General features: G+C 41.6%; 1 protein-coding gene across 1 annotated transcript; it reads left to right on the top strand.

Moving 5' to 3' along the window:
* The first annotated feature begins 68,833 nt into the window (after positions 1 to 68,833).
* ICE1 (interactor of little elongation complex ELL subunit 1) lies at positions 68,834 to 133,388 on the top strand. Its single transcript, XM_075826833.1, has 21 exons — positions 68,834 to 69,032; positions 71,665 to 71,801; positions 74,227 to 74,285; positions 76,163 to 76,199; positions 84,282 to 84,298; positions 86,628 to 86,739; positions 87,931 to 88,007; positions 88,444 to 88,481; positions 89,156 to 89,238; positions 89,336 to 89,375; positions 89,493 to 89,555; positions 90,408 to 90,491; positions 104,384 to 104,425; positions 105,309 to 105,670; positions 106,024 to 109,707; positions 111,708 to 111,876; positions 115,155 to 115,315; positions 119,043 to 119,233; positions 126,123 to 126,229; positions 127,423 to 127,521; positions 132,955 to 133,388. The coding sequence occupies exons 2-21, from the start codon at positions 71,715 to 71,717 to the stop codon at positions 133,131 to 133,133; spliced, it is 5,691 nt and encodes a 1,896-aa protein (XP_075682948.1). The 5' UTR covers positions 68,834 to 69,032; positions 71,665 to 71,714; the 3' UTR covers positions 133,134 to 133,388.
* The last annotated feature ends 10,791 nt before the right edge of the window (positions 133,389 to 144,179 follow it).

Here is a 144,179-nt window from a genome sequence, read left to right as displayed (position 1 = left end):
GCTGTTTTCTGTGAATCCTGACTTTAAAAAAATGTGATTAAAAAGTGATCAAAAAGTCGCATCTACTCCAAAATGGTACCAATAAAAACTAAAAGTCTTCCCGCAAAAAAAAAGCCCTCATACAACTGCATCGGCGAAAAAATAAAAACGTTACGGCTCTTCAAACATGGAGACACAAAAACAAATAATTTTGAAATAAAAGAGTTTTTACTGTTTAAAAGTAGTAAAACATACAAAAACTATACAAATTTGGTATCGTTGCAAACAACCCGCTGAATAAACTTATTGTGTTATTTATACCACACGGTAAACGGCGTAGATTTAGGACGCAAAAAAGAGTGGCGAAATTTCAGATTTTTTTCTATCCCCCCCCCCCAAAAAAAGTTCATAAAAGTTAATCAATAAATAATATGTACCTCAAAATGGTGTTATTAAAAAATACAACTTGTCCCGCAAAAAACAAGACCTTATACAGCTCTGTCGACGCAAAAATAAAAAAGTTATAGCTCTTGGAATGCGACAATGGAAAAACGTAAAAAATAGCCTGGTCATTAAAGAGGCTCTGTCACCAGATTTTCAAACCCCCTATCTCCTATTGCAGCAGATCGGCGCTGCAATGTAGATAACAGTAACGTTGTTTTTTTTTAAAAAAAACGAGCATTTTTGGCCAAGTTATGACCATTTTTATATTTATGCAAATGAGCCTTTCTTATGTACAACTGGGCGTGTTTAAAGTTATGTCCAACTGTGCGTGTATTGTGTATGTACATCTGGGCGTTTTTAGTTGTTTTACTAGCTGGGCGTTGTGAATAGAAGTGTATGATGCTGACGAATCAGCATCATCCACTTCTCTTCGTTACCACCCAGCTTCTGGCAGGGCACAGACACACAGCGTGTCCTCGCGAGATCACGCTGTGACGTCACTCACTTCCTCCCACAGGAACTTCATCTCGTCGGATGAGCGAGGACACGCCTTCTAATACACAGAAAGACATAAATGTCACCAGTTAATTTGCAATCTGCAATTTCAGTAAACATAATTCTTAAGCTTAATTCACACGAACGTGTCCGTTTTGCGCGCGTAAAAAACGCAGCGTTTTGCGCGCATTGCAGTTCCGCGTGATGTTTACAAAATGAAATGAAGGAGGTGGTGTTCTTTTTCCCATAATTTCTTGAGCAACTGTTGCGTGAATCACGCACAGCACACGGATGTGCGTCCATGTGCTGTCCGTGATTTTCACGCACCCATTGACTTCAATGGGTGCGTGATGCACTAAAAACGCTCAAGTATAGGACTTGCAGTGAGTTTCATGCAACGGACACACACGGAATGTCTGGATGGCCCCATTGACTTGCATAGGTCCGTGCGACGTGCGTGATTTTCACGCGGGTATCACGGACGTGAAATACGCTCGTGTAAATAAGGCCTTAATATCAACTGCAGTTCAAATATTAAATCATCAAAAAAGAAAAAGAGCAAGAAAAACCACAAGAATAACATCATTTTCAGATATATTTCAAATCTGCCCTAAACTTCTTCCAGTGCGGATTATCATTAATCTTCTTAGCATATCGCTGGAAGTAAAAGTCTGTGGAACTTGCACAACCCGAAAAAGAGAACTCTTTTTGACTTTACTTTAAAAAAATAAATAAGAATTTTTACAAATATATCAGGTAAAGGCAATAAAAGTTTTAATCCCTTAACCCAGTCCTGCCATCAGGGCAGTACCACTGCCCCCCATCACTGTCCACTGCAGCTGCCACTGCTCATAGTTAATTTGGGAAAAGGAACGGGCCCAATTAAATTGCAGGGCTAAACTATTAACACCCTTCTTCAAAATAACTAATGCTCGAGCCCTTCTTCACAGTACTCACACTGGCTAGCGTCACGATGTTATGTGCGATGGCGCATACAACGTACTCACTCTTGGTCATGACGTTGTATGTGCCGCTGCACACATTATACTGACTCTGGCCAGTGTCAGTCTTGTGAAGCATGGCCCCAGTTCCTGAGGAGATGAGGAACAGAAAGGAGAGGAGGCGCTCGAGAGGAAAGAATATCTGGGAACAGTAAGTACATAGGGGTCTGAATTTTTTTTTCGGGTCTGTCTGGTCTGGAGTGTAAAAAATTAGGGGTCAGGTTTGAATTTTAAATTAATTAATATAAGGGTCTGGTCTGGGGTCTGAATTAATGCAGAGGTTTTTATTGGAGGTGTAAATTAATTTAGCTATCTGGTCTGGTGTCTGAATTTTAGGGAAGAAATTAATTTGACCCTTAAGAAATAATCATTTAGGGGTCTTATCAGGGTCTGATTATAGGTGTAAATTAATTTAGGGTTCTGAATTAGTTTAGGAACCTGTCTGGTAGTGTGCGACGTGAGAGGAGGCAGAAACGTTGTCAGACGTGCCACATCAATGGAAGATTGTAAAGTCCGTAGGAGCAAGAGGCAGTGGCCAGAAGTTCATCTTGGTGAGTGACTCTGGAGATGAGGCACACAAAGGAGAAGAGGGGCCCGAGAGGCAGGAATATCTGGGAGCAGTAAGTACATAGGGGTCTGAATTATTTTTTTTGTTTGTCTGGTCTTGGGCGTAAATTAATTTGGGGGTCTAATTGGGAGTGTAAATTAAATTAGGGGTCTGGGTCTGAATTTAGGGGTCAGGTGTGGATTTTGAATTAATTTAGGAGTCTGGTCTGGGGTCTGAATTAATGTAGCAGTTTGATTGAGGGTGTAAATTAAGTTAGGGATCTGGTCTGGTGTCTGAATTAATTTAGGGATCTGGTCTGGTGTCTGAATTAATTTAGGGATCTGGTCTGGTGTCTGAATTAATTTAGCTGGCTCGTTGGCTTGTCTATTATAATCCATACTCGGGAACCAGGATAGTTTCTAAGACCCACAAACAAGCTGCAGCTGAATGTGGCTGCAGTAAAGGCCTGGCAAAGCATATCGAGTGAGGAAACTCAGCATTTGGTGATGTCTATGGATGGTTTTCATCCAAGTGTTAAAAATAATCTTTATCTTTATTATTATGTTAGTTTGTCCAATTACTTTTTAGGTTGTGAAAATGGAGGGTCTTGTGTGAAAGCGTCTGCGTTATGTAACAGCGCAAGTGAGGTTACATAAATAGAATTATGATATGTCCCAAAATTATATTATACCTCCTGGGATTTTTTTCCTAATATTTGTTGCTCCTAGATTTTAGAACCGCTGTGCCTCATGCATAAAAATGAAACCTAATCCTTTGACATTTTAAAAATGCTGTTAATCATAGGCATCTGTGACTGTTGTTGGGACCTGATCTGTGCAGATGTTGCAAAGTATTTCACTAGTGAAGTTGGATTTCCATGTATGCTTCATAAAAAAACATAAAAGATCTGATGACATTCATATTCATAGCATTAGAAACTTTATTAACGAGATGATTTTTAATTTAACACATTAATTTGTAATACTTTATAGGATGAAACACCTTTCTCTTTTGTAAGGTCTTTCCGCCAAAGCAGTACGGTATATACTGTATATATGTATGTACTGTATGGAATGTATGCAATCTTGTGTTCTCAGCTGGTGCAGTATACTTCTAGTAACAAAAGAATGTCTTCAATTTAGACAGATTCAAGTTCAGATATCAGAATCTGCACGTTCTGCTTTGACACCCATTGCTCTATTTTATCTTTGGCATGCCCATTTGTCAAGTGAACAAATGTGTTGGTGTGGATGATACATCTGTTATGTAATTGTTCATATTTTACATGACATCATCTGAAAACAGAAAATTCATCTTGTACTTGGTGACAAATGGTTCTTTCACTACAGATTTTTTCTGCCTTGTGTCCAAGGTTTTCACTCTAATCAAATTGGCACTATAAACTCCAGATAAGTTTATTTTACATCTAGCTGATATATAAAAAAAGAAGTATCTCAAAGGAGAAACATTCAGTACTTTATACGTAGCCAATTAGTAGGTAATCAGCTATTCATGTTTGAATAAATATTTCTGCCAGAACCCAGCCATTAAATAAATACCAAAAAACATCTTTAACCCCTTAACGGCCAGGCCTATTTTGGCCTTAATGACCAATCATTCTTTTTCATTTTTTCCTCCCCGCCGTCCAAGAGTGAGATCTTTCTTATTATTATTTAGACATTGCCATATTTTTAATTGCACCATTTTTGGATGTATATATTATATTGATTATCTTTTCTAAAACAATTTTTTGTAAAGGAATTGAAAAAGAAAATGCTATTCCAGCATTATTTTACGCGTTTCAAATTCAAGACATTGACTTTGCGGTGTGAATAACATGTTAACTTTATTCTATGGGTCAGTACGATTATGGCGATACCAAATATGTATAGTTTTGTTTTTTTTAATAAACAGATTTTAATTGATCCAGTATACATCTAATCATTACATACAGCAATGAAACATTGCAAACAAAACATTGGGATAAGGATCACATTTTTTTACAGAAAAACAAAAAAGAAACATACAAACAAACAAAACTCCCGATCCAGACACGGCAAATTGACCACATATTCGACTAAGGTAATCATAAGAGTATGTCGGAGTAAGTAGAGTCAGTCCATTGATCCCATAAGGAAGTACGAGCGTAGGACCCTTGAATAGAGGCTAAAGCGCGTTCCATAACACAATTATTGTTAACATATAAAATCACTTCACTCATACTAAGCACTTTTGTAGATTTCCAGTATTTTGCAATCAATATTTTTGCAGACAGCAATACATGAAAAAGTAAGTTTCTGGCACCCGGAGAGAAATCCACCAATCCCACATGCAGTAGGGCTAGAGCAGGGGCGAGCTGAATGTCAACCCCTAAAAGAGATCGTAAGAAATCTTCTACTTGCTGCCAAAAGCTAGACAATACTGTACACTCCCAGAAAATATGGAGGATGGTACCCTTAGAAGTGAGGCACCTCCATCACCTATCTGATGATGTTGGATATATTCGCGAAAAACGACTAGGAGTGTAATACCACCTATACATTATTTTCCTAGACGCTTCCAAATGTGTAGTGCACTTAGAGAGAGAGGAAGCTAGATTGAAAGTGGCTTCCCAATCCTGCATACTTATAGGGATTCCCAAATCTCTCTCCCAATGCCCCAGACAAGGAAATTACTCCCGGAGCAAACCCTCACACAATACCTTATACATTTTTGATATCCCTTTGCATGTTTTATCCAGATTAGTGAATGACAATTCAAAAGGCGTTTTAGGGGAATCAATCAGTGGAGGCAATGTACTCAACAAATGACGTATTCTAAGGGATTTAGAGAAGTCCCTACGGGGTATGTTGTACTTCAGACATATATCATTAAATGCCATTAGATAAGTTCGCTCCATAATGTCAGAAATACACTCAATGCCGGACAACAGCCAATTTTGGATATCAATATCAGGTATCAGAAGCGGAAGCAGTCGAAGAGGAAGATCAGAAAATCTCACCGGGATTATAGGGTGAATAACAGTAAATTTTTTCCAGACCTGGAGCCCTGCATCAATCGTTAAAAAATAAGATTTAGATATTTTAGCACCAGTGGACAATAGCCACATGCGCGCTTCTACAGAAGATCCATCAAGTAATTCCTTTTCCATAGAAATCCAATGTTTCATAGGAACTTTAGTCTTCCACATTCTGGCTTGATCCAAAATTGCTGCATAATAATAATGAGCCAAGTTCGGGAGACCCAAACCCCCTTTAACAATTGGCTGGTATAATACCTCCGCAGCTACTGTAGGGCGGGAGTTTTTCCATACATATTTATTAATTATACCTTGGAGTCTTTTAAGATAAGATACCGATAGCAGAATAGGTAAATTTCTAAATAGATATAGTATTTTTGGGAGGATCATCATCTTAACCGCAGAGATTCTCCCTACCCATGATGCCTCATACTTCATGTACTTGGATAAGTCTGCTTCTATCGCAGATACCAATGGTATATAATTATAATTATATAAAAGAGAGGTGGGGTAGGTAAGTTGTATTCCTAAGTATGAGAAAGAGTGCTCAACCCAAACAAACGGAAATTTTTTCTGGAGAGAGTCCAAAAGAAGACGAGAAATATTCATACTCAAAACCATAGACTTAGTAACATTAAGCTTATAATACGAAATTACACTAAAAGCCTCCAATATCTTAGTGACCTCTAATAGAGATGTCTCAGGGTCAGATATAGCAATGAGCACATCATCCGCAAATAAGCCAATTTTATGAGATATATCCCCCACCGTTATCCCACTAATAGCAACAGATGACCTAATGGAAGTAGCCAACGGCTCCATCACCAAGGTAAAGATGAGTGGAGATAAAGGACACCCTTGTCGAGTCCTATTGGTTATGTTAAAAATGTTTGATGTACATCCAGAGGTAAATACCAATGCAGAGGGAGAAGAATATAGGGCCATTATACTATGATGCGCCATACCATCAATTCCAAATGCCTCCAGAAGTAACCGCAAATATCCCCAATGGCCCGATCGAAGGCCTTCTCCGCGTCCAAGGAAAGAAGCAGAGAAGGCATCCGATCTCGCTCCACCAGGCCCAACAAGTCCACAAAACGCCTTGTGCTATCAGATGAGAACCTCCCCTTTACAAACCCCACCTGATCCTGATGTATCAAATCAGGCAAAATGCTGGCTAGGCGTTCCGCAATTATTTTAGCAAACGATTTTAAGTCTGTATTCAGCAATGATATAGGTCTGAAGTTACCCGGTTTGTCCGGAGTTTTCCCCGGTTTAGGTAAAACAACTACTGTAGCTTTTAACATTTCAGCAGGGAAATTACCACCTTGCTGTACATCAATAAACAGATTCAATAAATGGGGTAGGAGAAGAGAACCACATTTTTTGTAGTAGTCTGCCGTGAGACCATCGGGGCCAGGAGCCTTATGAGGTTGTATAGGTTTTTAATGTTTTATACTTTTGCACAATCAAAACACTTTTTTTTAAAATTATTTGTTTTTGCATCGCCGCTTTATTTTTTCGTCGATGTAGCCATATATGAGCTTATTTTTTGCGGGACAAGATGTCGTTTTCATTGGTACTATTTTGGAGTACATAGGACTTATTCACGATCTTTCATTTTATTTTTTGGTGGTGGAAGGGAAAAAAAAGGATTTTAGCTGTTGTTTGTTTAATTAATGTGTAACTATATTGTACGGTCGTTACGATAGCGGCGATACCAGATATATATATATATTATTTTTTTTACACTTCTAGTAAATAAAACCACTTTTTATGGGACAAAAAGTGGTTTTATTTTCATTTGTACTGTACTTTTAATTATATATTTTTTTTAGTACCACTAAAGGACTTTACAATGCAATCTTCTGATCACAGATATAAGGCTTTGGTATACTTAGTATATCAAAGCATTATTGCCTGTCAGTGTAATCTATTAGGCCATTCCTCTGGCACAGCCTAATATGCATATAGCCAGGGCAGGCCTGGCGGCTTTTGTTAGGCCTCGGCTCCCCTGTCAAACCATCGGTCGTCGGCGATCCTGGGCCCCCGATGGGTGACAGAGGAAGCCCCCTCTCTGTGTCAAACCATTTAAATGCCGTGGTCGCTATTGAGTGCGGCATTTAATGGACTAAATGGCTAGGATTGGAGCGTTCTCCAAACCTAGCAATTGCAGCAGAAACACAGCTGTCAGTTACAGCCGTCGTCCCGCAGTGATCGTGTGGCACATGATCACAATCACGTATATGCACTGCAGAATGCGCGAATGGTTGCATTTCAATGCTGTGCATGGACGTGATTATGTGCCATGGGGTTAAAGGAATAGGTCATAATTGTCAGATCACTGAGAGTCCCACCGCTTGGACCCCCACTGATCATGAGAACTGGGGTCATCACACCCAGATTCTCCTCACTGCACCCGCTGCTCCATTCTACTGATGGAAAAAAACGAGTGCTGTACTTGGCTGTTTCCGTCATTCGCACAGACGTTGAATGGAGTGGCAGTGCACATGCTCAATCGCTGCTCCATTCACAGTTCTCACTGCAGCCAAACAGTGAGGAGGAAAAAGGGGTTCAGGATCATCCAATATTCCATCTTATTTATAAATAACTAACTTTATTAAAATACTATGACTTACCAATATTAAAAACTTCCCCGCTGTGGCCCACTGGTAAAATCCTGTCGCTGCATGTTAACGATGTACATGTACAGCACTGGTGCCATTGGATAATGCAGTCACTTACTATAGTAAGGTCATTTGACCAGTTTACCGGTATAAGCAATAGATATAGGTTTTACCAGAGGGGAACAGCGGTCATTTCATTTTATAAAAGCTATTCATTTAAATATTAAATGAAAAAGGGAGCTCTAATCCTTGGTAGTAATATATATTGAGTCTGTAGATTATCCACCTTCCTCCAAATACCTATTAGAAATCAGTGGCGCTTCAGAAGTAGCTATGTACTCTGTTAAAGAGTAATTCCCACATTAGACATTTATGGCATATCTGCAGAATATGCCATAAATGTCTGATAGATTCAGGTCCCAGCTTTAAGACCCACAACTATATCTAGAACGGAAGCAACGCGACCCCTTCTCATCTGGTGATGCAGCCACTAGCCGCAGCATTTAGGTGAAGAATGAAAGGAGAGGTAGCCTGCGCATGTGCGTAGCTCTCTCCATTAATTCCTATGGGAGTAACTGAAGAAGCCGGCGGCCCTACCTGAGCGTACCTGGAAGCCATTCCATGGCTAGCATACTCCTAACTTGGGTGACAGCACAGGAGTAGTGATGCAGAGTAGCACAGCGTAGCAAGAACAGAATTGAGCAGTAATGAGGAACTTCTCAGAAATGTAATGTTTCCCAGATCGAGGTCCTCAGGATGGTCCCCAATAGACACTGCAAATGACGGGTATATTCAAAGTCATGGTCAAACGAAGCAGGGTCATTAACTAGTGGGCAACGTCAGGTCAAGAAATGAGTATTAGGAGCAAGGTCAGGGTTAAGGCCTCAGTATTAGGCCTGAGGTCAGTACATAGATTATCGGATCAAGCAATGTTAAGACAAAGCCGGGTCAAACAGGGAATCACAGGAAATCAACAGGAAAACACCAGGAAACTCACCACCAGAGCTAAGAATACAGCAAGGAATTACAGAAGCGGTTCCCCTTTAAACTTCTAACCTATTCCATTTGCGACTGGACCTTCATCCTGCTGCTTAGCCCTGCACAGTGCAAAGCAGGTTGCCTTGTCAATAGGACGCCACAGCTCTGAACAAGCTGACAAGCCCTTACGCCTCATGCACACGACCGAGTGTGTTGTCCGACTCGGACCATTTTTCACGGACCTGATTCACCAGCTAAAGTGAATGGGTCCGTGAAGACTATCGGGTGCCACTCGGATGCCGTCAAAAACGGCCCGAGTGGCACAATGGTCATGTGCATGAGGCATTAGTCATGCAGACAGAGCACCACAGCAGATCGGAAAAGAGCCCCGACATATCTGCTGCTATGATATCACTAATCTTAAGGCACTTTTACTCCGGCCAATTATTGGGAAAATGAGTGTTCACAAAACGCTTAATCAGCCGATGAAAATGTTCATCGGTTGATTGTATCGTTTAGACAGCATAAAATATGATCGTTCACGGCAGCACATCTCCAAGTGTAAACAGGGAGATGCGCTGCCGACATGATAGAAATGCATGGGGATGAGTGATCGGAGTAACGAGTGCTCGTTCCCACACTATCTCCTTGTGAAAGGAGCAAACAAGCGCTGATCAACGAGCTGTCTCGTTGATCGGCGCTTGTTTACACGGCCTTCGTTGGGCCGTGTAATAGGACCTTTATTCAATTTACCACTCCATATTATGGATGTTAACAAAGAAAATGTTGTAAAGTTGTTGATATTCTGTCCAGCTGTTCCATAGTTATATCTGTTTCTGAGAAAGCTGTGCAAAATCCAACACAACCACCACTATAATTGTCAGTTCACACTGAGTTTTTTTGGCGCTGATTTTGACAAAAACAATTACAGTGGAAGGCAGAGGCGGTTTTTTTCCCAGGTGGCTTTGGCTGCTGATGGAAAAAAAAGCAGCATGCACATCCCACAGATGCTTGATTAGATTGAGATCTGGGGAATTTGGAGGACAAGTCAATATCTTGAACTCTTTGTCATGTTCTTCAAACAATTCCTGAATAATATTTCAGTGTGGCAGTGCACATTATCACGCTGAAAGAGGTCATGCCATTAGAGTATATCGTTGCAATGAAAGGGTATACTTGGTCTGCAACAACGTTTATGTAGGTCGCACATGTCAAAGTAACATCCAGGGCTCAAGGTTTCCCAGCAAAACATTTTCCAGAGCATCACACAGCCGACGACAGCTTACGTTCTTTCCCTAGTGCATCCTGGTGCCATCTCTTTCCCATGTAAACGACGCACCTAGCCATTCACATGATGTAAAAAAAACATGATTCATCATGCCAGGCCACCATCTTCCATTTCTGATGCTCATGTGCTCAATGTAGCCACTTTCTGTGGTGGACAGGGGACAGTATGGTCACTCTAACTAGTCTGCGGTTATACAGACCTAAACACAGCAAGCTGCGATGCACTGTGTGTTCTGACACCTTCCTATTATAGCCAGCATTAACTTTTTTTTTTAGCATTTTGTAAAACAGTAGCTCTTCTGTGGGATCGGACCGGTCCGGCTAGCCTTCATTGCACACTATTGAGCCTTGGGCATCCATGACTCTGACGGCAGTTCACCGGTTGACCTTACTTGGGCCACTTTTGATAGGTAATAACCACAAGACCTGCCATTTTGGAGATGCTCTGATCCGTCATGTAGCCATCACAATTTGGCCTATCAAAGTCACTCAGATTCTTACACTGGCACATTTTCCCTGTTTCCAACTAATCAACTTCAATAACTGACTGTTCACTTGCTGCCTAATGTCTCCGACCTCTTCACAGGTGCCACTGTAATGAGATAATCAATGTTATTCACGTCTTCTGTCAGTGGTTTCAACCCTTTGCTCACATTTGTCAAAACTGTACGTCATGGCCAGCAAGGGGTTGCCCCAATTTGTCGTACAGTTCCCAGAAATTGATGTTGCGGAATCATAAACTCAGCCCGCACAATCAGCTGCGGGTGTAAGCTGTATATTGAAACGGAGAACCCTTCTGTAACGGCCAGGACTGGAGCTAGCTCCGCAACCGGCCAATTAACACCTGAGATATTAAGATCAATATTGGCCCCGGTATCTACATGGTTTGTAGCCCATTGCCCGGACCCCCGGAATCGTGACGAAAGCAAACGTAGGGCAGACAATGGCCTCCAGGTCTGCCATGTACTGCCTATTAGGCCCAGTCAGTTGTAAAACGTTGCACTGCATAAGTAGTGCACTTTATTAAAACAACGATCAGGGGTTTAGGCTTTCAAGTCACCTAGTAGTCCTAAAAAAAAAGCTAAAAAAAGTTAAACATTTTTTATAAAAATATTTAAATAAAACTTTCAACTAATAAAATAAAAAATTGCCTTTTATTCATAATCAAGACCCTTGCTATTGGAATTTTTTTTAATAAACTATCATAATTGATATCGCTATTACCGTAATGACCTCTGAGTTATAAAAAATATATATAGTTATTTTTCCCACAGGAAAACGGCGTAAAAAAATAACAAACTAAAAAACAATGCCAGAATTGCTGTTTTTTGCCTTCCAAAAAATGGAAAAAGAAGTGATCAAAAAGTCGAATGTATCCTAAAATAGTACCAATAAAATCGACATTTCATCCCGCAAAAATAAAGTGCTCACACAGCTCCATCGACGAAAAAAAAAAGTTATGGGTCCCAGAATATTGCAATACAAAAACATGATTTTTAATTTATTTTTTAATTGTTTTATTGTGTAAAAGTAGAAAAACTATATAAATATGGTATTACCATAATTGTACTGACCCACAGAATAAAGTTAACATGTCATTTATACAGCACGATGAACACTGCAAATAACTATAAAACTGTGCTGGTTTTTTTTAATCACCTTTTATCGCCTCTCAAAATACAGAATAAAAAGATAATATAAAAGTCACATGTACCCCAAATTTGCACCAATAAAACGTCAGCTTTTCCTGCTTATAAATGCCCCACATTATAAACTGAAATACCAGTAAAACCCTAAACAAAACTACTACCAAGCAAAATCCACGCTCCAAAAGCCAAATGGCGCTCCTTCCGTTCTGAGCCCTTCAATGTGCCCACGTATGGCATTGCAAAACCCGGGAGAATGCACTTAACAATTTATGGGTTATGTGTCTTCAGTGGCACAAGCTGGAAACAACATATTGCTCACAGAAATTGCATATCAGTGGAAAAATTCCAATTTGTTACCTTGCACCATTTGCAGCGCATTCATCCCTGGAAAACAACTGTGTGGTGAAATTGCTCGATACACTCCATGATAAATACCTTGAAGGGGCAGTTTCCAAAATGGAGTCACTTCTTGGGGGTTTCTTTTACTATTTGACCTCAGAGCCACTACAATTGTGGACCAATGGTGTGTAAATCGCCAAAATTGGCCTCAAATGCGCATGTTGCTCTTTTATTCCTGAGTCCTGTCGTTAGTTTAGCCAAAAGATTAGGGCCACATGTAGGATGTTTCTTAGGCCATGTTCACACAAGGCGGATACGCTGCGTAAAGATACACAGCGTATCAGCCCTGAAACCCGCAGGCCAATGAAATCTACACCAAATTGTGGTGCCGTTTTTTGGGCAGAATCTCCGCTGTGGAAAACAGCGGTTATACATTTTTTTATATTTAAGCCGTTCTCCATAGTCATGGTGACGCGTCCCTCTGTTGTCCGTGCAGCCCGGCCTCCTGGGATGACGTTTCACGTGACTGCTGCAGTCTGTGATTGGCTGCAGCAGTCAATGGAATAAAACGTCACCCAAGGAGGTCGGCCTGGACAGAGAAATATAGAGAATGGGGTATGTATAAACTTTTATTTTTCAGATTTCCGATTTCTGCGGCGGAATCGCAGCTTTCCCGCCACAAAAATCACATTTGCTATTTTTTGAGGATTTTACATCCCTATTGAATTCAATGGTGAAAACCATGCAACAGAAAAGCAGCAATTCCAAAGCATAAATTAACATGCTGCGGATTTTTAAAAAAAGGCACCGCAGGTCAATTTATGAATGTTTTTACAGCTGATTTTTTACGCATGTGGATGAGATTTGTTCAAATCTCATCCACTCTGCTTCTACTGTATTACGCTACAGATTTTCCACAATGAAATCCGTTGCGGAAAATCTGCAGTGTTTACATGCCCTAAAACGAGGAAGCACTGCATAATAATTAGAGAACTGTCTTTTCACAGTGGCACAAGCTTGGATACTGGGGTCAATATGCTCATATTGAACTAAAAAACAAATGCCAAAGGCAAGATAGCCCTATTTACCTTGGAGGCCGCTGCTGATATTAGCGGTCTCTATATTTAGTTTGCTCGTCTTGGTGACAGGCGGCAGATACATGTGCACACCGCAACAATTACTTTTGTTTGTTGGCCCGGTTCAGGCATTGAAAATTGTAACCCTTTATGTTTGGTTTGTCTGTTTGCTGAATTCAGCACAATAAAGATTATTAAACAATTTCTAATGGTAGCTGGGAAATAGGGCTATCTTGCCTTTGGAATTTGTTTCTTAGTTGATTATACCCAGCCTGCCAGCTACCAAGGGTCTAATACATATTTGTTTGCAATATGCTCATATTGGACACTGGGGGGGGGGGTCAATATGCTCACTACACCCCTAGGTGAATTCCTTGAGGGATGTAGTTTCCAAAATTAGGTCACTTCTGGGGATTTGCACTCTTTTGGTCCCTCAAGGGCATTGCAAATGTGACAGGGCAACCAGAAACCAATCCAGCAAAATATGTGCTTCAAAAGACAAATAGCACTCCTTCCCTTCTGAGCCCTGCCGTGTGCCCAAACAGCAGTTTATGACCACATATGGTGTATCGCCGTACTTGGGAGAAATTCCTTTACACATGTTGGGTTGTTTTTTCTTCTTTATTCATAGTGAAAATAATATTATTTTTTTTAGCTAAAAGTATATCTTATTGGAAAAAATAACAATAACATTTTCACGGCCCAATTTTTATATAATCAACAAAAGACCTGTTGAATCAGCATGCTCACTATACACCTAGATAAGTTGTTCAAGAGGTGTAGTTTCCCAAATGGGGTCACTTTCTGGAGGTTTCCACTGTACTGGTACCTCAGGGGCTCTGAAAATGCGACAAGTTGCCCAAAAAACAATACAGAAAAATCTGCTCTTCAAAAGCAAAATGGCGCTCCATCTCTTAAGAGCTCTGCTGTGTGTCCAAACAGCGGTTTATTACCACATATTGGGTATTTCCATACTTGGGAGAAATTGCTTTACAAATGTTTGGATGCTTTTTCTCCTTTATCTTTGTGAAAATCAAAAATCTTGAGCTAAAACTATATCTTTTGGGGAAAAAATTTATTTTTATTTTCACTGCCCAATTGTAATAAAAACTATGAAATACTTGTGGGGTCAAAATAGGACTGCGCAGATACAGATGAATCCACTGGTAGAGCAGGGAGCCATAAAGTCCTCGCTCTACCATTCACTATGTATCGACGGACGCTCACAGCTTGGCGCAGAAAGCCGCGAGGCAGTGATGTCATCGTGCCTGTCGTCTACGCCGAACCACACAGACCAGAGGAGCAGAAGGATCTCCTCCACACGTCATTTGGACCGGGTTAGGTGAGTATGTATTTTATATGGCACTATTGGGGCTGTATGGAGCATTAGACTGTGTGGGGGCAGCTGTGGGGCATTATACTGTGTGAGGGCAGCTGTGAGGCATTATACAGCATGGGGGCAGCTATGGGGATATTAAACTGTGTGGAGGGCCGTTATGGGGGCATTATACTGTGTGGAGGGCAGCTATGGGGGTATTATACTGTGTGGGGCAGCTACGGGGGCATTATACTGTTTGGAGGGCAGTTATAGGTGCATTATACAGTGTGGAGGGCAGCTATGTGGGCATTTTACTGTATGGAGGGCAGCTATAGGGCCATTATATATTGTGGAGGGCAGTTAATGGGGACAATTATACTGTGTGGAGGGCAGCTATAGGGGCAATATACTGTGTCGAGGGCAGCCATATGGGCATTATACTGTGTAGAGGGCAGCTATAAGGGCATTATACTGTGTGGAGGGCAGCTATGGGGGCGTTATACAGTTTGAAGGGCTGCTATGGGGGCATTATATTGTGATGGGGCAGCTATTGGGCATTATACTGTGTGGGTATCAGTATGGGGGCAATATATTGTAAGGGGGCAGTGCCAGGGGGTTTATTATATACAGTAGTATACAGCAGGCTCAGGAGATAAATATTAATTCAATGGAGTAGCATGGAAAAAGGGGGCGTGGTATGCAAAAAGGGTGTGGCTTAAATAATAATTCATTAATCGTAATCAAGGTTACATGTTCAATTAATTGTGATTTTTATTTAGGTCATAATCGTCCAGCCCTAGGTGCTTCTTGCACCCCTAGATACATTTATTTTGGAGTGTAGTTTGCAAAACGTTGTGTTCTTTTTTTGGTGTTTCTTATGTTTTGCCACCTCAAAGCCATTGCAAAGCTATAGTGGTGCCTGGAAATAAATAATAAAATGGAGGAACCAAAATACACAAGGTCCTCCTTCGTTTCTGAGGCCTGTGATAAGTAGCACGCTAGACCCACATGTGGGATATTTCCAAAAACTGCAAAATCAGGGTAATAAATGTTGAGTTGTGTTTCTCTGTTACAAAAATAAGGGATTAAAATTGAATATTGAGGATTACAATTAAAATTAAAATTGAATGGTTTGCTTTAATTCTGGTGAAAAGTTACAAAATTCTGTTTTGAATACTTTGAGGGGTGCAGTTTTTAAAATGGGATAATTTATAGGGGGTTTCTAACATATAGACCCCCTCAAATCCACTTCAGAACTGAATTAGTCCTTAAAAAACAGGTTTTAGAAATTGTCTTAAAATTGTGAAAAAAAAAACTGCTCAATTTGTAAGCCTCCTAACGTCCTAAAAAAAATAAAGGAGTGTTCAAAAAATTATGTCATCATAAAGTAGACATTTGGGAAATGTGAATTAGTAACTATTTTGTGTGGTATTACTATCTGTATTACAAGCAGAAAAAAACAAATTTTGAAAAGTTCTAATTTTTCCACATTTTCAATACACTTTGGTGTTTTTCAACAAATAAACAAGGAATTTATCTACCAAAGACAATCTAAGAGTCACTTGGATAAGTTTCCAAAGTTATAACCACATCAACTCAGACGGGTCAGATATAAAAAATGAGGCTCTGTCAGGAAGATGAAAACTGGCTGTGGTGTCAAAGGGGTTAATGTTATGGCTGATATGTGGGGATATATATATATATATATATATATATATATATATATATATATATATATATATATATATATACATCTATATATATATATATATATATATAAATACATTATGAAAATAAGTTACAAAGATTTTTTTCGACTAAGCGGAATCTAGTCTACATACTTTCAGAAGATTTATTTACCAGCACCACCTAGTGGATGCAATCAGTAATTAGTGTCGACTTATTTATTCATGAATAAATTGTACATTTATACTTTTTAAATTCACTGGTTTGCAGTATATATGGCTTATTATTTTATGTAAAAATATTTAGTGACTATAAAGATATAGAAGTTACAGTAGTGCTATATAAGTTACTAAAAAGGATTTCCACACCCAATTAAAATACGTATATTATCCCCTTCCCGCAGTGGCCACTTTTGACCTTCCTGACAGAGCCTTATTTTTCAAATCTGAGTCACTTTATGTGGTAATAACTTTGGAATGCTTTTACCTATTGAAGCGATTGTGAGCTTGTTTACTAATGACATATTGGACTTTATGTTAGTGAAAAAATGTACTCGATAAATTCAATATTTATTTGTGAGAAACACCAAAATGTAGAGAAAATTTCCAAAAATAAGCATTTTTCTAAATTTAAATGTATTTGCTTGTAAAACAGATAGTAATACCACATGAAATAGATACTAGATAACATTTCCCATATGTCTACTTTATGTTTGCATCATTTTTTGCACTTCCTTTATTTTTCTAGGACGTTACAAGGCTTAGAACTTTAGCAGCAATTTCTCAAATTTTCTAGAAAATGTCAAAAGGCTATTTTTTCATGGACCTGTTCAGTTTTGAAGTGGCTTTGAGGGCCTTTTATATTAGAAATCCCCCATAAATCACCTCATTTTCAAAACTGCACCCCTCAAAGTATTCAAAACAGCATTCAGAAAGTTTCTTAACCCTTTAGGCGTTTCACAAGAATTAAAGCAAAGTAGAGGTGAAACGTACAAATTTAATTTTTTTCTTAAATTCATTTTTAATTAATTTTTTTCTGTAACACAGAAGGTTTTACAAGAGAAACGCAACTCAATATTTATTGTCCATACTCTGCAGTTTTAAGAAATATACCACGTGTGGCCCTATTGTGCTAGTGGACTGAAGCACAGGCCTCATGAGCAAAGGAGCACCTAGTGGATTTTGGGACCTTTTTATTAGATTATATTTTAGGCACCATGTCAGGTTTGAAGAAGTCTTGTGATGCCAAAACAAAGGAAACACCCCAAAAAATACCTCATTTTGGAAACAACACCCCACAGGGAATTTATCTAGGGCTGTAGTGAGCATTTTGAACCCACAGGTGTTTAATAGATTTTATTAGAATTTGGACGTGAAATAATTTATTTTTTCCACTAAGATGTCGTTTTAGCTAAAAAAAAAAACAACAATTTCCACAAGGAATAAAGAAGAAAAAAACCCACAACAGTGGTAAAGCCACTTCTTCAGAGTATGTAGATACCCCATATGTGGTCATATACTGCTGTTTGGGCACACGGCAGAGCTTAGAAGGGAAGGCGCGCTATTTGGCTTTTGCAGCGCAGATTTTGCTGGGATTGCTTCTTGCCACAATGTTGCTTTTCCAAAGCCACTGTGGGACCAAACTTGTGGAAAAAGTGACTCCATTTTGGAAACTACACACCTTGAAGAATTCATCTAGGGGTGTAGTGAGCATTTTGACCCCACAGGTGTTTCATAGTTTTTATTAGAATTGGGCAGTGAAAAAAAATAAATCTCTATATTTATCATTTTCTCAACATATAAAAGAAAAAAAGAACCCCAACATTTGTAAAGCAACTTCTCCAGAGTACGGAAATACCTCATAAGTGGTAATATACTGCTGTTTGGGCACACGGCAGAGCTTAGAAGGGTAGGCGCGCTATTTGGCTTTTGGAGCGCAGATTTTACTGGATTGGTTTCTTGGCACCATGACGCATCTGCAAAGCCCCTTAAGTACCAGTACAGTGGAAACTCCCCAAAATTGATTCCATTTTGGAAACTAAACACCTTGATTTATCTAGGGGTGTAGTGAACATTTTGTCCCACAGATGTTTTCACAGATTTTATTATAATTGGGTCGTGAAAATAAAAAAATCTTTTTTTCCAAAAAGACGTAGTTTTAGCTCCAAATTTTTCATTTTCTCAACCAATAAAAGGAGAAAAAGCACAGCAATTTTTCACGAGTATGGCAATACCCAATATGTGGTCACAAACTACTGTTTGGGCACACAGTAGGGCTTAGAAGAGAAGGAGCGCCATTTGGCTTTTGGAGTACAGATTTTGCTGGATTCGATTCTGGGAACTCTGTCGCATTTGCAAAGCACCTGTGGGGCCAAAACAGTAGAAACCCCCCAGAAGTGACCCCATTATGGAAACTACACTTCTCAAGGTATTCATCTATGGGTATAGTGAGCATGCTAACCCCGCAGGTGTTTTTTCAGAAATTAGTGTGCACTCGATATTGCAGAGTGAAAATGGGAGTTTTTTCATAGATATTCCAATATGTGGTGCCAGCTCTCTAATTATTAAGCTGTGTTTCCCGGTTTTAGAAACACCCTACATGTGGCCCTACTCTTTTGCCTGGACGATCAACAGGGCTCAAGAGTAAAGGAGTACCATGCGAAATTGAGGCCTAATTTGGCAATTTGCAAATTATCGGTTCACAATTGCAGAGGCTCTGATGTGAAGTAATAAAAGAAACCCCTGAGAAGTGACCCCATTTTGGAAACTACACCCCCAAGGTATTTATTAAGGGGTGTAGTGAGCATTTTCACCCCACAGTTCTTTTCCATAAATGTTTGCGCTGCGGAAGGTGAAAAGTAAAAATAGCAATTTTTCCCTAGATATGCTATTTCAGTGGCAAATATGTCGTGCCCAGTTTGTGATACTGGAGACACACAATCCCCAAAATTTTTTAAAAGGGTTCTCCCTGGTTTAGCGATGCCATATATGTGGATGTAAACTGCTGTTTTGGCACGCTGTAGGTTTCAGAGGGGAGGGAGCACCATTTGGCTTTTAGAGTATGGATTTTGCTTGATAGTAGTTTTGTTTAGAGTTTTACTGGTATTTTAGTTTATAATGTGGGGGCATATGTAAACTGTGCGGAGTATATCAAGGTTATAGTCAGTTGGTATAATAATGGGGTAAAATAATCTATAGATGTGTGATACGCTGTGAAGAACCCTTTCTGTTCAGGTCGGTGTCGCACTGATAAATGGTGTCGTTTCTTATCCCCCTTTTGGTACACACTCGGCACCTTTGCAATTTGGAGAATTTTGCTGGGAAAGTGTTGTCCTGGTATAATACGGGCACCCTCACTTCCAGCAGATATGTTTGAGTCCCGCCCTTCCGGGTTCCCTAATTTTAGGACCTTGATAAATCGCCACTTGAAAGAGAAGAAATGTTCCCCTCGGGCCGGCACAACTGCATATTTTTTCTTTCCTGAATATTTTGCAGCCTTAACTTATTTTATTTTTTCATAGACGTTTTTTTTGTGGGACGAACTGTAGTTATTATTGGTACTATTTTGGGGTACATGCGACTTTTTGATCACTTTTTATCCTTATCTTTTTTTTTTTTATATAGCGTTCACCATGCGTCATGAATTACATGTTAACTTTATTCTGCGGGCAAGTACGATTCTGGCGATACCAAATTTATAGCACTTTTTTATGTTTTACAACTTTTTGCACAATAAAATCACTTTTGTAAAAAGAATGTATTTTTTCTGTCGCCAAGTTGTAAGAGCCGTAACTTTTTAATTTTTTCGTCAACAGAGCTGTATGAGAGCTTGTTTTTTTGCGTGACGAGCTATAGTTTTTATAGGTAACATTTTTGGATACATGCAACTTTTTGATCACTTTTTATTAACATTTTTGGAAGACATAGTAAAGTGACCACAGAACAGCAATTCTGGCAATATTTTTTAGGTTTTGTTTTTACGGCGTTCACTGCGCAGGATAAATAACACAATATTTTTGTAGTTCAGGTTGTTATGGACGCGAAAATATCAAATATGTATGGTTTATTATTTTTTTTAAATGTATTAAAAAATTGATAAGGGTAAAAGGGCGATTGTGTTTTGTTTTATTTTACTGCTTGAAACGTTTTTATTTTTTTACAAATTTTATTTTTACGTTTTTTTACACTTTTCTTTAGTCCCACTAGGGGACTTGAAGTTCTAATTGTTTGATTGCTGTTCTAATACATTGCACTACCTACGTAGTGCAATGTATTAGAACCGTTATCTGTTTACTGACAGCAAGCCAATTAGTCTCCGCCTCCAGGCGGGGACTAATCGGCTTCCATAATGGCAGACCAGGAGGCCATTGTTAGGCCTCCTGTTGCCATAGTAGCAGTCGGAAGCCCTCGCTTCGATCACTACATCTAAGGGGTTAATGGCAGGGATTGGACTTAGCTCCAGTTCCTGCCGTTACAGCCGGGGGTCCGCTGTATGTTGATACTGATGATGACGGCTCAGCTTCTGAGCCGGAAGCTGAGTCGGCGCCATTTTGTCGTTGGTACCGGAAGCCTTTTAGGCCCCGCCACGAGCAGGGCATACAAGGCTTCTGTTGCTGGCAGACTGGGAGGTAAGTATTAGGCTTCCGGTTGCTATTTTAGTCACCGGCAACCCAGTGATCACGTTGCTGGGGTGTCGGTGGCTAAAAACCCCTCAGATGCTGCGATCTCTATTGAATGCAGCATCTGAGGGGTTAATCGGCCGGATCGGAGGCTAGCTCCAGTCCTGGCCGTTACATCAGGGTGTTAGCTATAACATACAGCTGGCACCCGGTAGTGATGGTGCGGGCTCAGCTCCTGAGCCCGCACTGTCACCGCGACGTAATGGTACTACACTTTGTGGGACTCCTGCCCGACAGCGCCGTATATATATGGCAGATGTCGTGAATGGGTTAGCATGATGCTTTACTTACAGAGATATTGACATTTTTCTGTTTGCTTACAAAAACATTGCCATTTCTCTGTTTTTTGTGGCAGTAATTTTTGCAAACATTATAACAGGATGTACCGCCATATTGGTTCTCATCAGATTCTCCATAAACTGAAATTTTATTATTGCTTGAACTTGCTGGCAAAATGATAGTTTACAATCCAGGTTCTTTGAAGTTAAAGAGGCTCTGTCACCACATTATAAGTACATAACTATCTTGTACATAATGTGATCGGCGCTATAATGTAGATTACAGAAGTGTTTTTTTTATTTAGAAAAACTATCTATTTTCACCAAGTTATGACCATTTTTATCTTTATGCTAATGGCTTTCTTAATAGATAACTGGGCGTGTTTTTACTTTTGACCAAGTGGGCGTTGTGGAGAGAAGTGTATGACGCTGACCAATCAGTGACCAATCAGCGTCATGCACTTCTCCCCATTCATTTACTCTGCACATAGTGATCCTGCATTGTTGACTATGTGTTGTCACATACTCACACATTAACGTTAGTGAAGTGTCCTGACAGTGAATAGACATCGCGTCCAACCAGGACGGGATGTCTATTCCCAATCCCGACACTTCGGTAATGTTTGTGTGTGACTTACTCACACAGCACATCGAGAACACGCTCTGCTGTCATTTACAGCGAGATCTCAAGAGATTACGCTTGCTGTGCTGTAAGTCACACACAAACGTTACTGAAGTGTCAGGATTGTGAATAGACATCCCATCCTGGCTGGAGGTGATGTCTATTCACTGTCAGGACACTTCACTAACGTTAATGTGGGTGTATGTGACTGCACATAGTGAACCATTCAGGATCACTATGTGCAGAGTAAATGAATGGGGAGAAGTGTATGACGCTGATTTGGTCAGCGTCATACACTTCTCTCCACAACGCCCACTTGGCCATATAGTAAAACACGCCCAGTTGCCCATTGAGAAACTCATGACCTATATTAGCTTTATGCTAATAACTCCATCAAAAATTATCGTTTTTCTAAATAAAAAACACTGCTGTAATCTACATTACAGCGCCGATCCCATTATGTACAAGATAGGCCACTTATGATGTGGTGACAGAGCCTCTTTAAATAATGTTATTTTCTGATTTCTGAATTGTTAACTCTGACTATACGCTCTTTAGTGCTCTGTATCAGAAAAATGTGCCGATCACTATAAAGATTTATTAAGACATTAATTGGAACAGAATTTTGGATTGAAAAACATGATGAGAAATGGTGGACATTAACTCGAAGGGCATATTACGTTATTAAAACATTCTTGTATCTTGAATCCTGATTGGTCAGCGTCATACACTTCTCTCCACAACGCCCACTTGGTCAAAAGTAAAAAGACGCCCAGTTGTCGATTAAGGAAGCCATTAGCGTAAAGCTAAAATAGGTCATAACTTGGTGAAAATAGATAGTTTTTCTAAATAAAAACCACTGTTGTGGTTCTACATTACAGCGCCGATCACATTATGTACAAGATAGGGCACTTATAATCTGGTGACAGAGCCTCTTTAACTTTAAAATAAGATCAAAGTCTGGGTAAGCAAAAATAAATAAATAAAATGTAGATATTGCTCTATGTTTTAATTAACTAATTTATAACCATTTTTATATTTTTGAAAGAAATCTTCTTTAGGCTTTAGATGCGGATTTTACATCCGGATTCGCGGATGGAAGATCTGCAGTGCATTACAGTAGCAGCAAAGGGAATACAATTTTAAAAATCTCATCCACACGATGCAGAACATTTCCGTGCAGAAATAGATCTGTGATGCAGATTTTTTTAATCTGCAGCTTGTAAATTTAAGCTGAAGAATGGCTGCGCATTTGTTGTGAGTTTTCCCTATTCAGTTCAATGGGGTAGTAAAAATATGCTGCCAAAAAACTGAGAAATCGCAGAAAAAATTACTAGTAGAGAAAAATAAACATATTTCCACTTTAAAATAAAAAAGTCTATACTCACCTCCACTGGCATTCCCATAGTGATGCCTCACTCTTCCCCATCTAGTCTCAGTGCAGCCGGCCTCCTGTGATGATATTTCATCCCATGTGATTGCTGCAGTCAATCACAGGCTGCAACGGTCACATAGGAAAAAACTTCAAATCATAAGGCCTGCAGCAAAGTCACCAGCCCTGGGTGGAGTTACACGTCGCTATGGGAGACCAGGAAGAGAAAGTAATTATTTTTTCTCCCCTCATTGTTGTCCGCAGCAAACCGTCTGAAAGTCTGCACCAATTCAAACACGATTGGCCAGACTTCCCTTCAGTGTCTGGTTCGGATTCGCTGCAAAGTTTTCCTGCAACAAATCCAAAACGTGTAAACATACCCTTACAGATAGTGGAAATACTGGCTAATGGTAAATGCTTGCTGCTGAGCCATTTTATAAGGATAATAACAATATCATACTGAATTGGGTTAAAGGGGTTTTCCACCAGATACATTTATGGCATATTATTTTTGATATGCCATAAATGCCTCGCAGAGGTAATTTTCCATCTTTCTTAAATGGAGTATTTTTGGACATCAAAGCATATTAGAAATTTGCTATTAAAGTAGTTTCATAATAACTGGTGAAGTGTAGTTAAACTTTAAAGGCTATGCAAATTTAAAAATAAAAAAGTCAGTCACTGTATTTGGGGCAACATTCAAATTAGTTTTTATTAAAAATTATTTTCAATTTTTGAGATACAGCTGCTCTGTATCTCTGCATCTGCTGCAGGAGGTGCCCCTGTATCCGCTGCAGGGGGTGCTCCTGACATCACTGCCCTTATATCCCTTATATGGACAGTGAACTCATGGGCTCCCTCTATAAGCAGAATCCCCAGCAAGGGCGTCAGCCACAATGGCTCTATCTGGAGGGGGTGGCGCTATCTACAAGGGGGTGTGTGGCACTATATACAGGGGGAGTGTGCGGCACTATCTACAGGGAGGTATGTGTGGCACTATCTACAGGGGGCTGTGTGGCATCATCTACAGGGGGCGGTGTAGCATCATCTACAGGGGGCTGTGTGGCATCATCTACAGGGGAGCGGTGTGGCATCATCTACAGGGGGCTGTGTGGCACCATCTACAGGGGGGCTGTGTGGCTCCATCTACATGGGGGCTGCGTGGCTCTATCTACAGGGAGCTGTGTGGCTCCATCTACATGGGGGCTGCGTGGCTCTATCTACAGGGGGCTGTGATGCTCTAGCTACAGGGGGCTGTATGGCACTATCTACAGGGGGCTGTGTGGCACTATCTACAAAGGGCACTGTGGTATTATCTACAGAGGGCACTGTGGCCCTATCTACAGGGGGCCATGTGGCACTATCTACAGGGGGCTGTATGGCACTATCTACAGAGGGCACTGTGGTATTATCTACAGAGGGCACTGTGGCACTATCTAAACAGGGGATGTGTGGCACTACCTACAGAGGGCACTGTGGAACTATCTACAGGGGGCCATGTGGCACTATCTACAGGGGGCACTGTGACATTATCTACAGGGAGCAGTGTGTGGCAATATCTACAGGGAGCAGTGAAGAGCACCATCTACAGGGGGGCTGTGTGGCAACATCTATACATCATTCCTGTACATAACTGCCACCATCCCTGTATATAACCCCCATCACCCCTGTATATAACTCCCATCATCCCTATACATATATTAGGTATTATCACGACCGTAACATCCTGCACTACAGATTTATATAATCATTAATGATGATGCTGCGGTTTATGTTGTAAGAAGAAAACAAAAAATGCTGCGGAACTACTTTTCTTTTGCATTTTTGCAAAAATAAAAATTTATATAAATTAAATGATAAAATATATGTATCAGAAAATGGAACCATAAAGAACAACTCGTTCCACAAAAAAACGTCTCATACAGCTGAGATGAACAAAAAATAAAAATAAATTGTTCTGGTCCTGAAAGCCAAAAGTGACCTGCTCTTTAACCCCTTAGTGACCAGCCCATTTTAGGCCCTAATGACCAAGCTATTTTATTCGTTTTTCTATAGTCGCATTCAAAGAGCTATAACTTTTTTATTTTTTCGTCTACATAGCTGTATGAGGACTTGTTTTTTGTGTGATTACTTGTACTTTTTAATAGAACCATTTTTGGGTACATATAATTTTTTATTAACTTTTCTGAACTTTTTTTGGGGGGATTATAAAAAAAAACTGAAATTCCACCATTGTTCTTTGCGTTTTTAAATTGACGCCGTTCACTGTGAGGCGTAAATAACATGTTACCTTTATCCTATGGGTTGGTAGGATTACGGCAATACCACATATGTAGAGTTTTTTTTATGTTTTACGACTTTTGCACAATAAAAACACTTTTGAACTAAAATTATTTGCTTTTGCATCGTTGCTTTCCAAGAGCCGTAACTTTTTTATTTTTCCATCAATGTAGTGATTTTTTGGGCTTGTTTTTTTGCGGGACGAGACATAGTTTTGATTGGTTTTTTTTTGGGGTGCATGGGACTTATTGATTCATTTTTATTATGACTTTTTTAGGGGGCGATGGAAAAAATTGCAATTTCGCCATTGTTTTTTTTTTTTTTTTTTACGGTGTTCACCTTGCGGTTTAAATTACATATTAACTTTATTAATTGAGTCATTACGGTCGCGGCGATACCATATATGTGTACTTTTATAGATTTTTTTCACTTTTACTAAATAAAACCACTTTTTATGGAAAAAAATGGTTTTATTAATTTTTTTACTGTAATTTTTATTATTAATCTTTATTTCACATGTATTACTTATTTTATTAGTCCCACTAGGGGACTTTACTGTGCGATCTTCAGATCATTGCTATAATGCTTTGGTATACTTCGTATACCAGAGCATTATTGCCTGTCAGTGTAAATCTGACAGGCAATCTATTAGGACGTGCCTCCGGCCTAATAGGCATATGTCCAGGGCAGACCTGGGGGCTTTTATCAAGCCCCCGGCTGCCATGACACCCCATCGGAGACCCGCGATTGCATTTGCGGGCCGCCGATGGGTGACAGAGGGAGCTCACAGGTTAAACAGCCGTGATTGAAGTAAACTTTGATCGTGGGTGTTGGAGCAGGAGCCCAGCTGTCATCAGACAGCAGAGCCCCGGCTCCTGCCTGCACGGGAGACCCGTGCAGGACTTAGGCTGGGCCAACGTGAAAAGGCGTCGGCCTAGCCTAAGGCCCCTTAGGGACCAACGTGAAAAGGCGTACTGGTGGTCACTAAGGGGTTAATGGTTTGATAATTGAATTCAGGTGTTTCATATAGTCCTATTGTCACAGGTGTATAAAATCCAGCACATAGCCATGAAGTCGCCTTTAAAAAGATTTGTGAAAGAATGGATTGTTCTAAAGAGCTCATTAAATTAGAGCGTGGTACTGTAATAGGATGCCACTAGTGCAACAAGTCAACTGATGAAATTTATTTTCTCCTAGATATTCCAAGATCAACTGTGAGTGCTATTATTGCAAAGAGGGAGCGTTTAGGAACCATAGCAACTCCACTTAAAGTTACAGAGCGGGGTCGCCGAGTGCTGAGGCGCATAGCGCATAAAAGTTGCCAACACTCTGCTGACGCAATAACTGCAGAGTTCCAAACCTCCTTTTCCATTAACATCAGCACAGAAACTGTGCACTGAGAGCTTCATGGCATGGGTTTCCATCTCTGAGGAGCTGCATGCAAGCCTTACATCTCCAGGCACAATGCGAAGCGTCGGATGGAGTGGTGTAAAGCACGTTGGCACTGGACTCTGGAGCAGTGGAAACGTGTTCTGTGGACTTATGAATTGTGCTTCTCTTTCTGGCAGTCTAATGGACGAGTGTCTGGGTTTGACGAATGCCAGGGGGACGTTACTGGCCTGACTGAATTGTGCCAACTGCAAAGTTTGCTGGAGGAGGGATAATGCTATGGAGTTGTTTTTCAGGGGTTAGTCTAGTCCCCTTAGTTTCAGTGAAGGGAAATCTTAATGCTTCAGCATACTAAGACATTTTCAATTGTATTCTTCCAACTTTGTGGAAACAGTTTAGGGAAGTCCCTTCTCTGTTCCAGCATGACTGTGCAAGCAAGCAAGCAAGGTCCATGAAGGGATGGCTGGGTGGGTTTGGTGTGAAAGAACTTGACTGGCCCACACAGTGCCCTGACCTCAACCCCATCAAATAAATATGGGATTAACAAGAACGGAAATTGCGAGCCAGTTCCACTCATCCAACATCTATGTCTGTCCTCACAAATGCTCTTCTGGAAGAATGGGCAAAAATTCCCACAGACACACTCAAAAATCATGTAGAAAGACTTCCCAGATGAGTGGAAGCTGTTTAAACTGCAAAGGGGGGACTATAAGAAGGGCCCAGCCCCTTCCTGCATTGCCTGAGCGTTGTTGTCATTACCTATGTTTGTATCTGAAAATGGTCCCTTAGTGTTTCCTAGTTCCCAGTGTTCCCGTTCCTGTATCTTGTATCCCGTGCTATTCAGAATCAAGTGCCGTATAGAGTTGGAGTCATGCTGCGCTAAGTGCTACGACTGTCCTGTTACACCACGCCTGGTGTCTGCCTGCTGCCAAAGTCTCATCCGAGCCTGTCTTGCTGCTGTCCGACACACCACAGATACGCCTATGGAACTATAAACTTTGACCTGTGTCCTGTTGGCCAGCTGCCATACCGTTAAGACGGTACGGCCTAGTGGGTTCACGCAACCAACGTGATAGTCCATATAGTTTTTCTGTAATAATGGGAATGATTTTTCAAGTGTAAAATCATTTGCACTCTTGCAAATATTGTTTCTTTTCATTGCTGCCCACAATTATTTTCTGGCACGTTAGAGGAGTAAACACTAAAGGGGGGACGTATTAATGACTCTACGCCAGATTTCTGTAGTAGAAAAGTCACAATATGGGCAAAAACTGAGTTTTTGAGCAAGAATTTTGCATATTTATGCCGCCTTCGCCACGTTTACGATTAGTGGGCATGGCTTAACGAGAGGGGGCATGGCATGTGGCGGCGCAACAATTGTACTATAATTACTGCCAGAAACTGGCGTAAATTATAGAAGAATAATATAGGTGCATTTTACTCCAGCAATCTTTATATTAAAGCTGGGTTCACACGACCATGTGGACGGACGTATTTCGGCCGCAAGTCCCGGAACAAACACACTGCAGGGAGCCGGGCTCCTAGCATCATAGTTATGTACGATGCTAGGAGTCCCTGCCTCGCTGCAGGACAACGGTCCCGTACTGTAATCATGTTTTCAGTACGGGACAGTAGTTCCACGGAGAGGCAGGGACTCCTAGCATCGTACATAACTATGATGCTAGGAGCCCGGCTCCCTGCAGTATGTTCGGTCCAGGACTTGCAGCCGAAATACGTCCGTCCATTACGGACGTAGTGTGCTCGTGTGAACCCAGCCTAAGACTGGCATATGAAATGCCAGTCTTAGTAAATCTCACCCTATAATTATGTTAAAGGCTATGTACACCTTTAAAATAATAATATTTGTTTTTAGTAAAAATGTGTGATTGGTGCAACTTTTAAAATACTTTTTAGTAACTGATGGGTTCCGTGTCAGTGGGTCGTGTCGAGCTGCTATCGATCACATCTAAGTTTATAACAGAAGTGATCGATTACAGGAGGATCTGACCCAGTTGCACTGAACCCGTCAGTCCCGCAGACGGACCTGACGGATTCAGGTCTTAGCGCACTATACAGCTGCTCTGTGTACAGAATACAAAGCTGCTGTATCTCAAAAAGTAAAAATAATTTTTAATAAAACGTATTTTGAAAGTAGCACAAATCACACTGATTTACCGCAAAATCAAGGCAGATGCTGAAGTTTTGTTTCATATTTGCGTTAATCGGGGTAATTAACTGTGATTGTTCCATGGAGACGCAAGTACGTGCAGAGGGTTTCTGAACCAATGCCATATCCATTTTACCCTGCACGCCCAAGCATTTCCATCGGACGGAGCGAAGATCGCCTTCATCGTGTCTCTACTGTCCGGCAAGGCCCTGGCATGGGCGAACCCAATCTGGGAACGTCAAGGACCTGAGATCCAAAACTTCTAGGGGTTCGTGCGGTTGTTCCATAATGTTTTCGAGGAGCCAGGACGAGTCCAGTCGGCAGCCACTGCTATATTTAACCTTCGCTAGGGGGACTCCTCCGTGGGCGAATACACTGTCCAGTTTCAGACCCTGGCAGGAGAGCTGTCCTGGAACAATGAGGCCTTGGTAGCGTTCTTCTAGCATGGCCTATCGCCCGAGAAAAAGGACGAACTTGCTGCTCAAGATCTACCACCTACCTTGGACGACCTGATTCTACTTGCCACTCGAGTGGACATAAGGCTCAAAGAAAGATCTCAAGAGATTCGACAAGAGAGACGGCTTCCTAGACTGGCTCCCAACTTCCAGCAAACCCTCTTGCCGTCTCCTACTGCTTTGCCCGAGGTTCCGATGCAGGTGGATCGGCTAAAATTGTCCATTCAAGAGAAACTCTTCAAGAGGAACTCTGCTCCAAACTGTTCATTCCTGTGACCATCACTGCTGGCGAGGGGCCCCATCCAGTCTCTGCTTATCTGGACTCTGGCTCTGCAGCCAATTTCATCTGCCTAGACCTTGTGGATCTTCTTCAGTTGCCCACTGTCCTGCTGGAAAGGCCATTGATCGTTTCCTCGGTAGATGGACTGCCTTTGCAGTGGGGTCCCAAGTGTCTCGACCACTGTCTGGTTCATATCCATCCACCACAGTCTTCTCCGCATCAGTCATTGGCAGGGTTGCCTTCATGTTACTCTATGTTCTCTGATGTCTTTGATAAGAAGGAAGCAGAAACCTTGCCGCCTCATCGAGCATATGATTGTCCGATCGACTTGGTTCCTGATTCGTCTCCTCCTCGCGGTAGAGTGTACCCTCTCTCCTTGCCTGAGACCCAGTCCATGTCTGCCTACATTAACCCCTTAAGGACGGAGCCTAGTTTGGGCCTTAAGGCTCAGAGCCCATTTTTCAAATCTGACAAATTACACTTTATGTGGTAATAACGTCGGAATGCTTGAACCTATCCAAGCGATTCTGAGACTGTTTTCTCGTGACACATTGGGCTTCATGTTAGTGGTAAAATTTTGTCGATATATTCAGTGTTTATTGGTGAAAAATTGCAAAATTTAGAGAAAATTTTGAAAATATAGCATTTTTCAAAATGTAAATGCATCTGCTTGTAAAACAGACGGTTATACCACCCAAAATAGTTACTAGTTCACATTTCCCATATGTCTACTTTAGATTGGCATCGTTTTTTGAACATTCTTTTATTTTTCTTGGACGTTACAAGGCTTAGAACATAAACAGCAATTTCTCATATTTTTAAGAAAATTTCAAAAGCCTTTTTTTTAAGGTACCTCTTCAGTTCTGAAGTGGCTTTGAGGGGCCTATGTACTAGAAACCCTGATAAAACAACCCATTTTAAAAACTAGACCCCTCAAAGTATTCAAAACAGCATTTAGAAACTTATTTTAACCCTGCAGGCATTTCACAGGAATTAAAGCAAAGTGGAGGTGAAATTTGCAAATTTTATTTTTCTTGCTGAATTTCAATTTTATTCAATTTTTTTTCTGTAACACAGAAGGTTTTACCAGAGAAACACTACTAAATATGTATTATCCAGATTCTGCAGTTTTTAGAAATGTCCCACATGCGGCTATACTGCGCTCGTGGAATAAAACACAAGCCCTAGAAGCAAGGAAGCACCTAGTGCATTTTGAGGCCACTTTTTTATTAGAATATATTTTAGGTAGCATGCCAGGTTTGAAAAGGTGTTGAGGTGCTAAAACAGTAGGAATACCCCAATAGTGACCCCATTTTGGAAACTACACCCCTCAAGGAATTCATTTATGGTTGTTGTTACCATTTTGACCCCACAGTTTTTTCACAGCACCTATTTGAATTGGGCTGTGAAATTAAAAAAATTAAATTTTTTCCAATAAGATGTAATTTGTGATCAAAATTTCTTATTTTCACAGGGAACAAAATACCCCATTTTGTTGCCCAATTTGTCCTTAGTGCGGCAATACCCCATTTGTGGTGATAAACTGCCGTTTGGGCCCATGGGAGAGCTCAGAAGGAAAGGAGCGCTATGTGTTTGTTGGAGTCCAGATTAGCTGGATTGGTTTTCGGGTGCCATGTCGCATTTGCAGAGCCCCAGAGGTATCAAAGCAATGGAAACCCACCAGAGGTGACCCCATTTTGGAAACTACACCCCTCAAGGAATTCAAATATGGTTGTTGTTACAATTTTGACCGCAAAGTTTTTTCACAGCACCTATTTGAATTGGGCTGTGAAATGAAAAAAATTTAATTTTTTTCCAATAAGATGTCATTTTTTATCAAAATTTCTTATTTTCACAGGGAACAAAATACCCAGTTTTGTTGAACCAATTTCTCCTGAGTGCAGCAATACCCTATTTGTGGCGATAAACTGCCGTTTGGGCCCATGGGAGGCCTCAGAAGGGAAGGAGCGCTGTGTGTTCTTTGGAGTGCAGATTTTGCTGGTTTGGTTTTTGGATGCCATGTCGCATTTGCAGAGCCCCAGAGGTATCAAAGCAATGGAAACCCACCAGAAGTGACCCCATTTTGGAAACTACACCCCTCAAGGAATTCATTTATGGGTAATGTGACCATTTAGACCCCATAGTTTCTTCACAGAACTTATTTGAATTGGGCTGGGAATTAAAAACAAAAACTATTTCCAATAATATGTCGTTTTAGCAATAAATAAAATACTCCATTTTGTTGCCCAATTTGTCCTGAGTGCGGCAATACCCCATTTGTGCTGATAAACTGCTGTTTGCTCCAATGGGAGGGCTCAGAAGGAAAGGAGCGCTATTTGTTCTTTGGCGTCCAGATTTTGCTGGATTGGTTTTCGGGTGCCATGTCGCATTTGCAGAGCAGCAGAGGTATCAAAGCAATGGAAACCAACAAGAAATTACCCCATTTTGGAAACTACACCCCTCAAGGAATTCATTTATGAGTGTTGTGACCATTTTGACCCCATAGTTTTTTCACAGAACTTATTTGAATTGGGCTGGGAATTAAAACAAAATTAATTTTTTCCAATAATATGTCGTTTTGGCTGAAAATTTCTTATTTTCACAAGAAACAAAATACCCCATTCTGTTGCGCAATTTGTTCTGAGTGCCGCAATACCCCATTTGTGGTGATAAACTGCGGTTTGGGCCCATGGGAGGGCTCAGAAGGAAAGGACCACCATTTTGCCTACTGGGGATTTTCTGGTGCGAAGTCATGTATGCAGAAGCCCCTGAGGTACCAGTACAGTTGAAACCCGCAAGTGACCCCGTTTTAAAAACTACACCCTTAAGGCATTCATCTAGAGGTGTAGTGAGCATTTTCACCGGAGACATACACCCCATAAACTGTAATGTGGGTTCTCCTGGGTACGGCAATACCCTACATGTGGCCGTTATCAGCTGCATAGGCACACAGCAGGGCCCAGAGGGGAAGGACGAGGGGGGATAAACTGTGCGGAGTACATCAGGGTAAGTAAAATTGGGGTAAATTATAAACAAAGGGATGTATGATAAATTTTAAAACACTCTTTCATACAGAGCTCTGGTTTTTCGGGACACGTGTCACATTGATATATTGTGTCCTCCCTTATCCCCCTCTTATAGCAGACTTTGCACCTCTTTTGACTTTTTCCCTTCTTGCCAGTTTGGGGAACTTCTCCTGGAAAGTGTTGCCCTGGTACGATGCGTGTGGCCTCTCTTCCAGAAGTACTGGGTGCCCCCCCCCTTCCTGGTCCCTAAAGATTAGGTTCTTGATAACCACCTCTTGAAATTCCAGGAAAGTTCCCCTCTGGCCTGCACATCGACGTAGCACGTACGCATTGTACAATGCCATCTGTATGATGTGCACGGCCAGCTTCTTATACCAGACCGCATGGCGCTGTAGGGCTTCAGGATTTGATCTGACAAGTCCACCCCTCCCATGTACCTATTGTAGTCCAGGATGCAGTCTGGTTTGGGGGTCTCTGTACTGGTACCTCGTACTGGTACATGGATACTGGTGTGGCATCTCTCTTGTCTTGTACTTGACACACAATATGTTGCTGCTAGATTGTGCCCTGCTCTCACCCCTTCTTGTTTGCCCAAGCAGAGTCTTAGGGAGGCCTCTCAGATTTCTTCTAGCAGTGCCACATGCCGCATGACTTCTGGAAGCGAGGCAGTTGAAGAGTGGGACGCTGCTATAAAAATTATCCAGGTAGAGGTGGTAACCCTGGTCCAGCAGTGGGTGCACCAAATCCCACACAATTTTTGCATTAACTCCCAGTAAGGGGGGGCATTCTGGGGGCTGAATACTGCTGTCCTTCCCTTCATATATCATTAATTTGTAGGTATACCCTGATGCACTCTCGCACAGCTTATACATCTTCACGCCATACCTTGCCCTCTTACCCGGCAGGTACTCGCAGAATTGAACCCTCCCTTTAAAATGTACCAAGGACTCATCAATAGAAATACACTTCTCGGGGGTGAATGCTTGGGAAAACCGGGCACTGAAACGGTCTAATAGGTGTCTCCGTTTATACAAACGGTCAAAACTTGGGTCATCTCGGGGTGGGCACGGCTCATTATCAGTATAATCTAAGAAGCGAAGTATTGCCTAATTTATTTATTTTTTTAGGTTACAGTTCAGTTCTATAGTTGCTTTGAGGGGCCCATATATTAGAAACCCCTATCAAACACCCCATTTTAGAAACAAGACCCCTCAAAGTATTCACAACAGCATTTAGAAAGTTTATGAACCCTTTAGGTGTTTCACAGAAATTTAGAGCAAATTAGAGGTGAAATTTAAATTGATTTTTTTGTCAGAAAATCCTCTTTATACCATTTTTTTTATAACACAAAAAGTTTTATCAGAGAAACGCAACTTAATACGTATTGCCCAGATTCTGCAGTTTTGAGAAATATCCCACATGTGGCCCTAGTGCGGTAATGGACTGAAGCACCGGCCTCAGAAGCAAAGGCGCACCAAGTGGATTTTGAGGCCTCTTTTTTATTAGGCACCATGTCCGGTTTGAAGAGGTCTTGGGGTGCCAAAACAGTGGAAACCCCCCAAAAGTGACCCCATTTTGGAAACTAGACCCCTTGAGGAATTCATTGTAGTTTTCATGGGGTGCATGCGGCTTTTTGATCAGTTTTTATTCTATTTTTAGGTGGCGTGGTGAATAAAAAACAGCAATTCTACTATTGTTTTTTTATTCTATTTTTTTTACAGCGTTCAGCGTGCGCTATAAATGACATATTCACTTTATTCTGTGGGGCGATACGATTACGGCTATACCAGATGTTTATAGTTTTTTTTATGTCTTATGGCGTTTGCACAATAAAATAAGTTTTGTAAAAAATCGTTCACTTTTTGTGTTACCTTATTCTAAGAGGCAGAACTTTTTTATTTTCACATTAATAAAGCCGTGCGAGGACTTATTTTTTGCGTAACAAACTGTAGTTTCGATCAGTACCATTTTTAGGTACATGCGACTTTTTGATCTCTTTTTATTCCATCTTTTGAGAGGTGAAGTGACCAAACAATTGTGATTCTGGTACGGTTTATAATTATTATTAAATAATTTTGTAGTTCAGGCCGTTACGGACGCGGCGATTCCAATTATGTATAGTTTTTTTTTGTTTGTTTATATCTTTTTATTAATAAAATGACTGATAAGGGAAAAGGGGGGATTTTTACTTTTATTACTTTAAAATCTTTTATTTTTTTATTTTTACACATCTTTTTTTAACTTTTTTTTAACTTTATTACTTTGTCCAATTAGGGGACTTGAGGGCAGGAGGCCCTGATCGCTATTCTAATACACTGCACTACATGCATAGTGCAGTGTATTAGAGCTGTCAGCTACTCACTGACAGCAAGCATAGTGGGTCCTGACTTCGTCAGGACCGACTAGGCTTCCATCTATGGCATAGCCGGACGCCATTGTTTGGTGTCCGGTTGCCATAGTCACCATCGCCGGCCGCTATCGTGTAGCAGGCCGGCGATGGCAGCTTAACCCCTAAAAAGCCGTGATCGCTATTGAACACGGCTTTTCAAGAGTTAATCAGCGGGGACACAGCGATCGGTCCCCGCTGTAAGAGCTGTGACAGCTGCTGTACGAGACAGCAGCTGTCACAGCTCCTGTATGTGTCGGGAGGACGGCCGAAATGGCCGTTACTCCCGAGATGTACTATTAGGTCATGGAGCGCGAACGCTATGGTTACCATGACCTAATAGTACGTCCAGGAGCGGGAAGGAGTTAAGGTGAATCTGGAGAGGGGCTTCATTCGTAAATCCTCATCCCCGGCCGGAGCTGGGATTTTCTTTGTCAAGAAGAAAGATAGATCCCTCCGACCCTGAATTGACTACCGAGGCCTCAACCAGATCACGGTGAAGAACAGGTACCCATTGCCTTTGATTTCGCAACTGTTTGATCGTATACGGGGGGGCAACATTTTTTTCTAAACTGGACATGCGAGGGGCCTACAATCTGATCCGGATTCGTCAAGGTGACGAGTGGAAGACTGCATTTATTACACATGATGGGCACTATGAATACCTAGTTATGCCCTTCGGCCTATGTAATGCCCCCGCGGTGTTTCATGAATTTGTCAATTACATTTTTCATGATCTCCTCTATGTCTGTGTTCTAGTGTATCTCGATGACATTTTTATTTTTTCCCCAGATCCAGTAACTCATCAAATCATGTCCGCCAGGTGTTGCTTCGTCTAATGGAGAATCATCTTTATGCCAAGCTGGAGAAGTGTGTGTTTGAAAAAAAGTCTCTTCCCTTCCTAGGCTATATCATCTCCAATCAGAGTCTCAAGATGGACCCTGAGAAGGTAAAGGCTGTCCTGGAATGGCCACGTCCCCAAGGCTTAAGGGCCATACAACGCTTCCTGGGATTCGCCAACTTCTACCAGCTGTTCATTCCCAACTTCTGTTCATTGACAGCTCCCATCTCTACCCTCACTAAAAAGGGTATGAATGCCAAGGTGTGGACTCCAGAGGCAAAAGCCGCATTTGAATCCTTAAAAAAAGCCTTCACGTTAGCCTCTATTTTTCACCACCCTGATGTGTCCCTACAGTTTTCTTTAGAGGTGGACGCTTCCTCTGTTGGTGCTGGTGCACTGTTGTTCCAGAAAGGTTCAAAAGGCAAGACTGTGGTATGTGGCTACTATTCTAAGCTGTTTTCTTCCGCAGGGCGCAACTACTCGATTGGGGATCGGGAGTTACTGGCCATCAAGCTGGCTCTGCAGGAGTGGAGACACCTACTGGAAGGCACAGTCCATCCTATCCTGGTCTTCACCGATCACAAGAACCTGACCTCAGCGGTTGAGTCCTCGTCAAGCCAGGTGGTCGTTGTTCTTTGCTCGGTTCCAGTTCGAACTCCACTACTGTCCTGCCGACAAGAATGTGAGGGCCGATGCCTTATCTAGGTAATTTGAAACAGAGGACACTGTGGAATCCCTGTCCGTCAGTTCTGATGGCCCACGCTGCCCAAAGACGTCATGGACTTTGTCTCCTCATGTACGGTATGCGCAGCAAATAAAGTTGCCCGCTCCAGACCGGCTGGTCTGCTCCAGCAGCTGCATGTACCCGTTGCTCCATGGCAGCATGTCGCAATGGACTTTGTCACGGATCTCCCTCTCTATGCGGGTTGCAGTGTGATCTGGATGGTGGTGGATCGATTTTCGAAAATAGTTCATTTTGTTCCCTTGACTGGTCTGCCTTCTGCTGCGCGATTGGCCGACCTCTTCATTCAACACATCTTCTCTCTGCACGGCTTGCCTCTGCATATTGTCTCGGATTGAGGGGTCCAGTTCACCTCAAAGTTTTGGAGAGCACTCTGTGGTCTCCTCAGTGTAAAGTCGGATTTCTCTTTGGCCTATCATCCCCAATCCAATGTGCAAGTTGAGAGGGTTAACCAGATTATGGAGAACTATCTACGTCAATTTGTTCCCAGACGGCATGATGACTGGGTGCAGCTCCTCCCGTGGGCAGAGTTCTACTATAATAACCACACTAGTGAGTCCACCGCCTTCTTCATCGTCTACGGCCAACACCCTCGAATACCTCTTCCTCTCTCTACTATGTCCCAGGTACCTGCTGCTGACTCTACCTTCAGGGACTTTCTGCAGATATGGCAACAGACCCGATCTTCTATCCTGCTGGCGGTGGACCGCATGAAGAGAAAGGCAGATACTAGAAGACGGGATCCTCCTCAGTTTCTTCCAGGTACTAAGGTCTGGTTATCTTCAAAGAATATGCGGCTGAGGGTGCCGTCCTGCAAATTTGCTCCTAGGTTCCTCAGACCCTTCAAAATCCTGCTACATATTAACCCGGTGTCTTACAAGCTGCGGCTGCCTCCTACCCTCAAGATCCCTAACTCCTTCCATGTCTCCTTGCTGAAGGCCGTGGTCCTGAACCGCTACTCCAGGACTCCTAGTACCGCAGTGGTCCCTGGCGGATCTTCTGGGACTTTCAAAGGAAGTGAGATTCTGGCCACCAACAAGGTAGGAGGAAGGACGTTTTATTTGGTGGATTGGAAGGGATTCGGCCCAGAAGAGAGGTCTTGGGAGCCAGAGGAGAACATCGATGCCCCTGTCCTCATGAGGAAGTTTCTCCCCTGCTCTGGTCCCAAGAAGAGGGGGCATAAGAGGGGGGATACTGTAATGTCTATGGCCGCGGTCCATCGTTCTGATTTACCCTTCGATGGCCGTGGCCATGGACATGTGAGTTCCCTGCAGCGTCGTCCTCCCGTGAGGCGCCGCCACTCACTTCCTGGTATCGAGACTGTCTCCAGAGGGCGCGTGCGTGGTCTTAAAGGGCCAGTGTGCGCAAAATTGCAGGAAGTCTGCAATCAAGCCCAGAATGCCACTGGACTATAAAAAGGGCTCTGCCCTCTTGTTCTTTGCCTGAGCGTTGTTCGTTACCCAAAGTTTGTCTTGCAAATGGTCTCATAGTGTCTTCCAGTTCCCAAGTGTATCCTTTATCCCGTGCTGTCCTGGTCAAGTGCCATGCTGAAGCTGTTGCCGAGTTCTGCTACTCCACGCCTGACGTCTACCTGCTGCCTGGTCCCAGCCGAGCCTGCCTTGCTACTGTCCGTGTTGCCACAGGTACTCTTTCTGGACTATAGACTCTGTACTATACCTGTTTGGCCAGCTGCCATCCCGCTACGCGGTACGGCCCAGTGGGTCCACATCCCGCATCGTGACAGTACCAGAGATTCCATCTAGACCTTTTGGCATCCAGAATCTTCTAGACTTCAAATTCAGTGTCAGGAGTAGAGGAAGCAGGAAAATTAGGAGTTTTCTTTAACTATAGACTCCTTAGTCTCCTGCCAGTTGCGTAGTTGAGAGAGTTTGGCTGCGGGAACTTCGGAAAGTGTTGGAACTGTTAGAGGGATGCAAGGATATTGTCCATAAACCAGGAAAAAGGGTGATGACTGTGTGGACTTTGCAGTATGGTTATTATAGGCAAACTTGCCAAAGGAAGGTGACTAGTTTAGTTATCTTAAAGAGAGAACACAAAATTCCTGTGGAAGTTCTCCAGAACCTGGTTGATACGTTCCACTTGTCCATTAGATTGAGGGTGGCAGGCGGAAGAAAAGTCCAACTTAATCTCAAGCAACTTTCAGAGTGCTCGCCAGAAACTTGAAAAGAATTGCACTCCCTTATCAGACACAATCTGCTTGAACCAGAGGTGTATATAGGAAACACTGGGCCCCATAGCAAACTTTTGACAGGGCCCCCCTCCCCTGGGTGCCACACACAGCCGGACCTTGTAGATAGTGCCCCCCTGTAGATAGTGCCATACAGCCCCCCCTGTAGACAGTGCTATACAACCCCCCTGTAGACAGTGCTATACAGACCCCCCCCCCTGTAGACAGTGCTGTACAGGTCCCCCTGTAGACAGTGCTATACAGGCCCCCCTGTAGACTGTGCTATACAGCCCCCACTGTACACAGTGCTATACAGGCCCCCTGTAGACAGTGCTATACAGCCCCCCCTGTAGACAGTGCTATACAGCCCAACCTGTAGACAGTGCTATACAGGCAACCCCTGTCGACATTGCTATACAGCACCCCTTGTAGACAGTGCTATAAGGCCCCCTGTAGACAGTGCTATATAGCCCCACTGTAGACAGTGCTATACAGCACACCCTGTAGACAGTGATATACAGCCCCCCCTGTAGACAGTGCTATACAGCCCCCCTGTAAATTCTGCTATACAGTCCCCCCTGTAGATTCTGCTATACAGCCCCCATGTAGAGAGTGCTATTCAGCCCCCTGTAGACAGTGTTATACAGCTCCCCTTGTAGATAGCGCCACCACCTCCCTTGTATATAGTGCGATATATCGCCCCCCCCCCCCAAACAAAATACCTCCCTGCTCTGTCATAGTGTTCAATGGTATCTGCGTCCTTCGGACACAGATACTATTGAATGTGGCGGGCGGCACGGGCCCCCTCATGCATCCAGTACTGTAGCAGCTGCTATGACGGAAAATGTGTTTGATGAAGAAAGTAACCAGACGAGAAGCAGAAAAGAAGGCTGGCCAGAAAATTAAATAAAGTTTGCCATCTTCGAGAAACGATTAACAACAATCAAAATAATGGTACAGCCAGAGGTACTTGGTAGGTCAGTAATTAATGAGTACAGGTAGAATCAGGTATGGGCAAAGGATGTAGCAATCCAGCAGGCCTTTGATGTAAAGCTTTATTCTGAGCACAAATGGAGCATGCTGGGACATTATCTTTAATGTCCCGGTACAGAGAAGGCCACCAGTAATGATGAGATACTAGATGTAGTGTTTTCCGAATATTAGGCTGTCCGGTGAACTTGGAGGAATGACCCCAACAGAGAATTTGTTTTCTTTTACTCAGAGGAACAAAAGTCTTTCCACAAGGAACATTGAGAACTTCAGCCAGAGCCGTGGACAAAGTGCAACTGGGATCAATGATGAACTGAGGTTTAGGGTCAAAGGAAAATAAGGCGTCAGCATTGACGTTTTTGACAGCGGGCCCAAAATGGAGGAAAAAAATTAGATCATAAGTAGAACAGAGCCCAGCGTGCTTGACAAGCAAGGGAGGGCTGGGCCGGTCCCCATGGACAATTTAGGGCCGCAGCAAAATTTAGCCTGGGGAGCGGTGAGCATGGCTGTATTAAATCAACGCTCCTCTGTTCTCTTCTCCTTCTCTTCTATAGTCCGACACACATAATAGGGCTGTCCTATCAGGAAATAAAGGATGCACAGTCGGATCATCAAGGGGGCCTATTTGGTGCCGCAGCAGCTGGAGAAAGACGAAGATGAAGAAAGCGAAAGATAAGTGCCAGGAACCAGCAACAAGGCCTTCCCTCAGGGCGCAGGAGAAGTTAAGCAAAATACTAAGCATGTTTTCCACAGTATAGGTGATAATGGTCTGGTCGTTGGGCGCCCCATCACTGGGCCCCCCACCAATCTCGAGAACAATCATCCCAAAGCCTCTGTTCCTTTTCACTGCACCCCCTGCAGCAAGTAGGACACTGAATGAAACAGCGGTTGAGCATGCGTCCGCTGTTCCATTCAATGTCTATGAGAATGACAGAAACAGTTGTGCGCTGTACTCACCTGTTTCTGTCACTCGCATACACATGCAGGCCCGTATTTACCTGCATGTGTTTGTTCAAATCTCATCCACTTTGCTGCTACTGTATTATGCTGCAGATTTTCCGCAGTATTTACACCACATGTGAACTTACCCTAAACCCCCATTATTACCCCGTTACCCACCACCACAAGGGGTACGGGGAAGAGCCAGGTACGATCCAGGTCCCGACCATCTGTAGTGATGGCTGGACACTGGGGCAGCTGCAGGCTGGTATTATTAGGCTGGAAAAGCCCAAAAACCTTGGGCCTTCCCACCATTGTAATGCTAGCATGCAGCTGCTATGTTGAGGACCCCACGTCATTATTTTCCATATTTGTTTACTTTTTAAAACAGCAATGTGGGGTTCCCCCATTTTTCATAATCAGATAGATACAACATAGCAGAAGCAGGCTAGCATTACCAGGGTGGGAAGGCCCACGTTTTTTTTGGTTTTCACAGCCTAATAATACCAGCCTGCAGCTACTCCTGGACCCGACTACATGGTTGCCAATTGTCTGTAAATTTACAGACAGTCCGCAAAAAACGGGTGTTTTTTTCTGCTGTCTGTAGTGTCTGGCAGAAATAAACACCGTTGGAGATTTTTTTTAACTTCCCCAAATCCCCACCAAAACGTTGAACTGCGAACGCGTCATAATTTACATGCGCACTTGCGCAGTGAAAAGAAGAAGGCGAAGGCAATCTGTCTGACTGAGGTCTGGTGGGAACCTGTCCCCTGATCTCACTTCACAATGGACTTGGGGGACCTGGTGGAGGGGGAGTGAGTGAGTCGGACTCACCAATCACAGCCCCGCTTGCAGCATTCCCGCACTAAGGCTATATTCACACGACAGTGAAAAAAAATGGCCATTAAATACTGAACAACTATCAGTTTTTCATGGCCGTTTTGCATCAGTGTGTCTCCAAATTTCCATACATTTCCAGTCCGTTTTTAATGGCCGTTTGACATCAATTTTGCATCCGTTTTTCATGCCCGTTAAAAAAACTGATGAATTTAATTTGTAAGGCTTTTGTTTGTCCAAACCCCCTGAAAACACCCAAAGGAAGGCCATTGTCATGATTGTTTCACTGCCCCCATGTAGATGATGGCACACAGACCCCCTGTATATGATGGCACACAGCCCCCTGTAGATGATGGCACATAGCCCCCCTGTAGATGATGGCATACAGCTCCCCTGTAGATGATGCCACACAGCCTCCCTGTAGATGATGGCACACATACTCCCTGTATATGATGCCTCACAGCCTCCCTGTATGTGATGCCACACAGCTCCCCTGTAGATGATGCCACACAGCCTCCCTGTAGATGATGCCACATAGCCACCCTGTATATGATGCCACACAGACCCCCTGTATATGCCACACAGCCTCGATATAGATGATGCCACATAGCCCTGATGTAGATAATGCCACACAGACCCCCTGTAGATGATGCCACACACACCCTCCCCATAGGAATTTTCAGGGACTGTCTCTATAAATTCTGGACAGTCACGGAAAATTCACTACAGTTGACCACTATGTACAATGCCCCCTGTACTAGCGCCACACTACCCTTGTAGTGAGCGCAACAATACACAACATTTAACTTTCGGCTGCCCTACATACTCACTGATGCAGCGCCGTCTCTCTTCTTCTTCAGGTGTGGTCTCTCGTCTGCACACGACCATAATTTTGATCCGCAATTATGAATCTGTAATTGCGATATATACGTAAGTTTCCAGGCCGTGGAAATGACCCGCAAAAAGTAGGTCGTCCTATTTTTTGAATTTGCGGACCGTGCTCCTATACTGACAGTCCGTGGCCCGTCCGCAGCTGTCTATGCCCGTAATCACGGGCCATGTACATGGCTACAACCGTGTGCATAAGGCATTACTTTTGGATCTTACTTGAGGCCTTACTTGGATTTTGTAATGTGTCCGTAAAAATGTTGGTCTGTCCATGATTTTTAGCTCAGTTGTCCAGAAATTACTAAAATGGAGGTTGGCAACCCTGCCTGACCATCACTACAGATGGTCAGGTACTGGATTGTACCAGGCTCTTCCTGTACCCCTGGTGGCAGTGGATACCGGAGTAATAATGGAGGTTATTATTAGGCTTTTCACTGGCTAAAAATAAGCCCCGCCTTAGTAATGTTCGCTGCCAATCAGACAGTAGCCATTACTAAGGCAGTAGTAATAAAGTTTAAAAAAAACAGACAGGTAGAAAAAATAGTTAATTTCAACAAAAAAAAACAACTACCCTCGTTAACCATATTATTGAAAATAAAAAAACGCCATCATCGTAGTAGTCCTCAAATCCAAAGTAGTCCAACAACTGAACATGTAAAAAATAATGGAAAAAGATGTAAAATAATAATACATAAAAAAGCAAATCAATTCTTATATTTACCTTTCATGGGTCCAGCGCTGGAGCCACATTGTCAGCAAACTACGTTGTTTCCGTAACTTTGGGAGTTATAGGGGGCATCAGCACTAAAAGTGCCTAGGGCAGCATCAACTCTAAATCAACTTTGAATGGAGCAGCAGCGCACATGCTCGACCACTGCTACATTCAATGTCCTCCTCTCTTACAGTCAAGCATTAAGGAGAAATAAGGGGTTCAGGAACTCTGTTCTCACGTTCTGTGGGAGTCCCGGTGGTGTGGCTCCCAGCGATCAGATAATTATCACCTATTCACAGAATGTTTCATTCTGGTACCACCCCTTTAAAGGGTTTGTGCCACAATGGACATTTATCACCTATAGACAGGATAGGAGATAAATATCTAATCACTAGGTCTCCACCGCTGGAACCACTACCAATCGTGAGAACAGGGGTCCCATGGCATTGAAGGCTGCTTGGCTGCATCAGGACATAATGTGCAGCCGGCAGCAGAAAAGGCACAGCAAGTGCGTGAGTATAAAGGTATGTGCACACGATAACTGCAAATACGTCTGAAATTACGGAGCTGTTTTCAGGAGAAAACAGCTACTGAATTTCAGCCGTAGTTGCATGTACTCACGTTTCGCGGGGCGTCTTTTTTTACGGACGTAATTTGGAGCTGTTCTTCATTGGAGTCAATAAAAAACGGCTCCAATTACGTCCCAAGAAGTGTCCTGCACTTCTTTTGACGAGGCTGTAATTTTACGCGTCGTCTTTTGACAGCGACGTGTAAAATGACAGGTCGTCGGCACAGTACATCAGCAAACCCATTGAAAGTAATGGGCAGATGTTGGCCGACGTATTGGAACCGTCTTTTCAGGCGTAATTCGAGGCGTAAAACGCCTCCATTACGCCTGAAAATAGGTTGTGTGAACCCAGCCTAAGAAGGCGCCTGATCTGAGGTCTGAATATACAGTATATATATATTTTTCTTATCCCGCTTGTCTGGATTCTGCGTTAATTTAGGGGTCTGGGGTCTGAATTTCTTTGTGTTGCTATAGAGGCTGTGGACGTCTGCAGGAGTGAGGAGCCAAAGATGTCTGGGCAGCAAACTGTGTGGTCACGGTAGTCTGTCCCGGATAGAGAAGGAGAGTGAATGAGAGAAGACGTCACCTGTGAGTCACTGGATGTCTAGAGTATCTGTCACCTCTCCTGAATTGTCCATTGTAGAAAATACTATTCCTAATGAGATAACAATTCTGAACAATCTACTCTGTGTTGTACCATCAATCAGTAGCACTACAAAAAGTCTCCATGTATACCCAGCCAAATTGACAGAAGGTTGTTACCATTCCCCTTATCTGGTTGGTTATGAAAAATAGGGGTAAACCACATAATTTTTTTTGTCGAAAAAATAAATAATTGGGAAAAACAATGTGGGGTTCCCCCCATTTTTCATAACCAGCCAGAGACAACATATCAGCAGCAGGCCAGCATTACCAGGGTGGGAAGGGCCACTGTTTCTGAACTTTCCCAGCCTAATAACACAAGCCTGCAACCACCATAAAACCCGACCATCGCTGCAGATGGTCGGGTACTGGATCACACCTGGCTCTTCCCGGTACCCTTGGTTGCGGTGGGTACTGAGGTAATAAATGGGGTTAGTGCTATGCTTTCCACCGGTTAACATTAAACCCCGACTAAATAATGGACGCTGTCAATCAGCCAGCGGCCATTACTATGTCGGTAGTAATAAAGTTTAAAAAATACAAGGACAAAATATTTTATTGAAAAAAAAAACAACACACAATCCTCGTTAAACATTTTATTCAGAATAAAAAAACGCTGTCATAGAATTAGTCCTCTAATCCAAAGTAGTCCAACAAGCGAATCTGTAAAAAAAACACAAACACAAAAAAAAAATAGTAGCACATAAAAAAGCAGCGCTGGAGCCCCAATGTCAGCGAGCTGGGCAATATATCCAGTCAGAAAAGGAATGCCTGCAGGCAAACAAAACCCTATTTCCTGACCACCCAATAATAATAAGAATAAAGTTAGAATTAACAACCTTTATTAACCTTTATTAAGCTACGTGTAGCAAACTATACATAAATTTTAAAACTTTCACTGCCACAGACCGAAGTCAATTTGACAGCTGTAGAAACCTAGCAAAGTATCTGAAGTTCGCAATGTGTGCCGAGTGTCGGCAGACAGTTAGTGCAGGGGCATCAGTGCCACTATTAACATGCAGACGAAGATCCAGCTGAGGCAGGAATTAAAAATTAACAGAGCCCCCCCGACATGTTTCGCTAACTAGTAGCGTCCTCAGGGGTACATGGGGCTAATGGCGGCGCCACGAGAAAACTGCTCCTCTTATGGGAGTGTGGAATGACGAGAGGTGGGTGTGTGGATGACAACCAATAGGATGAGGCCAACCATCTGGAGCAACAGGGGAGAGTGAGTGTCCAATAAGAAGCCAGATAACGGGTGGCCCATATCAGCCCGTGAACTACCAGTATACAGACAAGTGCCGAGAAAGTTAAAAGACGGCACGCCTGCGCAGTGAGGCGGCTGAGAGACTCAGAGCGGAGCCGAACAAGGCGGCCTAGCTCAGAGTGTAACAGAGCATAGAGTATCGGCGCATGCGCCGTAAAGACAAAAACGGACTTAGTGCAAGGGACATTCTGACAGCCACCATGACTCACTCATGTAGAGTGTAGGGCCGGAAATAAATCTCAATTGACTGTGAACTGTATATGCACAGGTCTAAACAGAGACCCAGTGCAATACTACATGAAAGGCAAAATGCCCACGTGTCCCTCACAGACCATGTACATAGTGCATCACATACTCCCTCTGAAAAGGCCAACCGGTAGCAGCCGCTCATCCACACCAACACCTCTGAAGTGATCCTAAAATTCAATAAAGAATAAAATAAGATGACAAAGAGCATGAAGGCACTGATTGCATCTCCATTCATGCATCACAATAGAACAGAAAAGAGGGGAGAGAAGAGAGAGGAGAGAGAAGGGGCCGCCAAGCGCATAAAATGCATAGTAAGGTCACGTAAGAACAGTGAATCAAAATAAAACATATTTATAAATATATTCATATATACTATATCATATAGCCCCCTAGTCAGGAGGCCACAATAAGAAAATGTTGCCGGCAAAGTAGCCGAGAAACCAAGACAGTAAAAGCGAATAGAGTACAATATAGACAAATCCATACAGATGCGTGAAGGGAGACGCAGAGAAAATCACAAAAATGCACTAAACGTAAAGCCCTCATTAAGTCCCTGAGGGGTCATGGAACCGAGACGGTGAATCCATCGTGCCTCTTCCTGTAGAAGCCTACGATCCAGATTACCTGCCCTAGGTCCCAACTTAAGCTGTGTAATGCCCCAAAATTGGAGCAACTTCGGATTATCAGGGTGATACCTATGCATGTGTCTGGCAAGAGTGGTGTCCTCCTTAAGGTTGATGGTACTGAGATGTCTGGACACCCTTCTCCTCAATTCCTGCAAAGTTTTACCCACATAAAGTTTTGGGCAGGGACATTTAGCCAGATAAACAACTCCAACACTCTGACAGTTAAGAAATTGTTTAATGTCATATGACCTGCCGTCAAGAGGATTAATAAAACTCTTGACTCTAGGCATCAATGGGCAAAAGGAACACCTGCCACAGGGATGAAATCCCGTGACAGGTGACTTCAGCCAGGTGGATGGTGCCCGTAAGGAAGTTGATGAAAAATGGCTATGTACTAGAAGATCACGTAGATTTTTTCCCCTACGGTAGGTAATGGCGGGGTTGGCAGGGATTACCTCTTTTAGATCAGGGTCGGCAGTGAGAATAGACCAATACTTCTTCAATACTCTAACGACCTGGGAGGAACAGACATCGAACGTGCCAATACATCGGATGGTACCCGAAGTCACTGACAATGCAGACCTGGCACCACCAACAGAAAGTAGGTCAGATCTAAGAGACGCCCTAGCCCTGGCATAAGCCCTATGTAACCACTTTTTCGGGTAACCTCTTGCCAAAAATTTGTGGTAGAGACCAACACACTCCCTCTGAAAGGATAGCTCATCAGAGCAGTTGCGTCTAGCCCGCAGGTACTGGCCAATGGGTATCCCTCTTTTGAGGGCAGGAGGATGATGACTGTCCCAATGCAAAAAGCTATTAGTAGCTGTGGCCTTACGGAATATGTCGGTTTGGATACCACCACCAGGGTCCAGAGAAATCTTCAGATCAAGAAAATTGATCGTATGATCGTTAATTTCATAAGTAAATCTCATGCCAATGGAATTGTTGTTGAGCATAGACATGAAGTCGACAAATGTGTTGACATCCCCATCCCATAGGATGAGAATGTCATCAATATATCTACCCCAAAAGGAGATATGTGACGTGAAAAAAAGTAGATCATCTGAAAAAACGATAGTGTCCTCCCACCAACCCAAGAAAAGGTTGGCGTAGGTAGGTGCACAAACAGTGCCCATTGCTGTGCCTTTTATCTGATGATAATATTTGGCATCAAAAGTGAAAAAATTATGTGTGAGAAGAAAACGTAGTAGTGATAAAACAAAATCATTGTGTCGCTGAAATTGGGTACCCTTTGTGCTCAAAAAATATTTGACTGCAGTGAGGCCCAGATCGTGTTGAATATTGGTATAAAGCGACTCCACGTCTATGCTCGCCAGCATGGTAGTAGAGGTGACAGTGATCTCCTGGATCCTGGTGACGGTATCCTTAGTGTCCCTAAGATAGGACGATAGAGCGGAAACAAAAGGGGACAGGATCTCATCCACATAGAGGCTGATACCCTGCGTCAAGTTATCATTACCCGAAACTATGGGCCTACCAGGGATAGGGATATGCTGGCGAGCATAGACGTGGAGTCGCTTTATACCAATATTCAACACGATCTGGGCCTCACTGCAGTCAAATATTTTTTGAGCACAAAGGGTACCCAATTTCAGCGACACAATGATTTTGTTTTATCACTACTACGTTTTCTTCTCACACATAATTTTTTCACTTTTGATGCCAAATATTATCATCAGATAAAAGGCACAGCAATGGGCTGGCGAGCATAGACGTGGAGTCGCTTTATACCAATATTCAACACGATCTGGGCCTCACTGCAGTCAAATATTTTTTGAGCACAAAGGGTACCCAATTTCAGCGACACAATGATTTTGTTTTATCACTACTACGTTTTCTTCTCACACATAATTTTTTCACTTTTGATGCCAAATATTATCATCAGATAAAAGGCACAGCAATGGGCACTGTTTGTGCACCTACCTACGCCAACCTTTTCTTGGGTTGGTGGGAGGACACTATCGTTTTTTCAGATGATCTACTTTTTTTCACGTCACATATCTCCTTTTGGGGTAGATATATTGATGACATTCTCATCCTATGGGATGGGGATGTCAACACATTTGTCGACTTCATGTCTATGCTCAACAACAATTCCATTGGCATGAGATTTACTTATGAAATTAACGATCATACGATCAATTTTCTTGATCTGAAGATTTCTCTGGACCCTGGTGGTGGTATCCAAACCGACATATTCCGTAAGGCCACAGCTACTAATAGCTTTTTGCATTGGGACAGTCATCATCCTCCTGCCCTCAAAAGAGGGATACCCATTGGCCAGTACCTGCGGGCTAGACGCAACTGCTCTGATGAGCTATCCTTTCAGAGGGAGTGTGTTGGTCTCTACCACAAATTTTTGGCAAGAGGTTACCCGAAAAAGTGGTTACATAGGGCTTATGCCAGGGCTAGGGCGTCTCTTAGATCTGACCTACTTTCTGTTGGTGGTGCCAGGTCTGCATTGTCAGTGACTTCGGGTACCATCCGATGTATTGGCACGTTCGATGTCTGTTCCTCCCAGGTCGTTAGAGTATTGAAGAAGTATTGGTCTATTCTCACTGCCGACCCTGATCTAAAAGAGGCAATCCCTGCCAACCCCGCCATTACCTACCGTAGGGGAAAAAATCTACGTGATCTTCTAGTACATAGCCATTTTTCATCAACTTCCTTACGGGCACCATCCACCTGGCTGAAGTCACCTGTCACGGGATTTCATCCCTGTGGCAGGTGTTCCTTTTGCCCATTGATGCCTAGAGTCAAGAGTTTTATTAATCCTCTTGACGGCAGGTCATATGACATTAAACAATTTCTTAACTGTCAGAGTGTTGGAGTTGTTTATCTGGCTAAATGTCCCTGCCCAAAACTTTATGTGGGTAAAACTTTGCAGGAATTGAGGAGAAGGGTGTCCAGACATCTCAGTACCATCAACCTTAAGGAGGACACCACTCTTGCCAGACACATGCATAGGTATCACCCTGATAATCCGAAGTTGCTCCAATTTTGGGGCATTACACAGCTTAAGTTGGGACCTAGGGCAGGTAATCTGGATCGTAGGCTTCTACAGGAAGAGGCACGATGGATTCACCGTCTCGGTTCCATGACCCCTCAGGGACTTAATGAGGGCTTTACGTTTAGTGCATTTTTGTGATTTTCTCTGCGTCTCCCTTCACGCATCTGTATGGATTTGTCTATATTGTACTCTATTCGCTTTTACTGTCTTGGTTTCTCGGCTACTTTGCCGGCAACATTTTCTTATTGTGGCCTCCTGACTAGGGGGCTATATGATATAGTATATATGAATATATTTATAAATATGTTTTATTTTGATTCACTGTTCTTACGTGACCTTACTATGCATTTTATGCGCTTGGCGGCCCCTTCTCTCTCCTCTCTCTTCTCTCCCCTCTTTTCTGTTCTATTGTGATGCATGAATGGAGATGCAATCAGTGCCTTCATGCTCTTTGTCATCTTATTTTATTCTTTATTGAATTTTAGGATCACTTCAGAGGTGTTGGTGTGGATGAGCGGCTGCTACCGGTTGGCCTTTTCAGAGGGAGTATGTGATGCACTATGTACATGGTCTGTGAGGGACACGTGGGCATTTTGCCTTTCATGTAGTATTGCACTGGGTCTCTGTTTAGACCTGTGCATATACAGTTCACAGTCAATTGAGATTTATTTCCGGCCCTACACTCTACATGAGTGAGTCATGGTGGCTGTCAGAATGTCCCTTGCACTAAGTCCGTTTTTGTCTTTACGGCGCATGCGCCGATACTCTATGCTCTGTTACACTCTGAGCTAGGCCGCCTTGTTCGGCTCCGCTCTGAGTCTCTCAGCCGCCTCACTGCGCAGGCGTGCCGTCTTTTAACTTTCTCGGCACTTGTCTGTATACTGGTAGTTCACGGGCTGATATGGGCCACCCGTTATCTGGCTTCTTATTGGACACTCACTCTCCCCTGTTGCTCCAGATGGTTGGCCTCATCCTATTGGTTGTCATCCACACACCCACCTCTCGTCATTCCACACTCCCATAAGAGGAGCAGTTTTCTCGTGGCGCCGCCATTAGCCCCATGTACCCCTGAGGACGCTACTAGTTAGCGAAACATGTCGGGGGGGCTCTGTTAATTTTTAATTCCTGCCTCAGCTGGATCTTCGTCTGCATGTTAATAGTGGCACTGATGCCCCTGCACTAACTGTCTGCCGACACTCGGCACACATTGCGAACTTCAGATACTTTGCTAGGTTTCTACAGCTGTCAAATTGACTTCGGTCTGTGGCAGTGAAAGTTTTAAAATTTATGTATAGTTTGCTACACGTAGCTTAATAAAGGTTGTTAATTCTAACTTTATTCTTATTATTATTGGGTGGTCAGGAAATAGGGTTTTGTTTGCCTGCAGGCATTCCTTTTCTGACTATATATTGCACCCGCTGACTACCCAGGGTCAAATTTGTGTTTTTTGTCCGGGCAATATATCCAAGCCTATCATATGTGATAAAGTCTGCTGAGACACTGTATCTAATCCCATCCATAGCTATAGGGGTCGTAGTGCTATAGATATGCTGTCATTATATATATATATATATATATATATATATATATATATATATATATATATATATATATATATAAACAACACAAAAGTTTGAACAGCACATTACAACAAAATTATACAAAACGTGTATGCAGGTGCATGAACACCTGTGACTGCAAATATACAGCACACAAAAAAGTGGTGACAGCCCACTGCGAACACCAATGTAACCTAAACCGCTAAATATAAATAAATATGCATTACATGCTAAATCTACTTACAATAGAGAGGTTCTTAGTGCACATCTTGATCAAAAAGTGTTTGCCCACCTGCCACAACAAGGTGTCCTCCATAGGTGGGGACCTACTCTGTACATATACCTAGAACTGGGCCTAAGCCTACATATATCTGGGGATGGTAGGAACCAGCATTAAACAAATTAAAATCACCCAGGGCAGTATGGGAGAAGTGAAAGAACAAAAAATGGAGGCAGTCACTAACCCCACATATATGAATCACATAAACAACACAAAAGTTTGAACAGCACATTCCAACAAAATGATACAAAACGTGTATGCAGGTGCAAGAACACCTGTGACTGCAAATATACAGCACACAAAAAAATGGCGACAGCACACTGCGAACACCAATGCCACCTAAACCGCTAAATATAAATAAATATGCATTACATGCTAAAAAGAATGTATTTTTTCTGTTGCCAAGTTGTGAGAACCATAACGTTTTAATTTTTTCATCGATGGAGCTGTATGAGGGCTTGTTTTTTGTGAGACGAGCTATAGTTTTTATAGGTACCATTTTTGGATACATGCAACTTTTTATTCCAATATTTGTAGGGCAAAGTGACCAAAAAACTGAAATTCTGGTATAGTTTTCCAAGTGCTTTTTTTACACCGTTCACCGGCTACGGACACGGCTATACCAAATATGTATGGTTTATTTCTTTTTTTCAATAATAAAGGACTTGATAAGGGAACAGGGTGATTGTGTTTTATTTTATTACTTAAAACTTTTATTATGTTTTAAAACTTTTTTTTTTACACTTTAAAAAAAAAAAAAAATCAAATACCACTAGGGGACTTGAAGGTCCAACTGTCAGATTATTTTTTTTCTAATACATTGCACTACCTATGTAGTGCAATGTATTAGATCTGTTAGTCATTCACTGACAGCAAGCCGATTAGACTCCGCCTCCCGGCGGAGCCTAATCGGCTTCCGTAATGGCAGAGCAAGAGGCCATTGTTAGGCTTCCTGTTGCCATAGCAGGATCGGCAGCTCTGATTGAATGTCAGAGCTGGCGATCTGCTAGCAACCTCTATGATGCAGCGATCGCTGCATCTAAGGGGTTAATGGCAGGGATCGGAGCTAGCTCCGGTTCCTGCCGTTACAGGTGGATGTCAGCTGTATCATACAGATGACATCCACCGCTGATGACGCCGGCTCAGCTCCTGAGCCGGCGCCATCTTGCCGTCGGCTGCGGAAGCCTTTCAGGCTCCACCGTCGGGTCTGGTCCTGGAAGGTTTCCGTGCTAGGCAGATCGGGAAGCCAGTATTAGGCCTCCGGTTGCCAGTGCAGCCACCGGTTCCGATGAGCTGCAAACAGCTTAAATGCAGCGATCGCATTTGAGCGCTGCATTTAAAGGGTTAATTGTGGGGATTGAAGCTAATTTCGGTCCCCGCCATTACAGCCGGATGTCAGCTATAAGATACCGCTGACATCTGGCGATGGTGGCACCGACTCAGCTTGAGCCAGTCTTCAACCTTTGTCGTTTGGATACGGCAAAATGCGGGAAGCACTAGCTTTCCATGACGTATCCATACGACAAATGTCGGGAAGGGGTTAAACATATTGGCCATGTGAAATTAACTATTTTGACAATTGCAAGTAAGTAAATAACATGCCTATGTCAGTAGTCCTATTGTGCATCTGTTACCCTTGGATATTTATGTATACATATAGATTCTTTCCGTGGCTGGCTTCTTCATCTCATGAACGCGCTTTGCCTCATGTCAGTGCATACGCTGTGCATCTCCTATGCGGTGTCCCTGCTGCAGTCCATTGGAAATACTGCAAATGAGCTGTAGTAGCATTTTGCAGAAGATCGTGGACACTTGGCAAACTCCTATTCCGTCAAATTCACCTGGCCATGTCCTGTATCATATTTTTCTGGGGAACGGAATCCAGCACATTAGAACAGGCTGGGTAAAGTAAAAGCTCTGCAGACTGTGGAATTATGGGAAATGTAGTGTGCAGAGCATTGTGTGCTCAAAGATTTGCAGTCAGAATGATCTGAAGGTTGGGGGACTGGACAGAGGGCAAAAAAGAGAAAAAACTAAAGTAAGTGGTTAAAAGTTACATGTACATTAGCAACTCACGGACAGTAAGATTTTTGCTCTCAGGTCCATGGGTCGTGTCTTTTATTGCAACTCAGCCCCATTCACTTGAATGAAGAAGAGCTGCAATACTAAACACAACCCATTTACAAGAGTGCCACTGTTTTCGGAAAAAAAGAAGACCCTTTTTTTCTAATCTAGGACAATCCCCTTAATTCCTGCTTGGCACCCAGTGTACACTGGACTCAGTGAGCTATGTCTAATGAGCGGCTACTCTCCACCCTCCCACTGCTTATTGGACACATCCCTCCAAGTCTGAGATCTCAGAATGACGACCTCAGAACATCATGCCTTGAAAAATACGCCTTGAAATGATTGCAAACAGCATGCAATTTAATTCAATGGGAAAAGGCTGTGTAGTGCATACAAGCAGGGCCACACCGTCCATGAGGCGAGATGAGCTTCTCGCTTCAGTCTGCGGCCTGCTGCCTCTCTGAGGTGTCGGCGGCACCGCTGAAACCAGCCGCTGCTACACCCTCCTGCACTATAATTGTACCTGCGTCTATAGGACACAGATATAGATACATGCATAAGCGCTAAATGGCTGGGCACGTTCCATGCCCGACCATTCAGTGACGCATCATCAGCCACAGCCGACCTGCTCAGAAGAGAGCAGGCCTTGATTGCCACAGGACAGCGCGGGAACAGGATCAGATGAGTATGTAAAGTTTTTTTTTCTCTTGAAAGTGTGAGTGGCATTATCTACAGGGGGCTCTATCTACAAAGGGCACTATCTACAGGGGGAGCTATATGTGTGCACATTCTACAGGGGAGGCTATATGTGGGGCACTATCTACAGGGGGCTATATGTGGGGCACTATCTACAGGGGGAGCTATATGTGGGGCACTATTTACAGGGGGGCTATATGTGGGGCACTATCTACAGGGGCCTATATGTGGGGCACTATCTACAGGTGGGGCTATTTATGGGGCTCTATTTTCAGGGGGCTATGTGTGGGGTGCTATCTAAAGGGGGGATATATGTAGGGGACTGGATGTAGAGAAGAATTGATCCAGCGCTGATGGTAAGTTAAAAGGGAAAACGAAGTCCCATGTTTATTGGAGAAAAAAGCATAAAACAGAAGGGAGACGCAGTCCCAAGGTGTGAGTAGTCAGGGCTTGAACCTGAGCCTACGCGTTTCGATCGCAGTCTGCGATCTTAGTCATGGCAAATGAGTAGAAGACCGTGTGTCTGAGATATCCTTATATGCTAATCAATCAGCAGGAAAGGCCAATATGCAAATGCTGGTAATTGGTAGATACCAAGAATTAAGGAGTGGCTAGTAGTATGAGTAAATACGAACCAAAGCTATTTGAAAACCTAGCCCTCATGTGTATATTAACGATGTCATATTGGTATAATATAATAGGAAGAATAATAAAAGTAACGGTTATAAGTGTAACAATATCGTTAATGCTAGTAGATGGTAAACCCGTATATCTTAAATGAGTGCATACAAAAGAGACTGAGACACACGGCCTTATCAGTACTTATACATAAAAAGCAAACATGACATGTTGACAAATTGAAACATTGAAAAATGTGAGAAAATATAAAGAGATTAAAAACAGAAATGAAGAAGGATCAAAATGCTGTAGTATTATAGAATGTAAATGGTCTATGGTAATTCAATTCATTTATGTCAATAGTTGTTCGAGACAACTGTCAGTCTAAAATAAATGCACATTATGTTAGGTAAATTGGTTAATATAGAATGGAAACGAATGGCTCAAAGATATAAACCCAAAAATACATCATATAACCTGTCGGATCACAGAGAAAAAACCCCTGTGGCCGAGCGAACCGCAACGGATAAAGAGCTGATGAAAAAGAAAAAGGCTGATGAAAAAAATGCGCGTTAACAAAGCTCAGTGAGTGTGAATATGGACTTATATAGTATGCAAAACAAGCTGTGTTTGCTGATAGAAAGAGCATCAAGTAAGATCAGTTAAAGTCCGCTGATAGTTAATAATGGTAATAGACAACAACAACAACAGAGTTAGAGAATGAAAGGATGTGAGTATTCATAGAAAGGGACATTCAACGAGTTACGATGGTGTACCTTGATTACGTTTTATAACTCATCAATACAAGTCACATTGTCATAAAATAGTGTAATAATAAATATTGTTGATTACATACCTAAAAACCTAAGAAATGAATTAAACACTAGTTGTATATATAACCATAGGAAAAGTCATATGCAGATGGTATTGTTGTGCATAGACTGATATTGGAAAATAAGTTCAAAATGTATAGAACCATGTACAAGTGGTATATATATGTATGTATAGACTGGTGTTAGAAAATAAATTCGAAATGAATAAAACCAACTAGTGGCTGGTAATAATATCATAAGTGTACAAAAACGTAGGCAAATATCAGAAACTGTAAATCTGGAATCCCAAGGAGTAGGCTATAAATTCCTTTACAAAATATACTGCGCGATCCTATGATACCATTGAATGTATAATGGGCTAATTCAAATTTGCTTGATAATTTATAATGCTGAGAAATTAATTAACTAAGCATTGAATAGTCATAATAAGTGTGACAATAATACAGTGAAGAGTATGTATGTGATCTTAATCGTCATGAAAAAACATACACTCAATACAGTAGCATAGGTACTTGATGATAATGACCCAAAGTGGCCCATTAATATGTAGCTATAATGGATTGATCTAGGTACATATAGCAAAATGTAGGTATGTATTTACCTTATGTATGGAAACTTAATGCAAAATGGCACTAAGAAAACAGAACTGCAATAAATGCCATACTGGAAAGATTTATTGAGGTGTGTGTACCTGCCGGCACAAGCAATCAGGGTAGGAGTCTATAGTCTAGTTCATATAAATTGCGATGTTTCAATAATGAAACATGAGATCCTTCCTAAGGTTGAGTCCTTTGGGGAAGCGAGTCTCCAAACTATAAATCCAAAAGGCCTCCCTGGTAAGTAAACGCTGTTTTAAATCACCCCCTCTTTTTGTACCCCTTACTTTTTCAATAGCATATGTGGAAAAAGAGCTGACATTTCTATTGTGGCAAGTCACAAAATGCCTGGCTGCATTAGAAATATTGACGATGGATGGATTGCGTATATAACTAAGGTGTTCTAATATGCGAATTTTAAATTTCCTGGTAGTGCAGCCGACGTATTTGAGATTGCATGTTGTGCATTCGATAATATACACTACATGGTCGCTGTTACAGTTCATATATGTTTTAATAGCAAAGGTGGTGGTTTCTGAAGAGTTGGAATATTGTTTATTAATTTTAGCAAAAGTGCAAACTTTGCAGGGATTAATCCCACACCTATAAAATCCTTTATAAGTTAGCCATGAAGGTTTAGGGTTATTAGTTGGCAGTAATGATGGAGACAATATGTTGCCCAAGGTTTGTGCCCTACGAGATACTATTCTGCATCCATTTTTTAAAAGGTTTTCTAGTGTTGGATCGTCGTACAGTAAGGGGATGTATTTCAACACCATGTTTTTGATGGTGTTGAACTGCTTACTGTATTGCAAAACTAGAGTTGGAATATTTTGACTCTGGGTTGAAATGGTTTGAGTATTATCCATTGATATAAGGGAATCTCTATTTTTGGTAGCGACTATGTTTTTAGCCCTTGATAGGGTCCAGTTCTTGTAGCCTCTTGCTTTTAACCTATTGCAGATGATAGACTCTTCTTTGATATAGCTCATATGGGAACTACAATTGCGTTTGGCGCGTGTGAGTTCACCGATGGGAATGGCAGAAACCGTGTGTGTGGGATGACAGCTTGATGCATGCAGTATTGTATTTCCTGATATAGATTTGCGGTAGATGTTAGACTGAATTGTGTCACCTATTTTGCACGAAAAACTTAGGTCTAGAAAATTGATGTATGAAGAATTAAAATAAAAGGTAAATTTGAGATTAGATCCATTGGTGTTAATAAAGGACATAAACAGTGGTATGGCAGATACATCTCCCTCCCATATAAGAAGGAGGTCATCAATGTATCTGCCATACCAGTGTATGTGGTCAAGAAAAGGGTTAGTTGGAGAATAAATGTAATGTTCCTCCCACCATGCCATGGTGAGATTGGCAATGGAGGGGGAGAATTTGGCCCCCATGGAAACACCACATTTTTGTAAATAAAACTGGTTTATGAAGCTGAAGTAGTTATGCGTCATGAGATACTGAGTAATTTGTATTAGAAATAATTGCATATTAGGGTCATATCCACTATATTTGTGAAGATGATACCTGAGGGCCTCTAGAGCAACATCTCGAGGGATGCTGGTGTAGAGGGCAACAACGTCACAAGAAAGCCAGGTGAAATCACATTGCCAAATTTTCTTATGGAATGCCTGTAGGACATCCTTGGTATCCTTGAGATATCCCGGAATTCTGGTGACTAAAGGCTGGAGAAAAGTATCCAACCATTCGGAAATCTTTTCTGTAAGAGAGCCTATACCCGAAACAATGGGTCGCATGGGAGGGGGATTCAAACCCTTGTGTGTTTTAGGAAGTGCATGAAGAATGGGAACTATCGGATGTTCCACTGACAGATATTTGTGTTCTCTAGTTGTAAAAATACCCAGATTTAAGCCTTTATCTAATATCTGTTGTAAGGCGTTGTGGAACATGTCAGTTGGATTATCTTGTAGCTTAATATACGTATCTGTGTCATTTAACAATAACATGATTTGGTTGATATACACATCCTTGTCTAACACGGTGACACTACCCCCCTTATCAGCCATGCGAATGACTATGTCATGGTTATCATGTAAGGATTTAATAGCCTGTTTATCAAGTAATGTAAGATTGTGTGAGGAGGTGTCATATTTAGCTGCTTCTTGAATTTTAAACAGCTCACGTTCTACAATTTGCTGGAAAGTGTCCATAGACTCTGTGCGAGAATGAATCGGGTAGAATCCTGGGTTCTTGGTTTCAAATTTGGATACAGAGAGAGGAGATGGGTTGATGTAATGTCCAGCTAAATCCTCCAGATGTAAGAGTGTTGTTTGTTCCAGAAACGATAATTTCCGATATGCATTAACTGGTGAAACTGTTGTCAGTGTTTCAGATGGAGAGATAGATGAAGGCTCTTGTGGGGTTGAGAAGTGTCTCTTAACGGTAAGATTGCGTACAAACTTATTAATATCAAGCAAAGTGTGGAAAGGGTCGAAATTAGAATTTGGTACGAAATTGAGTCCTAGTGAAAGAACATGAATCTGAGCTTGGGTTAATGACACTGATGAAAGATTAACCACATCAAGAGTTCTTAGTATCTCTGGTTCCTCAGTCTGCGGGGCAATATGATGTCGGCTGGATTGATGCTTTCGGCCCCCCCTCCTGCTCCGTTTTTTGAAACATCTCTGGTGCGTTTGAAGTTGGATCTAGATTGTTGGTTGTATATGGACGTGTCCGTGTCTGATTCTCCTTCTGCCCCATCTGTAGTTTCAGGTTCAGTGGAGCTGAAACTGACTCTGTGAGAGTTAAGGGAGCGGTTATGTGGCGACCGTCTGTTTCTCAAGATTGATTTAGTCTTGAATCTGTTGTAATTGGAACGGTGCCACGTGTAGACTTCATTGTTATTATAATCCTGGGTATCCCTATGAAACTTGGATTTTTTGGTTTCAGCAATTGATTTCTCTAATTGCTCCAGGTGATCTTCCGTGCGTTTTTGTAGCAGGGCGAAGTCTGGTGAGCTGGAGAAAGAATTGATCTCATCCCTAACTTTGCTAATGTCCTGTTGTAATTCCACTAGTTTGATATTCTCTTGCTTTGTGATAAGCCGCATGAGATTGAGTGAACAATCCGTCAAGATGTTATTCCATTCCTTTGAAAAATCATCCGAGTAGTTATGTGTAGGCATTTTTCTTACTCTCAGACCCCGAGGGATCATGTTTTTCGAGATGTAATTCTGAAGTGTGGTTAAATCCCACCACACTTTGGTTTCATTGACAGACAATTTTTCCAATTCCTTAAATCTATTATGTAGAGATGAATTGGAATGGGACAAATTAGCATGATTAGGGTCTCCAAAAACCATTGCTGCCATTTCGACTCTTGACCGCTGGGGTGTTTGGGAAAACGACATGTTGGTATTAATGGTATCGTAATGTGACGGTAACCGATGCCAATGGATGAAAGGATAGACTCTTGATATAATAGATACAGAGTAGATACGAAACTATTCTTCAAAACTGGATTAAAAACAAAGTCACATAAAAAACATGACAAAAGCAACACAATCGTGAATTGCAAAATATGTATTCCTTGGGAGTGAAAAACGTTGCACAGGCTGAAATGGCTTCCTGAGGCAGGAAAAGGAATTTGTAATTCCCAGAACAGTTCTGAGTGCCAGATCAGAATGACGTGATGGTCACTATAATCAATAGTAAGGGATGCCAGATATTATACATGACGTCTGTATTCAGCATATATAACAGATAAGATATAGCTCCCAGAAAAATGAACATTGAAAAAATGACTGTGCAAACTATCGGCTGGTGTGCACGGAGGCTAAGCCTTTTGGATTTATAGTTTGGAGACTCGCTTCCCCAAAGGACTCAACCTTAGGAAGGATCTCATGTTTCATTATTGAAACATCGCAATTTATATGAACTAGACTATAGACTCCTACCCTGATTGCTTGTGCCGGCAGGTACACACACCTCAATAAATCTTTCCAGTATGGCATTTATTGCAGTTCTGTTTTCTTAGTGCCATTTTGCATTAAGTTTCCATACATAAGGTAAATACATACCTACATTTTGCTATATGTACCTAGATCAATCCATTATAGCTACATATTAATGGGCCACTTTGGGTCATTATCATCAAGTACCTATGCTACTGTATTGAGTGTATGTTTTTTCATGACGATTAAGATCACATACATACTCTTCACTGTATTATTGTCACACTTATTATGACTATTCAATGCTTAGTTAATTAATTTCTCAGCATTATAAATTATCAAGCAAATTTGAATTAGCCCATTATACATTCAATGGTATCATAGGATCGCGCAGTATATTTTGTAAAGGAATTTATAGCCTACTCCTTGGGATTCCAGATTTACAGTTTCTGATATTTGCCTACGTTTTTGTACACTTATGATATTATTACCAGCCACTAGTTGGTTTTATTCATTTCGAATTTATTTTCTAACACCAGTCTATACATACATATATATACCACTTGTACATGGTTCTATACATTTTGAACTTATTTTCCAATATCAGTCTATGCACAACAATACCATCTGCATATGACTTTTCCTATGGTTATATATACAACTAGTGTTTAATTCATTTCTTAGGTTTTTAGGTATGTAATCAACAATATTTATTATTACACTATTTTATGACAATGTGACTTGTATTGATGAGTTATAAAACGTAATCAAGGTACACCATCGTAACTCGTTGAATGTCCCTTTCTATGAATACTCACATCCTTTCATTCTCTAACTCTGTTGTTGTTGTTGTCTATTACCATTATTAACTATCAGCGGACTTTAACTGATCTTACTTGATGCTCTTTCTATCAGCAAACACAGCTTGTTTTGCATACTATATAAGTCCATATTCACACTCACTGAGCTTTGTTAACGCGCATTTTTTTCATCAGCCTTTTTCTTTTTCATCAGCTCTTTATCCGTTGCGGTTCGCTCGGCCACAGGGGTTTTTTCTCTGTGATCCGACAGGTTATATGATGTATTTTTGGGTTTATATCTTTGAGCCATTCGTTTCCATTCTATATTAACCAATTTACCTAACATAATGTGCATTTATTTTAGACTGACAGTTGTCTCGAACAACTATTGACATAAATGAATTGAATTACCATAGACCATTTACATTCTATAATACTACAGCATTTTGATCCTTCTTCATTTCTGTTTTTAATCTCTTTATATTTTCTCACATTTTTCAATGTTTCAATTTGTCAACATGTCATGTTTGCTTTTTATGTATAAGTACTGATAAGGCCGTGTGTCTCAGTCTCTTTTGTATGCACTCATTTAAGATATACGGGTTTACCATCTACTAGCATTAACGATATTGTTACACTTATAACCGTTACTTTTATTATTCTTCCTATTATATTATACCAATATGACATCGTTAATATACACATGAGGGCTAGGTTTTCAAATAGCTTTGGTTCGTATTTACTCATACTACTAGCCACTCCTTAATTCTTGGTATCTACCAATTACCAGCATTTGCATATTGGCCTTTCCTGCTGATTGATTAGCATATAAGGATATCTCAGACACACGGTCTTCTACTCATTTGCCATGACTAAGATCGCAGACTGCGATCGAAACGCGTAGGCTCAGGTTCAAGCCCTGACTACTCACACCTTGGGACTGCGTCTCCCTTCTGTTTTATGCTTTTTTCTCCAATAAACATGGGACTTCGTTTTCCCTTTTAACTTACCATCAGCGCTGGATCAATTCTTCTCTACATCCATTGCCTTACACCGCGGGCCGTCGCGGGGATCCGACTGACGCTGTCTGGAGACGCACACTGGTGAGCTGGAGGTTCTCTCCCTTTCTTCATATGTAGGGGACTATCTACAAGGGGGCTATATGTGGGGCACTATCTACAGGTGGGGCTATTTATGGGGCTCTATTTTCAGGCGGCTATGTGTGGGGCGCTATCTAACGTGGGGCTATATGTAGGGGACTATCTACAGGGGGCTATGTGTGGGGTGCTATCTACAGGTGGGGCTATTTATGGGGCTCCATTTTCAGGGGGCTATGTGTGGGGCGCTAACTAAAGGGGGGCTATATGTAGGGGACTATCTACAGGGGGGCTATATGTGGGGCGCTATCTACAGGTGGGGCTATTTACGGGGCTCTATTTCCAGGGGGGCTATGTGTGGGGCGCTATCTACAGGTGGGGCTATTTATGGGGCTCTATTTTCAGGGGGCTATGTGTGGGGCGCTAACTAAAGGGGGGCTATATGTAGGGGACTATCTACAGGGGGGCTATATGTGGGGCGCTATCTACAGGTGGGTCTATTTACGGGGCTCTATTTTCTGGGGGGCTATGTGTGGGGCGCTATCTACAGGTGGGGCTATTTATGGGGCTCTATTTTCAGGGGGCTATGTGTGGAGCGCTATCTAAAGGGGGGCTATATGTAGGGGACTATCTATAGGGGGGCTATATGTGGGGCACGATCTACAGGGGCTGTATGTGGGGCACTATCTACAGGGGCTGCTATCTACAGGAGATCTATGGGGGCCACTATCTACAGGGGGATCTATGTAGGGCACTATCTACAGGGGGCTCTATGGGGATCACTATCCACAGTGGCATCTATATAGAGCACTATCTATGGGGGATCTATCTACAGGGAGCAGTGCGTGCGTGTGTGTGTGTGTGTGTCACAGTGTATGGTGCTATTATAATCAGGGACACAGTGTATAACGCTATTATAATTAGAGGTGCAGTGTATGGCGCTATTGTATTTAGGGGCGTAGTGTGTGGCACCAGGAGAATTTTATCTTCGTTTAGAGGTGCAGAAATGTTTGAAAAGTGAGAAGCTGAAGACATTTGAGCGGCAAACTGCAGAAATGGGCCGTGGCTGGGAGAAGTCATCATAGAGCTCTGGACCGGATGGAGAAGAAAAGAGAAAAAGAACAACTAGAATCTGAGAAGACGTCACCGGTGAGTCACTTAATATAAATGTTTATTCTGCCTCTAATCAGTACTGTAGTCACTGTATGATCTGCAGCGAGATGATGGGTGGCATGATTTTTTTTTGTGAAACAGAAACTCCCAGTATATCCTCACCATTGTTCAGGCCATGCTGGGAGATGTAGTTTTACACCGCACAAACTTATACTGCAGGGGTTGCACTAAATTTAGCTGTGTTTGTGTATTGAGCTTTGTTCTGGTGCTGTATATATGTACTGAGCTTGGTTCTCGTGCTGTATATATGTATGAGCTTTGTTATAGAGCTGTAATTATATAGGATATATTTATAATAACAAAATTGCAGGGCAGATGGAGTTGTTTTCAATTCATTGTCTATTTAATGGGAACCTGTCAGGTAGTTTTAACCCCTTGAACCGCCACCATGCAATAATACATGACCTGACAATATTTTCAAACATTCCCCTGCATGTTTTTTTTAAATGCAGCAAAATCTATAAAATCAACTTTTAAAACGGCACACACTACATGCTAATTACTCATTAAAGGGTCATGGGGGGTGCCGCTATCCTGAAGAGTCATAGTCCTGCCTACAAACCCACCCTTCCATGCTTGATTGACATCGGCCTGGCTGTTATACATGACTACCAGTCTCCTCCAACTTTTTCAGATGCGCCATTTCTTTGTACTACTTGAGAACGTACTATGCAGAGAGGTGTATTCTACCCAGCTTCATCGCTGCAACGCGCATTGCCAGGGGAATACAAGGCAACGGTGCATCCGCAAGGGTTGCAGGAGGACGCTAGTGATGTAGAATAACCAGGGGGATGTCAATCGCCTCAGGCAACAGAAAAGCTAGAATCGGCCCTGCATATAAGGTGTAATTCACCCTGCTCTTTCAAAAAACGCAGTTTAAAAATATGTGTTGTTACAAAGAAGTGACAGGTCACCTCTTAGGCTGGGTTCACACGAGCACATTAACGTCCGTAATGGACGGACGTATTTCGGCCGGAAGTCCCGGACCGAACTCAGTGCAGGGAGCCGGACTCCTAGCATCATAGTTATGTACGATGCTAGGAGTCCCTGCCTCTCTGCAGGACAACTGTCCCGTACTGTAATCAGAGAGGCAGGGACTCCTAGCATCGTACATAACTATGATGCTAGGAGCCCGGCTCCCTGCATTGAGTTCGGTCCGGGACTTCCGGCCGAAATACGTCCGTCCATTACGGACGTTAATGTGCTCGTGTGAACCCAGCCTAAGGCCCAGTCCACACAGTTTTTTTACACTGATTTTGACACGGAAACTGTGTCAGAATCAGCGACAAAAAACGTCCGAAACCGCCTTTCATCGATTTCAATGTTTTTTTTCTGCAGCGGTTTTTAGCTTCTGGCGGTAAAAAAAAGCGGCATGCTCTTTCTTGCTGCGGTTCCGCCTCTAACCTCCCATTGAAATCAATGGGAGGCAGAGAAAGCATTTGTCGCTGCGTTTTTTTGCCCGCGGCGCCCAATGGCCGAGGGTGAAAAATGAAGCGAAAATCGTGGCAAGAGGCAAATTTTTCTGCCTGCAAAAAAACCTCAATGTGAACAGTGCCTTAGGCTGGGTTCACACTGAGTTTTTTGCAGGCGGAAAATCTGCCTCAAAACTCTGTTTGGAAGTTCGAGGCAGCTTTTTCTCTGCCTGCACGCCAATTTTCGCTGCGTTTTTCGCCCGCGGCCATAAAATGCAGCGAAATACGATTTCTCTGCCTCCCATTGATGTCAATGGGAGGTCAGAGGCATAATCGCGCAAAGATAGGGCATGTCCCTTCTTTCTCCCCTGCCTCCCATTGAAATCAATGGGAGGCAATTTCGGAAGTTTTTTGGCGAGTTTTGCGGAGCGGTTTGTGTGAACCCAGCCTTAAGGCGTTTTTGAGCCTGATTTTCCATCAACGCTACAAAAAAAAAAACGCTTCAAGTACACGCTTCAAAATACGCTTGCAAAAAAATAAATACTCCTTGTTTCAAACATGCTGTGCGTAAAAACAAGTGCAATAAAAAACTGGAAAAGTTAGCCATTAAAAACAATCAGGTCACTGTTTTAATTTTCCTTTCTGATTTAACCCTTTCCCGACCAATGACGAAAATACACCTCATGGACCAGAGGGGGGGGGTGATATTTGGAGCGGGCTCACACGCTGTTCCTGGCAGTTTAAGGGCATGGCCAGACGTGGCGGAATTGCTCTGGAATTCTGCTGCGGACACTCCGCAGCGGAAATCCGCAGCGGACCCGTTTCTCCATTGCCTTCCACAGCTTTTTAGTAGGATTCGTTTGCATGTTGCGGACAATTCCGCTGCGGAGCATAGGCTGCGGTGCGGAATTTGGTGTCCGCAGCATACAATGGTTGTTGCGGACGTGTAGCGGACTTGTTGCGGACTCATTGCAGAATTTCTCCTTTGACTTCAATGGAGATTCAAAATTCCGCAATGAAGTCTGCAGATGTTATGTGTGCTGCGGAGCGTATTGGTTTTACGAACATGACATTTCTTCATTCTGGCTAGACCTATGTATTTCTAGGTCTACAGCCAGACTGAGGAAGTCAATGGGGCTCCCGTAATTACGGGTGACTACGTGTGTGCACCCATAATTACGGGTGACTACGTGTGTGCACACATAATTACGGCTGACTACGTGTGTGCACCCGTAATTATGGGAGCGTTGCTAGGCGACGTCAGTAAATAGTCACTGTCCAGGGTGCTGAAAGAGTTAAGCGATCGGCAGTAACTGTTTCTGCACCCTGGACAGTGACTACCGACTACAATTTACATCAACCTGTAAAAAAAATAGAAGTTCATACTTACCGAGAACTCCCTGCTTCTGTCTCCAGTCCGGCTTCCCAGGATGACGTTTCAGTCTAAGTGACGGCTGCAGCCAATCACAGGCTGCAGCGGTCACATGGACTGCCGCGTCATCCAGGGAGGTCGGGCTGGATGCCGAAAGAGGGACACGTCACCAAGACAACGGCCGGTAAGTATGAATTTCTTTTACTTTCACTAGGGAAAGTGCTGTCCCTTCTCTCTACCCTGAACTGATAGAGAGAAGGGAAGTACTTTCACCTCAATACGCAGCGGCTAGTCCGCATCAATTTAATGCCCATTTTGGGCAGATCCGCAACATAATCTGCAATGCAGATTCTGTGCGGCATTGATGCGGACAGTTGCGGAAGAAATACACCACCTCTGGCCATGCCCTAACTAGTTAAATGCCGCAGTCAATAGGGACCGCAGCAATGAAACCGTTAGGAGGGGGCCCCCACAGCCCAACAGCCCCCCGCAGCATGATCGCGGGGTGCTGATGGTTATTGTGGCAGCTCTGGGGTCTAATAATGGTCTGCCTTCTGTCTGCCTCTGCTAAGCCCTTAGCAGAAGCCTGTAAAAATTACAATATATTAGTATTGCAGTACATTGTACCAGTGATCTGATGATCGCTGGTTAAAGTCCCCTAGTGGGACTAAGGGCTCATTTACACGAGCGTGTTATACGTCCGTGCAACGCGCGTGATTTTCACGCGCGTCGCACGGACCTATATTAGTCTATGGGGCCGTGCAGACATGTGCGTGATTTTTAGGCAGCGTGAGTCCGCTGCGAAAAACTCACGACATGTCCTATATTTGTGCGCTGTTCGCGCATCACGCACCCATTGAAGTCAATGGGTGCGTGAAAACCACGCATGTCACACGGAAGCACTTCCATGGGACAAGCGTGATTCGCGCAACAGCTGTGAAAAGGATGAATGAAAACAGAAAAGCACCACCTGCTTTTCTGTTTACAAACATCCAAACGGAGTGTCATAATGATGGCGGCTGCGCGAAAATCACGCAGCCGCGCATCATACGCTGAGGCCACACGGAGCTGTTAAGTACCTTTAACGCACGCAAAACGCACACGCTCGTGTAAACCCGGCCTAATAGAAAGTGTAAAAAAAGTAAAATACATTTTTCAGGAGTGTAAAAAAATATATATATTAAAAGTTCAAAATAAAAATGTTGCCATTTTTTCCCAAGCAGTGTAAAAAATAAAAAAAAATTTGGTATCATCACGTCCGTAAAAGTCCAAAGTATCGCAATATACTATTTAACTCGCACGGTGAACAGCTTAAAAAATACAAATTTTAAGACACCAGAAAGGTTGTTTTTTGGTGATCTTGGCGCTGTAAATAAAATGTAATAAAAAGAGATCAAAAATCGTATATATATGAAAAAATGGTACCATTGAGGGTATGTTCACACGCAGAGTCAAAAACGTCTCAAAATACAGAGCTATTTTCAAGAGAAAACAGCTCCTGATTTTCAGATGTTTTTTGTGCCACACGCGATTTTCACCGCGTTTTTTACGGCCGTTTTTGGAGCTTTTTTCAATAGTCTATGAGAAAATGGTTCCAAAAACGTCCTGCACTTCTTTTTCGCGGCTGTTTTTTTAATGCGTAAAAAAACGCTGCGAAAAACGCTCCGTCGGAACAGAACGCCGTTTTCCCATTGAAATCAATGGGCAGATGTTTGTAGTCGTTCTGCTTGATTTTTCTGCCGTTTTTCGGGCGTTTACGACCTGAAAAACGGCCGAAAATATGCCGTGTGAACATGCCCTAAAAACTACAGCTCGTCCTGCAAAAAATAAGCTCTCATGCCGCTCAATCGACGGAAAAATAAAAAAAAAGTTATGCCTCTCAGAATGTGGTCAGACAGAACAATATTTTTTTTTAACAAATAGATTTTTCTTTGTGAAAGTAGTAAAATATAAAAAAAACTATATAAATTTGGTATCACCGTAATCGTAAAGACACAGAATAAATTGACGTTGTCATTTTTACGGCACATTGAAAGGCTTAAAAACAAAACCCAAAAAACAAACGAGGAATTTAGATTTTTTCCAATTCCAGAATGAATTTATTTTCCGTTTCCCAGTACATTATATGGTACTTTAAATGGCGCCAATAGCAACTACAACTCCTCCGCAGAAAATAAGCCCTCACACCGCTCTATTGACAGAAAAATAAAACGGAAAATGGCTGGGTCGTTAAAAGGGTTAAACATTGAAAGCTGTAATCTGATTGGTTGTTGCCATAAGCAACTAATCCACTACTTTGTACTAGTTTTTAGTTAAAGGGTTAAAAAGCTAAAGATCCCTCTATTCTATGTAAAAAGGGACGCTGCAGCCGCTCTCAGGGAGCACACAGTTCCGAGCTTATCATCAGAAATCGTCACCTAGTTGTATACAAGCCCCGCCTCTCGCAAAAAACCGCGCCAAAACTAATCACGTGTGCCAGTATCCAGGCCCCTGCCTCGAACGTAGAGGAGCGAGACGGTGGGGGGGAGTGACGTAGTCCTGCCTCATCCGTAGCCGTAGCGTCTATTGGCTGTCAGCGGGTCGGTGGGCTGGCCGCGGCAGGGAAGTGTTTTGCTGGAAGACACACTACTTCCGGGACATGCCGTATTCCCCGTTACATCACGGCACACTATGGTTCTGTATCGGTTGAAGCGGTACAGCTGGTTGGTGAGTGTACGCCATTCTGTCCCAGCATGTAGACTGGCTGCGGACGCTGGAGGGCACGTCACCCTGCGTATACGCGCACGCGTTGTCACCACATTGTAGTATTGTTTACACTGTGTGGTGCTGACACTCCCAGTGTGTTTACTGTAGTAGTCATCATCTGTGTGTGGGGGTGGCACCTGTTCACATGTCACGTGTAGTCTATACTTGTGTGTGCAGTGCTTTTATAACTGCTGGGGTATACGAGGGTCATATTTAGTGTTCCCATGACCGCTCGTGTATACGGTGTATAGTGTGTGTTTGCCCATGTGACAGCCAGTGGAAGAGTCTGTCCCGCCCATAGGCAATTAGTGGCACAATGTTGACAGCAGTGCAGGGGAAATGAATGGGATTTGGGATCTCCTGATTGGAGTCACTTTGTGGCCTGCGGAGTGATGATTTTTGGCCCTTTAGGGTGCAGCCTAGTTTTTTCAACTCTGCATTTTGTGAGCCATAACTTTTTTTTTTTCTTTTAAGATTTTTTTTCAAAGTAGCTGTATGGCGGCTTGATTTTTGCCGGACAATCATTAATTTTTAACGGCACCGTTTCAGGGTACAGATAAAGTAATATAAAAAAATTAAAAATACTTTGGGGTTAGAAAAAAAACCAGTTGCGCCCTTTTTTTTTTTCTTTTTTTCATGGTGAGTCTGGTGATACCAAATTGATTTAGTTTCTTTATGGTTTTCTACTTTTGCAGAATAAGGCTATGTTCACACGGAGTATTTTGGGGGAGGAATATCTGCCTCAAAGCTCCAAACGGAATTTTGAGGCAGATATTCCTCCCCCAAAATACTCCGTGTGAATAGCAATTATCGCGCCGTTTTTCGCCCGCGGCCATTGAGCGCCGCGGGCATAAAACACGCTTTCTCCTGCCTCCCATTGAAGTCAATGGGAGGTCGGACGCGGAAGCGCCTGAAGATAGGGCATGTCGCTTCTTTTTCCCGCGAGGCAGTTTTACTGCTCGCGGGAAAAAGACGCCGACGCCTCCCATTGAAATCAATGGGAGGCGTTCTCGGGCCGTTTCTGCCGAGTTTTGCGACGCGGTTTCCGCGTCAAAAAACTCGGCAAAAGACCCCGTGTGAACATAGCCTAAAACCCCTTTTTTTTCTGTCTGGAGATTTTTGATGGATTGTTTTTCGTGGGAGATTTGTATTTTTCATTGGTGCTATTCTGGCGTTTATATATTAATTATTGATCACTTTGTTTTTTTTTTCCTTTAGAGACAGGTTGAAACAAAAACAGCAATGTGTTAATTTTATCGTACGGGTTGTTATGGATGCGGCGATACCAATTAGGCATATTTATTTAAAGAGGCTCTGTCACCACATTATAAGTGCCGTATCTCCTACATAAGGAGATCGGCGCTATAATGTAGGTGACAGTGATGCTTTTTATTTAGAAAAAAACTATTTTAAACCACTTTTATTAGTGATTTTTAGCTTTATGCTAATTAGTTTCTTAATGCCCACGTGGGCGTGTTTTTACTTTTGACCAAGTGGGCGTTGTACAGAGGAGTGTATGACGCTGACCAATCAGTGACCAGTCAGTCATGTACTCCTCTCCATTCATTTACACAGCACATAGTGTTCTTACTAGAACGATGTGCAGCCACATACACAAGTGTCCTGATAATGAATACACATGACCTCCAGCCTGGACGTCATGTGTAATCAGAATCCTGACACTTCTGAATATTTTCTGTGAGATTTCCAGCAAGGGAAACGAAATCTCGTTTACCTTGTAATCTCGCGAGATTACGCGTGGCTTGCTGGAATCCCACAGAAAAGAGTGGGTGATACCAAATTTATATAGGTTTTTTTTTTTTTTATATCTTCATACTCTTACAAAGAAAAACAAAAAGATTTTTCTGTTTCACCAAATTCTGAGAAGCATAACTTTTCTATTTTTCCGGGGCTTATTTTTTGCGGGACGAGCTGTAGTTTTTTATTGGTACCGTTTTTTGGTACATACTGTTTTTTTGATCAGAAGAAAGCGTTGTTATGACAACGCCCGGGTTGTAAGAATAAGTTTTAGGGGTTTTTTTTATGCAAAAGACAACACTTTGTTGCAGGTTTTACATCCCCGTTGAATTGGAAAAAGGCTGCAACAGAAAAGCAATGAAAATGCAACATAAATTGACATCTTGCAGATTTAAAATCCGCACTGCAGGTCGATTTATGAGCTTTTCGCTGCATTTTTTTCCGCAGCATAGGCATGAGATTTTACTAAATCTCATTCACTTTGCTGCTACTGTAAATGCCGCGCAATTTCCGCACAGAATTCCGTTGCGGAAATTCCGCAGTGTTTATGTTACATGGGAATCCGGCCTAAGGGGGTTCTAGAAACATTTCTGGCAAAACTTGAAAACTCCCCCACAGCTGCAGTTAACGCTCTGCCTGCCCTAAACCGAGAAAGACAGAACAGGGTTTAGGGGGCCTCGTTCTAGAGGTGGGACCCGCATCTATCTTGTGGATATGCCATAAATGTCCCTAATGGGCAAACCCCTTTAATGCTGTAGGATCCTGATTATTAAAAGATATATTTTTTTAAAGTAGTAGAATATTTACAGTTCTAATTATTGGATGTGTTTTTCAGATCTAGTTCCTGTATTCTCCACTGACCAGGGGTGGTGAGTGATCCTCATCATGATGCCCGGGGAGACCCACTCCAAGACGGCTGGCATTGCTTCGGAGGCAGCAGGGTCCTGTCACAACTGCACATCATTGCAACAGGTATTTATTAACATGGTCTCCTGGAAAGCTTCGTTCTTATATGTCAGTGTATTATTGCTTTGGGATGCAAAGTCTACTCAAGACTTTCTGTACCCCCTTCCCTGGGACATTCGACAATCGACTATAGTACACAGTGCGGCACCACCACTATCCTGTCACTGAAACTGCATATAAATCCATTCAGTCTTTCACTCTTATGTTTTGTCTATTCAATAAGAATTGTTTTTCGGAAATGTTCCTGGAGTTTCTTGTATGGTGAAGCATGCAGCTTTCCAGCATCAGTGTTTTTTTTTTTCTTTTTTAATCAACAGGGGACCAAAACGCAAGAGAGGACATGTTGCGGTTTAAAAAGACCAATGCAACAATTTTTCACACGAAAACGTATAAATTTGGACATCCGTGTAGGAATTAAAAAATTGTAAAAAATCCCTTCACTTACAAATAACATTGGTGGCATTATATTACCACATGGCCAAAATACGAGAATACCACTAAGGGTATCAGGGACTCCCCTGTTTGCTAAGCAAAAAGAAAAAAACCAAAACATGGATGTCCTTGGCCATAGACCAAAGTTCCCGTGGCTTGACTGCAGTTAGAGAAGCACTCCCAGAAATTGTTCTTTTGCTCCTCCGTTTCTTAATTCGATGGCCTACATGAGGTTAAAAAATACTTATCGAGCACTTCATCTTGTATTTTCATCCTCCGTTGGGTCTTTCCGTGGGACCATGTGACCCCCTGCTCTGACTAGTCTAATTCTACATCTGCTGTGTGGACCAGAAGTCCGTTTCTCTCTTCATTCCTATGATAGTCATATTTAGGGTATGTTCACACTGCAAACAAAAAACGGCCATAAAATAGGGAGCTATTTTTAAGGGAAAACAGCCTCTGTTTTTCTGCTGTTTTTTTTATTCATCAAGCGTTTTTTGATACGTCTTTTACGGACGTTTTTGGTGCTGTTTTTCTATTGAGACCATGAAAAACGGCTCAAGAAGTGACATGTGCTTCTTTTTTATGGGGCGTTTTTACAAACTGCCGCGTAAAAAACGGTAATGAAACACTGTTTTTCCCATTGAAATCAATGAGCAGATGTTTGGAGGCGTTCAGCCCCCCCGTATTTTCAGCCGTCTTTCGAGGCGTTTAAGGCCCAAAAAACGGCTGAAAATAAGTTGTGTGACCATACCCTCAGGCTTCCCTAGGAATGAATAGAGAAACTGACTAGACGCTGTGTAGTATATGTTTGCTTTACTTTATGTGGTCACTATGACCGCCTCAGGACAATAAGGCTGGATTCACACATACAGTTTTGATGTAGTTTTTGAGCCAAAGCCAGAGGAGTGGATGTCAAAGGAAGGAAAAGTACAAATGAAAGACTAAAGCCATGTTCACACTTGCATTGTTGCTTCTGTTTATAATAGAAGCCTCAAAGCTCTGCCGGATCCTTTCTACGACGGATGCCACCCGTGCCCAGCGGCCCCCATTGACTTACGGTAGTGTCTGTCAAGTTCCAATAGGGAGTCCGTTGTTTTGACTGGCAAGATATTGCTGCATGCGGCGCTATTTTCTCAGTCAAATCTGAGAATCTGCAAAAACAATCTATTCGAACACAGATGTGAACAGAGCCTTGTACTTCTCCATTTTTATATCCACTCCTGGCTTTAGCTAAAAAAAAAAAACGACATGAAAAACTGAATTTGTGACTAGGCTAAAGGAAGTTTTTTTTTGTTTTTTTTTCACCTTTTCAGCAGGATTAGCAGAATGTACATCTTAGGCTGGGTTTACAGTCAGGCCTCCTGGGATGACATTTCATCACGTGACCGACCTGTGGGAACCCGGTCATTTAGCCTGAAGGAGCCTGTGCGCTCTGAAATCTTGCATGCATAATTTTTCTGGTTAGCCAATAAAGGTATCATACCTACAATACTGACGTCTTTTTTTTTTTTGACACAAGTATTTAACGTTGCCTGAATGACATGTAAAATTCAGTCAAAATCATTTGACAGGCTAAAAATTGCTGCTTTTTAGTACCAAGTGTCCATTTGCAATCAATATTATATTATAAGTAGCATAAAATAAAATCCTCTAACTGGAGATGGTAGTGACAAGGCTTTGGTTCAATATGATTGTACATATGCATCAAACTAAATAAAGAAATCTCCTCTCTTAGGCTTCGTTCACATCTGCATTGGGGTCCCGTTCTGTCGGAGGTTTCCGTCAGAATGGGACTCTGAACAGACACAAACTGACAGGTTGAGTTCAATGGTGAAGGATCCGGTGCCCGTGGTTTCCGTTTTTGTTTGTTGTGCACCGGACCCGTCGTTTTGTCGGAAGCAATAGTCGACTAAACAGAACGTTCGAACGGGACCCCAACGCAGATGTGAACAGAGCCGAACTGTTGTCTATTTTAACATCTCACTATTCTTTCCAGAGTCTGAATGAATATGTTGCGGCTTTGATTGCACTGAAGCAAAAAATAATAGACTCTGAGTAAGTATATTTTTTGGAATGTATACAAGAATAGTAATTTGTTTAGATGCGCTTGTCTCGTATGCTTCTGTTCGCCAATACCCCGACATGTGACTACACGTCATGCCACTTTGTATTAAATGTAAAAATATCTGTAAACTGTGAACACATCGGGGGGAAATATATTAAGACCAACATGTCAAACGTCAGTCTAAAATTGACATTAATGGGAAATGAGCCAAATATATTAGGAATTGCCAGAAAAGTAAAACGTTGCAAATTTCAGCGCAACTATGGCGTGCGCCAAAATATGCAACTTTTTAACGCCAGAAAACTGTTGTAATCCTGTTAATATATTCTTCCCGCTGTTATGTTTTTTGGTAAACTGTGTGTGCTATGGAAAGCAGTGCTTTATCTACTGTAGACCTTATAAGTGCAGGTTCACACCACATTTTTGCAGTTCAGGCTATTTTCACATTTTGTTATGTGAACATGTTTGGTGTATGCCCCAGAAAAGCTTCCGTCCCATGCGCATGAATGTAGCCATCTGCCCCCATTCACCCGCCCGAGGCCTAAAGTGTGCTTCTGGTATTTGTTGGGGTGCTATGTGCAGACTTATTTTATAATTTTTTTCAATTTTTACTATATAGTAAAGTGCAGTGGACTGTGCTTTCTATACGTTGGGCCACCACAATCACAGTATACTGGTTTTATTTTTTAACATTGTTGCCAATTGACAACATATACCACTGTACGGCTATATGTTGGGGAATACTCTCGACGTATAGATGTAAACGGGCATGTGTTTTCTACTGCTTACTGCAAACAAAAAGTATACTGCTACAACTGCCCATATAGTTGGATCCTGTTGCCATTGACTAACCATTGTAAAAAAAAAATACAGTATACATCTGAATATTGTTTTTTTGGGCTGTACAGAACTTAAAAATGTAGCAGGCTGTACTTGTTCCGGCGCGTTTTTTTTTTTATTTTTTTATTTTTTTTTTTAATGTAGTAGAAGTGAATGGTATTGTATAGGTATCCTATTGTAGCCGAATACTTTTTTTTTTTGCAGCAAATTACGTAGATCTCATGCTTTGTTCACACTGCGTTCGAGCTTTCTGTCTGAGGTATGTCGGGAGGATTTTCTGACGTTTACCTCCAACGGAAGGCTCTGATATGTGTGTGTGTGTGTGTGTGTGTCACACTTTTTCCATTGGAGGTATAGGCATCAATGTAGGTATAGGAATACATTGTTTGTTTTTTAACATTGATGTTTATGGCAAACGCATACCGTGTGGTGCCTCTGCATAGAAAAGCACAGTCGACTGTAGTTTTTTATGGTTTATATATATAAAAAAAAAAAAAGGTATGCTGGCATATACCATATTGCCGGCAGCTAAATGGACACACTCTCTTAGCCACCGCCTGGTCAATAGAGGCATGTGGATTCCTTTTATTATGTATACCGCCAACGGATGCCATTGTCTATTAAAGCAGGGGCTTCCGATGCACACAAGTGCCCTTGTTAAATAATAAACTTATACCGCGCAGACTGTACTATTCCATACAGTTGGAAAAAAAGGTTGACTGATATATACCATTCAGACAGCGGACAGAAGCTTTGGGCTTACGTCAGGTGAATTATAGCCTATGGTTACATATGATGTATGCATCGGGAGCTTTTCTCAGTGCATACGCCAATTGGACACTGCAAAGCAGTATGAATTCAGCCTTGCACAGCAATTGAATTCTCATAATATATACGTACTAGTTACTAGCCATACTGTTGACTGTGTGAGGAAATATGTGTCTACACATCTAGTCTGTGACAGTAGAATGAGCTTGCTGTGTATTTGCCTTCACATTTTTACTTTTTTTTTTAATCTGTTTTCCAGCCAGCTACTTGCAGAATACCAGCAGAAGAGTCATGATATCCTTTTATTTTTTAAAATAATATCTCTCTATTTAAAGTTTTTGACTATAGAAAATTTAGCATGTTGGTTGGTAGTACAAACGTGGTGTAAAAGTATACCTCAGCTAAACCACAGGTTGTGCCTGCTTAAAAATATCTTTTGGTAAGAGAGACACCAAATGATCTTTCAGAGATATCGTTTTTTTTTTTTGTTTTTTTTTTTTAATCAGTTCAAGTTTATTAAACAAATAACCACATCATTACAGGTCATTACACAATCTGACATACTGTTAAATCAGAGCTTCAAAGACCCAAGAATGAATTACCATCAAAACAATTCACCCAACTCCCCCCGCAACCCCCAGCTGTCCTTGCCACAGCCTTCTCCTCCATATTACAACTCCCCGCCTCCCTCCAACTCCCCTTGTACACACCCCAGTCAGTACATCAAATTCTGAATGTGGAACCCCTCCACCCCTGCTGAAAATCTACAATGCCCCATGTGCCAGTGTTATCCCCTGGAACCTCAGGACATTTTAAACTGGAACAACCGAGCGGAGCGCCAGGAGTTCCGAGGAAGCACAACCAGAGTGATCAATCCACCTAGCCCATTGTTTCTCAAATTTGTTTCTGGACCCCCTCTTGGAATATATCCTGTATTCCATCAAAATCTGAAAGTTAAGTGTACCTATAATTTCTTGCTTCGTGGGTGGTTCCGCATCCAGCCAGTGTTTTGCTATACTCTTCCTAACTTAGTACAATATTTTCGCGATTGCCAAACAGGTCATCGGATCCCCCTCCAAATCACCAACATATCCCAGCAACATTACCATGGGATCCAACGGGATCTGCACCTCAAACACTCGTCCTATTAACTCTGACATCTCTTTCCATAGGGTCCCTAAAATCCTGCATGACCAAAACGTGAAAAATATCTGCCTTTTCTTCCGGACACCGAGGACACCTGGCATCCGCCCGTAATCCCATACTTTTCAGAACACAGGGGGTCCTATACACCCTATGTATCAGAAATAGTTTAGACCTCCTTTGCGCTACATTAATAGACAGAGTGATGCCAAGACAGCCTCCCAGTGGTCCTTGGGAATAGGACCCACATCTCTTTCCCAGCTCTTTAACTGGTGCCATAAGATCGCCCAGATGTTCCGACAGTAACCTGCGATAGACCAACGAGATCAATCCTCTTGATGTAGCTGCTTTCGCAATATGTTCCAACACTCCCGTTGCATGGATTGTCATGTCCGCCCTAGCAGCTTGTGTCTGCACAGCATGACGGATCTGCAGATACTGATAGAACATGTGGGAATCCAGCTGAAACACATCCCTTAGTTGCTGAAAGGATTTGAGTATGTCCCCCTCGTACAACTGACTCAGTCTTATAACGCCTCGCTCCCACCCCTGCATCCCTTCCAATTTATACAATTCCCACAGATATGGATTCCGCCAAAGTGGAGTATATTTATTGCATTCCCCGATCTCCATCAATTTCTTACATTTCCACCACATCTTATGTATGAGAAGCAGAGTGGGTTGATTACTCGCTAGCCTCTTATAACGGTGTGCTTCCAGTCCTGCCAGCGGATTATCCCCACCCCCCCAGATATGATAGAATCCGTGCACAGGACCCCCAGGTTTCCTCCCACTCCCACCCCCAAAAGTGCTGGCACTGAGCAGCCAAGTAATACACCCATGCATTGGGCAGAGCCAAGCCCCCTTCGTCCTTAGGCAATTGCAGCTTCTCCAGTTTAATCCTGGCCCCCCCCCCAGTTTCCACACTAGGTCTCTAAAAAGGTTATGCAGCCTCCTAAACCAATATTTGGGGATCCACACTGGGGAATTATGTATGACGTATAACACTTGAGGCATAAGGATCATTTTGATCAAATTAGTCCTACCCACAGCAGATAGTGGGAGCTTGTTCCAAGCCTCCACGTTGGCCTTTGTCTTTGGTAACATTGGCACCACATTAAGGGACATATAATCCTGCACTTTCGCCGTCACCTGAACCCCCAGATATTTAAACTCTGTGACCACCGGTATCGCAACTTCACCATCCCCAGTCTGGATAACCCCCTTATCCATGAACATAAGAGCAGATTTCGACCAATTTATTAGTAATCCGGAATATTTCCCAAAGCGTTTAATCAGGGCCATAACTAACGGTAGGGTGTGCTCGGTATCCGCCATGAACAACGATCTTTCAGAGATATCTGAGGAATATCTAATTTGCAGTCTAGTCTTTTATTAAAGCTTTGCAGTAACACACAATATTTAACGTTTATGTACTGTAGTGAGTTTTACCCAATTGTCAAAACTTTTATAGCATTATACCAGTGCCACAAAATAATTTAACACTGCATTAAAGAACATGTCACCATGGTTTCTGCTATGATCTGAAAAATCATACTGAGTTGTAAATGTTCCCCAGACCAGGACTACTTCTTGTACTGGGGCCCCACCAGTTGGCACATGCTGATGCTTTGGTCTCGCGAGTGGTCGACATTCGTCCTAAATTATAAATATTGCTAATTTGTTCTTTCATTTATGCCCTGAACCAAGTTTAACATCTAAGGTGTATCCCACCAACTACATGCGGTGATTCATTGTGTGGAACCGCAGTTTGAAATGAGCGTCCGCGTGCATGCTCAACTGCCGACTCAACTGTTAAAACACACTGCTCTCCGCTACCAGAGGTAAATTTGGAGACAAAAAAAAATCATTTTGAAAAAAAAGTGGGGTTTTTTTTCTGTGTAAAAGTAGCAAAAAATTATATAAATTTGGTATCGTCGCATTCGTAACGATCCGCTGAATAAAGTTATGTAACTTTTACCACGTAGTAAACTGTGTGAATTCAGGATGCAAAAAAAGTGCTGAAATAGAAAAAAAAAAACGATTTGTCCCCCAAAAATTTATATGTACCCCAAAATGGTGCTATACAACTTGTCCCACAAAAAACAAGTCTATGTTGATGCAAAAAATAAAAAAGTTAAAGCTCTTTTTTTTTTTTTTTAATGCAGTATAAAAAAATAGCTTTCTCATTAACCCCTTCCCGCAAAATCACGTACAGTTACGTCATGGGAGATGGACTGTTCCCGCATCTTGACGTAACTGTACGTCATGGAGATGAAGCTGGCTCAGGAGCTGAGCCAGCGACATCACCGCTGGGTGACAGCTGTATGTTACAGCTGGCACCCTGAGGTATCGGCCAGGACCGGAGCTAGCCTCCGATCCGACCGATTAACCCCTCACATGCTGCGTTGAATAGCGATCGCAGCATGTGAGGAGTTTATAGCCACCGGCGCCCCAGCAACATGATCGCTGGGTTGCCGGTGGCTGCAAAGGCGATCGGAAGGCTAATGCTTACCTCCCGGTCCGCCAGCAACGGAATCCTCCTATGCCCCGTCGTCGGCGGGGCCCAGGAGGCTTCCGGTACCATCGGCAAGATGGCGCCGGCTCAGCTTCCGGCTCAGAAGCTGAGCCGGCGTCATCAGCAGTGGGTGTCCGCTGTATGTTACAGCGGACACCCCGATCTATCGCCAGGAACCGGAGCTAGCTCCGATTCCTGGCATTAACCCCTTCGATGCAGCGATCCATTGTGATCGCTGCATCCTAGAGGTTTGTAGCAAATCGGCAGCCTTGCCACGCGATGGCAAGGCTGGCGACTGCTACCATGGCAACAGGAGCCCTAACAATGGACTACTGTCTGCCATTACGTAAGCTGATTAGGCCCCGCCCAGAGGCGGAGCCTGATCGGCTTGCTGTCAGTGAACAACTGACCGTTCTAATACATTGCACTACATAGGTAGTGCAATGTATTAGAACATCAAACAAACTGTTGGACCTTCAAGTCCCCTAGTGGGACTAAAGAAAAGTGTCAAAAAAGTAAAAATAAAAGTTGTAAAAAATACAATAAAAGTTTCAAATAATAACACAAAACACAATCGCCCTTTTTCCCTTATCAAGTAATTTATTATTGAAAAAAATAATAAAGCCATACATATTTGGTATCGCTGCGACCGTAACGACCTGAACTATAAAAATATTATGTTATTTATTCCGCACAGTGAACGCCGTAAAAAAAATAACTAAAAAATACTGACAATTGCTATTTTTTGGTGACTTTGTCTTCCAAAAATTGAAATAAAAAGTGATCAAAAAGTCGCATGTACCTAAAAATGGTACCTATAAAAACTATAACTCGTCTCGCTAAAAACAAGCCCTCATACAGCTCCGCCGACGAAAAATTTAAAACCGTTATGGCTCTCACAACTTGGCGACAGAAAAAATCCATTCTCTTTACAAAAGTTATTTTATTGTGCAAAAAGTTGTAAAACATAAAAAGTGCTATAAATTAGGTATCACCGGAATCGGACTGACCCGCAGAATAAAGGTAACATGTAATTTATAACACGTGGCGAACGCTGTATAAAAAGAACTAAAAAAATATGCCAGAATTGCTGTTTTTTGGTCACCTTGCCTCCCAAAAAAAAAAAAGATAACAAGTGATCAAAAAGTCGCGTGTACCCCAAAATGGTACCAATAAAAACTACAGCTCGTCCCGCAAAAAAAAACAGCCCTCATACCACTACGTCTATGAAAAAATAAAATTAGTCAAGGCACCAATAAGCCAGGAAATAAAAATATGCAGTTGTGCAGCCCGAGGGGAACAGTTGTGCAGCCCGAAAGGATTGTGTCACAGCATAACACACATCTATGGATTATTTTATTGTTTTTTTTTTACCCCACTATACCACCTGACTATGCCCCTTATATACTCCGCCCGCCTTACGTGTACCCCCACATTATAAACGGAAACACCAGTAAGACTCCAAACAAAACTACTACAAGCAAAATCCACGCTCCAAAAGCCAAATGGCTCTACCTCCCTTCTGAACCCTACAGTGTACCCAAACAGCAGTTTACTTCCACATATATGGCATCGCCATACCCGGGAGAACCCTTTTAATAATTTTTGGGGTGTGTGTCTCCAGTGGCACAAGCTGGATATTGGCATATCTATTGAAAAACCATTTTCACTCTGCAACATCACGTGCACACCAATTTCTGCCAATCACCTGTGGGGTTAATATGCTCACTACACCCCTAGGTGAATACCTTGAGGGGTGTAGTTTCCAAAATGGGGTCACTTCTGGGGGGGATCCACTGTTTTGGTCCCACAGGGACTTTGCAAATGCGACATAGCGCCCAGAAACCAATCCAGCAAAATCTGTACTCCAAAAGCCAAATGGCGCTCCTTCCCTTCTGTGCCCTACTCTGTGCCTAAACAGCAGTTTATGACCACATATGTGGTATTGTCATACACAGGAGAAGTTGCTTTACAAGTGTTGTGGTGCTCTTTTACATTTATTTGTTGAGAATATGAAACATTTTCAGCTAAAACTACGTCTTATTGAAGAAAAAGGATTTTTTTTATTTTCACTGCCCAATTCTAATAAAATCTATGAAACACCTGTGGGGTCAAAATGCTCACTACACCCCTAGATGAACTCCTCAAGGGGTGTAGTTTTGTGAATGGAATCACTTTTGGGGAGTTTCCACTGTACTGACACCTTAGGAGCTTTGCAAAAGTGACATGGTGTCAAGAAACCAATCCAGCAAAATCTGTGCTCCAAAAGCCAAATGGCACTCCTTCTCTTCTGATCCTTGCCGTGTGCCCAAACAGCAGTTTATGACCACAAATGGGGTATTGCCATACTCCAGAGAAGTTGCTTTACAAATGTTGGGGTTCTTTTATTCCTTTATTTGTTGAGAAAATGAAAAATGTTGAGCTAAAGCTACGTCTTATTGGAAAAAAAGGATTTTTTTTATCTTCACTGCCCAATTCTAATAAAATCTATGAAACCCCTGTGGGTTCAAAATGCTCACTACACCCCTAGATGAATTCTTCAAGGGGTGTAGTTTCCTAAATGGAGTCACTTTTTTGGTGTTTTCACTGTTTTGGTCCCTTAGGGGCTTTGCAAATGCGACGTGGTCTCCGCAAACCATTCCTGCTAAATTTGAGCTCCAAAAGCCAAATGGCGCTCTTTCCCTTCTAAGCTCCGCCGTGTGTCCAAAAAGCCGTTTATGACCACATGCGGGGTATTGTTTTACTCGGGAGAAATTGCTTTACAAAAGTAGTGGTGCATTTTCTCCTTTTAGTCCTTGTGGAAATTAGAAAAAATTAGCTAAACCTACATTTTCTTTGAAAGAATGTAGATTTTCATTTTCACGGCCTACTTCCAATAATTTCTGCAAAAAACCTGCGGGGTCAAAATGCTCACTATACCCCTAGATAATTTCCTCAAGGGGTATAGTTTCTAAAATGGTGTCACTTTTGGGGGATTTCCACTGTTTTGGTGCCGCAAGAGCCTTTCAGATCCGACATGGAGCCTAAAATATTTTCTAATAAAAAGGAGGCCCCAAAATCCTCTAGGTGTTCCTTTGCTTCTGAGGCCGGTGCTTCAGTCCATTACCGCACTAGGGCCACATGTGGGGTATTTCTAAAAACTGCAGAATCTGGGCAATAGATATTGAGTTGCATTTCTCTGGTAAAACTTTCTGTGTTACAAAAAAAATAGATGAAAAATGAATTTCTGCAAAAAAAAAAAGAAATTTGAACATTTCACATCTAGTTTGCCTTAATTCCTGTGAAACATCTAAAGGGTTAAGAAACTTTCTAAATGCTGTTTTGAATACTTTGAGGGGTGAAGTTTTTAAAATGGGGTGACTTATCGAGGGTTTCTAATATATAAGTTCCTAAAATCCACTTCACATCTGAACTGGCCCCTGTAAAAATAGCCTTTTGAAATTTTCTTGAAAATGTGAGAAATTGCTGCTAAAGTTCTAAGCCTTGTGATGTCATAGAAAAATAAAAGGATGTTCAAAAAACGATGCCAATCTAAAGTAGACATATGGGTGATGTTAATTAGCAACAATTTTGTGTGGTATTACCATCTGTCTTACAAGCTGATACATATAAATTTAGAAAAATGCTAATTTTTGCAATTTTTCGCTACATTTTGGTGTTTTTCACAATTAAATATTTAATGTATCGAGCAAATTTTGCCAGTAACATAAAGTCCAATGTGTCACGAGAAAACAATCTCAGAATCGCTTGGATAGGTAAAAGCATTCCGGAGTTATTACCACATAAAGTGAAACATGTCAGATTTGAAAAAATCGGCTGTGTCCTGAAGGCCAAAACAGGCTGTGTCCTTAAGGGGTTAAGGCCTAAAATAGGCAGGTCACTAAGGGGTTAAGCAATGAGCCCGGGAAAGCCCCTGACGTCACTATCCATATATGGACCGTTATGTCAGGGGCTTTCAACTATGGAGTCCCCGGTCAGAGCATCGCAAGCGCTCTGGCCTGGGACTCCTGTCTTGGGAAAGCCCTTGACGTCACTTTCATATATGGACAGTGACGTTAGGTGCTTTTGAGATGCCGGATTTCCTGTGCAGAGCATTGGCAATGCTCTGCCTCAGGGATTCTGCTTTTAGTGAAGCTATATTCTGGGGAAAGGTGCAGCACTTTCTAAATTGACACTATGTACTGCGGCACTGTGTGGGCAAATGCACTTTATATGTGGGCACTATCTACAGAAGGCACTGTGGACAAAATTCATTCTCCAATTTTTTTTAAATGGCTGTGAAAAACGAATAGCAAGCGGATGACTATCTGCCGTTAAAAACAGTCAGACGGGCCGGGAAATGAATGAAAATTTGGAGACACACTGATGCAAAACGGCCATGAAAAACTTACAGTTGTTCCATTTTTAATGGCCCTTTTTTGTCACTGTCATGTGCATATAGCCTAATAGCGGAAATTGCCTTCTGTATCTACTACAAGAGGGAGAAGAGCATAAACTGCTGACAGAGGGAGAAAAGTACAGCACACTGTGATTAAAACATGAAGCTTTCTTAGTAAAGCGGTATTGACATTTCCACAAATATTTGCTTCAGTTTGCATCCGCTGCCATTGTCCAGACAAAAAGTAATCTTACATGCCTTGTTGATTTCATAAAGTTGTTTTTTTTGTTTTTTTTTTTTTACGTCTGTCTTAGCGTTTTCCTTAACTAGAAAATACATCTTCAATATGCTGAAAGGTAACTTATTTTCTTTATTTACATGTGAAGAAAATGGAATCTACTGTTTTTTATTCTCTCTGAATAAAAACTGATTTTCCTATGAGCTAAATCTTAACACTTGACTTCTAAATTGTACTTAAAATGTACGTCTACCTTTTGAACACCATTTTTTCAGTTTACGTATAAAATGAATCGACTTGCTAAGATGAGTAGCTTTATAAATACATTGCGTTATCCTATAATGATACGTAGTTCCAGCCTGTATTATAACCTTATACAGGGTAGCGGCTGCCACAGCTAGTCCCGAATTGGGAGCTACACGTGTGTGCAATGGATTACTAACATACAAAGAAAAGCAACACATCACAAAACAAGTGCCCTTTCACAATAACCCTTGAAATGAAAATTGTAATACTTTATTGCACTATTAAAAAGTAATGTATCAAATAGGGATCACTGGAATAATGTGATCCCACTGTAGTGGTAACCCATAATAAGGTATATTCTGACAAGGCAAAAGCGAAATAACAAAAAACAGCAGATTTGGAGATGCAGATATAGAATGAATACTTATAACAATGCAAGATGTGCTATGTGCGACTTTATAAGGAACCAAAGCAATACTTATAACAAATTACATAAATGTCAGCAAAGAATAGTTCATAAACCAAGGCTCCATGCACACGAACGTGCTTTTGCGGCCGCAATTCCCCCGAAAATCCACGGGAGAATTGCGGCCCCATTCATTCCTATGGGGCCATGCACACGTCCAGGCTCATGGCAAATAATGGCCGCAGCCATATGCACGGCCCGCAATTTTCGGGTGACACTTCGCCCTTGGCTGACCCGAAAATCACGGCCGTGCACATGGCTACGGTCGTGTGCATGAGGCCTAAGTAATCTACAAATTATGTGACGTCCAATGAATAATTGTGAGCTGAAAATCGGTCCACAATGCAATAAGAATATAAACCATGAATCATTCTAGGGAGTGCCTGAATAAAACAGATGCCCAGTCGGTAAAGCACTACAGACAGAGCCCCATGCGTATTCCTGCCTTGAAGCGCAGCATTCCTTGCTGTTTTATGTTTTCCAGAGCTTTCTCTGGTGAGTTGCCTTCTGGGAAGTGTTTATGCCAGGAAATGTACAGTAATCTGTTGTAGGTCAAAAAAACGAATTGTTCCAATGCATTATAGGAGCGCAGGTCCGCTATGTTTCTCGAAATGGGTCTGTCAACAAGCTTGAATAACCATCATACAGCAGAATTGTAAATATAGCTCTGGACTATAAGGCCCAGTTCACACCGTTTTTTGGTGCTGATTTTGACGCAGAGACTGCGTCCAAATCGATGCCAAAAGAGGGCCGAAGTCCCTTCCCATTGATTTCAATGGGAAGCAGAGGCTTTTTTTTTTTTTCCTGGGCGGCCTTTAGCCTCTCGCGGGGAAAACCCAAAAACGGCATGTCCTTTCTTGCAGCCGTTCCACCTCTGACCTCCCATTGAAATCAATGGGAGGCAGAAAAAGCGTTTTTTGCAGTGTTTTTTTGCACACGGTCGTCAATAGCCATGGGCAAAAAAACTTAAACAGGTCAAAATTTGCCACGGATTTTCTCTGCCTTCAAAAAATTCTGTATAAACAGAGCCTGAAGGCTACCTTCAGTTTTCTTCCTAAAAAAAACAAAAACGACAAGTTTTTTTTAAATGCATATTATTGTGCCATTTTTTTTCTATTCACATTTGTAGCATGCATTCTTTTTCTGCCTTTTTTTCAATCACTATAAAGAAACCTAAGGGAAAAAAATGCCATACCTAGAGCATGCTGTTTCAAAAAAACTAATAAAAAAAAAAAAACACAATTGACCCGAAAAACTACAAAGGTAAAAAAAAAAAAAAATGGGGCATTTTAGATATTACTATAGACTTTCAGCTAACATTTGGCCGCCGCGTTTTTACCCAAAACGCTGTGTGAAACCACCCTTCGGGTATGTGCACACGCTCAGCAAAGAACGTCTGAAAATACGGAGCGGTTTTCAAGGGACATATGCTCCTTTACATTATTCTCAAATAAATTAAACCAACAACCTAGCAACCTTGTATATGGTCCGGAAGTACTGAATAATTAGTATCTGCCAATCACTTTCTATAATGTAAAACTTTTGGGCTGTGGGGTTTTAGCCTTTAGTTTCAAAACCTAGGCTGGGTTAGTATTGTAGTGTGAGTGGCTGCAGCATCTTGGCCATAGATCTATATATTACTATACTGTCAATGCCCTGGCTTCCTGTCACGGTTTATTTTTCAATGTACAAATTTCCCATATGGACACAATTTTGAGCCTTCATAATGTTTCAGGGAGAATGAAACCCTACGATGTCAACTGGAGCAAATGTTGCAGAAAATGTCTTCTCCGGCTCAACATGAAGAGGAACTCAAATCTTTGAAAGCGGAACTGGAAGAGAAGACCGTATGTTTTATAATGACTTTGTCCATTTAAAAAAACTTTTATAAGGTTATGTTCGTTATACTAAGGTTAGAATGTGTTCTTTTCAGCGCTCCTCAAAATGTTCCCATATGATATTATCCTTTCGCTAGTAGTGTGGTAATAAGTTTATCTATTGCACGGCAATGACCTCACCCACTATATGCAATGTAACTGTAGCAGTGGCCGGATGTGTAGAGAGAATTGTCAAGAAGAGTGGTGAATATAAGGATACATCAAGCCAACATCCTTTACTTTAGATAGACAAGGGTATTGCACTTGTAGAGTGAAGATCCTTTTTAAAACTATAATAAAGTATGTATTTTGGCACTCCTGTTTTCTGAGGAACGGTGCGAATGAAAGATCACTCTAGTGGCTGTTTGCCGCTAAATTGATCCCGGCGGTAGTCATGGTGACAAAAGTTGCCGTAAGTTTTATGCCACTGATTCCCTCCAGTGGCAACATGCGGGGGGAGAAAGTCTAATACTGCTGGTGCCTGTAAATAGATGCCCGCTCAGTCTAAGTGAATGCAGCTGGTGACGTCACCCGTGACTGCCCATTCTATTCCCGTGTGTCTGGAACAATTAGTTTTTTAGTTTAGCCTGCTGGGGGTGCCGCTTTTAAGAGTGTATAGCATTTAAGGTTTAGACCAGCTTTGCACATCATGTCTGTCATAGGATTACCAGGTGTGTTTTCTAGGTAATGTAGGAAGAGATCTCAGAGAGGAGGAGAAATAAAACCTTTCCTGACCATTCCCTCTGTCTCTGGCATCTGTTCGTGCTTTTATAAGGGGAAAGAAACCCACATCTGCATTGTGACAGACAAACCTCTAATAGATGTACCGACTGTCTTATTGATTTTAAGGGATTCTAGTAGATGCTTAGATAAACAGGTGTATCGTCCTGATATATCCTCCGTTATTCGAGCTGGTATTCCATTTCCGTCTCTTTATAGTCTATGTATTCATTCATTTACTTAGGTTGGTTCTAACCTTGTTTTGTATGACCTTCTTAAGTCTGCAAGCCGTCGTCCGAAAGCTCATTTCCACGTCTCAATAAATGATTCCTATAGGCATGATAATGGAATAAATATCATAACTTCATTATGTAGCTAAAAATGTTCAGATTTCTTAACTTAAAACAAAGATTCTTTAAAATATAATGTTTTTAATTACAGTCTAGCCTCAAGATCTATCAGCAAACTCAAATGGAGTACACCAAAGTAAAGGAAGAGTGTGAAAAAAGTGAAATTACGTATGTATAGCTCAATGTACGGTGTGTGTGAACAACATAATGTAGGCCAGGAATAACGCAAATGGTTACAACTATACAATGTATGACATGCAAAGTTTAAATTCTCTAACAACTGTGAATAACGGAGCAACAGCCTAAGGGCCTGTTCACATCACAGTTTGCTTTCCGTTCCGGGGTTCTGTCGGAGGTTTCCGTCGGGTGAACCCCGCAACGGAAAGTCAAACTGAAACCACAGCTTCCGTTTCAGTCACCATTGATATCCATGGTGACGGAAACATTGCTAATGGTTTCCGTTCGTCACCATTCCGGCTGGTTTCCGTTTTAACGACGGAATCAATAGCGGAGTCGACTGCGGAACGGAAACAATTAGCTTTAATGAAACCCCACTCTGAATGTCCTGTTCCTTTTTCATTTTAAGACTGTTAATTTCCTATAGGAAGAAGAAACTGGAAGCAAAGTTAAAGAGAATGGAAGGTAAAGTTTCATTTACATAGTATTTATCGAATGTGCAAAACCAACAATCAGGTCTTCTTCCCTCTAGACTTTTTTCTATATATTTAATAATGCCAGTCTATGGATGCAAAGTCATATGATCTTCTGTCTTACAGAATGTTCACTGATCAGTTATTTATTGTGTTGTCAATTGCACTGTATGTTAAGGTGGCCATACAAATTAGATGTATGTCAGCCAAACCCGCCGATTTTGGCAAGACCGGCCCACCCTCTGTGAATGGCAGTGTTCCGACTGCCCCCTGACAGCAGATGTGAGAAGAGGGAAGGGTCGGCCAGGTTGGATTCCAACATGCAGATCCTCTAGTTTGTAAGGAGATAAACCGATGCCAGAGGAGTCTGGCGCAGCTTAATCCTCCCTATTGAACAAGTGTGCACACTCAGCCGAGTGGAGCTGGGACTTGCGCTTATCAGACATTTATGGCACTTGTGGATATGCCATAAATGTCTAAGAAGGGAATACCCTTTTAATGAGCCTTTATACAGATTTCTCCACTTAGTGGTAGCCCTGTGCTGCAGAAATGTATAGACATTTTCTCTGCGTTAAAAACATTGTTACAATAAAGTATGAATTTAATGTCAATTGGCCCATCACTTCTGTACAAAAAATAATGACACTTGCACCACTTCTATTGTAGAGGCTGCTGCAATGCATGACAAAGACTCCAAACAGCTGAAAAAGGACAAGAAAGTTATTACAAAGGAACTAAAGAAAATACAGGCAAGTCTGTAAATTGCTTTCTTCAATACTTGACCGGCACTAAAGTCTTGAATATACATAGCCTTTGCTAAATGTAGTTTTAATGTTATATTTACAGAAAAATCTGGATGGCTTTCAGAGTGAAAAGGGCAAGAAAGGTAGTGTCTGGTTCCTTTTATCATGTTTTCTTCACTATATATTTATTTTTTATATATATATATTTTTTAATATACATGTCTTCTATTTTTGCTAATTCAATCCTTGCTTTCCTTTAGTGGTTATGAAAAATGCACAGACTCAAGTTGCAAGAGAGGAGCCTGTTGTGAAGCTAGACAAACGTAAGTATACTGGTGTAGTACTTGCCCATGGCAACCAATTAGATTCCACCTGATTTTTCAGAGGCCCTTTGGAAATTAAAAGCAGCGACCTATTGGCTCCAAATCCGCTTTAAAGGGGTTGTCCAGGCATGTGGCAGTTTTTCATACTGATGACCTATGATCGGTGGGGGTACGACACCCGGACCCCGCACCGATCAGCTGCCTCACGGCACTGGATGTCTGTGCCAGAAGCAGATGGCTCCTGTCACAGAATAGCTGCCGTACTGCAGCTCTTCTCCTGTTCAAGTGAATAGGAGGAGAGTTGCAGTTCTGCAGCACAACCGCTATGCAGTGTACGGAGCTATCGGCTTCCGAAACCAGCCACTTCTTAACATCCAGACCCCCACCAATCATATACTGATGACCGATCCTGTGGATAGGTCATCAGTATGTAAAACACTCCCGTACCCAGACAACCCCTTTCACTTTTTACCCTTTTTGATACATCTTCCCGTCGGAGTGGACATCAAAGAATGGAGATGCATCAGTCTTTTCTATACACCTTTTCTTTTCTTTAGATCCACTTCTGGTTTTGGTTAAAAAAAACTGCATCAAAACTGTGTGTGTGATTTTACCCTTAATGGTCCAGAGACATGCTATTTACCATAGTGTGCACAGATACTCATGAATAAGTACAGATCTTTTTTTATTTTTTTTAAGATTTCAATTTGTTTTACAAATCGGCAACAACAGAAAAAAGCTTCATAGCCACATTGCTTATAATATAAAAAAAAAAAAGTAAAGGAAAAGACTAAAGAGATGTTATTAAAACCTTTTCATTAGTCTAAAATCCTTTTTCTTTTCTATTACTAGAGAAAATTAAGTATTTGCTGGAAGAAATCTGGGGATGTATAGAGTCTTCAACAGAAAATGGGGATTGTAATCTACTGATGCTGGGTAAGGAATGCAACCCGTTCCGACAAATGAACTACTAATATTTGTAAAATTAACCCTTTTAGGATTCAGTTATTTTCTTTATCGCTGCATTCAAAGACCCATAACTTCTTAATTTTTCTGTTTTCATTGACGTATGAGGGGATGTTTTTTTGAAGGACAAGTTCTTTGCGGTTTCAATGATAGTAACTTTGGCAGGTCGATATGATTAGGCCCCCTTCACATAAAGTTTGCCCTACGTATATCGTCTACGTCGGTGGAAGCCTACCGATGTACACACGATAAACCTGTTCGTAGGACTCAATTAGCCCTGACGGAGGATGGAATTTCGTAGTATACTAATTTATTCTATCCTGAGGGATCCCGCAAAACAGGGTTTACTGCGCGTTATACAGTATTTTACATCCGAGCATTTCGGTGACGAAAGCCACTGTATTGCCTCACAGGTATACGTTAAACGTATACGATGGAAAGATTTTGACATCTCTGCCCATATGTGGACAGTGGCATTGGGAGGCTCCTGACCTCAGAGTCCCCGGGCAGCGCATCGAAAGCACACTGCCTGTGGATTTTGGCACTGGGGAAGCTTCTGTCCTCACTGTCCATATAAAAACAGATGTCAGGGGCTTCTCCTGGCCTGAGTATTGCTGACGCTCTGGCTTGGGACTCCGGCATCATAAAACTCTTGACATAACTGTCCACATATTGACAGTAATTTTTTTTATTTTTTTTTATCGCTTCAATGTATCTAAGTTACAAATTAAATTAACTTTGCAAATGGTCTTGATTTTAAAGGTTATGCACACTTTTAAATCAATTATTTTTTATTTTTTTTACGCGGATACTGCAAAACTCGTCAAAAACCGGCCGAAAATGGCTCCCATTGATTTCCTATCTTCGGCCGTTTACGCCTCTGACCTCCCATTGACATCAATGGGAGGCAGAGAAAGCATATTTCGCTGAGTTTTATGCCCGCGGCGCGAGCGAAAGACGCTGCGAAAATCTGCCTCAAACTTCCAAACGGAGTTTTGAGGCGCAATTTCCGCCTGCAAAACACTTGGTGTGAACCCAGCCTAAATGTGTTTTGATTGAACTTTTAAATTAACTATTGTTAAAAAAACTTTTTTACTTTTTTAAGACCCCTCTTCTATGTATCCTGTAAACCAACCTCAAAGCTGTATCCTTTCAGCCAATCTTATTCAGTCAGGTTAGCTGAACTAACAGCTCGGTTGAAAGTTGAGGAACTTTAGATGTGATGGTTATTAGCACACAGGACCAGCTTTAAGCTGAGATGTCAGTTCAGCTGAACTGACAGCCACATCTTTGACAGAACTATACAACTTCTATGTATACTGGATGCAAAGACGTTTTATCTTAAAAAGTAAAAAAATAAATGAAGTCAATTTAAAGGTTGTTTCAAATCACTTAAAACATTGATGTATTAAAAAAAATAATCTTTTTTTTGTGTACATAGTCTTTAAATATATCAATCCATATTGTAAGGAGAATGGGGGGGGGTAATACATGACTGCAGAATTTGTATATAGTCTGTAGCTATGGAAACACACGGGTCTGCTTATGTGCTGTACACATCGGATGGTAGGATATTGATTGCTACTATTTGCAAAGTTGCTTTTGTTTTTTATTTTAATAGTGTTATAGCAATAAACAATGTATTGTTTTACTAACTGGGCGTTGTGAATAGACGTGTAGAACGATGTGCAGCCACATACACAAGTGTCCTGATAATGAATACACATGACCTCCAGCCTGGACGTCGTGTATTCAGAATCCTGACACTTCTGAATCTTTTCTGTGCGATTTCCAGCAAGGGAAACAAAATCTCATTTACCTCGTAATCTCGCGAGATTACGCGTGGCTTGCTGGAATCTCACAGAAAAGATTCAGAAGTGTCAGGATTCTGAATACACATGACGTCCAGGCTGGAGGTCATGTGTATTCATTATCAGGACACTTGTGTATGTGGCTGCACATCGTTCTAGTAAGAACACGATGTGCTGTGTAAATGAATGGAGAGGAGTGCATGATGCTGACTGGTCACTGATTCGTCAGCATCAAACACTTCTATTCACAACGCCCAGTTAGTAAAACAAGTAAACACGCCCAGTTAAAAACACAACACACGCCCAGTTGGACATACGAAAAAACACACGCCCAGTTGGACATACGAAAAAACACACGCCCAGTTGGACATACGAAAAAACACACGCCCAGTTGTCCATTTAAAACCTCATTTGCATATATATAAAATGGCTCATAACTTGGCCAAAAATGAACGTTTTAAAAAATAAACACGTTACTATTATCTATTGCAGCGCCGATCACATGCAATAGGAGATAGGGATTTGAGAATCTGGTGACAGAGCCTCTTTAATATACTCCCAAAGGCATATAACATCAAAAAGCTTCATCATTAAAAAAGCGACATGCCAAGTAATCACCCGACCATAGGTCTCACCTGTTTCCGCTTCTTCCGGAGCATACAAGGTGTGTGAGGGTTCACATATTCTTTAAACCACTTTAAACAGTCCAAGTACCTACAGTGAAGGAAATAAGTATTTGATCCCTTGCTGATTTTGTAAATTTGCCCACTGTCAAAGACATGAACAGTCTAGAATTTTTAGGCTAGGTTAATTTTACCAGTGAGAGATAGATTATATAAAATAAAAAAAAGAAAATCACAGTCATAATTATATATATTTATTTGCATTGTGCAGAGAGAAATAAGTATTTGATCCCCTACCAACCATTAAGAGTTCAGCCTCTTCCAGACCAGTTACACGCTCCAAGTCAACTTGGTGCCTGCATTAAAGACAGCTGTCTTACATGGTCACCTGTATAAAAGACTCCTGTCCACAGACTCAATTAATCAGTCTGACTCTAACCTCTACAACATGGGCAAGACCAAAGAGCTTTCTAAGGATGTCAGGGACAAGATCATAGACCTGCACAAGGCTGGAATGGGCTACAAAACCATAAGTAAGACGCTGGGTGAGAAGGAGACAACTGTTGGTGCAATAGTAAGAAAATGGAAGACATACAAAATGACTGTCAATCGACATCGACCTGGGGCTCCATGCAAAATCTCACCTCGTGGGGTAACCTTGATCCTGAGGAAGGTGAGAGCTCAGCCGAAAACTACACGGGGGGAACTTGTTAATGATCACAAGGCAGCTGGGACCACAGTCACCAAGAAAACCATTGGTAACACATTACGCCGTAATGGATTTAAATCCTGCAGTGCCCGCAAGGTCCCCCTGCTCAAGAAGGCACATGTACAGGCCCGTCTGAAGTTTGCAAATGAACATCTGGATGATTCTGAGAGTGATTGGGAGAAGGTGCTGTGGTCAGATGAGACTAAAATTGAGCTCTTTGGCATTAACTCAACTCGCCGTGTTTGGAGGAAGAGAAATGTTGCCTATGACCCAAGAACACCGTCCCCACTGTCAAGCATGGAGGTGGAAACATTATGTTTTGTGGGTGTTTCTCTGCTAAGGGCACAGGACTACTTCACCGCATCAATGGGAGAATGGATGGAGCCATGTACCGTCAAATCCTGAGTGACAACCTCCTTCCCTCCACCAGGACATTAAAAATAGCTTGTGGCTGGGTCTTCCAGCACGACAATGACCCGAAACATACAGCCAAGGCAACAAAGGAGTGGCTCAAAAAGAAGCACATTAAGGTCATGGAGTGGCCTAGCCAGTCTCCAGACCTTAATCCCATCGAAAACTTATGGAGGGAGCTGAAGATCCGAGTTGCCAAGCGACAGCCTCGAAATTTTAATGATTTACAGATGATCTGCAAAGAGGAGTGGGCCAAAATTCCATCTAACATGTGTGCAAACCTCATCATCAACTACAAAAAACGTCTGACTGCTGTGCTTGCCAACAAGGGTTTTGCCACCAAGTATTAAGTCTTGTTTGCCAAAGGGATCAAATACTTATTTCTCTGTGCACAATGCAAAAACATATATAAAATTTTGACTGTGATTTTCAGTTTTTTTTTTAATATAATCTATCTCTCACTGGTAAAATTAACCTAGCCTAAAAATTCTAGACTGTTCATGACTTTGACAGTGGGCAAACTTACAAAATCAGCAAGGGATCAAATACTTATTTCCTTCACTGTATATAATAACTTCCAAACATGGGTATAATAAAACAATCGATATTTACATCAGTGAAGATCCCAATGCATAAACTGAGCAAAGCAATTGATATGTGCATTGAAGATCCCTCCCAATCTATCTCTCAAACATCAAATATTTTGTTTCAGATAAACCTAGAAAGACTAAGGCTGGGTTCACACAGAGTTTTTTGCAGGCGGAAATTCTGCCTAAAAATTCCATTTGGAAGTTTGAGGCAGATTTTCATCTCCCTGCACGCCGATTTTAGCGGCGTTTTTTGCCCGCGACCATTGAGCGCTGCGGGCATAAAACGCCGCAAAATACGCTTTCTCTGCTTCCCATTGATGTCAATGGGAGGTCAGAGGCGTAACCGCCCGAAGAAAGGGCATGTCCCTTCCTCCCATGAGACGGTTTTACCGCTCGCGGGGAAAGACGCCTCCGCCTCCCATTGAAATCAATGCGAGGCATTTTCGGCCGGTTTTGACGAGTTTTGCGGCGCGGTTTCCGCGTCAAAAAACTCTTCAATAAACACAGTGTGAACATACCCTTATATTGTCTGCCTATAACAGTTTGTTTTGTCAGTATTTTTTTACGCACACAGAGAACGGATTTACCCAACTACCGTAAGGGGAAAAGCCTTGGGCTAAAGATCCCATAATCTGATTGAACCAATGAGGTTTATTGCAACATAATAAATATTTATTTTAAAACAACTTTGTCCAGAGAATGGGACATTTTCACTTTTATAACTTTGAAAGGTATATAAAATTGTAATCACCACTTTAAAGTCTATGTACACCTTTTGAAATCGTGTTTTTTTTTAAAATCAAATAAAAATGTCTATCGGTGTGTTTTGTGCAGCTTTCTAAATGCTTTTATTAAAAATTATTATTACTTTTTGAGATACAGCTGCTTTGTATCCTGGATATAGAGCAGCTGTATCTTGCACTGAAACCTGTATCCGTCAGGTCAGCGGCACTGAGAGGTTCAGTGTCAGCGGGTCCTGCATGTCTCTGACATGCAAGATCGAGCTGTTATCGATCACATCTAAGTCAATGACTTAGATGTGATCGATAACAGGTGGATCCTTTGTTTCAGGGACATGCTGACACTGAACCAGTCCGTGCCGCTGTCCTGACTAATTCAGGTCATAGCGAACGATACAGCTGCTCTGTATACAGTATACAAAGCAGCTGTATCTCAAAAAGGAAAAATAATTTTGAATAAGTATTTAGAAAGCTGCACAAACTGTTTTTTTGTATAAAAATGTCTATTTCGAAGGTGTACATAGCCTTTAACCCCTTAAGGACGCAGCCTTGTTTTGGCCTTAAAGAGGCTCTGTCACCAGATTTTGCAACCCCTATCTGCTATTGCAGCAGATAGGCGCTGCAATGTAGATTACAGTAACGTTTTTATTTTTTAAAAAACGAGCATTTTTGGCCAAGTTATGACCATTTTTGTATTTATGCAAATGAGGCTTGCAAAAGTCCAAGTGGGCGTGTATTCTGTGCGTACATCGGGGCGTTTTTACTACTTTTACTAGCTGGGCGTTCTGACGAGAAGTATCATCCACTTCTCTTCAGAACGCACAGCTTCTGCTTGTAAAACAGACGGTTATACCACCCAAAATAGTTACTAGTTCACATTTCCCATATGTCTACTTTAGATTGGCATCATTTTTTGAACATTATTTTATTTTTCTTGGACGTTACAAGGCTTAGAACATAAACAGCAAGTTCTCATATTTTTAAGAAAATTTCAAAAGCCTTTTTTTTAAGGTACCTCTTGTGTTCTGAAGTGGCTTTGTGGGGCCTATGTATTAGAAACCCTGATAAAACACCCCATTTTAAAAACTAGACCCCTCAAAGTATTCAAAACAGCATTTAGAAAGTTTTTTTAACCCTTCAGGCATTTCACAGGAATTAAAGCAAAGTGGAGGTGAAATTTGCAAATTTCATTTTTCTTGCTGAATTTCAATTTTATAAAAAAAAAATTCTGTAACACAGAAGGTTTTACCAGAGAAACACTACTAAATATGTATTGTCCAGATTCTGCAGTTTTTAGAAATGTCCCACATGTGGCTCTACTGCGCTCGTGGACTAAAACACAAGCCCTAGAACAAAGAAGCACCTAGTGCATTTTGAGTCCTCTTTTTTTTTTTATTAGAATATATTTTAGGCAGCATGCCAGGTTTGAAGAGGTGTTGAGGTGCCAAATCAGTAGGAATCCCCCAATAGTGACCCCATTTTGGAAACTACACCCCTCAAGGAATTTATTTATGGTTGTTGTTACCATTTTGACCGCACAGTTTTTTCACAGCACGTATTTGAATTGGGCTGTGAAATGAAAAAAATGTAATTTTTTCCAATAAAATGTCATTTGTGATCAAAATTTCTTATTTTCACAGGGAACAAAATACCCCATTTTGTTGCCCAATTTGTACTTAGTGTGGCAATACCCCATTTGTGGTGATAAACTGCCGTTTGGGCCCATGGGAGGGCTCAGAAGGAAAGGAGCGCTATATGTTTGTTGGAGTCCAGATTTTGCTGGATTGGTTTTCGAGGGCCATGTCGCATTTGCAGAGCCTCAGAGGTATCAAAGCAATGGAAACCCACCAAAAGTGACCCCATTTTGGAAACTACACCCCTCAAGGAATTCATTTATGGGTAATGTGACCATTTAGACCCCATAGTTTTTTCACAGAACTTATTTGAATTGGGCTGGGAATGAAAACAAAATTATTTTTTTCAAATAATATGTAGTTTTGGCTGAAAATTTCTTATTTTCACAAGAAACAAAATACCCCATTCTGTTGCGCAATTTGTTCTGAGTGCCGCAATACCCCATTTGTTGTGATAAACTTCCGTTTGGCCCATGGGAGGGCTCAGACGGAAAGGACCACCATTTGGCCTACTGGGGATTTTCTAGTGCGAAGTCATGTATGCAGAAGCACCTGAGGTACCAGTACAGTTGAAACCCGCAAGAAGTGACCCCGTTTTAATAACTACACCCTTAAAGGAACAGTGTCATCACAATTTTTTTTTTAATATGTTAAAGATGTTAGTGCTTTATTAAAAACGTTTATATTTATTTGTGTGTTTGTGTTTTACTTTTTCTTATTTTTACACTTTTTCTTCCCTATGGGGGCTGGCATTTTTTTTTCCATTTCTACATGTGTCGATTAACGACACATACAAACATGGAATACGGCAGCCACAGTCCCATAGGGACTGCGAACGGGGCCCGTTCCATCCACTAACATGTACGCCGTCTGTGTGGGAACTGCGCATGCGCCGCTCCCACACAGTCCAATTTGAAATGCGCGCCGTCCGGCGCCATTTTCCTGTGGACCGGAAGTCGCGGCCGGACAGTAAGATTACTACTTCCGGTCACGGCTTCCGGACTTGTGCACTTGGACCAGCGGCAGCAGACGGAGCGGACGGGCCGGAGGGAGCCGCGGCGGCAGGAGCAGGTAAGAGATTTCTATGTATGTTCGTGTTTGTGTACGTTTACTACTGTATGTAAACCTACTACACTGTGTGTTAGCTCAAAAAATGGCGACACACAGTGTAGGAGGTTAGACCGTTCAAACCCCTCGTTTATCCCGGCACTAGCCAGGATAAAGGAGGGGGGGGGATGCTGAGAGCTCACTAGAGCGAGGGCTTTTTACCCAATTTTGCAATGCTGCAATTTTGGGAATAGCTCCATCTAGTGACCAGCAATGGGAAATATTCTAAATTAGAATTAATTTATAATATTTCCTGACTCGTGAAAAAAATAAAAAAAATTTGAACAATGTTTAATCACCTACACACTAAATGTTTAATTAAAAAAAAACAAACATGTTTTTCTGGCAACACATTCCCTTTAAGGCATTCATCTAGAGGTGTAGTGAGCATTTTGACCAGAGACCTACACCCCATAAACTGTAATGTGGGTTCTCCCGGGTATGGCAATACCCTCAATGTGGCTGTTATCAGCTGCCTGGACACACAGCAGGGCTCAGAGGGGAAAGACGAGGGGGGATAAGCTGTGCGGAGTGCATCAGGGTAAGTAAAATTGGGGTAAATTATAAACCAAGGGATGTATGATAAATTTTAAAACTGACTTTCATACAGAGCTCTGGTTATTCGGGACACGTGTCACATTGATATATTGTGTCATCCCTTATCGCCCTCCTATAGCAGACTTTGCACCTCTTTTGTCTTTTTCCCTTCTTGCCAGTTTGGGGAACTTCTCCTGGAAAGTGTTGCCGCCTTGGTACGATGCTTGTGGCCCCGCTTCCAGAAGTACTGGGTGCCCCCCCTTCTTGGTCCCTAAAGATTAGGTTCTTGATAATCACCTCTTGAAATTCCAGGAAAGTTCCCGTCTGGCCTGCACATCGACGTAGCACGTACGCATTGTACAATGCCATCTGTATGATGTGCCCGGCCAGCTTCTTATACCACACCGCATGGCGCTGTAGGGCTTCAGGATTTGATCTTACAAGTCCATCCCTCCCATGTACCTATTGTAGTCCAGGATGCAGTCTGGTTTGGGGGTGGCCTTTCCTTCATATATCCTAAACCTGTAGGTATACCCTGATGCACTCTCGCAGCTTATACATCTTCACGCCATACCTTGCCCTCTTACCCGGCAGGTACTTGCGGAATTGAACCCTCCCTTTAAAATGTACCAGGGACTCCTCAATAGAAATACACTTCTCGGGGTGAATGCTTGGGAAAACCGGGCACTGGAACGGTCTAATAGGGGTCTCCGTTTATACAAACGGTCAAAACTGGGGTCATCTCGGGGTGGGCACGGCTCATTATCAGTATGTGAGAAGCGAAGTATTGCCTCATTTATTTATTTTTTTAGGTTACAGTTCAGTTCTATAGTTGCTTTGAGGGGCCCATATATTAGAAACCCCTATCAAACACCCCATTTTAGAAACTAGACCCCTCAAAGTATTCACAACAGCATTTAGAAAGTTTATGAACCCTTTAGGTGTTTCACAGAAATTTAGAGCAAAGTAGAGGTGAAATTTACTTTTTTTTTTGTCAGAAAATCCTCTTTATACCATTTTTTTTTTATAACACAAAAGGATTTATCCGAGAAACGCAACTTAATACGTATTGCCCAGATTCTGCAGTTTTGAGAAATATCCCACGTGTGGCCCTAGTGCGGTAATGGACTGAAGCACCGGCCTCCGAAGCAAAGGAGCACCTAGTGAATTTTGAGGCCTCTTTTTTATTAGGCACCATGTCCGGTTTGAAGAGGTCTTGTGGTGCCAAAACATTGGGAACCCCCCAAAAGTGACCCCAATTTGTAAACTAGACCCCTTGAGGAATCCATTGTAGTTTTCTTGGGGTGCATGCGGCTTTTTGATCAGTTTTTATTCTATTTTTAAGTGGCGCGGTGACTAATAAACAGTAATTCTACTATTGGTTTTTGTATTCTATTTTTTTTTTTACAGCGTTCACCGTGCGCTATAAATGACATATTCACTTTATTCTGCGGGGCGATACGATTACGGCGATACCGGATGTTTATAGTTTTTTTTATGTCTTATGGCGTTTGCACAATAAAATAAGTTTTGTAAACAATCATTCACTTTTTGTGTTACCTTATTCTAAGAGCCATAACGTTTTTATTTTTCCATCAATAAAGCCGTGCGAGGACTTATTTTTTGCGTAACGAACTGTAGTTTTGATCAGTACCATTTTTCGGTACATGCGACTTTTTGATCTCTTATTCCATTTTTTTGGGAGGTGAAGTGACCAAACAATTGTGATTGTGGTACGGTTTATTATTATTTTTTACGGCGTTCACCGTGCGGGATAAATAATGAAATAATTTTGTAGTTCAGGCCGTTACGGACGCGGCGATACCAATTATGTATAGTTTATTTGTTTGTTTATATATTTTTATTAATAATAAATGACTGATCAGGGAAAAGGGGGGATTTTTACTTTTATTACTTTTACAACTTTTATTTTCTTATTTTCTTATTTTTACACATTTTTATTTTTATTTTTTTTACTGTATTACTTTGTCCCACTAGGGGACTTGAGGGCAGGAGGCCCTGATCGCTATTCTAATACACTTAGAAGTCTATGAATACATGCAATTTTAGAATTCACATCAGAATAAAGTAGAGAGAAAATGCATGTTCTCAAATTTGAGAAATTTTTCCTCTAAAACATTTTAAACTCACTGATCTAAATGGTTATATCGAATTCGCCATAGATCCTGGTTAGGTCTGGTTCCGTTTGGGTTTTCCGTTCATCCATTCCATCAGAAGAACCGATGACCGGAAACCATAGCTTCCGTTTGCATTACCATTGATTTCAATGGTAATGCTTCCGTTGCAAATATTTTTTGTTTTTTTCCGCAGAAACAAAAGCGTCGACTACGCTATTGTTTCCGCAAAAAAAAAAAAAGAGGCTTTACAGAACGGACACATTACCATTGAAATGAACGGTAATGCAAACTGAAGCTATGGTTTCCAGTCATCGGTTCTTCTGAGGTCGAACAGAAGCCCGACGCTGGTGTGAACAGGCCCTAATGCACACAAAGTTAAAGATTATAAAAAAAAAAAAAAGTAATGGTTACATTATAAAGAACGATCCAATATCTTTTTTGCCCGATTGTCAGACGATGTAGGACATTAGGTATAAAGATAAGATTACTAGTAGTTCTAGCAAATCTAACATAAGTGATCATTGGGGAAAAGGTTTTTCATTTCTTGAGGTGCAAAGCATGGGAGGAGGCTAAAAATAAAACAATAACTAATGGTATCACGTTGGTAACATCTAAAGTGAATGGTAAATGACTTTGCTGCATGTGGTACTGGTCATGCGATACTTATGTTTTAGAGTGTCCATGTGTGTGTAAATATGTAATAAGGACTTTTAGGAAACGAAAAAAATAGATGGGAGAACACTGTAATAATATCAGAAAAGGGAGAAACAATCAGTGTGTCGGCACACTATGCCAATAAATATAATAGATACATAGATCGAGACTGAACATTGATTTTGCAATGCTTTTTAAAATCTTGCAACTATGGAACTTCTGTAGGCTTGCAATGTCTAGCGATTGTACACTTTAGGGCGGTATTACACGGCCCGACATGCTCGTTGATCAGCGCTCATTTGATTCTTTCACAGAGCTATGTATGGGGACGAACACTCGTTACTCTGATCGCTCGTCCCCATACATTTCTATCATGTCAGCAGCGCATCTCCCGGTTTACACAGGCAGATGTGCTGCCGACAACGATAATATTTTCGGCATTTAAAACAATACAATCAGCCGATGAGCAAGTGTTTGCTCGTTCATCTGCTGATCGCCCTGGTTACACAGGGCAATTATCGGGAACGAGTGTTCTGCTCATTTGCCTAATAATAATTGTACGGTGTAAAATGGCCATTAGTCACTGAATAATAAAATAACAATTTAAAAATGTTACTTTAGTTAAAATATCACACTTAGCAACCATGTCATCACTCGGAAAAGCATATTTATGTAATTCTAGTGTCACGTTCTCTGCGGAACGTTGTCTTAAAATGAATAGTTAATATGTTGCCATAAACCTCATTGGTCCAAACAGATCATGTGATCTTTAGCCTGAGTATATTCCCCTTAGAGAACGGATATACAAAATCCCTCTATGTGCATAAATAAATACTGACAAAATAAACTGTTCTAGGCAGCTAATATTGGCCTTTCTAGGTTTATCTGAAACCAAATTTGATGTTCGAGAGATAAGTGGGGAGGGAACTCCATTGATACAGATCTGGATTGTTTTGCTAAGTCTATGTTTTGGGATTTCGACTGATGCAAAGCAGAGGTTTAATACAATGATCTATATTTACAAGTTATTATATAGGTACTTGGACTGTGTTTAAATTGGAATGGGTGGATGTACTTTTTGTGTCTTGCATGTCTTATGTTTTAAGAATTAAGGGAATCTAACACGCAAGTGTTTTTAGTGCGGCTATTGAAAGTCTATGTACGCCTTTTTAAATAAATTAATATACTTTGTTTTTACCCAACTTTTAAATTCACTTTTATTTTTAAAAATGTTTTTTTTACTTTAAGATCCAGCTTCTCTGTATCCTGTATACATGGAAGCAGCATCGTTCTCTATCTGCCGATTCAATCAGTTTAGCTGAACTGACAGATGTGATCGATATTAGGTGGATCCCATGTGTCAGACGACCTAAGTTCATAACTGACTGAATCGGCTGAGAGAGAAAGACACTGCTATGTATACAGGATACATAGAAGTTGAATCTTAAAACGTAAAAAAAATCTTGTGATAAAAGTGAATTTAACACCTTAAAGAGAAGGCCAATTTGAGTTTTTTTTCATTTTAGTTTTTTCCTCCCCGCATTCCAAAAGCCATACATTTTCTTTGTCGACATAGCCATATGAGGGCTTGTTTTTTGTGGGACGTATTGTAGATTTTCATGGCACCATTTATCCTACCGCATAATGTGCTGGGAATCAGATTTTTTTTTATTTTGTGGGGTGAAATGGGCAAAAAAACATCGATTACGCCATATTTTGGGGGGTTTTGTTTTTACGGCATCCATCAGGCAGTAAAAACAACATATTCACCTTATTCTACAGGTTGATGCGATTACGGCGATACCAAATTTATGTTTTTGTTTTATGTTTTACCACTTTTGAAAAATAATAAACAACTATTTGCTAAAAAAAAAAAATTTGTGTCGCCGTATTCTGAGAGCCATAACGATTATTTTTTTTCCCCATTCATTTAGAGGTGTGAGGGCTTAAATTTTGTGGGGCGACCTGTCGTTTTTCACAAATACCATTTTGGGGAACATGCGACTTTTTGATCACTTTTTTTATTCCTTTTTTTTTTTTTGTGGACCTAAGGTGACCAAAAAACAGCAATTTGCATGTTTTATACATTTTATATTTTTTTGCGGTGTTCACCGAGCTGGTTAAGCAACGCTATATTGTGATAGTTTGGACTTATACGGATGCAGCGATACCAATTATGTTAACTTTTTTTTTATTTTATTTTTTAAATGTAACATTGCGTTAGGGAAATATGGCAAAAGAGGGGTTTTTTGAACTTTTTAATTTTTTATTTTTTATTTTTTGGAACATTCTAAAAATATTTAACTGTTTTTATCATCTTTTTTATTAGTGCCCCTAGGGATCTTTGGATCGCTTGCATGATCTACTGCAATACTAATGTATTTCAGTATATCGTGATTCTGAACGGTCTCCTTTGAAGCCATGCTAAAGGCAGGGCTTCAAAGGAGTACAGAAATGGCAGACCTGGGGGCCTTCATAGGCCCCCAGGCTGCCATAACAACCATAGTCACCGGCCGATCCTGTCACGGGGGGAGGGGGCGCGATGCTGTGTTCGAGGGGGCGCCCCCAAAATTCTAACAATTTAGATGCCACGGTCGCGATTGACCGCAGCATTTAAGGTGTTAGATGAGCAGAATCAAAGTGATCTTTAATTCCACCCATTATAGTGAGGTGTACGTTGTATAACACAGCCGTCACCCGCTGAGTAGAATATTGTATCCCCAATTTGTTAGAATATTTAAAGCTTCAGCCTTGATCCATCAAAAATGGAGCGATCCGGCACGGAAGCGTTTATGCAGATGTGAATAGTGCTTTATTTCAAAATGTCGGGTGTTTGTTTTTTTTAATTATTTTAGACATATTTTTGAACTTTTTTTTATTTTTTTTGTCTTTTCTAACGGGAATACAGGCAAACATCCACAAACCGTACCTGAAATAAAAGTCATAGAAAGTAAGTGCATGTTTATCTGTTTGTATGTAAAATTACCATATGTCTCCTGTTGCATTAGTTTTCATAACTCAACTAAACAAATCAGTTAGGCTCTGTTCAAATCTGCGTCATGGCTTCGGTTTATAACGGACGCCACGACACAGTCCTCTCCGTCATAGGGCTGATACCAACACCACCACACCGACAGACATTCAATGGTGTCTTTTTATTTAAATAAAGATAAATTGCTGTACAACAAATTAGGCAACTTTCTCATTCCTATTTACATCCAGAGCCTGAAAACCCATACACGTTTGATTATTTCTCTCCGCTGCTGCTTATTTTTCCAGTGTAGGTTATCCTCTGAGTTTATCATATCAGCAGCTAAAAACTCTCCCCTGTCCTGAGCTTGATACAATGTAGGTGTATGCAAAATGTATTCGGCAAATCTGTTTATCTCTGAGGATTGCCTTGACTGAAAGGGATTGTTGCAAATACTCAGTCGTGAGAAATGTTAATTCTTTACAGGTTTTCAGGCCCCGGATGTAAACAATGTTTCGATTAACTGACAGCAAGGACCCATCACATTTTTAGCCTACGTTTAACATAAACGCTGGGTAAATCTCTTGACGTTTACATTAAACGTAGGTTGTGACGGTGGCCTAACAGGGGCATGCGTCACCCATAGTCTATGAGGGGATATGTTTAACGTGCATGTCATGAACGCTCATGATCTATTCATGACATATGCTTTAAACGGCTGCCTATGGGTGACATATGACACTATTCGGCATCTGTCAATCATAGGCTATTTTGTCAGCTGTTTACCATATGCGTCATGATAAGCTCATGACTTATCCGTTTAACGGATGTCTGTGACACATACCATCTATTTTTATTTCAGTCAAAAGAAGAGGAAGAAAAGCCAAGGGTTCTTCTGAGTGCGAACGATCTCCTAGCCACAGTCTTGAAATCAGACAGACTTGTAACACTCTCGCTGAATTGGATACAGTACAAGCATCGTTCAAGTTGACTGAGCAAAATTATACGCCTCATACGGAGTCAGCTGTGATTGAGTATAATGAAGAATATTCTTCTAATGAGGATGCAAATTTTAACATCTTGGTCTCCAAGGATCTGAGTGACAATAGCTCAGTAAATTCTGATGTCGAAAGTGATGGGGAGGAAATATGGGAAGTACAGGATTGGGCTAAACCACTCCCAAATCTGTTGTCACCTATACAAGGTTCACCGATCACAATTGAGGTGGGTTTGAGAGCTCTATAAAATTTTTAGAGACTTGTTTTATATTGGGGTTTAATTTCAGAAAAAAATGCTATAACTCCTATAATAAATATTTTGTATAGCGTTAAAAAGTTATGTCTTTTTGTGTTTTGCTGCCTTTGCCCGTGCTTCACTCTAAATTGGAATTTTGTAAGATATAATAATCTTCTATTCTAAACGAAATTCGTTTAGGATATAAAACATTGAGCAAAATTTTTCTTTAAATGCACTCGCACTGAACACACGCGTTTTCAAGACCTTGTATCAGAGATGGTTGTTTCATTTGTGGAAAATGTACAACAAACCTTTTGATATTTTTATTTTTCTCATTACAGAATGTGTTTGGAGAATTCTCCGACTCAAGTGATGCTGAAACAAACAGTGTACTGGATCAGTCCAACTTTGTTTCTCAACTAAAGACCGAAAATAAACTTGAAAATGGGACTGATAAAAATCGTGATTGGAATGAAGGTGATGAACACATTTTGGTAGCTACAGCTAATTCGTCTGTCAAAACCTCATTGCATTCTAATGATGGTCCAGTCATAACCACGCCAATGGAGCCAAACATGCACAACCTTGAGGAGACTACTCACAATTTGCCTTTGTCAGAAGCACAGACAGTGACCGAGGAACCCATCCATATGAAATATGAGGACAGATCTGATCATCATGCAAACGGCACAACATGCTCTAAAGAGTCTCAGAAAGTAGTCTTGAAAAATGCTGAACCAGAATTATTAAATCCCGAGTTCTATGAAAGACCCTTAGCTGAAATTAAAAATGGATCTATAGCTATGGATGTTGAAAATGAGTTCCAAGATACTGCAGAAAAAGATGAAATGCAATTAAATAGTGTTTCAGATTCTACAACCGGTCAATATCATGAAACCGTTGGATGCTTCATTGCCAACAACCGTTCCGTTACTGATGGTCAACTTGTTCACTGTGGTTTAAACCCAGATAAGGATATGTCAATATCTATGGGCAATGATCAAGAAACTGTGTTACATATGCAATCTGGGAATTGTTCAGAAAAGGAAAATTCAAGCTTAATGGATTTACATAGCAAGCAAAATATGTCCGGTGACGCCAGCACACACACTCAGGACGTGACTTGCCCAAAATTTAGTAATGCTGTAGATGTTGATTTGTCTAAATGTAGTGAAGAGAATTTAGAGAGAACCTTAGACACCACGTCTAATTTGCATTTAATAAGTAAATCCACTGAAGAGACAGAGCAACTTTGTATTATGAGTACTGAAAAAAATGACCCAGGATCTGTTCTAATGACAGTAGGACAAAGCCAGTCAAGTGAGACATTAGGGCAAACCTCAAGTTTACTTAGTAGCGATAATCTTCTGCCAACCGTTTCCGATTCTGGAGCACCTGGTATAGATTATGAAAATATCAGGGAGAATACAATATATGATAAATCTCGCGATATGTACAAAATAACTGAGACACACCTTGAGGTCATTTCAAATACGACAGACAAACAAAATATTATGGCCATAACTTTGAACAAGGAAGATTTCATTATTTCTGCCTCTACGGAATCACAATGTAAAACTATAGATGAGAAACAAGGTGGTCTGGAAAATTGTTCATCACAAAAAGAAAAACTATTAGAACATGAACCTGAGCAACAGGATTGCCTTGATTGTGGGATGGACAAAATGGTTAGTACATCTGTAGATAATAAGCATAAAAGTATTTCACCAGCAGCTGTTGATCCCTCCTCATTAGGCTTAAATGTACCCGTCTCACCAGCAGATCTAAAAACTTCTAATGAAGACTTTGCCTATTCTTCAAAGTTGCTGATTTGTGCTGATAATGTATCTCCACCTTCGAATGTACATGTGTGCACTCCATGTGTTGAAACAAGTACTGAGAACCCTAGTCATGATCTAGAAAAACCCAATCTTCAGACTAATCTTCGTTCTGTGGTCCGTTCCAGTCCTGTTCGCATGGCAGTAGATCCTGAATATGAAAACCAAGAAAACCTAATTAAAGCCCAATGTCAAGAAGTAACTCTGATGAAGGAACCAAACTTGGACTTGAATTCCAGCGTTTCAGAACACAAAAACACGGTCCTTTGTCCAATTGCTGGTCTTATTCCTGTCAAATCATCGTCTGTAGTATTGCCTGTTCCATTGGAAGAGTTGCAGCACCTTCAAATACCTTCAGAATCAAATCACTGCTTAAATGAATTCGAGACCGATACTATTGACCCATGTGATATATCTCTGGATAGCAGTGACAGTGAATATGAGTTTCCAGTTCGTAAGGTAAACTTTACACGCCCAGCCTTAAACAATTCTGTTCAATCATTCAAAATGGCTACTGATGCCACGAAGGATGATCATACACTATTAAGTATGACTAAACTACGAGGACGTGAACGTTCTACATTAGCGCATGCCGAAAGTGAAGAGCGATTTTCTACAGTACCTTTAAATGGTTCTAATGATTCTATAGTAGAAAATGACTTCTTGAGAGACTCTGAGCATTCAGTCTCGCGCATTCTAAATACAGAGTCCAAGAATGACACGACTAGTAAAGGAAATGCTGTAGAATGCTTCTCAGATGGAAAATCTAAGGATACCACCTCTTTGCAGGACCCAGTAAGACAGAATGATGTTTCGGATCATATTCACTCTGATAATGATGCTGAAAACCTCAGGAGCAATGCCGAGACAGGAAGTCAAAGACTTCTTCCCGGTAAAAATTTCATCTGGAATTTTAGTAGACCTGATGATTTTGTTGATCCCAGAGCAGTATGTTTAACTCGAAAACAAAAGACAAATTCTGAAAATGTATGTGCTACTTTGGAGAATTCAGTCAGTCGAGGCAGTGTAAGTACAGGGAAAATACGAGAACATGATACATCCAACAAACTTAAAGCTTCCGGCTTTCAAACTGTAAGAAACCAAAATCCTTTGAATGCCCAGGTAGGGCAAACTGTTTTAGCAAATGCTGACACCTCCACCAACACTGGTCATTCGCCAGAAACTATTAATAAAGTAAGGTCTGAGATGGGTCCACCATTGCCTCCTCTACTGGCTCCATTGTTGCCAACTCCACCAAGGAGTGTGCGCACCATCTCGCCCATTATGTCGTCTTCAAGTCGTTCATCATTACCATCTCCCCTCGATGAATTGATTTCACCTATGCCCGGAACACCATTTCTGCCATTGATGTCCCCGTTATGTGATGGGCGTAAACGAAAATCTCCTGTATTTAACACTCCGTCTCCTGCTGAGAAAGCAAACCAAAGACTATTGTCTTCTCCTTTGCAGTTTTGTGCTGCGACTCCAAAACATGCTGTTCCTGTGCCAGGAAGATTGCCTCTTTCTGCAAATGGAAGTTCTGCATGTAAAGTTCAAGAAAATTCTGTCAAAATTTTAGACACCATGTACCCAGAATTGTCTGCACGTGCCAGGACTTTGAACATCTTAAAGGGTAATGTTCAGTTGAACAGAGGTATGACTGGAGATGGACAAAACGTTCCTGTTAGCCAGATAACTGGTTTTAAGTCTATTACATCCACTTCGACCGTATTCATAAAAACTGGGAGCAATTCAAAAACGAGCAATAAAGAGAAACCGAACACTTGTGAAAGTCAACTATCATCTGAGAGCTGCACTTCTGTAAATAAGAGAGCAATCGATGCTTTCCAAATGCCTAAAAGTGCCAAAAGATTAAGACTTGACAGTGAGTCCCCTATTGTCGACCGTGTCAAAGACTGTTTCACAATGCCGGCAAAGAACCTACATGCAAAGAAAGCCAATGAATCTTGTCCAAACTTTAGTTACTGTGGGTCCCTTCCGGATATTGTGAAAGACAGTAGTGTTGATGAAGACATTATAACCAATGCTCTTAAAAAAGTGGAAGAGTTGTGTTTTGACCTTCTCCCTGTAATTAGGAGCCACGTTCATGTGGGGACCATTCCCAATGTTCCGGTAATGAGAAATGAGGAGAAAGAAGTGATTTATGATTTCAGCAGCTCGAAAAAAGTGAGTCTTGCAACCACATCATTCTATGGTTTTTGTGTTTCTTTCTTTTTTTCTTTTGAGGATGTCATATCTTAGTAGACTGCACTATTTAATCCTGCAGCATCCCCCCCCCCCCCCCCGCCAAAAATCGTATGTCGTGCAGTGTATATGTTTTAACATGGGAGCCACTGGGTGACAGATGGCGCTACATTACACTAGGTGCAAACCATATTATGTGCTGATTCATCACAGGAGGTCGGCAGAAGCGGAAATTGAATTACTAAGTGATGTCAGAGAGAGGATATCGTTTTGGCAATTTCTCCTGTCAAGCTTTGTATTGGAGACTAGCCATCTACTCCGGTCTTGCATTTTTCCCTCTTGAAAAAAAACAAAAGTTTTCTTGGCCCAGAACATTAATGACCTATCCTTCGTATAGGTCATCCATCAGGGGAGTAGATATAGGGCGTGCAGAGGTAGCAGTCTCACCCAGACCCTGTAGGTGAGGTGCCCTGTTACAAATTTTTGCTACGGCTCTGGAGATTCTAAAGCCTAAATGCCTGTTTATACGAGCCAGTAATCGGCCCAATGAACGTTCTTTCAAATGCTTGTTCACGATTATTGGCTTGTGCAAACAGGGCAGCGATCAGCCGATAAACACGCAAACGCTCCTCCGTCAATTGATCACATCGCACGTGCAGGCTATAAAATCATTGTTGGCCGGACACCACCTGTGCTGCTGGCAATGATGGAAACTGATGGGTATCAAACGATCGTTTGTCCCCATACAGAAACAATCAGTCCATGTAAGGCCCTGTTCACACGAAGTATTTTGGAGGCAGAAAAATCTCCCTCAAAATTCCTTCAGGAACTTTGAGCAGGTTTTCATCTGCCTACACCTTCTTGCGGCGTTTTTCACTGCATTTTTTTGGCCGCGGCCATTGAGCGCCATGGGCAAAAAAAAAAGCCACACACAACGCTTTCTCTGCCTACCATTAATTTTAAATGGGAGGTCAGAAATGGAATTGCCGGAAGAAAGAGCATGAAATCAATTGAAGGTGGTTACGGGCATTTTTTGGCGCTGATTCAGACGCGGTTTCCACGTCAATCAGCTTTAAAAAAAACTGTGTGACCAGGGTCTAAAAGGGTCTGTTAACGAGTGCCAATTGACTTGTTATATCATCTATCTCAGCCTGTGTAAACCAGCTACAAGTTACTCATGTGCTGTTTGTTTGTCTCTTAGGCCTTATTCATACAAACGTGTTATACGTCCGTGTGACAGCCATTAAAACAACGGTCATCGCACGGACCTATGTAATTCAATGGGGCCGTTCACACAGCCGTTCCAACGGACCATGTGAAGGGTCTGTGAGAAAATAGGACATGTCCTATTTTTTCACATTTCAAGCATCCCCCATAGACTTAAGTCTATGGGGGTTGCATGATAACGCGTCCCGCAGCGCAGAGCACGGATGCACCTCGGACTTAATTTGTTTAACCATACAGTTTTACGCCACAAAATAATCCCTGCACTCTCCCATGTATAACAATAGCAAATATGTGTGCTTAGCAACGATGTAGATGGGGCAAGGATTCCACAGGGTGTCTTTACCGCCGTATTGTAGCGTTTTTATGTTTTTCTCAATTGCTGGGAAAAATGTATGGTAAAAAACGCATATTGCTGGGGTTTTGCGACGCAATTTTTGGCTGTGTGGTTATTACAGTTGAAGCACATTAAAGTCATGTGCGTCAATTGTAACAAAGGCTAAAAACCAGTAAAATGCTTGCCGTTTTTTTTTTTTTTTTAACAATGCATTTTTCACCGCATCAAGAAGCACATAAAAATTGCTACGAATCTGCAATAAGAACGCGATCAAATCGCTTCAGTACAAGGCTGTTGTGTGGTATAGTATGAAATGCTTCTGCAAAATCCAGATGTGCCCATTGATTTTAAAAAATCTAAGTAATATTTTATAATGTATGTTATGTTTTTACAATTTAATATTTATTTATTTTTTGTGTAGGGTTTAGCTGACCGTTTTTTACATGTTCTTTTAAAAAAAATTAAAACTGGAAAGCGGTCATTGGACAGTGCAAACATTCAGGCTCTTTGCAGAGTATATGTGGGATTGTGCCGTCGGCTTGGAGACCTTGAACGAGCACGAATTCTTTGCTATAGCATACTTAAGGAAGGTGGGTTTTATTAAAAAAAAAAAAAATGTTAAAGCATGGTGCAGTATGTTGCTTGCTATGAGTATTATTTGTATTTTATTTTAAATTGTAATGCTGGGTTCACCGGTTGCGGTATTGTGATGTGGCTTTTAACCGCACAGTTTTACTGGTTTAAAATACGTGTTTCATCTATTAAAAAAAAAAAAGTGCGGCCAACTTCTACATCGCACATCCTAGGCAAATCACCATAAAGTGTATGCGGTTTTACCGCTCAGTTTTTTGGGCATGTTATTGACTAACAAGACGTGTGAACCCAGCCTAAGGGGGCTTTTAGATGTGCCATTTTGTAGCCGGTTTTTAAGCCCATGCTCGTAAACTAAGGGGAAGTATATAGGAAAGATTTTACTTGTCAGCGTAATTTGCTGCCCTATTCTTATTAGTCAAATTTGTGGCATTTAGGTAATCTGAGCACTTCGAGAATACAGCGGACTCCCCTCTCTGCGGTGACTGACAGGCAATACAAGCACCGGCCCTGAATGGCATTGAGCGTTCCCCTCATGAATACAGCGGACTCAAAACTATTGCTGTATTTTTTTTATTTTTTTTTTACGTGCTCCAATTTGCCAAATGGCTCAAACATTCCACTTTAAAACAAAACGCAAGGTTTTATTGTCTTTGGCAATGGTAGCCTTAACATGAACGATGCTTGGCTACTACTTGCTTTGTAACCTACTCCGAAAACGTTTTATTTTTTTCTTCCCTTCTTCGTGTCCTCCATTTATTGGGATGCCCACAAGGACACAACACTGCAAAGAGAATGGTGTTACACGTTGCGAAAGTGTGCCGCGTGGCTAACAGACCTGTGTTTTCACCTGTAAAATCTGTGCAGCTCATAACCCCACTGCAAACTGGTGACAATTCGCACATTTTTGACTGCGCGACAAACTACTGCAATGTGTGAACCCAGCCTTAGCACTTTTCTCTATTTTAAGGCTATGGACATCTTTGCACTGACATTTTCTTAATTGTCTATTTGTTCATTTCCTAAATGAAGAATTAAAGAGACTCGGTCACCAGTGTATCAATTCCCTATCTCCTAACTAATCTAGTAGGTGCTTTGCTGCTGATAACTACAGTGTGATTTGTTTCAAAGAGAAACGTTTATTTGCAAAGTTATGAGAGTTTTTCGAAATATGTAAAGGAGCCTTTATTAGACAACTGGAAGGTAACCGCAGCGATTTTCCTGCGGTGGAGCTGCCTCAGTCTCTGACGCGGTCATTACGCCGCCCAGAGTGAAAATAAAGTCACCTCCTATTTGGCTATTAGAGCCACATTAGCATATTTTAAAAAATGCTCATAACTTTGTGATTTTGTTTTAAAAAAAACAAAAAAAAAAAAAGTGTATTAATTGCAAAGCTATGAGCATTTTTCTAAATATGCTAATGTGGCTCTAATAGCCAAATAGGAGGTGACTCTTGTTACTCTGGGCAGTGTAATGTTTTCTGTATGACGCTGTCCAATCAGCAGACAGCTTCTCCCCCTTCCCTGGCCAGCAACACAGCGTGGTCTTATAGTATACAGATTAAATTCCCGACTGTTTTCAACTGGCGATATCTCCGGTTGTGTCAGTGAGAACTGCGATCCTGATGTCCTAAGAAAGATTCAAATCTCATCTTTCATTCGCCACCACCACCGCAGTTCTAGGTGGACCACAGCCGGAGATATGGCTATTTGAAGTGATCCCCCTTCCCTCCAGCCTCTCACATTGTGTGCAGCAGCTTCACTTCAGGAGAATCACTGGTGTTGCCTCCCAGTTTCCTAATAAATTTGCATATTTAGAAAAATGCTCCTAACTGCAAATAAACGTTTGTTTTTTTAAACAAATCACACTGTAGTTATCAGCAGCAAAGCGCCTATTAGATTAGTTAGGCGATGGGGAATTGATAAACTGGTGACCGTCTCTTTGAGCAACTTGCTAAATAGTCTTCCTGAAACATTTCCTACCAGTCTGTGTAACTACTAGCTTTGGTGGTGATTTCTGATCTGACAGCTCCTGGTTGTGTCTGCACTCCCCCCTCCTTTCTCTGTTTTAGGCTCGGTTTACATGTTGCAGCTGTGATACAGTCAAAACCGCACTGACATGCGGTTTTGCCACAAGTCCGTGCAGTTTTCAAATTGATTGCTAATGGCTATGTGGTTTTGCAAGTAAACGTCCGTTTTCCTAGCAAATCTGCACGGGCGTTAACAACTTGGCAATCGTGCCAATTTGCGGTAAAACCGGCCTTCGAGATAGCAGCAGGGTGGGGTGATCAGAGTGCAAAGAGGGAGGAAATCTTTTAGGGAGGACAGATCACACAAGCTGTACAGTATCAGAGTGTAGATGGGGATTAAAGCAGACATGGCAGACTCTACAAGTTGAGGTACAGTAGGGGAAAATCAAACAACCCTCTGCATCCGTGTCTGCTAGTACAAAGGAGAAGAGATTCCTCATAACGGGGATGAAGCTGTACTAATACGTGAGAGCTAACGAAGGCAGCCGTAGAATCTTGGAGTCCTAGAACTCCTATCCAGCATTACTGGAAGAGAGTCGTCCAAATGAGAGAATCTTATTCAAGAAGCAGGTTGCAAATTGCATGTAAGAGATCTAAAAGTGAAGAATAAAGAAATGAACATTGCAGCCTTAAACTTAGTGGTTATTTGGAGTTCAAGTTGCACTAACATGTGTAAAAACTTATTTGTTTGTTGTCAAAGGTGTCCATATTCTTTAAGGCTAGAGCTACACACCGACTTTTTGTAGTGAGATTTTCCAATTTCAAGCTACAGTTGCAGTCCAGAAGAATACATTGGCCCGGGGGCTCTATCTCCAACAGAAGCCCTCTGGGGTAAGATGCGCTAAATTTATAAATCTTTGCCTCTTATTCAATTTGGTGCATCTTGGGCTTTACGTTCACCGCAAACTGAAATTTACGCCAGGTACGTGCTGGTGTAGATTTCCACTAGAATTTATGCTGCCTTCTGTGAATTGGAGCAGTCACTTGATAGTTAAAATCTCATTACAAGTTGTCTGTGTGTAACCCTGACCTAAGGGTAACTCCACACTTGCTGTCGTTTTTTTTGGTTTTTTTTTGCCATGCGCCTAATTACCAGTCCGCAAAGTTTTGCTATGCGGATTTTGGCTAACTCAAACTGCTGTATTTGTTATAGTTTTGATTTAAAAGGGGGAAAAAAAAGCGATTCTTAAAAATATATGACGCGGACTTAGTAAAATGTGGTTTTGTATTTTTCTTCTGTATATTTAGGTTTCCAAGATCCTGACAAGCTGCTCCTGTTTGTTATCAGTTCATGGAACGATATACTCTCCCTTCATGGAGTAGTCAGTAAAGCAATACAGGCAGTTCTTAAAATCCTGGCAAAAGAAGATGTTGGTTCTTGTCTGAGTGCTTATCTGAACTGGGAAAAGGTAAATGTGGCTACTAGAGGCTTTTGATCTTGAAACAGTTACCATAAAATTCTGGTGCTTAAAAAAAAATAAAAAAAATACTTTTTCATGTTGCAGACGCATCATGGCCAAAGGGTACACCCGCGATCTAGCAGAAAAAAACACGCTGATTGCCACGGTTTGCAAGTAAAATCACTTTTATTGTTAATGGCCACGTGGTGATGCAACTAAATGTCACTTTGCAGCACGACTATTCACAATGAAAGTGCTTTTACCTGCCATCAATTTTGAAAACTGCAACGTGGTTTTGACCACAACGCGAGCATACTTCGACCGCAAAGTGTCTAATGTGGGAATCTAGCCTAATAAGCCTTAAAAAGTTAATTATAGGAATATGCTTTATTATATTCATATATTACGCAACAATTTCGAGGATGTTGTCATTATCATGTCCCTCAGATATTTTGCTGATGAGCCCTGAAACGATTGCATATGCTTTTGCGTTCTAGTGCGGTGTTCAAATGATGGTAATGAACGTGCACTTTTGCAGGTAAACAGCAATGTTTGCTCAGTGTTCGGATGCTGTGTTTGTCTAACGTGTATATCTGCAATAGAAATCCGAGGCTGACCCTCCATGCAGACATATCTCAGCCTGGAAATGTTCTGTTGCATGTAATCGGGGTTGCAGAAACCTCACTCGCATGCATAGGATATGGATTGGCATTGGATTTGCTTCCGATTTTGTTGCAGAATCCACACCGGAGTCCATTTCAAATCAGACACATTTAAACAGGGCCTAAAACTGCCCATAAACATAACATAGTAGCCGATTTAAAAATCATATGTGAATAATCATTCCCGATGGCAGACAGCGATTTATCACAGGAATATAACCAGTTTTCATTTATTATATTTCGATTCTAATTATTCTTTTAAATACGTTTTTGAGACAAACATGATAATTGACCTTTTGATTTAAAAATATTTATTTTATATAAAAAAAAAAAAATATTCAAAAAGGAAAAAATATTTGGTATCCTCTCACTCATAACCACATAGACTGTATAGTAATGGCAACTGTTAAAGTGAACCTGTCACTGGCATTTTGCATATTAAACCAGCAATACCTGGTAGAAGTGAGTGAAAAATCCTTTTCGGCCGTGTGCGGGCATAAGAAGAGGAAACGTACGAGACTGACTGATTATTACCATAAATGGCATGAAATGTTTGCAGACCGTTATTTACGGTTGGAGGAGTTTAGGAGAGGGGATAATGGCAATTAACTTGTGACAGCAGCGGTCAGCGAGGGTTGAGTAGAGTTTAATAGGTGAAATGCTGGTGACCGGTTCCCTATAAGTGGCCATAATCTAAATTTAAAAAGTATTGGTGAAATTGCTTTGTGTTTTGTAGGACCTTTTATTTAAAAAATAATAATAATAAAAAAAGGCCTAAAATAACTTTCTCCTTTTTTAAGGTTTAGTTATGTCTGATGGAATTCAATTAAACAAAAATTCTTATAGTCCTTAAAGACTATGGACACCTTTGCCCTGAAATTTGCTTCCTAAATGTAGAATTAAACATCTTTTTAATAATGTTCTACCATTTTATTGCTGTAGAGTCTGGGTAACTCCTGTACTTGGGTAGATGTAGTATTTTTTCTGACATAAATCCAAAAGCACTCTGCCCTTCTTTCAGTGTTAGGCCCCATGCACACGACCGTAAAAAATCTCCGGAATTGCGGACCCTAATACGGTCTGCAATTACGGACCCATTCAGTTCTATTGGCCGCGGTCGCCTTTCCGTATCGCTACAGATAGTTGTCCATGCCGTAGAACTGTACCGCAAAAGATAGAACGTCTTAAATTTTGCATTATACGGGCCATTCTGCCATACTTTGTATGCAACATGTGCGTGTAGCCTTAGGGTGCAAAGATGGGGGGGAAATACTGTTCCATAATGTAGTAGTGGGGTAATGGAAAGGAGTCCAAATAAGGAATGTAATAGGCCTGTGTAAAAGGATGTGTTTTCAGGGCGAACTTAAAACTGGATGTTGTGAATTAATCTGATTTCTCAACATGAGAAATCAGCATTGGTGTAGCGGTTGGTCAGAAAGATGAGCCTGGCTGCTGAATTAAGGATAGAGGGGAGAGTTTAGTGAGGGGGAAGACTGACTAATAATGAGTTACAGTAATCAAGACGAGAGTGAATCAGAGCAACAATGAGTGTTTTGGCGGTTTCCACAGAAAGAGAAGGGCGGATTGTGGAGATGTCTTTGAGGTGAAAGTGACAGGAGCATGCAAGGGATTGAATGTGCGAAGTTAAAGGGAATGTGTCGCTAGAAATTTTTTTTTTTTTTTTTAGTTAAACAATTATTATTTGAGTGATTATACATTGTTTTCATTTTTTCACAAGTCAGGAAATATTATAAATTAGATTCTTATTTATAAAATTTCCATGTGCTGGCCACTAGAGGTAGCAGTTCCCAAAATTGCAGCATGGTCAATGTGGCAAAGCAACCTCATCGCTTTATGCTGCAAATTTGGGGTAGACACACTCTCTCTAGTATCCTCACACAATCCCCCCTCCGTCGAATCTTCAAACCTCCTACACTGTGTGCCGCCATTTTCTGAGCGACTGCACAGTGTAGGAGGATTAGATACAGTGCTAAGCAGACAGTATAACACGAACATAATACACACATCACATACACAAACATTAAATTACCTGCTCCTGCTGCCTCCGCTCCTATTCCTTGCGTCTTCACTTCCTTGAACAGATGGCTGGAAGCCGTGGCCGGAAAGTCGTCATCTTACTGTCCGGCAGCGTCTTCCGGTCCACATGAAAATGGCGCCGGATTTCGCTCTGCTAACGAGCTTCGTTTTGGTCTGTGTGGGAGCGGCACATGCAGACGGCGTACGCTGCAGTGAATGGAACGGCTCCCGTTCGCATTCTCTATGGGGTTGTCTGTGCCGTATTCCATCTCTGTATGTGTCGTTAATCGACACATACAGAGATGGAAAAAAAATGGCAGCCCCCATAGAGAAGTAAAAGTAAGAAAAAAGTAGAACACAAATAAAATTTATGTTCATATCATACTAAAAGCAATATGATTAAAAAAAAAATAATTCGTGACACCTTCCCTTTAAGGAAAGATCGGAGTCAAAAATAACCCCAAGACAGCGGGCATACAGCCTAGGAGTTACGCTAGTGCAACACACGGAGATGGAGACATCAGGTTTAGGTAGGTTAGTAGATGGTGGAAACACAAGGAGCTCCGTTTTAAAAACCTTCAGATAGAGAGAGGACAGGATGTTAGACAGCGAGCGGATAGACAATCACTGGTGTTTTGTATTAGAGCAGGGGTGATGTCATGTGAACATGTATATATTTGGCTGTCATCGGCGTAGAGATGGAACTGGAAGCCAAATCTACTGATGGTTTGTCCAATAAGGGCTAGGAGAGGAGAGGACCTTGAACAGATCACTGAGGAACCCCAACAGCAAGGGTAGGAGTATTAGTGTCCGTAAATGATACTGAACGAGTGGTCAGAGAGAAAGGAAGTAAACCCGGTACTCTTAAGACCGAGTGAAAATTGGCTTAGTTCTTAAAATGCATTTTGTCAAATAAAAATGTAGTAGTCCTAATATTACATTACATATGCCAGATCCTTCATCAAAGGTCAAGGTCAAGACAAGACATGATGGTAGTGAACACTGCACTGATCCAACTTATTTAAATGCTTTTGCAGAGTCCACCGATGAATGTAAGCGTCCTTCTAAACAGTGTCCTTATGGCAATACAGCTGTATCCGGATGTCAAATTTCATGAGAGTGAGAAGTATGGAGAGGATTTGACTGACAATGTCTGGGAATATGTGTTCGCTGTTGATCTCTTGTGCAGCCACCGTAAATGGATTTGGACCCATGAAAATGTAATAAGGTACTGCAGATCATTAAATTGTACAAACTTTTTGCTGATAAATTGTTTTATTTCAGGATATAAAACACTATTTCTTTTTTTACATCCTGCTATGGCAGGACCAGTAATGACAATAGTAGTTTTGTCTTTTTTTTATTTTTTATAACCATGTATTGAAAGCGTTGGTGCCTGTACGGTGATTTCAGGTGGTGAGAGAGACCTGGTTCGGGGAACACTTTTTTTTTATTTTTTTTTTTGGTTATTGTGTACCCATCTCTCTCTCGCTCTCGCTCTCGCTCTCTCTCTCGCTCTCTCTCTCGCTCTCTCTCTCTCTCTCTCTCGCTCTCTCTCGCTCTCTCTCGCTCTCTCTCGCTCTCTCTCGCTCTCTCTCGCTCGCTCTCTCGCTCTCTCTCGCTCTCTCTCGCTCTCTCTCGCTCTCTCTCGCTCTCTCTCGCTCTCTCTCGCTCTCTCTCGCTCTCTCTCGCTCTCTCTCGCTCTCTCTCGCTCTCGCTCTCTCTCGCTCTCTCTCGCTCTCGCTCTCGCTCTCGCTCGCTCGCGCTCTCGCTCGCTCTCTCGCTCTCTCGCTCGCTCTCTCGCTCGCTCTCTCGCTCTCTCTCTCTCGCTCTCTCTCTCGCTCTCTCTCGCGTCTTGTATAAAACTACTCTTTAGTCAAGGAAAACTAATATATTAGATTTTTAGACCTATAGACATCCATACACTGACCACTCGGTGTGTGTGTGTATATATATATATTGCATTTGGAAAGTCTTCAGACCCTTTCCATTTCTTTCACATATTCTAAGGCCCTGTGCTAAAATAAATAAAAATTCAAGTATTTCCCCATCATTCTGCACTCAATACCACATAATGACAAAGTAAAAACAAAATGTAACAATTTTTTGCGAATTTATTGAAAAGGAAAAACTAAAATATTGCATTGACATAAGTATTCAGACCATTTACTCCGTACTTAGTTGCAGCACCTTTGGCAGTGATAACAGCCTCCAGTCTTCTTGGGTATGATACCACAAGACTTGCCCACCTGGATTTGAGGGTTTTCTTCCATTCTCCTCTGCAGAGCCTCTTAAGTTCTGTCAAGTTGGAAGGGGACAGTCGGTAGACAGCCATTTTCAGGTTTCCAGAGATGTTCAATTAGGTTCAAGTCGGGGCTCTGGCTGGGACACTCAAGGACGTTCACAGAGTGGTCCCTAAGCCACTCCTGTGTTGTGTTGTCTTGTCTGTGTGCTTAGTCATTGTCTTGTTGGAAGGTAAGCCTTTGGCCAAGTCTGAGGTCCAGAGCACTCTGGATCAGGTTTTCGTTGATTCCTTTGCGCACCTGGACGTAATAGCATGTCCTGGTGCGCTGCTCCATACCCCACGGGTGTCCGCTGGGACTACCGGCCAAGTACAGCAATCGCACTGTTCTTGGCCATGTTAAACCCCTTAAATGCCGCAGTCAATCACAACCACGGCATCCAAGCCGTTAGAAAGAGGGGACGGCCCCCTCCAGCAGCTCATCGACCCCCACCCCCTCACGATGCGGTAGCGATGGTTGTCATGGCAGTCCACGGGCCTAATGAAGACCCCCAGTTCTGCCTTCACTCTGCCACTGTTAAGCCGTGCCTCTGTCAGGGCTTAAAGGCTATGTAAAACTTTGAAAGGCAAATTATTTTATTTTTTTTTATAAAAAGGTGTATTGTTGTGTTTGGTGCAACTTTACAAATACTTTTTCATTAAAAATTTGTTTTACTTTTTTAGATACAGCTGCTCTGTATTCTCTATACAGAGCAGCTGTATATAGCGCTATTCACTGAATCAGTCAGTCCCACAGACCTGACTGGTTCAGTGACAGCGGCTCCTGCTTGTCTCTGACCTGCAGGATCCACCTGTAAACTATCACATTTAGGGCTTATTCAGACAAACGGGATATACGTCCGTGCAACGCGTGTGATTTTCACGTGCGTCGCATGGACCTATATTAGTCTATGGGGCCGTGCAGACGTGCGTGATTTTTACTCCGCGTGAGTCCGCTGATAAAAAGTCACGACATGTCCGTTCTTTGGGCGTATTTCGCGCATCACGCACCCATTGAAGTCAATGGGTGCGTGAAAATCACGCATGCCACACGGAAGCACTTCCGTGGGACGCGCGTGATTCGTGCAACAGCTGTGAGAAGGATGAATGAAAACAGAAAAGCACCACGTGCTTTTCTGTTTACAAACATCCAAAAGGAGTGTTAATGATGGCGGCTGAGCGAAAATCACGCAGCCGCGCATCATACGGGGCTGTCACACGGAGCTGTCAAGTGCCTTTTGCGCACGCAAAAGCCGAGTTTTTTGCGCGTGCAAAACGCACACGCTCGTGTGAATCCGGCCTTAAGTTTAGTGGCAGGACCCGCTGTCACTGAATCAGTCAGGGACTGACTGATTTAGTGACTAGTGCTAGATACAGCTTCTCTGTATAGAAAATACAGGGCAGCTGTATCTAAAAAAAAAAAAAAAGTATTTGTAAAGTTGCACCAAACACACTGATACGACTTCTTATTTTAAAAAAAATAATAATAATAATTTGCCTTTCAAAGGTGTACATAGACAGTATACTGCAATACATTAGTACACAAATTGATCAAAAACTATGTACCAAAATCTGGTAAAAAAATTGATAAGCCCTCACATTGCTCAATCGACAAAAAAAATAAATTATGGCTCTCTGGCTGTAGCGAAAAAAAACTTTTTTTTTTTTTTTTTTTTTTTTTTTTTTTATCAAATAGTTTTTTCTTTGTAAAAGTAGTAAAATATAAGCAAACTTATATAAATTTGGTATCACCGTAATCGTGTTGAGCCGCAGGAAAAAAAGTTAAGTTGACGTTATTACTGCACGGTAAAAGCCGTAAAAAAGAAACCCAAAAAAACAATGAAGAAATCGCAGTTTTTTCCAATTTCAGCAACAGAATTGTTTTCAGTTTCCCAGCACATTATATGGCACATTTAAATGGTGGCAATGCTTCACTGTAGGGATTGTGCTGGGCAGGTGATAAGCAGTGCCTTGTTCCCTACATACATGATGCTTAGAATTCAGGCCAAAAAGTTCAATCTTGGATTCATCCGACCACAGAATCTTGTTTCTCACAGTCAGAGTCCTTTTTAGGTGCTTTTTTGCAAACTCCAGGAAGGCTTTCATGTGTCTTTTTACTGATGCTTCTTTCTGCCACTTTTCCATTAAGCCTAGATTGATGGAGTGCGGCAGTGATGGACGAAACTTTCAGAAGGTCAACCTTAGTTTGTTGAGGTGGCCAGCTCTAGGAAGAGTCCTGGTTGTTCCAAACTTCATCCGTTTTAAGAATTATGACGGTCACTGTGCTCTTAGGAACTTTCAGTGCAGCAGAAATTTTTTTTTTTTTTTTTTTGTACCCTTCTCCAGATTTGTGTCTCTACACAATCCTGTCTCTGAGCTCTACAGGCAGTTCTTGCCTCATCATGGCTTGGTTTTTGCTCTGATATGCATTGTCCGTTGTGAGACCTTATATAGAAAGGGGTGTGTCCTTTCCAAATCATGTCCAATCAAATTTACCACAGGTGGACTCCAATCATGGTGTAAAAACATCTGTAAAGAGGTTTCAAGTGTTATAGCAAATGGCCTGAATACTTGTCGAGCTTTTCATTTTTAATAAATTTGGTGTAATTGTGTTTTCACTTTGTCATTAAGGGGTATTGGGTGCAGAAACAGGTGGAAAAACGTGAAATTATTTTTATTTTTTCTGCAAGGCCTCAACATAATAAAATGTGAAAGTGTCTAAAGACTTTCCAAATGCATTGTGTATATGTTTGTTTTTTTTAACCGGTTAAGGACTAGGCTGTTTTACAGCTAAATGACCAGAGCAAATTTCACAATTTTGCTATGCGCTTCTTTAGATGACTATAACTCAGCAGGTGAATAAAGTTCATCTTTGAATTTTACACTCTTTTTAAAGGACAGATAGGGCTTTGTTTTAGTGGCATTTGTCAGTATATATCATTTTTATTTTTTTCTCTAAAGTGGGCAAAATTGGAAAAAAATGCAAGAATTTAACAATTGCGTCGGTTTATGCTAGCATTTTTCACACACGGTATGGACCACGGCCAAAATTCATCTCCTTTCACGTTCTTCCACTTCTCCCGTGCATGGGGATACAAAATATGTGTGCCTTATTCGCTGTGCGGGCATGTGCCAGGGCTTGGCATAAAAGGAGTCTTTTTGGTCCAGGAATTCTGCATTTGATTTTATAGCAGCGTACTGTTTTCTGGGGGGCCTAATGCTGCTGAAACATTAGAATCACCCCATAAATTACTTCATTCACACAAGTAGACCCCACAAGGTTTCCTTCAAGGGGTTTATCATATTTTTAGACAGTCCAGTTTTCTTCTGAAAGTTTCTTGAATAAGATGGAACAAAATAAAATTAGCAATTTTTTAGCAAATGCGTCAGTTTATACCAGCATTTTTCACACACGGTATAGACCACGGTCAAAATTAATCTCCGTTCACATTCTGCCACTTCTCCCGTGCATGAGGATACCAAATATGTGTGCCTTATTTATCACATAGAGATGTAGGAGGGCGGAGGATAGAAGAAGATTATTTCACAAATCACTTTTTTTCAAAGCTGGTTTTACAAAACTCAACAGAGTTTCTATAACACTTCCAAAATATCTGCTCTTGAAGCAGAGATCCCAAAATATTCATCTAGGGGTATAATGGGAATTCATTTTTTGGGGTTTTCTAAAATAAGAAATTGCAGGTTTATGCAAATGGATCTCTCCAGCAGATGAACTTTAGAAAACATCAAACATGACATCCACCCCCCACTCATTCCCTCCCTCACCCTTGGCGTAAAATCAGGGGAAAAATAAAAACGTAATGTAGGGCAAATATATTTTCAACAAATTAAAATCTAATAATTCAGAACAGTGTGGTATTTTTTAAAACATGGCTCAATGCACAGGCCTGGTTATGAGGGACAGAAATATCGGGAATCGTTGCGGTGCCCGTCTTTTCTGCAGACGCGGCACTTTTTCTGGGGGTTGCTTCTGGTTGCTGTTGGGGGAATCCGACTGATGAAGTGTCTTTCAGTCAGTCGCGTGACATCCTCAGACTGGGGGCATTCTCGGGTGTCCTGAACATCAAAAATGAGGCCTTCAATAATTTTTTACTGGAAATCCAGGTATGTGTCTCTGCCTCTGTTTTTTTTTGTAGAGCACAAATGAGTTGTGGATGGCCACCTGTAACAAATAAATGGCCACTTTTTTGTACCAGGTTTTTGTTTTTCGCTTTACTAAATAGGGCTGTAAAACCTGGTCGCTTAAATCCACCCCCCCCATGTACTTGTTATATTCGGACACGCTCACTGGTTTGTGCTTGTCCGATGTTGCCCCCCTTTCCCTCACTGCCACTGTTCCTGCGGTATGAATCGTGCTTAGCACATACACATCTTTGCGATCCCTGAACTTGACCGCCAGCAATTCTTCAGATGCATAAGCACAGGAGTCCCCCTTTACCATGCGCTTCCCCACTAATTGCTGTGGAAAACCAATTCGGTTTTTGCGCATGGTACCACATGCACCAGTCCTTGCAGCATGCAAATGCCTAAACAGGGGCACACTGGAATAAAAATTATCACAGTACAGGTGGTACCCCTTGTGAAGCAGAGGCTGCATTATCTCCCACACAATTTTGCTGCTGGTGGAAAGATCAGGGGGGCATCCAGGAACATTTATTGTGCGGTCCCGCCCTTCATAAATCCTGAAGGCGGTGGTATATCCTGACCCGATTTCACACAATTTGTAGAGCTTAACGCCATATCTTACCCACTATTAGCCCTACGCGTTTTTCTTTGCTATCTATTTCTGCTGCAAATATTCAGGGGCCCACACCAATCAAAGTGTACAATGCACTGAATGCAACAAATCGTGCTACAACGTGAACATAGTAAGCTAGTGGGTAGGATAGGAACTAAGGGTCTTCACACTTGAACAATATTCCCTGCACCTAACTTGGATGTGCTGGACTTGGATTGAATTTATCTACCTTGTGCAGATCTCTATAGGTGTGGCTATTGGACCCCACCTATATCTCTGATATTCTATGTCCAGTTTACAAACATATATAAAAACAAATAAAAATAGATAGTAACTAAGGTACAAACTGGACATAAATATACGTGATATGTTGTTTTTTTTTTAGCATTATTACCTACCACACTAGATTCATTTATTTTGTGTCAATGCAAAGTGCGAAAGCACTAGACACAACTTCTTGATACATTGTATCATTTATCTTGTATAAGCTGACATACTTATGATACAAACATTGGCAGTGAACTGTTGACTGCCAATTTCTATATCCCATAATAGGTCAGAGACTCAGTGAAAATAACACTATTTTATAACCATAAAAATTAACTAGAATAAAAAGATATATATATATATATATATAAGTTAGGCCTTATTCACACGGCCGTGTCCGGTCCGTGATATACGGACCGCATGTCGGACGCATTTCCCGGACCGAACACAGTTCAGGGAGCCGGGCTCCTAGCATCATAGTTATGTATGACGCTAGGTGTCCCTGCCTCCCCACGGGAATACTTTCCTGTACTGAAATAGAAACCAATATCGGTGCAAAAGTGTATTTAGCCTTTAAGGTGCTACATGTAAAATCCAGATCCGCGTATTTAGATAAAGAATTTAAACAAATTATTAGTATGCATAATGCAACTTGTGTTTTCCCCTATATGTCCCCATGACGGCACCAGCGAAATATAAGGGTGCTGTCATGGAGGACTTCAATAAAATCCAGTTACCAGGTAAGAAACTTTATTTAAATATGTGTAATATATGCACTGTTATATCTTATCTGTACTGTTTTTGTATTAGTAAAGAACTTTGGCCAATATTGGATAAGTGGGTGAAACGGAAGAAGGGTAACTTGACGCTTCCATTAGTCCCAGACATAATTGTCGCTACTGTGCTTCGTCTCATTGGTAAGTGTTTGCAAACAATAAAAGGCATTCATCAAAGTTGTCGAACATAAAAATTTCCTTGGTGCCCATAACAATCACAATGCCGCTTTCCTTTTCCGAAGCCGTTAAAGCGGATCAGTCAAATATTTATACTGCCCTATCTGAGGGCAGCATTAAGAAGTGACGGACATTCTGAGCGTGTTGGAAACTACTTAACATTAAGTAATAAGTGACGAGTATTTTGGACTTACACTTGCAGCACGTCACCAGCGCTGCAAATAAAAGTCCAAGTATATTCATATATTCATGCGCCGCCCCCGCCCTCCAGCCGCTGATCGACACGTTTCTCCCTATTAATGTGCATGGGTAGAAAACTGAATTAGCAGCTAGAATATATGAATGTTCCTCGACTCTTTCCTGCGGCTCTGGCTGCAAGTAGAAGTCCAAGATACTTGTATAAGACATAACATTAACTAATGCTAAAATCGGCGTGTCTGTCACTTCTCTATGCGGCCATCAGGCATGTAGTTAGGAAAGGGAATAGGGGTAAGCTTTAGGCTCAGTTTGCAGACATATTTAGGACTTATGCACACTGGGTTTCTCTGCACCTCTGTTTACCTCAGCAACAGTATATGGTTTACATTTTGAGCAGTTTACTTTAGGGAAGCAGAGCCCCCCCCCCACCCCCTTCCCCTTGTTTTGTATTTCAGCACTATGTACTCCAGCCCTTGCACACGTTGAAAGGTGTTTGAAAATGTTAAAAGATGTTTTAGGAATTGGGCTGGAGAGACACCTAGAGACAGACGTGGTGAAATTGTTGCAGATTTTTTAATGTAGATTCTGCAACGAAAATTTGCAACCCTTGACAGAACGATACGCATAGCAGAAGAAAACCGCAGAATTCAGTGCATGCAAATCCACATCGTGCCCGTTCTGTTGCGGAAATGTTGTAGATTTTATTCAGATTTCACCCACCGTACAAAGGGTGGCATCCACCGCAAAATCCACATGTAACATTTGAAGCGAAATCTGCAGTGGAAAACTCGTGTGCGCGTGCGTGCGTGCGTGTGTGTGTGCGCGCGTGTGTGTGTGTGTGTGTGTGTGTGTGTGGCCTTACTAATGTCTGCGTTATATAAAGTTTGCTCTTTTATCATAAGTGTTAAATCATTAGTAATAGCATGAATTTGTGAAATCCTTGGGTTTTTTTTTTGTAGGACACCTGTGTCAAATGGGTTTAAAAGAAGGCTTTATTACTGCTGTGAAGAACATTACTTCTGTTATCATAACATTCATCAAGCAAGCTAATGAAGAAGGTATGGTTTTCTTTCTCCACACACTTGTATTATAAAATGTACCCTGAGCATCCTTTTTTTTTTAGATCCAACATTCTGTGCTGATTCATGGACTATATATCTTTCTGAGGGCCCATTCACACGAATGGGAGTAACATTGGTGTGCTGCGTGAAACTCACTGCATGACCTATATTGGTGTGTTTTCACGCACCTATGTGCCCATTGACAATGGGTGCGTGAAAACCACGCACCGCACATGGATGCTCATCCGTGTATTGTGCGTGATTTGCGCATCAATTCGATTGAGAATAAAAAAAACATGTGCTTTACGAGTGCGTGAATAACGCACACTGATGCATAACACACGCACACACCAGATTCACGCGTGTGAATTTGATACGCTCGTGTGAATGTAGCCTAAGGCCTTATTCACACGACAGTGAAAAACGGCCATGTGATGGCCGTCCTTTTAAAGGCTTTCACATGGCCGTTTTCAGAACAATGATATTCTATGGGTGCATTCACACGGCCGTTTTTTTAACGGCCCGTGAATAATGGCCGTCAAAAAATAGGACATGTCCTATTTTTGGCCGTTTTAACGGCCTGACGGCCCCCATAGAAGTCAATGGATCCGTTTTTAACGGCTGTCAATACATGTAACAACCGTTAAAAACGGATCTGTTACATGGGGATTGGCAAGGGAACTACTAGTTCCCTTGCTGGCTATCGTTGGCATACTCACGTTTGCGGCGCTTCTTCAGGTGTGGTCACTCGGGTTTGAAGGCGCCTCGATGACGTCATCGTCCCGTCGCGCTGCCTTGCCAGATCCCATGCAGACGAGTGACCACAAGTGAAGAAGAGGAGAGACGGCGCTGCTCTCGTGAGTATGTTGCATGATCTATAGGCAGGCTGGTGTGGCACGATCTACAGGGAGGCTGGTGTGGCACGATCTACAGGGAGGCTGGTGTGGCACGATCTACAGGGAGGCTGGTGTGGCACCATCTACAGGGAGGCTGGTGTGGCACCATCTACAGGGAGGCTGGTGTGGCACCATCTACAGGGAGGCTGGTGTGGCACCATCTACAGGGAGGCTGGTGTGGCACCATCTACAGGGAGGCTGGTGTGGCACCATCTACAGGGAGGCTGGTGTGGCACCATCTACAGGGAGGCTGGTGTGGCACCATCTACAGGGAGGCTGGTGTGGCACCATCTACAGGGAGGCTGGTGTGGCACCATCTACAGGGAGGCTGGTGTGGCACCATCTACAGGGAGGCTGGTGTGGCACCATCTACAGGGAGGCTGGTGTGGCACCATCTACAGGGAGGCTGGTGTGGCACCATCTACAGGGAGGCTGGTGTGGCACCATCTACAGGGAGGCTGGTGTGGCACCATCTACAGGGAGGCTGGTGTGGCACCATCTACAGGGAGGCTGGTGTGGCACCATCTACAGGGAGGCTGGTGTGGCACCATCTACAGGGAGGCTGGTGTGGCACCATCTACAGGGAGGCTGGTGTGGCACCATCTACAGGGAGGCTGGTGTGGCACCATCTACAGGGAGGCTGGTGTGGCACCATCTACAGGGAGGCTGGTGTGGCACCATCTACAGGGAGGCTGGTGTGGCACCATCTACAGGGAGGCTGGTGTGGCACCATCTACAGGGAGGCTGGTGTGGCACCATCTACAGGGAGGCTGGTGTGGCACCATCTACAGGGAGGCTGGTGTGGCACCATCTACAGGGAGGCTGGTGTGGCACCATCTACAGGGAGGCTGGTGTGGCACCATCTACAGGGAGGCTGGTGTGGCACCATCTACAGGGAGGCTGGTGTGGCACCATCTACAGGGAGGCTGGTGTGGCACCATCTACAGGGAGGCTGGTGTGGCACCATCTACAGGGAGGCTGGTGTGGCACCATCTACAGGGAGGCTGGTGTGGCACCATCTACAGGGAGGCTGGTGTGGCACCATCTACAGGGAGGCTGGTGTGGCACCATCTACAGGGAGGCTGGTGTGGCACCATCTACAGGGAGGCTGGTGTGGCACCATCTACAGGGAGGCTGGTGTGGCACCATCTACAGGGAGGCTGGTGTGGCACCATCTACAGGGAGGCTGGTGTGGCACCATCTACAGGGGGCTGTGTGGCATCATCTACAGGGGGCTGTGTGGCATCATCTACAGGGGGCTGTGTGGCATAATCTACAGGGGGCTGTGTGGCATCAACTACAGGGGGCGTGTGGCATCAACTACAGGGGGCGTGTGGCATCATCTACAGGGAGGCTGTAAATAGTGTCTAGGTGAACATGTGACCTTCCTTTGGTTGTTTTCAGGGGGTTGGGACAAAAAAAGCCTGACCAATGAAATTCATCAGTTTTTTTAATGGCCATGAAAAACTGATGCAAAATGGATGTCAAACGGCCATTAAAAACGGACAGATGGACTTGAAATGGATGAAAATTTAGAGACAAACTGATGCAAAATGGCCATGAAAAACTGACAGTTGATCAGTTTTAAATGGACATTTTTTTTCACTGTCGTGTGAATAAGGCCTAAGGGTCCACTACAAAGCCCCCAAAACCCATGCTTCCCTTAACATTGAAACTAGTGGAAGCTAACTGGAAATGGGTTTATGAATGGAAGCAATATAAATCTGTCTTCAGTAAGCTCCCTCTAGTGGCAGTTGCAGGCAGACATTTTATCATTTAAAGTGGATACAAGTTTTCCATGTGAATTCCCAACTGTGTTTTATGATATCTGATGCCAGTGCAACTTCTTGTAGGATTCCAAATAATAAAATATTGAGCAGAATTTCCCTGGGTCATTGCACAGCAACAGTCCAAGAATGCACTGGGTGTGACGACTGCAAATCTATATAGCCTGGTGTATTCTGTTGCCACTAAATATCCTGTATGCTGCTTGCCAACCAGTCATTACGCCCCCTCATTGCAGTGGGCTGGTGTTTGCCTGTGTTTGCAGTGGGCTGCTAACATTTTATAAAAAAACCTTATTTATTGTCAGAAACGAGCTAAGTATACGTACCAATTATGTATACCTTTATGCCAGCGATGAAAGGATCACATTGTGGAGTCCTCTAGTGGGACTGAAAAATCAATTAAATACAATTTAACAAAGTAAATGGTGTTTACCAAAAAAAAGTGGTTTTATTATGCAAGTGTTATAATAAACAAAAAAAACACATGTATGGTATTTCCGGAATTGTAACAACCCGTATAATACAGTTATCACATTTATTATATTTTTGGAGGAAAAAAAGGAAGAAAAAAAAAGCAATTTGGCCGTTTTTGTGTTTTCTTTCTTTCACGCCATTCAATGTGCGCTTTAAATAAAAAGTTGAAAAATAGTTTGCATACTCCATAATGGTTCTATTAAAAAATGACTTGGCCCACAAAAAAAAAAAACAGCCCCCATATGGCTGCATCGGCAAAAAATAAAAGTTCTGACTTTTGGAATGCGACTACATAAAAAAAAATTGTACTCATGAAATGTGCTTTTATTGCGCAAAAGTGGTAAAACATTGGAAATACCAAATATATAAGGTTTTTTTCATAGTTCTACAAATCCATAGACTAAAGGTAACCTGTTTATCTTGCACGGTGAACAGCACAATATTTATAAATCAAAAGGCAAATGTGAAATTGCTGGTTTTTTCCATACATACATACATTATATGTAACCCACAATGTTGCCATTGAAAAATGCAACTTATCCCGCAAAAAAAAAAAAACAAGCCCGTTTAATTGACAGAAAAACAAAAGTAATGGCGCTGGGAATACAGCAATGCAAAAACTAAAAAATAGACCCTTCTACTCCCCTAGTGGTACAGTGCACATACCCTAACATATGCCATAGATTTGTATTTTGGACCCGTTTGAAAATTAAAACTCCTGTCCTCTAAAGAAAAGAGAAAAACTTGAGGGATATTGAGCACATACAAGAGAACTGAGCTACCGAATAGGAAGTTGATCTATTGTGAATGCTCTAGTGGACAGTGTGAAAACTACAATATTTCCATTCTTTGTTTGCTTCTAGATAGTGACGTGGAAAACAAAACAAAACAAAAAATCAAAAATGTAAAGTTTTACGTTTTTAAGATGCGGCATAAAGGGGTTGTCCGAGATTTAATGACTTTGTGTTAATGCATGTAATTTATAAATGTAAATACATTTGTAATATACTTACATTTTCCAAAGTGGCCCGGTTTCCAGATCCTGCCGTGGGGTACTTGACGGGTGACGTCACTCTCTGCACTGGCTCTGCCCGCTTTGTTGATTTTGAATTCTTTGCCGGGTATACCACTTGTCACGTGGTGTATATGGGCTGTTCTGCCTCACAGCCCGTAATGCGCATGCGCTGTCACTGCTGTTCAAGCGGTCCCTGCCGTTCTCGAGATAACAGCGGCCGTAATAAGACATGTCCTATATTTTTGCGCTCCAGGCACCCGGGCAATGCACGGACCGTGCAAACCACTGTCGTGTGCATGGGCCCATTAAAATGAAAACCCGCAGGTGAATTGCGGCCGCAAAAATACAATCGTGTGCACTGGGCCTTAATTTGTTGAAACCTTATTACCGTTAAACAGAATAGCAATAATACAAAAAAAACATTGTTTAAAGGGCTTGTCCACACGTTACGGAATTGCTGCAGAAAACTTCTGCAACCATTACGTTAAAACTAGCAGACATTCCGCTACGGAAAAACCACACCGTTTCCTGCAGAAAATGGTGCGTATTTTGCTGCTTTTCTCTCAATGCTGGGAGATAGTGACCTCTCCTGAAAAACGCGACAATTCAGTCCTCTTTCCAGAGCAGGAATTGACATGCTGCGGTAAGAAAAATACACACAGCAGGTTAATTTCTGGTTGGACATTTTTTGCAGCGTGTGGATGACATTTGTTAAATCTCACCCACTTTGCTGCTACTGTATTCTGCAGCGTATTTTCCATCCACGATTCCGGATGGAAAATACGCAGCAATTCCGCTACGTGTGGACGAGTCCAAAGGGTAACTAAACTTTTAAAAAAAACTTGTGACCGGTCAGAAGTTTTGATCGGTGGGGGTCTGAGCATGGAGACCCCCCACCGATAGCAAAAACAAAGTGGCTGAGCACTGAGCCGCTTTAGTTTCTGATCGCCTTTTCTTGGAAAGCTGAGCAGTTGGTGTACAGTCTTATAGACTTTCTATTGAGCCCGTACATTCACTTGGCTTTCTGAGAGCAGCTGATCAGAGAACAAGCGGCTCAGCGCTCCACCAAGCGCTGCTGCCACATTTGTTTTAGCGATCGATGGGGGTCTCAGTTCTCGGACTCCCACCAATCAAAACTTCTGACATGTCTGAAGTTTTTAGTTAACCTTTTAATGTTTTTTATTGGTGTTTAAAGCTCCACTGTTTGTATGTAAGCCTAATATTTACTAAACACTCGCTGTCATATTTCATTACACAGGTGTACCTTGGGGTGTCCAGTTGGCATCTGTATATATGCTGTGTGACACTGCTCCTTGTGACCCTGCTCTCATTCACCAGACACTCCAAGCATGGAAAGAGACTACAAAGAACAACCTGCCACCAGCTGTAATAAATCGTATGCAAGAGATTGTGTCATTGTGTGCTCAGGATAAATGAGTCATTTTAATGTCCCCTAGGTGTTAAGGGATCCCAATGTTAAGATTCCTCGGCACTGTAGGAGGGAAGTGCCTTTTTTCGGTTTCTTTGATTAGTTTGCACTTTTGATATTTAAGGATAAAAAGCCATTTGTTTTTTATTTGTACATTTTTGTTTTGTTCTCTCACAAAGCACAAAATTCACAGCAAGATTGTAAATGTGTAAATTATGACTGGCTTGTAAAGGTTTTGTAGAATAAATGTAGCTAAATTTTTATCTATGGGATGTTAAGATGAACAGAGTCTCACAAGTGGCCAACAATGGTACAAGTTTCTTTTACATGTAACCAAATTTTATTTTAGTTTTAACAACTTCGTTTTAGAATATTTCCCCTCTTTTTTTCTTTGTTTTTATATTTTTTGTTTTATAGATTCCCTTTTTAAAGAAACCGCTTACCTGTAGACAAGCACCAGCAATTGAACCTTCTAAATCATTCTGAAAAGCATCGCCCACTTACTGGTGACTGCGCTGCTTGCCTCTATATAAGAGGGGTCTTTGCAATGTGCAGGTGCTCCTGGCATGCAAGCACCACATTCCTGCTAAACGTTTAAACGCTGGGTCTCTATCACCTCGTCTTATGCTGTTTGTGAACACTAATAATTTTTTCAAATTTATCTTCTGTAAGGCAAGGCAGCATTAACCTTTCCTGCAATGTGTGGATATAGTTTATTATTCATTTGGTGGTCCCCATCCCCTACTAGAAAGCGTGCACGTTCTTTAGTAGAGGTAAGCATTCTTAAAATGCCATTTGTGTGCACTGTTTTGCATACAACCGCAGTAAAATGATCATCGTGCAGGAGTGTACACTATGGTCGTTTTTCTAAATCACGCGTATTAGCCATCTTGCTTCTAGCAGCTGCAGAGACTGTAAAGTCGGTGCTGCCGGCGGCTCATAACTCTTCAGTGGGAGACAGAGCGTCCTGCTAGTCTCCATGGCTCCCGTATCCAGAACGGCCATTGGCGCCATAGGATTCTATAGTGCTGGCGGCCGTTCTGCATACAGGGGCCATGAAGATGAGCAGAACGCTCTGTCTCCCACTGAAGAGTTATGAGCAGCCGGCTGCACCGACTTTACACAGTCCATGCTACTGCTAGAAGCAAGATGGCTAAAACGCGTGATTTAGAAAAACTATTATAGTATACACTCCTGCACTATAATCGTTTTTCACTGAAAGTGGAGGTACGCCTTAATGTCAGTAATGTGGTTAGATCTCTGATGCTGTGGTTAGACTAGGTTCTACATTATGTACTGATCACGTGTTGACGCATTGGGGAAGATTTTTTGCTAAACTGTGCAAATTTTAGTCCGGGTAAACTTAGACCAGGCAGTCATCAGATACACCAAATTTATCCCAGTGGTACATGCTGTATGATAAATTTGGTACATCTAGCTAGACTTGCTAAACACTCTTCTCCTCTTTATACCACCTGTGATTTGTTAGACATTTGTGCCAGACATCTGGTGCAATTTAGCAAATTTTAAGCCACAACGCCTTCCAAACCCCATCCCTTCTTTGGAACTTTTCTTCTTTTTTTTTTTTTTTTCCTGTTGCACAAATCAGGCATTCCTACTTTTAAAGTTCATACACTTGAGCGTACTTTATGAATAAGTGGCTACCATTAAGAGTTCATGTTTCATATTTTCAATAAAGCGAAGAAAAATAAAAGCTAAACACCTACTGGTTGCCCTGGCCAACATGGTCCCTTCTCTCCGGAGAGAATTTTGATATGAGGTCCTTTATTTAAGCTACTTCGTGCACATTTTTGACGTGAGTAATACAGTTGAGTTAGTTCAATTTCATAATCTGGAGTGCTATTATTTGATATTTGTACATTCTTTCACAGCTATGATCCTAAACTCACAAAGGGAAAATGGCTACACATAATCCAGTGGCAATTACTCAAGAATAAAAGCTTTCCATATAATACCTTTTTGGCCACTTTCACACGGCAGGATTTCGGTCCGTGTTTAGTATCTGAGTATTTGTAAACCAAAATGGGATCCAAAACACAGAAAAGGTACAAATCTTTCCATTATACTTTTTCTGTGTAGGTTCCACTACTGGTTTTGGCCTCCAAATACTAAAACAAAATAGCACTCCAAATACTGGCGTGTGAAAGGGACCTTATAGTCAAAACTCCTAAAATAAGCATTCTCAAACTTCTATGGTCCATGCCTCCAAGCTGATATTCAGAACAAAATAAATAACTTTTAGCAGGAATTCACATCCATTATCCATATATCAATCATATGAATAAAGTTTAGATATCCTAAAATGCATAACTAAATTATGGAGAAAGTATTAGTGTCCGCCATATATGCAGAAAAAAACAAACGACATTTACGGTAGAATTGTTTTATTTTTGCATTTATGGTACCCAGCAGGAGCTGAATTCTATAACCTTTAACTTCCCACTAAAAACATGGGATGACATGCAGCTATAAGCAGCCTCTGCGCAGCTGAGTACCCTGCATTTTTGGAGCTGATCGGCGTTCCGTTAGGCTATAGACGGTCTAAGTGAGCCTCCATCAGCCTAATAAAGAGCGCCGAAGATGCAGGGTGAGCAGGGGTCTCCGCACCCGGACCTCCTCCATTTAAATGTCCTGCTACATCTCTTTGACATATCAAAGGTTTTTTTTTTACACTACAGTTACTCTTTAAAGAGGGGGTGTTGGGTTTGTTTTTGTTTTAATCTCGTTAAATCTATTAAATGTAAGCAAATTCACAAGTAGCCGCTCTGGTGGAATAAATTGGCGGGAGGGGGCACACCTGGCATGTCCTGTTGCCTGCAACTGTTGGGCGAATGGAATTCTTTTTCTTGTTCTCAGCTGTGTTTTTGACATTTATAGAAGTTCATTCAGTACATCTACTCTGCAGCCTTCCATTGACATGAATTGATTTTTCAATGTCATACAGACCAGGCTGACCAGAGAGTCTGTCCTGTTCAGGTTGACAGGCTGCATGTGCTGAAAGGAGCATGCTATTTTTATTTTTTTTGTCTCCCGTTCACCCAGAATTAAAAAAAAATAAATAAAGAAAATAGTTTTACAACTGAGATATTCTTTGGCTTGCATTGGTTCGCTGTGCCACTCTCATGCCGCGTGTTACTCTTGTACAGTTTAACAAATATTCACTGAGAAAAGTGGGAACACTCTGTGAATGACAGTATTCATAGTATAGGTCTATAATGTGATTCACATTTGATGTTATTCCTCTTTAGGAATTTTAATTTCTGTACATAGATTGTATTATAAAAACATTTTCAACAATTTTTTTGCTTTTTGTTTTTTTATTTAGTATGCATCTGAGATGCTTTATAATAAAATTGTAATTTCAAACAAGTTGTATGACCATGATTAAGTTTAATACTTTTTTTATTTATTTTTTTAAGCACAATTTCAAATTACCAGAAAAAGGAATATGTACTTATCATTAAGTGTCATCCTAGAAAACAAATAAATGCACCATGTTACTAGCTCTCAAGAGTTTAGAATCAGATTTTTACAGTTTTAATTGAAACTTTTATTAATTCATAAATAAAATTCATTAATTCATACTTTTATTCATCATTAAACGTTGTGAAATAGAAAATATAAGCAAGGCAATAACAAGCCTAGAAAGAATGATTTCTGCTTTTAAAGAGGCTTTGTCACCACATTATAAGTGCCCTATCTCCTGCATAATGTGATCGCGCTGTAATGTCGATTACAGCAGTGGTTTTTATTTAGAAAAACGGTCAATTTTGACCAAGTTATGACCTATTTTAGATTTATGCTAATGACTTTCTTAATGCGCAACTGGACGTTTTTTAGCTTTTGACCCAGTGGGCGTTGTAAAGAGAAGTGTATAATGCTGACAAATCAGCGTCATACACTTCTCTCCATTCATGTACTCAGCACATAGTGATCTTGCGAGATCATGATGTGCTGTCACTTACTCACACATTAACGTTACTGAAGTATCTTGAGAGTGAATAGACCGCTTCCAGCCAGGACGCGATGTCCATTCACAATCCCGGCGATTCGGTAACGTTTGTGTGTTACTTACTCACACAGCACATCGAGATCACGCTTGCGGTCTTTATGTCCCACACAAACGTTACCGAAGTGTTGGGATAGTGAATAGACATCGCGTCCTGGCTGGAAGCGATGTCTATTCACTCTCAAGACACTTCAGGAACGTTAATGATGTGGGAGTAAGTGACAGCACATCATGATCTCGCAAGATCACTATGTGCTGTGTAAATGAATGGAGAGAAGTGTATGACACTGATTGGTCAGCGTCATACACTTCTCTTTACAACGCCCACTTGGTCAAAAGCTAAAAAACGCCCAGTTGGGCATTAAGAAAGTCATTAGCATAAATCTAAAATAGGTCATAACGTGGTCAAAATTGATAGTTTTTCTAAATAAAAACCACTGCTGTTATCTACATTACAGCGCCGATCACATTATGTAGGAGATAGGGCACTTATAATGTGGCGACAGAGCCTCTTTAAAGGTTCTGTACACCTGTGAAATCGTGTTTTTGCTTTTTTTGGGGAGTTTTCTTTTTTAAATGTCTGGTTGGTACAACTTTCAAAATACTTCTTATTAAAATTATTTTTACCTTTTGAGATACAGCGGCTTTGTATTCTGTATACAGAGCAAGTGTATCTAGCGCTGTAACCTGTATCTGTCAGGGCCGTGGGACTGACCGGTTCAGTTTCAGCGGGTCACGCGTTGCTATCGACCACATCTAAGATCATAACTTAGAGGTGATCGATTACAGGTGGAATCTACGTGTCAGACACGCAGAACCCGCTGACACTTAACCAGTCAGTCTGGCGTACCTGACTGATTCATGTATTTGCTTACGATACATCCTCTCTGTATATAGGATACAAAGAGGCCGTATCGCCAAAAAGTTAAAATCATTTTTTAATAAAAGGAAATTCGAAAGTTGTATTAATCACACATATTTTTATTAAAAATAAATAAAAAGAAAACTATTTCAAAGGTGTACATAGCATTTAAAGGGTAACGAAACTTTCGAGAAAACTTCTGACGTGTCAGAAGTTTCGATGGGTGGGGGTCTGAGCACAGAGACCCCCATGATCACTAAAACTAAGGGGCCGAAGTGCTGAGCCGTTTGGTTTCTGACAGACTTCTCGGAAAGCCGAGCAATTGGCGTACGGGCTCAATAGAAAGTCGATGGGGTTTGGTGTTGCAAAATGGAGCGTTTTTAAAATTCCTTAAACTTTTTGTATGATTTTGGTGCCATGCGTGATAATGTTGGGGTTTAGTGGTTGGATTTAATCAGCAGTTCTTGCCCTATACCCCTTCCATTCTGCGAAGGTATTTACCTCCGGGCTTTGTCATCTCCTTTCCTTATAACTAATGACACGTGACAGGGCTGCCCACACTGAACCCTAATATTTGCCCTTGTGATGCAGCCATTGGCTAAGTTGATTTAGATGTAATTCGGACATCGGTGGCATTCTTGTAGGTAACCATACCTATGTCATAGGCCTTTATGCTGATTAGGGTTGTCACGATACTAGAATTTGGATTTCGATACCAATACTTAAAATAGTATTGCTATACTCTGCCAAAATGATACTTTGCCAACAGTAAAAAATAAATAATTAAAATATAAAGTCCTTCCATTTTCTGATGTGAGGCATAGGGCGTTATCAATTTTTACCACCTTAGATTAATGGTAATTAACCCCATCATGTACCTCACAATAACCAAATGTTGCCCATTACAACTGTGAGCGAGGTACTTGGTGGGATCACTTACTATATTGATTATAGTGGGCCTCATTAGGTTAATGTGTGCGGAAAACCATGTGGTTAATTCACATGGCTGTTTTCGGTGCATGAGATACAGAGACCGTATGTTGCCCACTTTTCCTGGATCCAACATCGTTCAGAAAGACAGACTCCCGTACTGAAAACATGGTTACACTATGGGACAGTATTCCCGCGGGGAGGCAGTGACTCACGGCATCATGGATGACTGATGCTAGAAGCCCGACTTTCTGAATTATGTTGAATCCAGGAAAAGTGGGCGACATACGGTCAGTATCTCACGCACCCATGTGAATTAACCACATAATTTCCCTCACATTAACCCAATGAGGCCCACTATAATCATTATAGTAAGTGATCCCATCAAGTACCTTTCTCACAGTTGTAATGGGCAACATTAACTCAATGTGTGAGGTACATGATGGGCTTAATTATTAATGTGAGGCACATGGATGTACTAAATTTATAACGCCATGTGTCTCACATTAATAATAAGTAACTTCATAATTTCCCTCACATGATGGCAACATTGGGGTTAATGGGTCACGCCCTAATATTCCTCAATGCTGGCTGCTTTTATTTCAAGCTTGTGCTCTGCTGTAATACCTGCCTGGGGCCAATCTGTCCTACACGCATGAGAGACACCGGTACGTCATCCGGAAACCTGTGACAGTCCCCTCCCTGCCCCTTTGTCACAGTCTCAGATTATCATTGGTGGCAGTAGAGAAAGCAAGGAGGAGCGTTCCTCCCTCCTACTGTGAAGCGACTGGCGCTAATGACTAGGGAGGAACGCTCCTTCCTTTATCTACTGCCACCGATAATAATCTGAGACTGTAACAAAGGATCACTGTAAGAAGAGAACATCACTGGCGCTTTACACTGCATGCACGCCATGTTCTCCATTTATTTCAATACTAAGCTGTGCGGCCACACAGCTTAGTATCGAAATACCTACGTTTACGGTATTGAATCGAAATTTCGATGCATCATGCATCCCTAATGCTGATGACGTTTTCCTAGCTCTCAAAGAACCTGTTCAATTACTAGAAGCGCCAATGGATGTCCGGAACCATTTTGGAAAAATATCTTATTATAAAGTAAACTCCTCCAAGTCTCAAAGCCTTAGTTTAAACCTATATCATGCCACTTGTTCTGACATTCAACCAAGTTTTCTGTTTCAATGGAATGATAATACTATTCCATATCTTAGGTATTTATTTAACCCCTTCCCTCTTTGGTCGCTTTTGACCTTCCTGACAGCCTCATTTTTCAAATCTGACATGTTTCACTTTATGTGGTAATAACTCTGGAATGCTTTTACCTAGCCAAGCGATTCTGAGATTGTTTTCTCGTGACACATTGGACTTTATGTTACTGGCAAAATTTGCCTGATACATTCAGTATTTAATTGTGAAAAACACCAAAATTTAGCGAAAAATTAGCATTTTTCTCAATTTAAATGTATCTGCTTGTAAGACAGGCAGTTATACCACACAAAAATGTTGCTAACTAACATCCCCCATATGTCTACTTTAGATTGGCATCGTTTTTTGATCATCATTTTATTTTTCTAGGACGTTACAAGGCTTAGAACTTTAGCAGCAATTTCTCACATTTTCAAGAAAATTTCAAAATGCTATTTTTACAGGGGCCAGTTCAGTTGTGAAGTGGCTTTGAGGTCCTTAGATTTTAGAAACCCCCAATAAGTCACCCCATTTTAAAAACTGCACCCCTCAAAGTATTCAAAACAGCATTTAGAAAGTTTCTTAACCCTTTAAACATTGCGCAGGAATTAAGGCAAAGTAGAGGTGAAATTTACAAAGTTCATTATTTTTTTCCAGAAATTCATTTTGAATCCATTTTTTTTGTACCACAGAATGTTTTACCCAAGAAATGCAACTCAATATTTATTGCCCAGGTTCTGCAGTTTTAGGAAATATCCCACATATGGCCCTAGTGTGCTACTGGACTGAAGCACCGGCCTCAGAAGCAAAGGAACACCTGGTGGATTTTGGGCCTCCTTTTTATTAGAATATATTTTAGGCACCATGTCAGGTTTGAACAGGTCTAGTGGAACTAAAACAGTGGAAACCCCCCAAAAGTGACCCCATTTGGGAAACTACACCCCTCGAGGAATTTATCTAGGGGTGTAGCAAGCATTTTGACCGGCCAGTTTTTTTGCAAAAATTTTTGGAACTAGGCCATGAAAATGAAAATTAAATTTTTTCAAATAAAATGTAGGTTTAGCTAATTTTTTTTCATTTCCAAGAGAACTAAAGTAGAAAAAGCACCACAACATTTGTAGAGCAATTTCTCCCGAGTAAAACAATACCCCACATGTGGTAATAAACGGTTGTTTGGACACACGGCAGGGCTTAGAAGGGAAAGAGCGCCATTTGGCTCTTGGAGCTCAAATTTAGCAGGAATGGTTTGCGGAGGCCATGTCACATTTGCAAAGCCCCTGAGGTGACAAAACAGTGGAAACCCCCAACAAGTGACCCCATTTTGGAAACTATACCCCTTGAGGAAATTATCTAGGGGTATAGTGAGCATTTTGACCCCACAGGTTTTTTGCAGAAATTTTTGCAAGTAGGCTGTGAAAATGAAAATCTACATTTTTTCAAATAAAATGTAGGTTTAGCTAATTTTTTTTTCATTTCCACAAGGACTAAAGGAGAAAAAGCACCATAAAATTTGTAAAGAAATTTCTCCCGAGTAAAACAGTACCCCACATGTGGTAATAAACGGCTGTTTGGACACACGTCGAGGCTCAGAAGGGAAAGAGCGCCATTTGGCTTTTGGAATTCAAATTTAGCAGGAATGGTTTGCGGAGGCCATGTCGCATTTGCAAAGCTCCTGAGGGGACAAAACAGTGGAAACCCCCAACAAGTTACCCCATTTTGAAAACTACACCCCATGAGGAAATTATCTAGGGGTATAGTGAGCAGTTTGACCCCACAGGTGTTTTACAGAACTTATTGTAAGTAGGCCGTAAAAATGAAAATCTACATTTTTTCAAAGAAAATGTAGGTTTAGGTATTTTTTTTTCATTTCTACAAGGAATGAAGGAGAAAAAGCACCGCAACATTTGTAAAGCAACTTCTCCCGAGTAAAACAATACCCCACATGTGGTCACAAACATCTGTTTGGACACACGGTAGGGCTCAGAATGGAAGGAGCACCATTTGGATTTTGGAATGGTTTCTGGGTGTCATGTCATATTTGCTGAGCCCCTGTAGTACTAGTACAGTGGAAACACCCCAAAAGTGACTCCATTTGGGAAACTGCACCCCCTGAGGAATCATCTAGGGGTATAGTGAAAATTTTGATCCCAAAGGTTTTTTGCTGAATTAATTAGAATTAAGCCATGAAAATGAAAAATAATTTTTTTTTTCCAACAAGATGTAGTTTTAGATACACATTTTTCATTTTTACAAGGAATAGAGAAGAAAAAGCACCCCAACATTTGTAAAGTAATTTCTCCCGAGTACGGTAACACCCCATATGTGGTTATAATCAGCAGTTTACATATATGGGAGCATTCAGAAGAGAAGGAGCGGTATTTATCTTTTGGAGCGTAGATTTTGCTGGAATGGTTTGCGGACGCCATGTTGCATTTGCAAAACCCCTGATGTACCAAACAAAAGTGACCCCGTTTTAGAAACTACACCCCTAAAGGCATTTATCAAGGGATGTAGTGAGAATTTAGACTCCACAGGTGTTTTTCAGAAATGAATACGCAGTGAATGATGCAAAGTGAAAATTGCAATTTCTCCACTGATCTGCCCATTCACCGCACAAGATGTTGTGCCCCTAGAGAATCTTACCACATAAATTGTTAAGCGGGTTCTCCCGGGTATGGTAATGCCTTACTTGTGGCCATAAATTGCTGTTTGGGCACACTGTAGGGCTAAGAAGGGAAAGACCGCCATTTTGAGCATGGATTTTTCTTGGTAATAGTTCTGTTTGGGGTTTTGCTGGTATTTCCGTTTATAATGTGGAGGCATATGTAATCTGTGCGGAGTCCATCAGGGCATATGTAATCTGTGCGGAGTATATCAGGGGTATATGTAATCTGTGCGGAGTACATCAGGGCATAATAAGAGGGTATAATAATGGGGTAAATAATACAATTATCCATAGGTGTGTGTTACGCTGTGAAGCGATCTGTTATGCGCAGGCCGGTGTCACACTGATAAACGGTTTTCTTTCTTATCCCCCTTTTGTAACGCTCTGCACCTTTTGGGGACTTTTTCTCCTTCGTAGTTTGGGAAATATTGCTGGGAAAGTTTTGCGCTGGTATAATACGGGCGCCCTCGCTTCCAGCGGATGTGCGATGTCCCTTCCCTTTCCTAGTTCCTAAATACTAGGGCCCTGAAACTGAAGGAATGTTCCCCTCCGGCCTGCGCATTGAGATGTTTTTTCATCACCGCATTACTAGTGCCGTAACTTTTTTATTTTTCAGTTGATTGAGCGGTGTGCAGGCTTGTTTTTTGCGAGACGGGCTGTAGATTTTATTGGTACCATTTTAGAACACATACGACTTTTTGATCACTTTTTATTTCATTTTTTGGTAAAGGAAGTTACCAAAAACAAGCAATTCTGGAATAGTTTTTTATTGGTTTTTTTATCGGCATCCACAGTGCGCCCTAAATTACATGTTAGCTTTATTCTGCGGGTCGATACGATTACGGCGATACCAAATTTATATAGTTTTTTTTATGTATTCCGGCTTTTGCACAATAAAATCACTTTTTTTATAAAATCATTTGTTTTCTGTGTCGCCATATTCTAAGACCCATAACTTTTTTATTTTTGCGTGCACGAAACGGTGTCAGGGATTATTTTTTGCGGGACGGATTGTCGTTTTTATTAGTACTATTTTGGAGTAAATGTGACTTTTTGATCACTTTTTATAGCATTTTTTGGAAGGAGATGTGACCTAAAAACAAAGATTCTGGCGCTGTTTTTCATGTTTTTTTTTTTTACCGCGTTCACCGTGCGGGATAAATTACATAATAGTTTTGTAGTTTTGGACGTTACGGACGTGGCGATACCAATTATGTATAGTTTTTTTTATTTTTACTGTTTTTCCCATAATAAAAGACTTACTATGGGAAAAAGTCAGTTTAGCTTTATTTTTATTTGAAATGTGTGTGTTTTTATTGTTTTACCACATTTTTATTAGCTTTTTTTTACTTGTCCCACTAG

The sequence above is a fragment of the Rhinoderma darwinii genome, chromosome 5 (assembly GCF_050947455.1).
Source record: "Rhinoderma darwinii isolate aRhiDar2 chromosome 5, aRhiDar2.hap1, whole genome shotgun sequence".
In the NCBI taxonomy this organism is placed as follows: Eukaryota; Metazoa; Chordata; class Amphibia; order Anura; family Rhinodermatidae; genus Rhinoderma; species Rhinoderma darwinii.
This window is presented reverse-complemented; position numbering and strand designations above follow the sequence as displayed.

Excerpts from the sequence above, each read along its gene's own strand:
- ICE1 (XM_075826833.1), top strand. The coding sequence starts at position 71,715 with ATGATGCCCGGGGAGACCCACTCCAAGACGGCTGGCATTGCTTCGGAG. Across the intron at positions 104,426-105,308 it reads TGAAATAAAAGTCATAGAAA|TCAAAAGAAGAGGAAGAAAA; the intron begins GTAAGTGCATGT and ends TTTTTATTTCAG. Across the intron at positions 115,316-119,042 it reads CTTATCTGAACTGGGAAAAG|AGTCCACCGATGAATGTAAG; the intron begins GTAAATGTGGCT and ends ATGCTTTTGCAG.